Here is a 144,179-nt window from a genome sequence, read left to right on the forward strand (position 1 = left end):
TGCGCAGACTTTTCACCTGCACAGACAGCTGCAGAAGGCAAAATCCAGCAGCCATAGTCCAGGCAAAGTACTGGACATCCTTACATAAGGGCTTAAAATAAAAGTGTAACTGCCATAACATTTCCTTGTCACGGCAAATTAATTCTGTCTCTCTCTTGAAGACTCCCAACTTGAACCAGAGGAAGAAAAAAAAAAAAAAAAAAAAACCCACAAATGTCATTATAGCAGGAAGCAGGGTGTCAGATCCTGATCCAGCATCGCTGTCTGCACCAGCCTGAGTCACTCCACTGTACACAGTCAGACACAGATAATCATAGAACTGCTCCGGCTACCGATGTAGCGCGAGGTATTTCTGTGAGACCTTGACCGGTGAGGACACATCGATGCATGTGGATGAATGAAGCGGCTCGGCGCCTCTAGTCGCATCACACAGCGAGATACTCGATTCGATTGATGGAAAAGCTCAACAGAGCAGCTCCCCGCACTGCTCTCGGTCAGTTTTTAGGTTTTCAGTTACAAAATCTCGACTGTTACGTGACGTCCGGAGTGAAGAATGAGCAAACCTGACACCCCGCTCTGCGTTACGTAAATTTTTTGGCAGGATTTACTTGTGACCTTCTCAAACTTTATGCTTATACAAACAGATTGGGCTGATATTTCCTGTTGAGAAGCAGCTTAAAGGTCTTTAATATCTGGATACCGGAGTGTCATCTGCAAAGGGTCGTGTCATAGTAAGAAAATATGAATGTTTTATCAAAATGTTGAATACTTAATTATTGTAACCTCATTTTGTTAGCCTGTTTTTACACATGGACTCATATTCCACCTGATATCAGTTTCTACTTGTTCTTTTTTTTCCTGATTCTCCAACAATGATCTTGAGCTTTTATTTCAGGTGTAATAAAGCATCAGATCAGATTTTTTTCAGAAACAAATTCTCTCCGTTTCTGAGAGCGTATTGTCATTTTTTTGTTTTTTTTTTGTTTTCCAGATGTCATTCCACACATTTTCTGGGATTTCTTCACTCGGTTCTTGTTCCCACTTCATCCGAACACACACAGTCGGGTTATTTTTGGGTTCCATCAGACATCTGTACGAGAGTGACAGAGGTTTGGGAACGACGGGATGTTTTTGTTGTCTTCTTCTGTCTTTCCTCATTTGTAAGAGGTCCTGATTCACAAGCTTATGTTTCTTGTTTTGTTCTGTTCATTTCCCCTTTTGATAATTGTGCAGTAAAAATATTTGCTCATGGACATACTTAAAGAAAGTTAAAGTTAAAACTAGACCAACTCTTTTGCTCTTTCGGGATCAATTCATACTGAAAATAAGGCGAGACATAATCATTTGCTTGCAACCACATGAAAAGCAGCATTAGAGTAACATTAGCCGCCGTAAACTATGTGCTACAGTTTGTTAAATTGAAATAAATGACAACAGCGGCAGCGAGCGTTCGGCGGCGGGCTGTTTAAAGACCAAACACGGCGAACATTTCCATTTCCTGAAATTGTACTCTCATGTTTTACAAACGTTACGCATCCACGCGGGGATTTGAAGGAAGTGTGTGTGCTTGTGCGTGTGTGTGTGTGTGTTTTCTGCTTTGCATGTAGGCATGTGACAGAAAGGCGAAAGCGGAGCGCGGAATACGCGCAGAGGAAGAAGACGTGCAGAGATCAAAGGTTGACGCACTGACAGCTGTCTTTGATTCACCTGTAAACCTTCATGAGCGCGCACATATACTCAGGAATGCATGCGGGCCGACGCAACAGGGGTGACAGCGCGGAGCACCGAATTTACATTAATAAGACTTCTTGTTTTTCCCTCACTCAGACAAGAGATATTTGAAGCATTTATTAAATTATTAATCTCTTTTATTTATTCATTTAGTCAGTCAGTCATGTTTTTTTCATGGCTGAGAAGCTCAGTGTAATTTCATTGAGCTACCAGATGGTTGAGGGTTTAATTAACAACTTCAAAAGCAATAACTGGAGAGCTGGCCAAACACACACACACACACACACACACACACACACCCGTACACACAGATTCGCACACACACACACAGATCCGCACACTTTATTAGCTGCTTCTGCAAAAGTCCTGCGCAAGCACAAACGCGTATCTCCCCCTTATTATTTCATACGGCACAACATTGGAAACAGAAAAGTGGCCATTGTGGCGGCGGCGGCGGCGCTCACGTTCAGTTTTCTTTCTTGTCGTTATGGCGGCTGCTCCGCCGGCTCCCCAGACGCTCTGTGAAAGGCGATAGTTGGGGAGGCGCTGTGGATGAGCTGGAGGCTCCCAGACTGTAAGTCACACCCTGCTGATTGGATCTTAGTGGCCTCTCGGGAACAATGAAAACACCCCGTCTTATTTTCATCTCCTCCCCCGCACGCCGCCGCCGCCGCCGCCACCGCCACCGCCACCGCCACCGCCACCGCCACCGCCACCGCCACCGCCACCGCCTGCCTTTCTCTGGCTTTACTGGTAACTGCAGCCATTATTCCACCATAATGACGTTATTTTGATTGGCGAAGCAACGGTGAGGCTGCATCTGCTCGCATTAGGCATGGTAATCAGACAGCGCCGGGTTATGTTAATATGAGGAGCGCAGGGCAAGGAGCCTTTAACCCGGCCTGGGGGGGGGGGGGGGGGGGGGGGTCAGTCGACCTCTCTCGACTTGACACACTCAGAATTTGCAGATTGCTGCAGGTTGTTGGTCAGCAGAACTACTCAAGAGATTTTTCCTTCGACTTCTGGATGAAGTTCACCAAACCTTATGAGGAGAACGTGTCTCTGCATCTAATATCGTTATAGCTTATTCTCCAGATTTCTCAGGATAGGGCATGTTCATTTAGGGCAAGGGGGGACAAACATAAGGCCTGTGGACCAACACCAGTCCCCAAGAGGCCCAGCGATACAAAAAATATACAAAATTTGATTTGTTTTTCTTTTTTTTTTTTTTTTTAGAAAAAAAAAACTATGGGCGAATCCCAATTCTCTGCTTAATCCTCAATCTTACTCCTCATTCCTCAAAATGCGCGCTCCCGTGAAGTTAAGTGCTGTCCCATTCCTTAACAAGTTGAGGAAAGGAGCGAGACTAAGGAGCGTTATCTCCCTTAATTTTGAGATTCTACGAGACCTACCTTGGAGTTAAGGAGAATCCAGAATGCTTGTTAAATAGTTCGTTTTGCTGTTATTTTGTTAATAAAAAATCTTGTATATTACTTTGGGAGTAATTGTATTAAGTTTCTATCACAGATAATATTTACAAAGGCTGTTAGAAAGAAATCAAGAAAATTCATTTGAATGCATTTATTAACAAGGTCACACATGCAAAATGTTAAACATTTCTAATGCAGGGCGCAGTACTTACAGTTAAAAAGGACGTTGTTATGGATCATTGACCTAATTATTACAAAATTATTGCGGAGAGAGAAAAAAAAAAAAACAACGCTCCACGCGTGTGCGCTCTCTCTCTCTCTCCTTCGGACGGTCCAAAGAAGCGTCGCGCGAGCCCCTAGCACCCTCCCGACGGTCCGAAACCCCCCCAAAGCTTTTTTCCTGCAGGAAACACTGCACTTCCAGCTTTCTTCTACCCTCTTGCGCAGTGCTGCCCCCTGTGGTCCAAGGACGTAACTGTCTTTAAGGGTTGTCCCATTTCCAAGTGACTTTACATTCCTTAACACTTGTTTTGAGGAGGCACTTAATTTGAGATTGAGGATCAAGGTTGAGGAGTGAGGATTAAGCAGAGAATTGGGATTGGGCCTATTTCTCAGTTGTGTTGAAATCATGAATATAGTTCTAAATGTATACCTTTGGACCCCATAAGTTATGCTATGCTCAAATAGTGTGTAATTTCACATTTATATACACCACAGAGCGATCAAGCCATATAGTCTCAAAAAAGGTATTATTGTCATCACATAAAAATTTAAATATAATCCAAAATCAGTATAATATATAACATTTTTACGCAACCTGCTCTACCCACTGAGCCACAGCTAACAAAAATAGCTACAATCACACAATGTAGTACTGAATTAGAAGTGTGTCATGACAAAAGTCTTTAAAGTAGCTAGATTTGTGTGTAAAAAAAAAATAATAAAATGCCCTAACTTGTGCAATGAGTATTTAATAGGCTTATAAAAAGCTAAATTTGCTATTTAGTCTGCAACTACAAGTTAAAAATCTAAAATCACACAATGTAGCACTAAAAATGCAGACTATAGTTCACAATAAGCTTCACCTGTAGCACTCAAAAAACAAGCGTGACTCATCATAACCCCCTAAAATAGCTGGATTCATGTAAAAGACACTAAATCTGGCAATACAGCACATAAGGGTAAGGTTTTCACAATGCAAGGTTGCTAAATTAACTGAAACGATAGGGCGTTGCACTTAATAGATTTAAAAAAAGATACACTTGCCATTTAGTCTCTAATATCCTGTTAAAATAAATAAAATTGCAGCGCGTCGGAAATGATAAGAGTGATCACTGCTGGAAAATAAATGAAACTTTGAGCGTTTTCTGACGTCCTGATGAGAGAGGCTGAATCAATTCAACTGTGTAACTGGCCAAAATGAAAGGCTTCGGACATCTAAGACCAAAATGTTTGTTTGCCCCAAATTTGGAAACAGCCTCCAGTCAGCACTTGTTTGAGATACTAGATCAAGTCAACGGGGAACCGAACCAGTTGGCTCATTTGAATCATTAAAAAAAAACAAGCTATCGACTCCAAACTGACTCCAGGTCGGGAAAAACCAAATGGCTTCAAGAAATAGTTTGAGCCTCCATTGATTTTACACCAATAACTTTCATCTGCAGGCAGCAATCAATGTTTTAAATAAAACAAAAAGCTAGAAAGAAGTGTCTTTTCAGATGTGAGGAAGGAACGACTGATTAACAAATATGAGCCGCTTATGAAATCCTGAGATTGCCCTTTGGATTACTGTGTGTTTCTGTGTGTGTGTGCGCGTGTGTGTGTCCACGCAGCCATTGTGCTGCACGGTGTGCGGACGGCATACATATTTCCTCACTGTCATCCATTGTTTGCAGGGTATACAGGACAATGAGGATCTTCAGAAGGCCTCCAGATCAATGTCCTTCCTGTTGGAAATGTCACTCCCGTCTGTTCATTAATCTTTTGCCACCAAACAAAACAAGCAGCTTTGTTAGATATTGCACCGTCCGACGCCACTGTGATGAATAATCCCTTCACTCTCAACAAAGGCAAAGAGCTTACTGTACGGTTTCGCCACCTAAATCAGATTCCCTTGTGTCTAACATTAAGAGGTATAGGAGGAAAAAGGCCGTGCAAGAGTTTCCGGAGGTCTGTTTGTGCAGTGGTCATAACGAAGGTCTGCGAGTCTCCACAGCCACTTCTGCAATTTATCTAACTAAATTTCAACATAAATCACTTTTACATCTGGCACCTGGTCCCCTCGGCAGTATTGTGCAGATCCTTTTTGTTGCATTTTTTTTTTAAGCAGAAAGGACTGTAAATAGTTGGAAACATGGGTCTTTATAGCTACAGAAACAAAAAGAGATACACTTAAAGTAAATATTTCTGTTCATCTTCTGGAAGATTACAGGTCAAGCCTAATTTATGCACTTCCCTCGTGATAAATGTTGCAGTGCCGTCAGTAGCCATAGGGGGCTCAATTCACACCATTTTAAACACATGTATCAGTTTTTTGTGTGTGAGGATGAAGAGCCGTCGAATGCAAGGCAGGACACACAACACTGACTGTCAACTAAGTGGTAGTCTGTTCGGCCTCAACTGCTGTCACCTGATCGTGTATTTACTGGAAGATAACGTCGCAGCTTGAACCGCAGAGCTGACCGGACCAAGACACCAGCAGGTATTGAAAAGTGTTGTGAATATTCTATAAGAGGCCCAAGGACGGCTTATTCATTCCAGCTCTCACAGATCGGCTGTTTTGACCGTCGTATTAATGGTTCTATTTTGGCTGGACAGCAAAACACTGGAGGAACACAAAAATTACAACAACGCATCAGTCGGATGGAACTTTCCGTTTCCTGCAAATATTTTTAACCTTGAAAAGAAACAAAACAGCTCATAAGCTTTTCAATTCGACTGTATGTTAGGTTCATATTTCATAAATACAACGTAGAACTATAGACATACATGTGTACATTTAGATGCTTCAGCTTTCACCCTCATTTTTCAAAGACTTCAATATTTCAGCTGTTTTGAATCTTTTTTTTTTTTAGCTCAACAGTAAATACACAAACGGAGCTAATTAACAGTAATACCCTTGATGACCTGTAGGGGCAGTGTGGTGCTGTAGAACTCATGGATGACTAGGAAAAGGATACAGAAGGCAACATATCTTGAAAGCAATGTGTCTGAATGTGTGGATGGAAACCATCACATCTACAGCATTACTTTGTTTGAATATCGTGAAAAAGAACTTGGAAAAACAAAAACGTTTTGGAGACTTGAATACAGCGAAGGCAACATGACTACATTTAAAATTAAACAAATTTTTGTTCTAATGGAAGCATATTTGATTATTTTAGCTTTGTTGGCTGTTTTGACTCCTAGTCTTTATGATTTTTATCTTGATTTAAATATTTTGGTTGTTTGCATCATTTTAGCGTTTCTTTTTTCCCTTCGAAGTCATTTTTAGCAATTTTCAAAATTCAGCTTTTCTTTTTATCTTGCCCATTGACGTCCTTATGTTAATCATTTTAGAATTTTTACCTTCTTTCAGATCCTTTTACAAATATTTTCCTGAATTCCGAACTGAAGTTTTCTTACTTTCAGCTTCTTCATGATTGTTGTCCCCTTTACTTACGAATAGCTCAAAGTTTTCTTTTTATTTTGAGATCCAACTTTGTTCATCTCCCTCCCTCGCTATGATGAACCCTAAAAACCCCCCAGATGAATCAGATTACTGGTGAACTTTCCATTTCCTCCTCTTTACCTTGACCAGGAGTTTGATAGCGCCAGTCCTCCACCTGCAGGCCCTCTCAGCGTCTGCAGCCTCGCCGCGGCCGTGAGGATAAGCCCATCCTGCACTTCAGTAAAGACTCTGCTGAATGTCACACGTGCCAATGTTAAAGAAAGCAATTAGCCACTGTTGGCATGTTCTGGTGTGTGGATGAGTAATGGCTGGCGGGGCAGGAGTGTCTAGCCCTGATAAATTCTACTGTCCCCGTGCCTTATTAGTACAATGAGTACCTGGAAGGAAGGGGAGGAGGCAGCTGGGAACCCGGGTGATAGACCATAGGGGGTGTCAAAGATAAACCCAGATTGACAGCGGAGTGCGGTGGCTAAATGCTAATGCACCGAGTGACATTTCCGACGCGGGCCGGGTTAGCTTAGATGCTGCCGTCGTGCTGACAGACGGAGGGAGGGAAGCGGCGGTGGTGAGGGCGGCAGGTGTGTGTGTGTGTGTGTGTGTGTGTGTGTGTGTGTGTGTGTGTGTGTGTGTGCCATGCCCAAAATTATCTTCTCCCTCGTCCCGTCGTCATTCTTCAAACTGAAAAAAAAAAAAACCAAGGTGAGAGGGCTGAGATGTTGTCACCAGCCTTTTATCACAAGTTAGCAGGCTAAGCTAATAGCAGGCGCTTCAGTTGTTGATAAAGAACGCGACAGGCGGCGGCGGCGGCACCATAATGAGACCAAAGGGAGACAAAACGGGGAGACAACGCTGATATTTAGCCCGAGAAAAGCCCCCGCTTTGCTTTCCCATCAGCCATCTGGGGAGTTTAGCCTGAGTTCAATACTTTGTCCGCGAAATCCCCAAGTGTTGCTTTTGTTGATAAACCCTCTGCTTCTTCTCCTTCGCCTCCTGTGAGGATGATTTCTATCTCTACCCTCAATTTCCAGGAGTTGCTAGACCATTACAGAAGGGAGAAAAACTTCTGTGACTTCTTTTCTCTTTTTCTCCCCCCCTGGTTGGCGCTGGTGGTTGGGAGTCAAACGCCTGTCGAAGCAGAGCAAAGTCTCATCTTTCTGGGTGGCCGGACGTGATGGTGTGTTGAAGCTGTGTCTAATTGGTGGTATTTTTAACGTTGAGTGGTGTGTCAGCCAAAGAAACCTCCAGAGTTATGAACGCCACTTTTAATGGAATCTAATTAGCGGATGGGTGTACTAACAGAAAGCCAGTGAGCAGAACAAGCGCCTCTGTGTGTGTGTGTGTGTGAGAGAGAGAGTGTGTACGTGCCTCTTATCTGACTGCTCGCTGAGCAACTCGGATACCTAATGCATTGTGACAGAGTGTGTGTGTGGGCATGCATGCATGTCTGCAAGAACAAGCATCACAGAGCCGAGTCTTCTCAAAGGTTGCTCAGCCATGTCCTTACTCACAGGATCTATTCGAACACACATTTCATTAAAATAGCTTTTATATATATATATATTTTTACAAACAAGCCAAACACATATTTTCTGTTCAGAAGAACACAAAAGTCGAAAAGATTCATTTGATTGATGAAATGAAATTATCTAAAATGTCCGTATCATTGACAACTTTGCTCTGTCTAAAACAAAAAAACACAGTAACACATGTTTAATGGGATCTGTGCGCAGTACCGATGATCCCGCAGCCTGTGATTATTGCTATCAAAAAAGTATTTCTCTAACTCCCACCTGTTCAGAATGAGTCACTTGGAAAGATACTAACAATGTGGCTTTTTACAAAAGAACTTTGGAGAGTTTCAGTTCTCTACTTTACTCCGTCAGCATCAAAACACGGGGTGACTGGTGTTGATGTTCGCACTAAGAAAGCTCCATTTTTCATATTCGCTTCGTGGCTTCGCAGCTGTGAGCGAAAACACCATCAGCTTGTGGGGAAACTGGAAATGTTTTTCCACGAACTCAGTCTTTTAATTCTTCCACAACTAGACAGAGAATCTTTTTAATCTAATATAATAGATGGAAAGCTCAGCATCTTGCTAAAACAGGTTCATTCAGAGGTCACTGAGGAATCACAGAAAGCTTTAGGAAACTTGAATTTCTGAAATCTTTTGGTTTTGGTAGTTTGAGAGTGAGAACTTAGTGCATCAGTGCATGGATGCACGGGATTTTGTGAGTGTGTGTGAGTGTAAATGCCAGCACAACACAACTATGAGGACAAAATTCTGACTGTAAACAGAGCTGCAGGAACGTATTCTTCATTTTTCTGAGGTCTTTGGAATTGTAATTTAATCGATTATGTGCTTCTCTGATCGCAACAAGCAAGACATATGCTGTGATATTTGTTTGACCCTTCATGCAACTTAGATTTCTCACTCACTGAGAAGAGAATAAGGAGATCTTCATTCTCAGTTGCCATGACTATCACCATTAGGCTTTGGCTTGGGTGTGCTGTTAGCGTTCTGGCCTCACATCAAGAAGCCCGAGGTCCGATTCAGAGCCAAGATCCTTCAGTCTGACTTTTCTCCAGGTGCTCCCATCTCCTCCTCACGCTTGTGAGGTCAATTAGTGATCCTAAATTGCTCATTACTGTAAATATTTCAGTGTTTGTTGTTGTTAGCACTGGAAATTTGTCTCAGCTGCACCTTTTCTAAATCATTTCAGCTGCAGCTGAACAAGTAGAAGGGATCAGGCCTGTCGGGTTAGAATTTTATGTTATCCAGGTTCCAACACAATCACTTCCACGAACACAACCAGTCGTCGACTCGAAGCAATTCAAAAAACCAAATATTTCTCCAGTATTTACATGATTGTAGATCTGCATGGCAAATCCAGTGCCAGTCAATCCGAGTGTTTGACCCCAGATAGCAGCAAATATGGCCAGAAAATTCACATGCCAACAGCACACGCACGCACGCACGCGCGCAGACACACACAGATTACAGTATTGTTTTTGGAATTAGACGAGGACAGATTCAAGAGAGATTAGCCTTCTCAGGCGACATAATCAGATTTAGTTTTTGGCCCCGAGCATCCTCTGGAGCAACGCTGATCTGATCCCGTCGTTGAGCAAACAGCAACAGCAAAAACTCAGACTTAACCCCCCCACCCCCCCACCACCACCCCCACCGTCTCCCTCCATCCTACCCTTCCACCGCTTCCTCGTTCCTTTCTTCTTCTTATTTTCCCTTCATCAAACAACCTTTATTTACATGCACTGAAGCCTTTTCTTTTTATTCCTCATTTTTCTTTTCCTCGATATGTTTTTTTTTTTTTCTTCGAAATAACTTTTTTTTTCTTCTTCTTTTGCTCATTACTGCCCGCTGGAAGCCTGAAAGCGTCTAAAACAAACATTAAAGAATGTGGTGTTTATTTGCGTAGTCGCTGTGTTAAAAGTGCCAACTAGTTGGCCGGTAATGTGTGTTTTTCTGATGAGCCTTCCCATGGAGTTTACTGCAGCCGCTGATTTCATTACAACAGATCAGTGGAGAAAAGAGGAGGAGGAGGAGGAAAGAAATGACAAAAACACAAATGCTCACGCACAGGGCTACATATAATGGAGCTTTTCTTTTATGATGAGCGGCGGTAATTAAAAATGCCACTCTTTGTGACGGGGTGGGTGGGTGGGTGGGGGTGTCGAGGTGAGGTGGGAGATGGACGAAGACGTCGGGAGGGAGGCAGGGAAGGGACTCTGGTCTGGTCCTCTCTTTAATGAGGATCCTAATCAACCCAGCGGAGACCGCCCTGAGACCCCCCAGGTTCATTAGACCAGAAAAACCAGACTGCCAGTAAGAGGAGGAGGAGATGGAAGGAGGGGTGGGACCCGATCCGAGGAAAGAAAAGTTTTTCACCGATTGATGAAGCACGGAAGTGTTAGAGGCTGAGGCAGGGAAAGGCAAAAAGAAAAAAAAAAAAAAAAAAAATTGGGGGGGAGGTAAAGAGCACGGAGAAAAAGAAGGGAGGGGAGGGTTGGCCTGCGGAGATAACAGCGCGGGTCATTGGGCGAGTCACGGCTGCCATCGATCCCCTGATTGGCTGTCTGACGGTTTCAACACGGCTGCCAAACCCTTTAATGCGGGGTGTCTCCTACTGTGAGTGTGTGTGTGTGTGTGTGTGTGTGTGTGTCAAAATGAGTGCTATCTGCGCCATATGCAGTCTATCTCTTTGCCACCACAGCTGATATCTGTCCAACTTCCTCAGGAGGCTGATAAGACCATCTTACAGCTGCACTGATAAACACACAAACACGAACCGACACAATCCTTTTCCCAGCCAGTCAGACAAAACCTGCCCGCGTGTGTGTGTTTGTGTGTGTGTGTGTGCGTTGACGGTAACGTCTAGTGACGTGTGCACACTGTGAGGTGAGAGTGCTACAAAGTGTTATACTGGCCCTCAGCCTTTCCTTTCCTGTCCTCTCACATCGATTGGACAGCAGGACGAGGAACACACATCGCTTCCCGTGGCAGACACAACTAGTCTCTCCTCCAAATGCCACGACGCAGCATGTGTACAAATGTGTGTCACTATTGATTATACCCGGAAAAACAATATTCCTAAAGACGGTGATCACGCCAAAACATGCTGAAATGATGCATTTGCCTCAGCCTATTGATCAAAAAATGAAAACCTTCAGGAAAGGCTGGTTTCATGAGACCAAAATGTGTGACTGGGAGCTGAATGATGGACTGGGTGGAGTATTGGTTGGTTGAAGAGTTAGTATCTCTTTCTGGATACACTCTGGTGACTGATTTGTAGGTTGGGTTGGTTGATTGGACACAGATGAATGGATGGTTGAACTGTTTGCATTTCGGTCATTGGTGTCTGGGTTGGTCGGTGTGTTGGTGTTACAGACTCTTGGCACAAAAGGGTTTTTCTCTCAGTTCCAACAACTGATTTGGTTGGTTGGTTGTTTGGTTGATGGGTTGTTGAATCGACTAAAGATTCTTACAATCCACAGTTGCTGCTGCTCTCCAGTTGTCAATGCTTCAGTAGATATTTTCCAGGAAAGTTTCAGGTTTCACCACAAGTTGCATTGGCATTTATGATAACTATTTCAAGAAAAAAATGTGTCCGAAAGGTGGACAATTTTTTTTAAAATAAGGATAGGATAATAAAAACAGGATGTTTATTTATTTGAAAAACTGTTTTTTTTTACATTACAAGTCAAAAATGTATGATTCACATCGAGAATGTGCAAAACAGAAAGCAAACTGAAGTTTCCGAACCTTTCACTTCACACACGTTACATATTTTGCTCATTATAACTGTATTCGTACGACGATGCTCTTTGGGTGCTCGCTTTCAGCACCCTGGAGAGCGACTTGGCTTCACGTTCTCCTGCTGCCATGCAAAGCAACTAACAGCACCCGGAGACCTACAGAAAATCCAGCCATTACACAACAGATCCCCCGCCATGTTTAACAGCCTGCCGCTGGTTAAAAGAACATTTTTGATCATCTAATGTTTTCTGAACCGAGTTAACCAATTATTTCGCCTTTCGCTCAGACCTCCAGCTTTAATGCTTCTCGTACTGTTTGTACTAGTTTGTATGGAGACCTTGGATGCAAGTGGCCTCTGAATGAAAATGAGAGCTTTCTATGACATTCGCAACATACAATCTTTTTTTTTTTTTCCTTAATTGAAACTGCATCTCAGCAGATGTCATTCCATATGCAGTATTTCTTTTTAAAGGCTGTAATTCCCGGATCTTCCGGATCTAGATTAGCGACTCTAAAATTGTACCTAGATGTGAACATTTGGTCACATTTATTATATTTTCACACACTGGTGTATGTAGGAATATTACTTTAACCCACTTCGGTGCAATATTTATACATTACAGCCAATTATAGCCATTTTTGCAAGACGTTTTTCTTCAGTGAAGTGATTTATCTCCCTACTTGTTGTCTGAGCTCAGTGGCTTTCAGGAGTGTTTATTATTGTTCCTGTTATCTATGGAGCACCGTGCATCTTTAAACCATTTTCAGTCCGAGATCGTTTTATATTGAGAATGAAGAAGAATAGAAATATTTAAGTTTAGCCGAGCTGGCCCGGCTTTAAATGGGAGGAGGAGGATGATGCATCTCCTCAACTTAAAGAAGACATAGATATCTTCATAGTGTTTCTTTTTAATGCAATATCTCATGGAATTCAAAAGCAGAGCAATTAATTGCACTTCCTATAAAAGCGGTGGACTTACTTAACTTTCTTTGGAAGAACAAAACTTAGAGGAGGAAGTGTCTCTGAGGCGTGTGAATTATTTTTTTCGGAACTGCCTTAGATAAGGTTAAGACTGGCCTATTTGTCAGCAGTGAGAAAGACAGCAGCTCTGGAGCTCTTCTCCTGACTTTGCTTTACTCGTGTACGCTGAAACACAAAACGTGATGAATCCTGATTACAGTCGCTGAACGCAAACCGTCCACCAGTTCCTCTCCACGTCAGCCACACTGTGACGACTCCAGCAAGATTCCCACGCCAGACAACAAACAGCCATTATGCTGGAGACAAACAATTCAAATTGTCCTCTTCTAAATAGGCATCGCAGCTTAGAGGAGTAAACAGGATTCACTGAAGAGCTTAAGTCTTTGCGATGCCGGGTTGCTTTCCTTGGCTTTGAGGATATCGAGGCGCCTCTCCTGCGCTGGAAATCGCTCCCTGGGTCACATGCATCCCGCCGCATTAGAATAATCACCTGTTTTGTTTAACTAAATTATGGAAAGCGGGACTGAATTATGAGTGAGCAAACAGCTATTTTTAATCCCGAATGCGTAACTCGATTAAATGTAATTTAATGGCACTCTGGCAAACGGTGTGGGCGCAGCTAAATCGATACGTACTTTACACAAAAGTTTGCCCGCTTAATAAAATTTGTGCATTTAATAAGCAAATTATTCTAATCATAAACCTCTTGCCAAAGCAATTAGTGATAAATTATAATCTTATGATAAATTATCTTGTGTTGACAGCCTGGGGGAACACTGCAATCAAACATTAATTATTCATTGGGTAATTAAGTTCATAGGTGTTTCTCCCTCCTTTTCTCTCCTGTTTGCTGCCTTCCTTCCCTCTGAGAGACGTGTAGGTTGAGTGTCCGGAGTTTCGTCTCGTGAACTTTGCTCTGGATGCTGCAAAAACTCAAAACGCATCGGAGTCGACGTCCACGCAGTTCCTGCCGCCCGGTGGATCTGACCTGTGGGAAAGCAGTTCAGAGGATCTCAGAGGTGCAACTTGTTTCACAGCCATCAGAAAGACATCAATAGAACTGAATTGAAAAGCGATATTTTGAATTTTTTGGTTAATTTGGAAAACAGGCAACTCATAAAATATTTTAATAAAGTCAGTCAGTGCAGTGGTTAAAGTGCTGACTGAACGTCATTCCATCAATTCATTTCAAAAACAATAAATCACAAGAAAACGTCATACTGGAAAGAAAGCCACGATCCACCTCCTCCATGTTTTTCAGAGACATACATTTTGCGAAAAGACTTCTCATACAATTAGCCGTTTTCAGAGTCTGTCCACTGCACGTGACATGAAAACGCTTCGACTCAGACAGAAAGGCAGGTGCACAGTAGCCGACCGGCCCAGATATGTCAGCTGGGGCTGAAAGGACAAATCATCTTCACAGGGTGGGAAAAGAAAAAAGACCAAAACAACGCTGTCGTTCATCAAGTTAAATTACATAGAAGAGACATCAAACTTCCACAATGAGACGAGCAAAGCAGAGCTGGTGTGAGTTCTCTCTTTTTCCTTTTTTTTTTTTTTTTCTTTTACCCCCCACCACATCTCTGGAAAAAGCAGTCCATTACCAATAACAAAGATTTGGATGAAGAGTGGAAGATTAAAGGGGAGAGGGGAAAAAAAAGAAATAATTAGCTCTAACTGTCTCTCTTTGTTTTCTTTTTTCCTTTTTTTTTTTTTTTCTTTTTTTAAGAGTCTTTGCTTTGCTGGTTTCAGATCTGGTCTCTTCTGATCGTCCCTGTGTGTTGGTGCGGCATGCTGCTGCCATCTAAAGGCCTGAGGGGGCCTGTTCACTGCTCCCTGTGTGTGTGTGTGTGTGTGTGTGTGTGTGTGTGTGTGTGTGTGTGTGTGTGTGTGTGTGTGTGTGTATGAAACACTCCATTACGGGTTTATCCAATGCATCTCTCCTTCAAAGTGTCACTGAGGGCTTCGGGTGGGCTGGATGGAGACGTGTGAGATGTTCAATCAGATAAATTAATGCTTCGGTGTTCAGTTGTACACGAGGAAACACGATGTTCTCGATTGTGCAGGAATCCTCTCTCCTTGCGGGAACTGTTGACCATATGACCGATAATGTCCAAATGATAATGGAGCTATAGAATCTCTCAATGCCGTAAAACAAAAGGGAACTCACCAGTTGTTCCGTCTCGCAGTGAAAACCTCCACATCTGGTTCAGTGTCTTCTCTTCTGTCTCTAAGCCAAACAAAGCTGGAAGTGCCAAACTTTAGAACTGAAGGACCTTCGACCTGGTCCGCCGTCTCGCCACTCTGCCTTCCATCAGGTTACTATTTTGTCGTGAAAATGCATTAAAATAAGTGAAATGTCTTGCTCTGTCCTGGCCAGCAATTGAGATTACACAAATTATCGTAAAGTTTGAAGGAACTGTATACTTTCCTCATTTTTGAAGATGAAACTACAGTTTTTTCATCTTTAAATGAAACTGTGGGAGCGCTAATCGCCACCACGCACAAGGAGAGTTGCGATAAGTTCTTTTTGTTTAGAGGTTAATAAATCCCTGGTGGAAGTTCTGGCCTCATCATTCACGCTATTATCAGCCGGCTTTAGATCCGTTTCATTTCCCACCTTCTGATGTCCGCCCACCGCATCCATACCACCGGCAACAACGCGTCTATCTGATCGGGGGAGTCGGCTTCCGCTCGACAGCCGTGCCTTGGTGGAGGATACTTCTGATTGGCTGGAGCCATCGTTTATTTTTAGATAGCCGCACTGCGTTGACGTGCCGGCCTCGGCTGCCTCCGTAACTCGTTACTAGGAAACAACTTTTGCCACGAACTGAAGTTGTGAACCACGGTTCAAGCCGAGCCCCACCAGTCTATGGTTTTATCGTGTGTGTTTGTGTTGGATGTTGTCTAATCGCTTGTCGCCTTTTCGACGTTTTAACGATTGATGGACTAAAAGCAGGTGCGGAATTCAGACTTGAGCCGTTTTGATCCTTCAGTAAGTGATCATACGTGACTTCGCCGGTGGAAGACGCCTGTTATTTGCGTTATTCTGAGAAGTCTAATCACACGCCGTCACTTTTAGGCGAACTCACACCAGTCAGACTCTCTCTCTCTCTCTCTCTCTCTCTCTCTCTCTCTCTCGCCGCTAATTAAAAGTCTTCAAGCTCTCCGCTGCTTTTCTGAGAACGTCCGCATGTATCCATGCGATAAATTCCAGCGAACACCTACACACACGTGCACGCGCGCAGACACACTCATCATGGTTTAATCAGTGCGGCTGTACTGTGGGGGCCTTTTCCCCCCTCGGTGCCAGGCGCTATTGTGGTGATGACTGCACTGGCATATTGATGTCAAGTCTTTATTGTGTGGGTTTACGGTGGAGAGGGAGTGTTGATTATCTTGTAACCTCTCCGCCCCTTCTCTCCACACCTCGCTCCCTGTTAGCGAACAACGTCAGCCTATGTGTGTGTGTGTGTGTGTGTGTGTGTGTGGAAGTTTTGTGTGTTTAGTCTAATGAAAGCTGCACCGCCGGTTGGCGCTGGCGCCGGAGCCCCGATCAGACGGCCTCGTGGCTGCGTCTGTGAGCCGGGGTCCCTCTCATCCCCCCCTCGCTCACATGAAAAAGGCCTTTGAAGGGTGTTTGTGTTGCTCCCACATGTCTGACTGTCACTGAGCCGCCGCCTCTGTCCTTGTTCTAAACCCAGATATTAAAGTTACACAGCGGCAAAGATGCTGCAAGAGAAAAGCAGAGAGATGATAGAAGATCTACACACAACAGGAAAAAAAAAATATATATAAAGAAAGAAATAAAATGGATGAAATAAAGCGGGGTGCGGGAGAGTAAAAGGAATAGTTTCTGAAAGTCAGACATCCAAACAGGCAGACAGATCACAAAGACGGCGTCGCGGTTAGATCTGCAGACAGCTCCGGCAACCAGAAAGAGGCGGCATTAGAGGAAAGAGGGAATGAATGAGCAGAAAGTAAAGGACGACACACATTACGGTTACATCAAAGCTGACGACGGCTGTGTGAGAGACGCGTCGAGCAAATTAACGGGAAAAAAGTCATTTCGACATTTCGAGTGAAAGCGGAAAACTTTCATCGTGTTTTCGGGGTCCGTTTACATGACAACAGCTAAAAACGACTCCTTCAGAAAAAACCGAGAGGAAAAACACACATAATTTCCGTCCAGTAGTTCTCAGACTGCACAATTATGAATATCTTCATTAGAAGACATTTTCTATGGCTGGGAGTGTTGTGTGTGTGTGTAATGGAGATGTAAAACACGCTTCAGAAGGCATTAGTGTAGCAGCAGCGGAAGCAGGCTGCGAATAAAAACTTAGCAGATCTTTCAAAGTGAAAGGCTGTAACGAGCACAAGAGGCTTTTTATAGACGATGGATCTGAGCAGCTTGTAATATTATTATCTTATAATGAGAAAAATATACAGAAATCTGGCATTCAGAGGAGGGTAAAATATCGTGTAATTGGTGGTTCTCGTCATTTTCAGCAAGTCTTCGTAATGTGTGTGTACAGGCCTGATCAAAACGTAGGTAAATCATTCTTGTGGGAATGATTTACCTACATTTTGATACGCAATTTTTCTCCCTAATTCGCTTAAGTACTGTTAAAAAAACACAACCGTTGGTGGAAGTCCTTCACCGCGGCGCCAAGCTATACCTCCTTGTCCATCTGCACCTGCAGCAGCGTGCCGAAACACGCCGCTAATGCAGCAGATAACAATTTACTTTGGCTTATTAGAATTGCATAAGCCCGGAGCTCGGAGCGGTCGCGCCGGTGTAATGAAATGCATCATTAATAAACAGCAGCACGGCTGAATGTGAGCATAATACAAAGCAGCAACTAATCTGACTAATAAAACCTACTTTCTCATACTGTACTATAACCAAAGATAGAACAATATTGAAGAATGCTATTTTAACTTTTTCTACTGCCTGCCATCAATCCGTCCATCCATCTCGAATTGTACAACCTCCATCATCCAAAAAATAAACATTAATTTACTTTCTGTTATATGAAGGAAAACTTCCATTTCTAAATTAGTTTCAGTAAAAATTAAACCTCTTCGCTTCTCTAATCTATATACCCATCTTCTATACAGTGTAATCAGGGTTGTAGATTACAGGAGCCGATCCCCTGGAGAACCTGCACACAGGGAAAACATGCAAACCGCACAGGAGAAAGCCCAGTGTGGACTAAACAAACCTGGAGTTCAGTTATTTGAAAGTTGCATAAAAATGCATGGGAAAAAAAACATCTGCAGTTTATGCAAAAACTATTGAATCTTTCAAAAAGATGGAATCAAATTCCAGCCTCTGTTAAGTATAACTGAGAAAACAAAACAAAAAAAACAAAAAAAAAAACAACCATTGCTCCTCTTTTCTGTCCGTTATTTGCAGTGATTCCTGAGCCGGACTGTGAGCCGGGCTCTGAGGCGATTTGTGGCTGCAGCGGTAATAGCGGCTCTCTTTATTTGTCTCACTTGCACTTCCTTGGGTTTGCAGCTCTCCATCTCGGTTTCGGGGCGCTGTATAGCCGCGGTAATTGCCACCAGAGCAATTGCTCCTCATTAGATGCTATGGAAGCTGTAATTGGCCATCCCAGGCACAGCGATCAATGCCATCGTTATTACCGGGATTTCAGGCACCGGGGCCCCAGACGGCGGGCCCGGGCCCAGGCCAAAGGGGAGCTGTGAGTGTGTGTGTGTGTGTGTGTGTGTGTGTTGCTGCTCCTTCAGGCCCCACAGCTTGTTATGGTTGCACCGAGGCTGGACGGCCGCTCGTCCGGTCGTCTATTGACAGCTCGCTGTCCGACATGCGTCCGCTCCCTCCGTCCGGCTCATTGACACTTTTCCTCCGCAGGATCTGTCCGTCGGCCTCATCCCATCTCTCACCCTGCCTCATTAATGGAGCTCTTCGGGCTCCATTTCTCTCGCTGCCACAGGCATGTCAGAGGGTCATATTGTGTCCAATCTGCAGTGGGAGCCCCGGGGTTACAGCAGCTGCTCTGGGGGACACTTTGTTCCCGTTTATTGGGGAATGCATTAAGCTGCTGCATGTTCAACTTGTTAGAGGCGGGTTTACAGCAGCAGTGTTAAAAACAAGCATGTACTGAAAGCACAAGGTGGGAAAATTGCTCCCATGGATGACAAGTTCTAAGTCACATTGAGACACATTAAAGGGCAACTCCGGTTTTTTGACACCTGGACCTTATTTCTAGGTGTGTTCATGCTCATATACTCACTCAGACAAACATCGTGCAGCTCGAAGTCCTCCAGAAGTTATTTAGATCCAACCGATTTAGCCGTACTTAGCGGGGGCCACGGCAATGGAGCTTTAGCGTGGGACATAATCTCTGCAAAATCGCTCATTTCGGCAATATTTTTTCATCCATTGCCAGTGTTATCATAACGTCAGCTCGTCTACCGTCTTCAGGTGGGTCAGCTGACAGTTTTCGCTAACTTAGCCACAATTAGCTCGGATGGGAACGTTGGAGCTCCTCTCCCCAGCAGAGAGGCACTCTGAGTCAGCCTCGGCTGTCACAGCGCCTGGGTGCCTGACTTCCAGGGGCCGAGTTGGGGCCGACTGGGTAAACGGCCCGGAGCTGCTCCATGGAGGCGACGGGAGAGCTCCAGCAGCCGCGGCCTGCTCCACGCGCCTCCGTGGTTATGCGGCGGGTCCCCGCGCGCTCCGCGGCCGTCACGGAGCACGTCTCCGCCCGGGAGTGGAGATCCGGAGCTGCCGCGCCGCGGCTTGCTCCACGGAGGCGCGTGAAGCAGGCCGCGGCTTCCAGGGGCCGAGTTGGGGCCGATTGGGTAAACGGCCCGGAGCTGCTCCATTGAGGCTGACGGGAGAGCTCCGGATCGCTGCTCCCGGACGGAGACGCGCTCCGCGGCCGGCACGTAGCGGGGACCCGCCGCATAACCACAGAGGCGGAGAGGAGCACCGCGATGTTCCCATCCGAGCTTATTGTGGCTAAGTTAGCACGGTGTCAGAGAAGACCGAAGGGCAGCAAATCCCATCAGAGCAGAGCAGAGCTTTGAGCATCCAACCCCAGGGCGCTCCTGGAAGTCTCTCCTCATCGAGAGTCTCTAGAGGTCTCCAAGCCGGGCGAGGAGCACTGTGGGGCCGTGGGGCGGCTGATGGGAGAGGCTCCAGCCTACGAGCTAATTGTGGCTAAGTTAGCACGGTGTCAGAGAAGAGCAAAGCGCAGCAGATCCCAGCAGAGCAGAGCAGAGCTTTGAGCATCCAACCCTGGACTGAAAGGCAACCCGGGGCCGCCACGGGGCTCCCCGCCCGGCACGGCGGCCAGCGCCGCCGCCGTTTCGGATGGTTCCCCCGACCCAGCAGCCTAGCCTCCAGGCCCGGCTCCGCAGGCAGGCGACCAGACACGCACCGGTCGCCCCTGGCCGTCTGACCGTCTTCAGGTGGGTCACGGTAGACGAGCTGACTTTATGCAGCCTCCCAGCATGCACACACCTATAAATAAGATCCAGGTGTCAAAAAACCGGAGTTGCCCTTTAAAGGTGAGTAGAATCTGTAGAATGAGAGAAAAAGAAAAGTCATTTGTGAAGTTTGTTGTTCGACACATTTAGTGGCTGTATGATGATCTCTGACAGGAAGAATAAACCTCGGGAGGAGAGTTTTTACTCTCTCTGAGTCACATTATCGCTCCTTTTCTACCTATTACCAGAATTACATAAAAGCCCGAGACGTCCTCCGGCAGGACTGCTGCTGCCTGGGCGAGCTCTTTTTACTTCTTTTATTCATCTGCTTTTGAGGTTTTTCTTCTTTTTTTTTTATCACACTGAGAGCTAATAATCTTCCCTCCTCCATGTAGGATGCTTATTAAATGCTGCAAATTCAGACTTTTTTTTTTTTGCTGTCTAATGAGGAGGATTTTCCTCAAGTGGGTATTATTCACACTTGAGCCACATGGTGGAGGTGTTGAGTCACAGAAAGCCTTCAACATGTTGCTTTCTTCAGATTTATTTGGGTTTTTTTCCAATGGAAACAAGTTTAAAACGCTTAAAAAAAAAAAACAGGATCATTTTCTTGTGACTCATATGTCAAAGATTGTAGCTTGAATTGTTTTAGGCTCACAAAAAAAACTTCAAAATAAAATAATCCAGATTATAGAGATTATAGGCTCTCGTTATATGCACGGAAGTGGTTCTATATTGCATTTTGCAGGCGACATTTCCCTTTACCATCACCGTGGTTTAAAATATATGAAATCCCAGCAACATTTCCACTTATTAATATCATGAGTGTGTATAAGGACAGACAGTTTGTGATCGCTGTGCACCATCACAGCAGCCAGCTCAGTGGATCCTGTATTGATCATCGATGCAGCGTGTGAACGGTGATCTGAATCATTAAACGTGGTTCACAGGCTGAGTGTGGCAAACTGGAGATTAGTGTATAATAATGGATATGAGATTGTGTATTGTACATGCTCATGGGGAGAGTGAGAGGTGGGAAGAGGATTTGCTGTGTCACACTGCCCTCTGCAGGGTGGATGGATAGAATGAAACCAATAACCATCAAGCATTTACAGAAAGTACAATAAAGGTAAATCAGCCAAGTATTTTTTTTTTTAAATAAATCCAATTATTTCAACTAAAAGCTTTAAGAAAATACAATAAAACAGGAAGATGCTCTGTCTATAATCTTCATATTGACTGAGGTTGCATCAAGTGGTTGCATGAAAAAAAATAAATAAATAAAAGGCTGAATATAAGTTTGCTTTAATATAAATGATAACAACTGCAGGTTTTTTTAAATGTTGGCATACTGTTAACTTTTGAACCATAAAATCATTTCAGACTGCAAAATATTTTCATGACATGAAAAGTTCCTGACTGAGAGGCTTTCCACTGAGCAACCAGCAACAATGATAACAGAACCTGTAGCCTAATGTTGAAGCTTCTTTCCATCCACAGCACAAAACAGCAGCAGATAAAACTCTAATGTTCTGTCCTGTAAAAGATATTTTTTCAGGATTTATCACTCAAACTTGTTAATTGCATCATCATCAGTTATTTCAGCAGGAAAATGTTTTGGATTCTGGAGACCAAACAGATTTAGGACGTAATGATGATTTATTGATATGAACTGTACGGGCCAGGTGTGCTGGTGTAATTAGCGAGCTTATTTTGAGATGAGAGTTAAATGGGGTCATTTTTATTAATGAGGCCTTCAGGCTGCAGCGGTTCAGGCGGAGTGGAGATATTTCACATTTATCCATTCATCTATCAGCTGTCTTTTCTTTTTTTTTTCAACCTTCTTACGACCATGTTTCAAAGTGAGAGATGTAACGTGATGTTCATGTAAAATAGTGAAGAAGGATGGAAGTATGCTCTACATTTTAAAACATCTTAGGAAGATACTCCAATCTGGATGCTGGTAGAAAAAGATGCTCTATAATCTGGATGTTAGTGGAATAAGTTGCTCTGTGATCTGGATGCTGGAAGAGGAAGATGCTCTATAATCTGGATGTCAGTGTAGGAAGATGCTTCACATCCCTGCAGGAGCTGAGAGCGGCTTCACCCTGCTGCAGGATCTCCACCCACCACATGGTGTCAGCGCTGCACTGCAGATCACTCTGCTTCTCCTCAGCCTCTCACACCGCACACGCTCTCCTCCATGTTCACCACAAGCCCTCATGCACAACTATAAGAGAAGAGTTCACGCACAGATGAACTATCACCATCATCATCATCATCATCAATTTTGAGACTGAAATAGCCTGACTTGTGTCCTCTGTGCAGCTCGCTGTTTCAGGCCCGTCACTCCATCTTCCCCTGATGCATTATTGGTCCACTCTGTAGGACCCAGGAAGCTTGGGGAGATAAGGGAGGGAAAAAAGAGTGCAGGGCCAGGCTCTTCGATCCCTCAGATAGCACCTAATCACATTCATTACATCAATTAAGGCAGGCCAACACAACACCGGGCTCGGAGTCAGACCTCCATCTCCTGCTGATCGATGCTAAACACCGTGCACATCCTCCCATCCCCAACCTCCAGGAGACCACCGTACTGTATCTGCGAGCATCATCAGCCAGGCGGGCTCTGCGCCGGGAGCCCAGCGGTGCTCAAATAACAATTACAAGAGTTTGGGGACTATTAATGCATTATACTGAGGTCACACGAGGAAAACACTTGGCATATTTGGACATTTTTGATCAAAAAATGGTTGTGAAGGTTTAAAAAAGCTTTTTGGTCATTTAGCAGCTTTTTAATAAATGTATTTCACTCCAAAAATGTTCTTAAGCTCATGTATGGAAACTAGAACTTATTTCATTGATAAAACTGATTGGACATCAATATTCATGTTGAAGAAATGGTAAAAATGGCAGAAAACATGGCCTAAACGATTAAAAATGATTTCAAAAGTACAAGCTGAAATTCTCCCTGTGTAATTCAATCCATATGATTACCAAGGTAAAATCTTTAAGAAGGGGGAAAGAAAGTGTGCCTTATTTTCAAGGCAGAATCTAAGCTTCACACAAAGGATGCTGGATAATATAAAAGGACACAAATCGTAATCTGATCTGTGCGGTCATTAGATGGAGTCTTACTCGTGCGACAAGCCACACTTATTTTGCTCCGGTGTGGCGTTCATCGTCAGCTTCCAGGTGGGAAATTAAAAAAAGGATGAGAAAAAAGATGGGGAGTATTATTGGCTCGGTAATCTCCAAAAGGGAAATCCTCTTTCGGACAACTCAACCTGAAGCCGAATATCTCCACGTATTTTATTTTTAACTTTCAAATATAGTTCGTTTTCAAGAGTCTGGGAGATAAACTATTGTAACTAGCATTGTGATGTTAATAATAGTGTTCCCACAAATTATTATCCAGGAATAAAATGGACAGATTACCCACAGTAGTATCAAACATAAGGCTTGAGGGCCAAAACCGGCCCAGAAAAGAATCATTTTGCACTTACACTTGAATCATTTAATGCAGCTGTGGAGGAGGAAGCATAGCGGCTGTTTTTAAAAAGTGGTTCTGAGCACCGCTATCATGTAAACAGACCCATAAAATACAAGAAAAGTTTTCCTTTTTCAGTTGAAATAGTTTAAATTTGGCCTCAGTGTAAACTTTTTCATCCTGTACTTGCGTCTAACCCCGGGTGGATTTTAGATCTTTCTGTTCCGTCGTGTTCCTCCTCGCGCCGTTTGCCTCATTTACCCTGTTAGAGAACAATCTTTTAGACGAAGCGTCCTAAAACAAACAGAGAGTTCACACACAGTCCACACCGATGACGCGCAGGTAAGGAGGTCAAAGGTCACGTCACGTACTGTACGGTACTTCCCGCAGGTGCAGCGCGCCGCTGACGGGCATGTGACGGCCCGAACTATGGCAGGAATCCGTGGAACGTGGGACGTGTGCGTTCGTCGCATTGATCAGTCTGAGCGGAATCACCTGTGTGACGGACAGGTATGCCCCGTGTTCCACTCCTCGCGAGCTAAATGGCTTGTGACCATCAGGCGCACCGTGCGGGACGTGTGTCAGCGCCAGTGTTGAGAAAGTCACCGAAAGTTTGTTTTAGTTTAACAACAACTAGTTTGAAGGAAAAAAAAAAAAAAAAAGACAAAAAGTACCTGGAGCTGAGCTGTTTGCTTTGTCTGGATCAGTCTGAACGCTGAGGCCCTGTAAGCACCACAGCATTTCAGGAGGAAATGAACTGTTTTTGCATTTTGCATTTACCGAAAATGATCTAACTAGTAAACATGCCAGGCCACAAATTGGTCTAATACCAAGTCAATGAGAATATGGACTGACAGCCATGACACTCATTGTTATTGTCCGTTTTTCTCACATGTGCAGAAGAACTTTTTACTACAGCCGTGAAAAGTATGTGCAATTTCACAAAAGTTGTGTCCAGCAGTGGATTCACCGTGAGATGGTGGAAGATGCTCCATGATCTGGACGTTAGCAGCTAATGGAGGAAAAACATTCATTATCTAACAGCCCACCGCTTCTAACATAAGCAGACCTCTCTCAAATAAGGTAACTTCAACAACGAAGTTGATTAATGCATCACAGTTATTGTGGATACCGGCTAATGCTAATGTTCCTGACTGATAACAGCCGTTTCTGTCTGGAGGACTTGGTTCTGGAGGCTCATGCAGTTAACATTAGTGGCGTTCCAGTGATAACATTGGATACTGAATAACGTGTTTTCCCCAGCATTGGTCATTGGTTATTCCCTAACTGAAGCCGACTTCTTTCTGAAACCTCCCTTCTTCTTCTTCTTCTTCTTCTTCTTCCTTTTTTCCACCCCCCTTGCCTTCTTTCCTCCCGGCGACAGAAAACCTGGTGACACCGGGATGAGCGACAGGCGAAGAAGAGAAGAAATGGCGCCGAAAACTGGAGGGAGATAAAATGGATAGATAAGGTTGGGATGGGGAAGGGGGGGGGCGGCGTTGGAGAAAAAAATGGGAAAGTGGATAGATTGAGGGAGGTGGAGGAGGAGGAGGAGGAGGGGGAGGAGGAAGAAGAGAGGGGAGGCAGTAAGAAGAGTGATGCTATTGATACAGTGAAGATGCAGAGAGAGGAGAGGAAGGTGCACTCCGTTTTTTTCTTCTTTTTTTTTCTGCCCTCCTCAAAGTGCTATCGGAAGACATACATTACAATGACAGCACTGTGACCACGCCAAGCACATAAAAAACACACTGGCTTTATTTCATCTCCCACAGATAGTTATTAATAAAAACCAGGACAAGGACACACACACAGCGTCTCTCTCTCTCTCACACACACACACACACACACACAGAAAGGAGAAAAACGACGAGAACAGAGTGATGGAGAGTCCAAAACGAGACGAAAGAAGGCGATCATGTTGTGAGGAGGCTTGTCCTCATGACGACGTGAAGTCGGGAGCAATGGGACTCACACCTCGATTTGTCCGTGTGATGAAATAAGCCACCGGCCACAATCCCATACTCCACACTGTCTACTGACGTGACATCTAAAGCATCTCTTTTTGCCCTCCTCTCCTCTTCCCAAGTATTCATTTATGCCCTTATTTCTCGCCGTACTTCCCTGGCAGACTCCCTCTCTCGCCGCCTTTCTCTCTGCGAGTCTCAGTGTTATCAGTATCTGACACACAGTGAATCAGGGAGTATCTAGCGGCCTGCTATCAGACCTCTCTTCATCTCCCACTGCCCCTCTGTGCTCGGGCCTATCAATCAGAGAGCCGCTGCCAGGGCAGATGCCACTGACGCAACCCGCGAGCGTGCAACCACAACGCTCGGATTTTACATCGAAGCAACACAATTAACGCAGGACCGTCACAAAGCAAGACACAAGGATGCTCAGTCGCATCAGCTGACGATGTGGCATGAAAAGATTCTAACGTACGCAAACTAAGGACTGAATTTATTTTATTATACACAAAAAGAAAAAAAAATAAAGAAAAGAAAATGAAAATCTCTGTGGTTCGGACGCTCACGCCTCAGTGAGAAGGACCCTGACATTAAAATAAGTTGGATATGGGGATTTTTTTTCTGTATAGTGTTTGCAAGTTCTCACAGATTTCCTCCCTAAATCCAAAACACAGATTCTATGCATTGCATTACATCAGTGCAGCCATTGGAAAAGTACTGTTTGTGCACTGTTCCCCCACAGTGCCGAAAAGCAATAAATGAACAACTATAAAAATTACAACATGTCTGCTCCCAGCATGATTGTTCATCATAAGACATTGAGTGGTCTTCCACTGTCTGAAACATCATGATTTCTGCACAATCAGTCAAATCTGAGTATTGATGTGCTGTGATTCTGACACAACAACAGAAAGAACATTTTTGTGTGACTTGAGTAATCCACAATGTTATGTCTCTAGTTTATATTTATGTATGTCAGAACTTTGAGAATTTATGAGTTTGGGTTTATTTTGATGAAGGACATCTTTTGGTATATGTCTGATGTGGTTTATTACAGGGTGTGCAGAGTTATTAGGCAATTTAGTATATTGACCACATCATCCTCTTCATGCATGTTGTCCTACTCCAAGCAGTACATGCTTGAAAACTGTCAATTAAGCATATCAGGTGATGTGCATCTCTGTAATGAGACGGGGTGTGGTCTAATGACATCAACACCCTATATCAGGTGTGCATAATTATTAGGCAAAATGGGAGAAGAGAGATTTGACAGACTTTGAAAAGTCAAGGAAAAAAATCGCCAAGCTTTGAGGCGTGATCATCAAGCAATCAAGCCTTTCATTCTAAATAGTCAACAGGGTCGCAAGAAGTGCGTTGAAAAAAACAAGGCGCAAAATGACTGCCCATGAACTGAGGAAAATCAAGTGTGAAGTTGCCAAGATGCCACTTGCCACCAGTTGTGCCATATTTCAGAGCTGCAACATCACTAACGTGCCAAAAAGCACAAGGTGTGCAATGCTCAGGGACATGGCCAAGGTAAGGAATTCTGGAAAACGACCACCACTGAACAAGACACACAGGATAAAACGTCAAGACTGGGCCAAGAAATATCACAACACTGATTTTTCTAAGGTTTTATGGATTGATGAAATGAGAGTGAGTCTTGATGGGCCAGATGGATGGGCCTGTGGCTGAGAGCTCCATTCCGACTCAGACGCCATGGTGAAGAGATCAAGACACAGAATCTATGGACGGCAGGCTTTTGAGTGTCCTCGCAAAGAAAGGTGGCTGTATTGGTCACTGATTTGTTTTTATTTTGTTTGAATGCCAGAAATGTATATTTGTAAATTTTGATTTCTTATATTGGTTTCTGTGGTGAAAATAAATAAGTGAAATGGGTATATATTTGTTTTTTGTTAAGTTGCCTAATATAGTAATGCACATTAATAATCACCTGCACACTGATATCTTCCCAAGATACTGAAACTGAAAAAGCCCCACTCCAACTTCTAAAAATATTCAGCTTTGATATTTATGAGTCTTTTTTTGTTCATTGAGAACATAGTGGTTCAATAATGAAATGAATCCTCAAAAATACAACTTGCCTAATAATTCTGCACACCCTGAATATTCATTCTGCACTACAGATCCAATGCATACAAATCTGTTTCCAGTTGTATGAAAGGAAAATAACACATTCATGACATAAGGTTCACAGACATTTATTTCTGGCGTCTCGTTTAGCCATTTGTTGAATGATTTCGGTAAAAATAGTGAATTACCGATGATCTTTGAACCTTGTGATGTCCAAGCGGCCTTGAACGCCGCTTGACTCAACATGGCGGCAGAGGCAAGGAGCCGGTAGGATTCTGTTTGGACAAATATTGAACTCAAAATAGAAACTTTTGCTTGAAAACCAACTCTGCTGGTCGTCCCTGTCTTAAATGGCCGCTCTGTAGGAGTAACTAACCGTAACTTAGTCTCAGGGAGCGGCGCCCCTTTTCATTCTTTAAATGTTTTTAATTTCAAATTTTATTCCTTGCGTCTTTAGATTTTGCCTTGTCATCTTTTATCCCGTGAAATTTCGTGCCTCGAAATTCCGTTACACCCCTGTTATCTACCTTTATGCTGTGTTTCTGAGTCGGTTTCAAGAACTGAAGATTTACTTAAACACAATTAAATATTCATAAACACACTAATACTAATACTATGGTAAAGGTTGCAATTAGGTGCAGCATGACTGGACACTTCTCAGATGGTTGTCAGTCCAGGGCAACATAGAGCAGTGGTTTGAGGTCTCACCTCTGTTAAGGTCGTGAGTTCAAGTACCCATAAGGCCATTCTGGAACTTTGGGATTGGCTCCAGCTCCTGTCCTCCATGTTTTGGATGTCTCCCAGAATTTGATTAATCTAAACCTCCTAAGAAACTCATCAAGATGTCATAATTTCTCTCGGACTAGACCACTGGCCAGAAAGAGCAATAGCTATTTTCTTCGTTCTGTGTGGAAAACATCCATTTGATTTAATTTACTCTTTAAATGTCATCTTCATTCCAGTAGGAGGAAGTACCGGTAATGCATTTTTTTCCCTGTTGGTAGTGAACTGCCAATCAAGAAGAAGAAGAAGAAGAAGAAGAAGAAGAAGAAGATCACCTGGAACTCTTCTGCCAGACATGGCTGCTGTCATGCCACTTCTGCATGGAGACAGTGTTTCAGCCAACTGAGGTAGGATTATAACCAACAAACCAACCGATAGCTACTCAGCCGACCTGCAGCAGCCTCATGTTGTTGTTTCAGGAAGTCTGGAGACTGCTCTTCACATCCTGACTGTCTGCATCAAGTCTGCCTTCACGTCTGTAAGGTCGGAGCTGCTTTTCGTTGCATTGCTGCTGAGATCCTCTTAGTTTGTTTGGTGATGTCTGTGCTTGAACCTCTTGGTTGCTTCATATCTTGAGCGGGTTGCTTTGTTTGGTTTACATGTTGCCAACCTCTTGTGGCAACTTTGCCTTCAATATGAATGCTTATTTGACCCAACTGTTTCAATGCTTTGGGATCATAACTGAACAACCGCTCAACAGCAGAATGTCATCTCAAGAAGCTTCATCACGTCCTGACTGAGATCTGAGCGTCTGCCTTCACGTCTGCAAGGTAGGAGCTGCTGTTTGAAATGTTTGTGATGTGCGTTGGTGATGTTTGTGTTGCTCCATTTGGCTTGTTCCTGCCTTTGTGAGGTTGCTGGGTTTTGCCTGCATGGTGCCATCCTCCTATTTGTGTGCTTTGCTTGGACTGCATCATGCTTTCCAGCTCTCAGCTTGCAAGGCGGCAAGAAGTCTGCAGCATTTTCTGGCAAATTTGACTTAAAGTTGTTGGAATTCTCCTGAGATTTACAGTTTTTGGTAAACCCAGCAGGATTTTTTTTTTTTTTTTTTTTCGTCACACGCCTCCATTCCAGTCTACTCCTCATCCTCCGGAGCTCACATTTCCACTGCACTGAGTTTCTCTCATTGGCAAACATAAGCTGAGATGCACGTGCTGATGGTCATCTGCTGCTTATCAATGCTACATAAGATGCTGGCCTGAAACGCGCACTTCAGACTCGGGGCCCCGTGCGCCGCTGAGATACCGGGGCTTCGCCGCTTCGCATTAGCAGGAGGGAAGAGCTTCCTTCTCCGTCATGTGTGTCAATTCCTCGGTTCTGCTCGGTTTGTGTGCTTGGCAGAAGCTGTGAAGCTTCTCATGCTGCTGTCTATTTTTGGGATCTGCCAGCTGCTAATTTCATCTTGTATTGAACTGCTGCTAATAGCGATAAGAGTACGGCGCTGAGCATCTCATCTTTTTTCTGTTGGGTGTTGTCTGCCATGCATTATATATAATCTTTTGACGTTGGTGATTTTTGTGTTTTTGTATACTTTCACGTGCGCGTGTTGTTTACAGAGGCCTTCGTGTGTGTGTTGGAGGTGAACCCGTTACTTTGTTGGCTGGAATTTTCAGTCAACAGCAAAGGACGTTTTAGAGCTTTTCAAAGTGTATCACAACCTTAACCCACCTCATGTCATTTTGCTTTTTGCACCATAGATTCTACAGTAAATGAAACATCATGGCTGTCTGAAGTGTGCTGCAAGAGGCATGGAGCTACAGATATTTATCATATTGAAGGATGTCATTGTGACTGATATTTCTGCAGTGTTTAAATTCATAAAACATGAATCCACTGTGGTCGTAGGTTCACTAACATTAGTTGCAAATAGATTTACGAAATCAATTGTGATTGAGTTATAATCATACTTTTCTTTCAGATATGAAATTCTTGGAGAACATGAATGCACAGTGCTCGGAGACACACTGTCTCGGATTCCAGTCAGTGTTTTGATTGCAAATAACGACAAATTTGATGGAATGTATTTTGCAAGGTGTTATATTATTATGAAACTACTTCTAGTTCAGGGGTCTCATTTGCATCTCGAGCAGGCTAGACTGGTGAAATAGTGCGACAATTACCTGTAATTCAATAATTTAAAGTTTAAAGATGTTCTTTCTTGTGGTGCAGAGTATGCATGATGCAGCTGTCAACTTTTTCACAAAATGACAGGAATTTCAACATGAATCCAATTTTAATGAGACCTAATAATAGCAAAATAGCATTAATCTCATCATCACTCTGAACTGTAGCTCTTATTTATTTTTTGTTTTACATCTTTTCAGAAAGTTAACAGTGAGCTACTTCATTAAAGGAAGGAAGCCGAAGCAGAAAACCACACAGAGATATCAACCACAGGTACCTTTTTTTTTATTATTATTGTTATTTATCTTACCTGTCTGCAGCTTCGTGCCTCTTGCAGCACACTTTATTCTGTGACGAGGAGGACAAACGTACTTCATGATATTTCAAGTGATTGCCATTCTGCATTATCAATTCTGTGGTTTTTCAACAGACTGATGCTGTTTTGTTTGTTTCACGGTTTGTGCTGCTGTTTGTGTAAATGTTGCGCACCTCAGGCGGCGAGGCCTGTGTTGTGTAGAATAACGGTGCGAGTTGCAGTGACTTGGGTTTCTTCATTTCGGATTCAAGCTTGCTCATTCAGTTGAGAGGACTGTACATTATGTGAGCTTATTAGCTCCAATAGGTGACTTTTCATCAGTCTCACAGGTAGAAATAGTGTCTTTAACAGATTGATGTCAATGATCCAGAATGCGTGTGCAGGAATGTGAACATTTTAAAGTGCTCTAACGTGTTTTCATTCATTAACTGTGGAGCTGCATGTGTTTGCTGAGAAGAACCGACTTCAGCCAGGTAAGTGCTGCTTCCTTCATGCTCCGTGTTTTGCTGCGCGCCCGGTTTGTGCTGAACTACTTGACATTCTTGGCGCGTTTCATGTGCATATCACACACTTGCTTGATGATTTGGCATCTGCTGGCCGTCATTATGTACATTTGCAGTAACTGCTGCTTGCTTTCTCACATTGGCTGTGCTCTCATTTGTTTGCATTGTCACAAGTGCTGCATGATGTTTTTTTTTTTTCTTTTTTCTTTTCTGATTTACATTGTGATCCGAGTGAGATAATAATAATACTTCTCTGACTGTCACAGATGCATCCCTGTGCTCTGGTGCTGCAGTCATTTGCTGCTGCCGCTGTTGGTTTTGCATTATTGTGCTGTATAAGGCACCAGTGGGACGCTGGATGTGTATTCTTGTGCAGTATCTTATATATACACGATCGGTAATGGAATGTAAAATCCCTGTTTGTCTTCTCAATACACTCATCCATACAGTCAACACTTTTAAACTCGTGGGTGGGAACACACGAGCAATGCAAAACTGGGGAAACACACAAGCAAGAAGGGTGTTTGGAAGAAGATAATTGAGCAGATTAAATCGATAAAAATAACAGTGATCTTTAGGAATGATGAGTTGTGCTTGGTAGGGTGTGGACAAGATGCTGCTGAGGGTAAAAGGAGCATGATGATGAGTTTATGTTGGTCTTGAATGTAAAGTGTTAAAAACCGCGTCCTGAATTGTATATTAACTATTATAAGACAAATGCAAGATTTTATGTTCTGCAATGTCTGTCCAGAGCTGTCCAGCTTGCATCAAACTGACACCCGGTTTCACTTTGAACGTCTCATAAGCCCGTAAGTCGGTGAAGTGAATCGAGTTTGCATTGCTATAGCAGACTGTATCAGTGAACTAATAGCTGGCTTCCTGTTGTCGTTATTATTGGAGGTGTGCAAAGCGTTGTGGACAACACAAGCAGAATATTTTGACCTGATGAATATAAAACAACTGTCAAAATTCAGCATAATTTATTGTCGGTTATTTTCTATTTGAAGATTTCAGTCAACCTTCGTCGGCTGGGTAGTGAAAGGATGTTTATTCAACCACATCCAGTTCTGACTCCTCTGTCCACTCTGTCCTTGTAGCATTAGGTTAAGTGTGTTTAAGTGATGTTAAAGTAAATCTGCAGGAAATTAATCACAGAAATGTCTCCTTAAAGTAAAGAAGCGGGTCTCCAGAAACCTTCTGCAGGAGCCTCCATCAGTCCGGGGCTGTTTGAAGGTTAGGGTGCAGGCTGAGGCAGAGATTGAGGTTAGGATCAAACGTCCAGGTGTGATGGGGAAGCTGCTCGTAGCTCTCTGTGTGCATGTTTTCCATCTTCTCTCCTGAACAGCTTCATCCTTCATCCTCATCCTTCTTATTCAAAGTCGGTTGATTGACAGGAAGATGAGGCGACTATAAAAGCAGAAAGTGAATTATCTGCGTCGACGTCGGCCTCGGGAAGCAGACATTTTAACGTTGAATCAGGTTAGGATATAAAAACACAAACATGTGACGAAAGGACGGATAAAAGTATGCTTGAGACGCTCATCAATTATTGAAGAGGCCACTAGATCCAGATCGCATCAGGCCTGGGACAGTAGATAATGTTTCATGGTGGCTTTTGTCTTTAAATATTCTCCTAGATTGAAAGCTTCAAAGTAAACTTCAATTACTGCAGTGATTAGATCTGGCCTGCTCCATTAGAGGACATTCTAGCTCCAGGGTGGGGGGGGCTGGCAGACGGAGAGGGAAGGGCGAGGACTCTTAGACCCCCAGCCAAGGAATTACTAACTATTGATCTTGCTGCCACAAGCCATCTGACAATGACATTCTAGTTGTGTCGCCTCAGAAGAGGCAGTACAGTCGGTGCCGCCGTAGACCTCGCTCAGCACTCAGACGTCCGCAGGAAAATCCGGTTTGGTTTAAGATGGCGCGGCGAGCTAAGGGCTTTCTGCTGGCGGTGGGGCAAAGTTCAAAGTCAAATCTCTTTTTCTCATCATTTCCTTTTTGAACTCGCCACGGCTCAGTTTGAGAATAGTGGCTTCCACTGTTGTTGGCTGGGTTTGATATCGGCTGCAAGTGAACTGCTCATGAACAGATGACAAAACGACACATTCTCACACCCACGCTGCTCAATTATAGAGCCTGATTGGGTGTGAAATAGGGGTGTGACGACGCCAATATCAGGAATAGCTGTTATACTACACTGTATGTTTCGATATACTTTCTCCAAAACTTTGAAACTACGCCGTTACTTCAATATTTCTTATAAATTTTAGCATTTGTTCATGCAGGCAATGAAGTATTTCTTTCTCTTGTCCTAATCTTTGGAACGATATGCTAAAAATGGCAATCTGGGTGACATTTCATCCAGGACTTACCTCCTTTGGGCCCGAAAGGCCTCCGAACCCAGAGACTCTAAACATGACGGGAAAATGCACGGCCCTCATAATTGTGATAATGATCCTGATGGTTTTCCTCGTCACAATGCCAATACTGTTGATAATGACGGCGATGATGACGGATCCGATGATGATGATGACGATAATGGCCCTTGCTCCCAGTGACGGCGCTGGCACCGTCGATGCGGCTGACGATTGTGGAAATGAGCACGTTGATAAGGCCCCCAAACATTTTCCTTGAGCGCGCATGGCTCCCGATAACGCCGCCGCAAGTCAACACCGACCGGGCTTATCTGTTACATCTGGCTGTCGGACGTCTTCTTCCCTTTCCTCCCTCTGTTTGCAGGCCTCTGAAAACCATTAAACCGACCCTGATCGGCTTTTGTGCTGGAGCCTGTAATCACGGAGCGAACGTGAGGGGGTAAATAACGGAGCCGCGGGAGGGCGGACTCCGTTCCAAATAAGAAAAAAAAAAAAAAAAAAAAAAAAAAAAAACGGGGTGCGCTAAAGAGCGAGAGGAGAAGGCTCTTCGGGGGGAAGTGAAGAAGAACACAGGAACTCAAGTAGCGGGAGAAGATGGAGACAGAAGGGTAGAGCGGGAATGGAGGGGGGGGGGGGGGGGGGGGAGAGCGAAAAGGCAGGGGGAAGATAGATCACGGTCCTGAGCGATTGTGACAAGCATAGACCCTATCAGCCGCTGTTTGTTTGCACACTCCCCTCTCTGCATTAAAGGAGCCGTCCAGGCCGCCGGCAGGCCGCGAGCGCTCCATCTCATCACCTGACACGCCAACAGATGTTATGGGCCGATAAGAGCCCCGCGGCCCCCTTCTTCCCTTTGCATCTACGATTACCTCCGCACAAAGAAGAAAGGGGCGGTGTGTAGGGGGGGGGGGGGCAAGGAGGTAGAGGAAGGAGGAGAGGAAATCAAATACTTCATGATGGCTAGGTGTAAGGGGAAAAAAAAAAAAAAAGGTGGAAGTGGAGCTTCGGTGTGGAGGAGGGTGGGAGAAGGAAAGATGGTGGGGACGCAGTCATTTGTCCTGTATGAAGTGGTAAATGGGCTCGCAGTGCTTCCTGGCCCCCACGCTGTTTGTCTCTGTCCTAATCGGCTTACTCCATAAGCACGGCAGCGCCATCGTCATTAGGCAATGATAATGATATTATTTAACAGGGGATGAGAGAATTAAGGAGGCGCGCTATCTGATGGCGAGTTTTGTTCGCCGCCTCATTTCCTCATCCTCGGAAAATGTAGCATTTCCCAGTTGATAAGAATTGTTTTTGCAGTTGTAAAGACGCTTTAATGACCACCACATCCACCGGCTTTATTGCCTAAAAACATCATTACTCCAACTTTTGTGTGTTTGTGTGTATTCCATGGCTGGTTTGTTCTCCAAATAAACTAAATTGGGATGTCAGGGGAAAGGGAGGAAAAAAAAAAAAGTGGAACATTGCTCTTGTTATGGCAAATGTAACCCAATCAGTGCAGTAAATACATACATATCTCCTCCTCCCCTCCCTCCGCGGCTTCCTCCTGATCACTAATTTATGATATAATTTAACAACGCTTCTATATTTGTTCCGCTAAACACTTTGCGTGGCATCAAATTACGGCTCACAAAAGATCATAGAAACCCAATATCACGCGTCCTATTCTCAGCCAATCTGAATGGAGAGATTGTGTTTCTTTTCTTTTTCTTTCTCTCTCTCTTTTTTTCTTCTTCTTCTTCTTCTTCTTTCCGTTGCTTGGCTCCACGTCCAGAGGGGGATAGATGACATTACTAAACACAAATCAGCCAATAGAATAAACAAACTCGGGGGGGAATAAACAACAATGCAATCTCCATCTACGCGTAAACAATATGAAGGGTTGTGCGTGTGTGTGTGTGTGTGTGTGTGGCTTTTCTCTTGATGAGGCTGAATATGTGTAGATGATAAGGCAACCAAGGTAATCAATGCAGTAATGATGGGGGGGGGGGAGTGTGTGAGAGGGTCCTATCAGACTCACTCATCAATGGAATTTCTAAAAGCGCATTGCCTGCCCTGTATGTGTGTGTGTGTGTGTGTGCGTTTCTGTGTGCGTGTGTGTGTTTGTGCGCGCAGCCAAAGCGTGACAAACGCGTCATCTCGTGTGCGAGGGAGATAAGCTCTAAATAATTGCGGTCTGACAGGCCTGAATAATGGCCAAATTAGACAGAAGGTGCACATTATTACCAGCAGCAAACATTCAAGGCTGGTTTGAGATGTAACCGGGTTTGATTACGACGACGACGACGATGACGATGGCGGCGGCGATTGTGTTGCGAGCGCCCACCACCGTCCTCGCCGCCGCCGCCGCCGCCGCCGCCGCCGCCGCCGCCGCCGCCCCACACGCCCAACCTAATCCCATTTCCCCTCCAATGCTTTCTCCTTCTGCCGCCTGGATTAGCATTTTTTTGGGGGGAGGCGCTCGCTTCAGTGTGTTACCTGTGGACGACCTCCTGTTGAGCGGCGGCCCACACACCGGGAGGAAGAGAGGGACGGGCAGGGAGAAAGAAGATGAAGGGGAGGGCGGTGAAACAGCCCCGGCCGTTGATAATCGGCGGATAAAAAAAAAAAAAGAGAGAGAGAGATACAAGGTCAGGGAAAGGACGGCGAGATGGTCGGGTGAATCCGGGTGTGAAAGGAGCGATGATGGCGGAGAACAGAGAGAAGACAGACGGACGAGCGCTCGCCTTTGATGTCCGTCAGCTTTTTGGATTTTTTTTTTTTGGTGTTTTGTCTCTGCCGTGGTTTTTTTTTTTTTGCCACGCTCTGGTAGAAAGATGAGACGGGCCCTTTTTCGGGCGACGCTCACCTGAACGCCCAACCAAAACAAGGAGCCTGTATCCACAGTACGGATCAGAGGTGCAGCGTGAGAAAGAGGGGGAAAGAAGAAGAAAAAAAAGACCGAATCAAGCATGTAGTGGAGCAAAACTACACTTAAAATCAATTTCTCCACCTGCCGTAAACCTTTATGGCAGAAATCACAGCGTAGACCAAACTAAATGACATCAAGCTGATGTAATTTTGCACCAGCCTTTTAAAGTAGAATCCAAAATTCATGCTCGTTTCAATGAAACAACATGCATTCTTCATCAATTTAGTGGTTTAATGTCACTTTCTTTTTTTTTCCCCTGAACTTTGATCGACTGCTTTGACGGCCTTCTTTGACATGTAAAGTGGACGAGATGTAGCCTGAACTGCAGGAGCGCGCGCTGGGTGGGATCTTGGCCCAGTTGGTTATTTTCACTCCTTTAGGTGCCGTGGTTTTCTGATCCCAGCCCAGACGTCATGCAGCTTTGGTGGGAAATAAAAAAAAAAAAAGAAGAAGAATCCATGTGTTTATATAATCCCAACTTTGTGGGTCTGCGGCCAACGTTTGTTTGAAATCTGTTCCGTGACTTCACCTGTTATCGGTACGTGCAGCGTTCACAGGTTCATGGAAGAGTTTGCGTTTGATAAATGACTCTTTCACGAATGCAACTGGAGACAGAAGCCAGATTAGAGCTCACAAGTGTGCTCTCTGGTTGTCTAGAACTGTGGTGTTGCAGTAAAGTGCTACTTGATGCCATAACATCTTACTAGCTTCTTACTATTCTGAATCCTGTGACATATTACAGTTACTACAGTTCATGTAAAGTACAAATTAGCTTATCTTCCTCATTGTAGAGCATCTTCCTCCCACTAGCTGCATTAAAAAAAAATTTAAATAAAACATTTATGAGGTTGAGTGAATCACTAAAATGTTCAGTTTCCACAGTTCAGTATTCACCAACTTTTCCTTTCTTTCTTTTTTTGTTCCACAGCCTCATGAATTCAGTTTTGGAGCAGAACTCCCCAAATCTATTTCAAAACCCATCTGATATTGTATCACCAGGAGTGATCAGATCCAGATCACATCCATAATCTCCATGCTGATCACTGCCCGAGCAGACGGTTATCTGCCAGCGATCACGATTTGCAGATTAGTGTTTTTAAATGCTTATCCGTGTAGACCTCCCCGAGGTAGTCGGGCTCCCGAGTCTCCGCTGAATCACAGCATCAGATCAGAGACTCGCACAGATCCAACATGTTGGCTTTTTGTGTGTGTGTGTGTGTGTGTGTGTGTGTGCTGGGAGGGTGGCTGCAGTGGATCATGTACATAATCACTCGGTTTATCGCCAGAGCATCTTTCCAAATCAGTAAAACACTGCTCTAATCACAATAACCAGAGCAGCTCCTGTTCTGTGCTTCTTTAAAGAGTTCGGGGTCAGCTTCGGGTTACACAAATAGAGGCAGACAGCCGATGACAACCGTCCAAAAAGGTGTATTCAACTGTAAATACACTTGATCTTGTCTTTGGATTGAGAACACCAAGAAACTAAACTGTAACTGAGCTTTACCCTTGATCTCTTTGTGGGGTGATGCAGGAGTGACGTCTTGATCTTTAGCCAATGGTGAAGAAGACGTCATCCCGCTTTTGTTTGGAGTTAAAAAAGGGGGGATTTTCTATGGATTATGTTCCACTTAAATGGTCAATTTTTATCATGTGCTGCTACGTGGTGGCTCACATCTTTGTGACTTGCTAGTACATAGTGAAAACGAGTTGCTGCCCTGATGAAATATCTCAAGAATCTCGCCAATACAGCATCCGCCCAAATGGACGGATGCTTTATTGGCGAGATTCTAAGTATATTTAACATATTAAGTCAAAAGGTTTCAACACTAAATCAATCACATGATTAAATTACTGCCACTGAGGCAAAAAAACCCAAAAAACAACTAACTTTTCTTGGGCCACACCTCAAACTTATTACACTTTAATTCAATGCTTTATTTTAATGCCTGTTTGTAACAACCGCTGTTGCTCTCGTACAGGGATCTGGTTTGTTCTAAACTCAGTGCGTTTTCACTCATCGGGTTCCTCATGATGGCACGACAGGTGAAATCTGCTCCTTCCTGTGGGGCATCTGGATCAATAACCCATAATATTTACAATGCAGGTGATGCCAATTTGATGTATTTACCAAAGGAAAATTGGGTTGATTAATTTACTTATTTTGAAGCCATCAAAGTACGAGAGATAAGTTAATGATATGCATTTTTTGTTTTACTTTCACATTGAGATATTTCATCAGGGCAGCAACTCGTTTTCACTATGTACAGGCAAGTCACAAAGAAGTGAGGCACCACGTAGCAGCACATGATAAAAATTGACCATTTAAGTGGAACATAATCCATAGAAAATCCCCCTTTTTCAATATGTTAAATATACTTAGATATACTTAGAATCTCGCCAATACAGCATCCGTCCGTCCATCATGTACTCCACTCCATCCCCCGTCAGCTGGTAGTTCTCTACCTGAAATGAAACGAGACATATTTTAAAATCAGAGTAAAGTTTATTGTGCAACGCTCCATGTTTGCAGTCCGTGACTCCAGTCGGGGGACGTAGCATCCTGTGTCACTGCTGCGAAGCAAAACCATGCGAGCGTTCTTGTTTAAAAGCCAATTAAAAATGTCACAAGCATTAGTTCAGCCTCCAAAAGACATCTCCTCTCATAATGATGAGCTCTTTAATACATGTGAACTCAAACGGCTGCAGAATTTCACCTTGGCTGCCCTGTGGGCTAAAAGTAGTGTACGTCTAAATGTACGTGTGTGTGTGTGTGTGTGTGTGTGTGCGCGCGCTTGTGTGTGTGTGTGTTTGGGATCAGGATGAGATCAAATCCTCCATACACAATAAGCTTCCTGCCATGTATCTGCTGTCCTCATCTACCTTGGCCTGGTAGGAGATGTTCTACTGCCAGTAGGACTGAGGGGAAACTCCAAACACTAAATAAGCCTTATCTGCTCTCGGTGCTCTGCTGAGATTAGGAGCGGAGTGAAGGAAGCCAGGAAGAGAGAGAGAGGGGGGGATGAGAAAGGAAAGGAAGATGGTTAGACTGAAGAGTTTAGTGGAAAGTACAGTTTCGTTTTTGGAACAGAGCTTCCTATCAGCAAATCTTGTTCTTATAGAAAGCTTTATCCACTTGTGTCACAGCAACAGTCACATGTTGTTTGCGTTTTGTATTTTGGGGCTTGAAATCCGACTGAACTGATGTTTGCATGGCAACGTTTCAGGAAAGAAATGCATGATGGTTTTAAGAAGAGTTTTAAGCACAATGTGGCCACGAGGTGTCGCTGTAGTTTGTTACATAATGAAACCGCACACAAACACACTGATAACATTCAACAATAGCAATGAGAATACACAGACAATCATATTGACAGATGATGAAGTCGAATTATTACAGAGACGCTACAAAACTTTTGCGTTTTTGCTTAAAAACATTGTGGCCTAATTGCATTTTTCCCGTACATTTTTTTTCACTGTCATCAGGACGAATGGAGAACAGAATCCCGTCCTGACATTACTGATTCCTTGACTTAAAGGGATACTTCAACATTTTGGTAAATTAGCCCATTTAGCACAATTCCTTAGTCATTTCGAACAGCATACTTACTTTTTGTGAGGGCGAGCTGTTGTTTATTCAGAGGTGAGTCGGGGAAGGTTTTCGGGACGGACACAATGGAAGTGGATGGTATTTTTGGTTCCCCTCGTCAAACTCATCAAATACACAATCCAACAACGCCAAAGCACTTTGGTGGACACGTTATAATCCGCCCATTCACTACGCTGTGGAACACCAACAAATAATATTGTAGCGTTACGACACTGAAGCAAATACTGGGAACTACTTTTCTTTTGAAATCACTACGCCCAGACGCCATGTTTAGTAAGTAGTTCCGTCGTAGCAATCTTCGCATAAGCAATTCAATCTCATAATTTTGCATTAATATTTCACAGCGTAGTGAATGTGCACCAAAGTTAGAGCCATATGAAATCCGTGTTAATGGAATCGCGGACGGAATCGCGGAAATGACCAATAAAAACGGAATTGGAATAAAACGCGGAATATTGCGGAATTCGTCCTAATCTGGTCTGAAATTCAGTTTTCGGGAGAAAATGGAACCTTATAGTGCAAAGCAAACATGCCGGGGGGACCGCCCGAGCTGCTGCAACGTGTACGTCACTTCCACAGCGCTGCTAACATGCTAAAGCTGCGTTCACAACGCCAAATGTTTTCCGCGATTTTGCGTCAAAATACAATTGAAAACATATGTGAACGTGCGTTCCAGCCACGACGAGACGTGACGCAACAACACGATGTCCAAGCGAGCTGCTCCCTCCCCTCTCACACATTCAAAAAAGTTATGAAACTCCACGCTAAGCACTAAATACAGAGCAGAACAGTACACGGACTTTTATGCCTCAGGGGAAAAGCTTTTTTGTAAATACTGTTAACGTACTGTGGACTGGACTCGCAAAGACGCATGCGACTAATTAAAAAGTATTTCTTTGTTGCAGGACTTTAAACATTAAATCGACTGTTATATCCTATTAAATTGTGGACATTTATTAATTTCCACTTACCAGACACCTTTTTTATGGTAAAAATGAGCATAAAAAACAAAATACCAAATTCAGAAATATTAAAACGGAAAAAACGGAATTTGGGAAAAAATAAAACGGAATTGGGGGAAAAATAAAACGGATTTCATATACCTATAACCAAAGTGTTTTGGGGTTGTTGGATTGTGTATTTGATGAGTTTGACAAGGGGGAACAAAAATACCATCCACTTCCATTGTGTCCGTCCCGAAAACCTTCCCCGACTCACCTCTGAATAAACAACAGCTCGCCCTCACAAAAAAGTAAGTATGCTGTTCGAAATGACTAAGGAATTGCGCTAAATGAGCCAATTTGCCAAAATGTTGAAGTATCCCTTTAAGTGTGAGTTATATTCTGTCACCGTTTCTGTCTTCATGTCTGACGTTTTATTCAGTTTTTGTTAAGTTTTTCATCCTTGAAAAAGGTTCCTTCCTTATTTTTCTTCATCTTCATCATTGAAATGTAGCTGTGAATGTTAGCTGATCATCACACTTCCATCCTCTAAACATGAATCAAAAGATTGATCTGTAACTCTCACAGTTGAGCTCTTCACCTCCAAACGCATTCTTTAAACAACAAAAAAAAAAAAGGCGCAATATCCAAAGACGTGATGTTTTGCCGCAAAATAATCAGCCAAACACAAATTTTCTTACAGTTTGTGACACGTTTATATCTCAATAAAGGTCAGACTCACTTTGAGCAGATTTTGGGAGACAGCACATCAAAATATTGATCTAAATATGATTTTACTGGACTGATTATGCCTTAAATGCATTGTTCCTTTTCAGAAATGTCTAATTTTCTTTCAGAAACCTCATTACAAGTTGGAAATAATCTGCTGAATCCAAGTTTCCTTATTTTCAGTTTGATGTTCAGTCAGGAAAACCACCAGGAGAGGAAGGACTGAGCAGCGAAGGTGTTAAAAGAAGGGGAGAAGTGAGGAGAAGACGAGATGTGGGTGTTGGACGAGGGCTGCACTGGCTTTCGCAAGCAAGTCTGAACTCCTCCACGCCGAATAACTTCCCGCTAAAGGAGCGACCGAGTCAGCCCTTTTACAAAACGAGCGCCTCTATCTTTGCAAGAGAGGCGCTTGTTTTTTGATGCCATTACCCAGGCGAGGTGTGGGGTGAGAGGGTGGCAAATGGGGGAATTTGGGAGAGCTTGACGAGCGGGCGCATGGGGAGAAAAGCCAGTTTGGGAAGCAGCGGTGGAACCGCAATCTCCAGAGTCCATTCTGTCCCTGCCGCCCCGCGATCCCCACAGCAATTAAAAGCACGGAGAGCGAGGCCACGGGGAAGTCCAACAAATCACGCCTACGCCGAGATGCGCCCGGGCTTAACCAACAAACGCATTACATTGTGTACCAACGCAAAGGTACCAAGGAGAAGACAGAGAAGCCGCGGAAAGCCAGCTCGATTTACAGAATCCTTCAAACAGAGGATCAGAGGGGATTCAGAAGGTTCTCAAAGTGAGGACTAATTTGTTATTCATTACCCTCCTTTAAAGATGTCTCCGGTGAGAATCGTCTCTTGGCATGAGAAATGGAAGAACGTTTGTGTTTCTGTGGAAGGGCTTCTTTAAGAGTGCACGATAGAACTTAGAAATCTCAATTGGTGAAGATTTAGCAAAAAAGTAAGTGAAATTTGAAGTATTTTTGGTATATTTTAGCTGAAGGTGGTAATTCAAATCCCACTGTATCTGGAATAAAACAACAAGAACAGCAGAAAGTCTCTGGTTCTGCAGAAAGTCTCCTCCTCTGAGTCTGGTTTTGGAGGTTTCTTGTTAAAAGGCAGCATTTTTACTCATTTTCCACAGTATTTGTTTGGTTTTGTGAAACAAATCGACATTTTCATCACGTCTGCTCTGCACCACAACATAGAAAAACTTAAAAGTTTAAATTTAAAGGTTATGATGGCACTGTTTTACCGTTCACATTCATTGATTTCTCACTCTTTTCCCAGGGCGTCCATCACATTTACATCTTTATCAAAACAAGTTCATCTCGCTTACTTTGCTTTTCTTAAATGCTACTTCTGTTAGTTTTTCCACCTTGATGCCAGCCATGTTTCTGTACTCCTACAAGATCCGAAAAGGGAAGAGAAACAAAGAGGAAGAAGGATAACACCCTCATCTGACCAATTGCAGTGAAGGATAGCGAGATTGTTTCGATCCCTCATCGTAGGATGATCCTAAATCCACATCACATCTCTGCTCACACCCCCAGTTTTCACATTAAGTCCAATATCGCCACTCGCTCTTTAAAGCAGTGCCAGTAGCCGCCCACTCCAGCTCTTATCCCCTTCTTCTTCCCCTCTCCTCCAATGTCCATCAGTCATTGTTTCTGGAGCATCCTCCTCCTCCTCTACCTCCCCCAACCTCTCCCGGCTTTGATCTTGATTTCTGACCAGGAAATATCTACCGAGGGGCCGTCCAGCTACAATAACATTCAATAAAAGAACACAGGGGTGGCTGAGACCGGACCACTGATAGTGCCGACGATTTATGGGCCCCGCTGGCTTGTTTGCCACAAACACACGGGCGCCACAGCAGATGCACACACACACACGCAGGTTCACATCAGCGGCTTGCACTCACGCTACATGTGCTGCTTATGTGTATCTGTGATTTGGTTTCTAATAAATATTGTATATTAATGATAATAATTGATTACAGTGGAGCTGTTGAAGAGCTAAAACAACACATCACCAAATCCAAATGTAAAAGTTGAGGAAATAAATTGCTTTTCATAAAACTGGACTTGACGGACATTATGCTTAAGATATGTTTACGATTGCTCTTTGTACCAACCGACAGACCTCACAAAGTCTTTGTAATATCATGATTTCATCAATTTTCACATTGGATTATCCCACTCTGCCACATTTCATCCAGTTTTTTTATTTTACACAAAAATAGAAAAGCAAAAAAAAAAAAGATGAATATTTCAAAAAAGAAAACCATTATTCTGTCATAGGTAATGTCAGCATGTGGATTGCTTCAAAAAGAGGAAAAAGACAAATTTTTGAGATTTTAGATGAAAAAGCTTAATTTTTTGGGCTCACATGATTAGATAACATTATGTGGGATCGACTGTAGTTTTCTTTGTTCCTTTTGTAGTTTACAGCACCCCACAGACCTTGAAGTCGTACCGTTGTCAGGTTTTATATCTGTCGTCTCTCCGAGGCCTCGCTCTCAGCGTAATTATTCCAAAGATGAGAAATTCTGAAATATCTGACCACAAAAAAAAAAAAAAAAAAAAAAAAAAAGGCAGAAATTGCCTTTGAGTTAATCTTTGCTTCAAGTAAAAAGAATTTCTGGGGAAATTTTATTTGAACCCACCACAAAGATGAATGGGCAGTGATAATGCAACATCCAGGGAGGTTTAGGGCTTGATGTAGTGGGATTCAAACCTGTGAACGTTCGGACATGAACTCACTTCAATTAGCTTGAGCCCACCGAGCCCACGAGTGGACCTTCTGCTTATTACAGTGAATTTCAACCACTTTCCTTGAGGGTCGAAATTTTTACCATTGTAAACGTCTGCAAACCCGAAGTCCTGCTCTGCTGGGTTAATTTATTTTTTCTAAAGCTGATTCTGATGGAATCAGCGCCTCACCAGCGAGGAACTGGAACTTTCTGGGTGAAACTGGTAGGTTCTTCTCAGAGAAACTTTGCATCTGACATCTTCTTCAGGTTTTGTCCCGCGATGCCAAAATCGAAGCACTGGCATTGGCCTGCAGCAAACGACATCGAATCAAACACAGGCTGGGCTGTAGTTGTTGTTGACACTTGTCTCAATCCCCTTTGTTCCAATGTCCATATCACAGCAGCCCACCGCACTCTGACGCCCGTCCAAACAGGACTACAAATGGCTGCCGTCCCGCAACTCCTTAACGCGGTGTGGGGACCGTGCACGGCTCCTCAGCCCGCTCGGCAAATCCTCTGTGACCAATGCCGAACGACCGGACAAGAAGAGTCGGTGTCCACCCCCCCGACATGCCTCCACCGCCGAAGGCTGGAAACGGAGTGTGACGCCGTCACCCACGGACCGGAGCGGGTATCGGCCCCGTCCTCGCCACTGTCACGGGACGCACCTCGGGGATTCGTTCCCCGAGTCCCGCTCGCGGTCCCGCCTTGGTTATCTGCTCAGGGCCAGGGAGCTGGGGGGACGAGCGTGGGCAAAAGGGTTGGACCGGGGTGGGGGGAGGGCGGGGTGGGGCGTGGGGGGGGCAGCACCGATCCGTTTTAGGACGGTAAAGGATCATCATTGTCTCCCGTTTCACCCCGTCGCTTCCCATTACCGGAGCGCTCGCTGACATCCCGTGTGTTTCTATGTGCGCGACTCTGAGGGGGGGGAAAAAACGCGCTGGCTGTGTGGTCTTGGCATCGAACTAGCACACGCGCACTTTTACAAGCGAGCACACACTCTTTCCCGCCGCGCGCACAGACACACCGACACCACTACAGGCGCTTCTCGGCAAACCTACACATGGGATTGAGAGTGGCGCAGCTCTTCCTCGCAGACTGTGTGTGGGAGGGACAGAGCCACAGGCGCCGAGTGTCTCTATAGCCCATGTGAAATCACATGTAGGCTGCGATGAGCCTCCAACCATACCAGGCACAATCACACCAAGAAACACAGAGAGGGAGCTTTAGAAGACCACCAAGGATAGCAGCATGGCACAGGATGCCTGGGCTGTCTCCGTGTTAAGGCCTTTTTCTTCACTGTTCCAAAGTATTCACCACTTAAAACAGATTAAGGGCTTGGGGAATAAACAGGCCCCGATGCTAACCAAGTGGGGGGGAAAACACAGGAGGAGGGTTTCGGGAATTAGAGAGCAGGACGAAAAAGGGAAAGAAGCCTTTTCAGGAGATAATGCCTGGAGAAGCAATCTGGATTGTTTGAATATTAAAGCACTTGTGATGAAACAGATGAACAAAAAAATTGGGGTAGAATAGACGTTTGGATCGCTCCGTGGGGAAAAAGAGTGACTTTTTGTTCTCTCTTTTTTTTTTTTTTGTCATTTGAGACGTTAAACAGCTGCATTTTTGGATTGACGTGAATAGATAAACATTGTTGCGGCTTCTGTTTGTTGTCCTGTAACATCTCCTGACTCTATTTGAAATGAAAACCATCACCCGGAGCGGTCCCCGAGGCGAGGCGGTCCGCTTGGCCTCGCTCTGCTGCTGTTGGCTCAGGCTGGAGACGGTTGCCGAGGATCGTCCCATGAAGCATCGCCACGTAGTTTCTGTCCGTCCTTAAGTCTCCTTGGTCATTCATCACATTTAAAGACTTCTAGCGTTGTGTTGTATGATTTAAATGAGTTCAGCCTGATAAAACTTATTCAAACTTTATTTAGTAAAAAGTTTCCTTCACTAATCCTGCTACATGATATATCCCTCCCAAAGTACAGTTTGTTGCAAAACAATCCAAATTACATTCCGTTTGACGTGTACCAGTAGGTTTAAAGGATCATAACACATGTATTATCTGCTTTTTTGCAAGTCCTAATACGAATAAATTCTTGGAATATACTAAAGAAAACCACTGAAACATGATGATGATGTTGCAAAAATCTACCTGCCTGAAAAGAGCAGGAACTGGTTTGTTATAGATTGAACTTTTTCCACATTGGTCACGATGTCAGGTTCGACAAATCCAGTAACGTCTGGTTGAATTGTTGATCCTGAGAGTTAAACTTTTTTCCACAGTGTTGCAGCCTGAGATGTTTTTTGAATTAGCATGTAATAAACCATAAACCAATAAACCATGACCATAACGTCAGTTTGGTTAAAATGAGAACAAATGATTATTTTTATTACCATCAAATACACAAAATACACTTTATTTCAGCAAATACAATATACTTGCTTTCTGTCTTGCATATTTTATGTGACCCTCAGCCTGTCAGCAGCATCCTCCGTCTGAATTTCGTTAATGAAAACGTTAGCTGTTGTTTCTTGGAGTTTGCAGCGGCACAGACTGCAGCCTTCACAGACTCGCTTCCTAAACTTTTGACTCCGGCTGTGAATTTATGTTGTGGTCAGCGCTGCGTCTCGGTCAGACAGCACCGTCACAGGATTTGATAGAAAAGGTCGTAATCCGGGTCGGGTCGGATCGGATCTCCGCCAAGAAGGAGAAGAAGGAGGAGGATAAGAAAACAGAACACCTTGTGATGGAGGCTGGGAGGGTTTTTATGACGCGGCGGTGCACTCCGATCAACAAAAGGGAAAAAGACAGTCGGAAAGTGAGGTGGGAGGAAGTGAACAAACTGAATGCTGATGTTAATCCCTCATCGATTCAGTCATGCTTTTTTTTTTCCTTTCAATCTGGGCATTGGTGGAATTACAGAACAAAAAAAAACACTAACGTTTAACTAAGTTGCCACCAGCGAAGAGCGCGGTGGGTGTTATTGTTGTCCCCTTATTACCCCTCTCCTCCCCTCCCCTCCCGCCATCCCTGCTGGTTTGATTCGCACAAAAGATGTGAGCGGGTGGAAGGATGATTACCATAACAAACCCGCTCGCAGACGACGTCCGCCTTCCCCAGGGAAGTGTCAATCTAAGTGGAAAAGTATGTTGACATTTATAACCATCTGGAGGGGACACGGCCGCTATTTCTCAGCTGCTTAACTTCAATTAGGGGACGGAGAGGAGGGGGGGGGAGAGGAGGAACTTGTTAGCGGACGGCTAAGTGGCGGCAGAATGGGCGCTAACGGGTGGAAACACATTTATGGGTGTCTCTTAAAGAGTTCGCATTGTGCCGCGGCCTTTGTGGCTTCACATTGATGGAGGACTGCTGATGGCTATAGGAGATTATGTATTGACGGAGGATGTTAATGCCAACGGAAGGCCTCATTTTTTTTTTTTTAAAGAGTGATTACACTGTGTGTGCTTTTTTCACTCCGCCTGGAAGTTACATCCATTCTCCTGAAAGCCAAACAAATATCTGGCACCTTTTCAGTTTTTTTTTTTTCTTCTTCTTTTTTTTTTTAAGGTCAGTGTCGCGCAAAAAAAAACGGAGATGGTAGATCCCGACGGGCTGGACGAGAATGAAAGACAGGCTGAAACGGGGGGGAAAAAAAAGAGAGAGGAGAAAACGCCAATAATAAAATGATGAAGAGGGAGGAAAAAAGGTCCTATTGGACAGGAAATAAAGTGCGCTGTCAGTCAGTGCCACAGTCACATCTCCCAGGTTATTGCTTATTGTTTACTCCCCTCCGCAAAGGTCAAAGGTCTCGGCGACCACGTCTATCCCCCCCCCCCCCCACTCCATTCTTCTCCGGGTGCGAGGAGGAGGAACAAAGAGCGCACGGCAAAGGGCGGCGGAGGGAAGAGGAAGGTGGGGTGGCGGCGGTTGGAGTGCGAGTCGGTGAGGGGTGGGGGTGGGGGGGGGGGGGGGGGGGGGGTGGAATTAGAAAAAAAAATATAGAAAGGGAGAGCAGCGATCAGACAGCGCTGATAAGGAGAGGAGGCCGGGGCGGGGTGTTGCTGTGAGCTTTTGGAGGAGGAGGAGGTGGGAGGATGGAGGGGGGGAGAGAGAGGGTGTGTGTGTGTGTGTGTGTGTGTGTGTGTGTGTGTGTGTGGGTGGGGGGGGGGTGATGTGTGTATTCAACTCCGGGCTGACTCCTCTTATGCTAATACAGCCAATTTCCTCTTTTATTTCATTTCTGGAGCCGAAATCTGCGATCTGCGATAAGGTTGCCGTGGCGACCGCCTGTTCCCCGGGCGGATGCGGGCAGCCGTGTGATGGAGATGTGTAAGTCGGCGGCGGGAGCAGCAGGGAATGAATAATTTAAAACTCCACCAAGCTGGAGAGATAAGAGAGAGCAGGGCTGAGGCCTCTCTCCACCCCCCCCACCACCCTCCTCCACCCTCCTCCACCCTCCCTCGCTCTGTCTCTCACACACACACACACACACACACACACACACACACACACACACACACACACACACACACACACACACACACACACACACACGCACCATCTCTCCCACAATCCATCTCTCCACCCTCCCACCCTTTCACTTTCTATTCCTCTCCCTGGACATCTAAAGCTTCCTCCTCCAAAGCAAGCTGACCTCCAAGGTCAAGGGCATGATGGGTAATTGAACCGGTGGTTTGGGGGGCTGGATCGTGATCGAGGCCCGCGGGATGATGCGACGCACCGCCACGGCCCCCGCGTTCGATTCCTGCACACAGATGAATCGGAACTCTCGGCTCGCCTCGCACCCGGTCCCCGGCCCTCCAGCGTGAAACATCTCGGAACGTTCCGGCTCGCCGCCGCCGCCGCCGCCGCTCCCGCGTAAACACGGCAGAGACGCTCCTGTCAGTGGAGCGCAGGGTGTGGCTGGTGAACAGGTGAACTCCGGCGAACGCTGCAACATTTTTAGCATTTCTGTTGAAGCCTCGCCGTCACTCAAAACTCACGGGTCTCTCTAAACAGTCTCCTCGAGACATCAACAGGCAGAACAAACATGTCTCTGCGTGAGGTTTGCATGTTCTCCCTGTGCGTGTATCCGTTTAATCCCACAGTCCAAAAGCATCCATGTGAGGTTAAATGTGTGGTGGACGTCATCTTCTCCCATTATCTGAAATTTCATGCGATAATATTAGGAGTGCTTTGTAGATTTTATCATTTTGAAGGAGGAGGATGTAAAAAGATTCAGAACACTGCGGATCGCGCAGATTTCTAATCCTGATTTATTTCCTGTGACAGGCTGACTGAATGTCTAACAATGAATATGTCTTTATTAATTCTTAAATGTATTAAAATCCAGCCGATTATTAAATTTTTTTTAATTGAATTTCAGTAATTTGTTTTTGTTTCCATGTAATTTCCACATCTTCGTAGCAGCAGACTTAGGAATTCTACTTAATTAAGACAATTTAACACACATTATCATATTAAAACATACAATATCTTTTCACACTTGGGGTCCCAGTGCATTGTGGGAAAAATCTGTAAGATTTCCATTGTGCAGCACAATTAAGAAATCCAGGCAAAAATCATCTGTGAAATTCAGACTGATCAGAGGATAGATGCCCGAATAAATAAAACTTGTAAATGTCTATCAATTTCCTAAATGTTTTTCAAGTTACTGATGTTTTATCAAGATATTAAAGACAAAATTCTGCAATTAGAAGAGAATGCTATTAATATTAGAACACACATCTTGTAGAGAAAGGGTGTTTACTGTGCTCCACTTGCTTTTTTAGAGTAACTAAAAATATAGGAAGTGATGACAAAATGTCCATAAAATAGGATTATTCAACAGAATGTTTAAGGAACAACTTCATTTAAATGTTTTTGTTCATGATTTTAATGATGTTTGATGTTTCAGAGCAACTGGAAATGCAGCTTTTAGGAAACGCTCAGGCTCCGTTTCCGTGTAAACGGGCAAAAATGACACTTCCTGGACAGTCTGCTGCTGCGCCTGGCGCCATGGTGAATGGTTCTTCTGGACATGCTCAGTAGATGGACAGTAGCAAGCATGGCGGCGTCCGGAGTGGCACAACTCCTCGTCCATTCACCACTTTCATAGCATCCAATTTGTCCGTGCCACTGATTGTTGGTGTTTACAACATATTGTCCTTTGCATGTGTGGCTTCATTAAAAGAACAAACAGCACCCGCTAGAGGCGTAACGTGCCAACTACATCATTTTCAGTCTTTCTAAAACTTTTCTGAAATGGAAATGCTAAAAAAAAAAAACAGACAAAAAAACCTTTTCACTTGAAATGTTGTGTAAGTTAGGATCGGTGTTCTGTTAATGGATTATTTAACAAAAAGACACGATATTGCTGAAACAGTTTGACCCCGGTTGGAGGTGAAATCGGCTTTTAACTGAGAAACACTCAACACGTGAGGATGTGCAGCTCTCTGAAGACCCTGGAGGGGATTTTTCTTCTTCTTAATTCCAAGTTTACTGAGGCGACTGTGCGGGTCACCGACGTGGGCCACTCGGCAGGTTGAGGCGGTGTACGTGTGTGTGTGTGTGTGTCTGTGTGTGCGTGCGTGCGTGTGTGTGTGAGAGAGAGAGACGTTACATCCTCGACTCCTGTCTGTCTGGCCCGCCGACCTGTTTTCATTCCACAGTGGTAGCACGAGGCTTTATCACCATGGAGATAAAGCGGGGGCTATAAACAGCCTGCAGGTCAGGCCCAGGTGAGGGGTTCACGGCGAGGTGTGGCTCAGGCCGCCCTCCCCTCCCCTCCTCTCCTTTAACCCCCCCTCCCTCGCTCTTTTCTTCCCCTGTCCTAAAAAGACACAAGCGGAGGGGAAAATTGGAACAAAAAAGCTGATTCATAAACAAGCCACACAGGGCGCCCGCACAGGTAATCTCAGCCCAAGCGTGAAGCCTTCATCCGCATGGCGCCAGCGGGCGGCTCGCCCCGCCTTCACCTACTCACTCCTGTTTTTTTTTTTTTTTTTTCAAAAATAAGTATTGATATTTCCTTAAAACAGTGAAATCATGAGTTAATCGTTAGGAAGATCTCGGCTCCCATCTTCAGTCCGGAAGCCGCACACATCTGCACATGCCTGCGTGGAAAAACACGCTAAACGACAGGTAGGGCCCTGCAACAAGAACACAACCCACAGCGGGGAGAGCCCGGCCGCCTGCAGTCCCCTCCTCCGACACATGGTGGCACTACGTACTTATTGGAACCCTGCGGCTTTTGGGCTCCCTCCATCCGGCCCTGCTTTGAACACAGAGTCCCACCAAGCAGAACAGGGGTGAACACACACTCCTAAACACACACACACACACACACACACCTAGCAGATACTCCAGATTGCATTGATAATACCGAAAATATTGGCCCATAGAAATAATACAACACGGCGATAAGAGAATGCTATCTGGTCTGATCATGATACCACAACTAAACGCGAGCGGAATATCAACTCCCGCAAACAAGAAATAAGAAACTGGGCCTCACATCACTGAAATGACAAAATAAAACAGGCCTGACATCGTCTATCTGACACGGGTCTGAAACCCAGTAGCTCAAGAAGCCGCCGCCTTTGACGCAACCCCGTGGAAATTACACTGGATCTCTATGTGGAGCCATGTAAATAGAGCAGTTTTAAGAGGCTTTCAGGGCGCTGCGTGTGAACAAATATGATTTCATTAAACAGAGGATATGAGCTCTCTCTCTCTCTCGCTCTTGCTCTTTTTTTTTTTTTTTCTTCCCCTGATGGCTCTTAATCTAGATTAAGGTTTGTGTGCATGTTCACAAATAGATTGCGCAAATTAAACGCACCCCCAGTCATCAAATCCATTCAAACAGGGTCAAAATATAGAGGAATTCCTACCACTATTATCTCTTTAATTAAATTATTCCCAAATTATTTCTCTGTTAAAATTGTAATCTATATAAAGGAATAATAATAACTTCAATATATTTGTTTTAAATGAGGAGATTTGCACATCAGTCTTGGTGTTTTTTTTAATATTTTTTTGTGGTGAAAGGAGCTGGTAGATTTACATTTGTTTAATTATGGGAGCTTGCGATCGTCTATCTGAATGTGGAAGGGAGGAGAAAAAAAAAAAAGAATTGTGGGGCCTCAATTAAATCTGATGTTAATTAAATCTGATCTTGTTTTGTGTATTAATCAAGCGGCAATTTTAATCTAGTGAATACACAGACTGTAATAAGAAATGTGGATATCGAAGGAGAGCAAGAATTATTTTAATTTCATGCTTGTGATGAGTGTTATTTCTTTATATATTTTATTTAGCTGAGTTGCATTAGTTCCTAATCTCCCCCCCACCCTCCTCCCTCCCTCCTTCCTCTCGCAGCCTTCATACTCTGCCTGTCTTTCTGCAATCTGAGCATCAAATTCATCCCAGACACACACACGTATAAAGAGGACTGCATGATCAATGAGGTGAACTTCTGGTGAGTTATTATGTGGAGAAGTCTTCTGTGCACAGGCGCTTTGGAATTAGAATTGATGCACCAGAGGTAATATTTTATTTATTTCCTCCCTCGGAGAGGAAAGTGTAAGTGCGCAGCCTCTTTTACTTGTATTTCCTGGTAAAATCGTGTGTGCGGCTGTGTGTGTGTGTGTGTGTGCGCTAATTATGTTTACATCAGCATTAAAAGCTTATCAGATGTACTATTCCCTTCTTCAGAGGCGGCTTCTCGGTGGAGTGACACCACAGATAAGTGGGGAAAATTTACTCTGTGGTCAGCAACTCTCCGAGCAGATATTTCCTGCGGGTTATTTTCAGCGAACCTTCCTCCTGAACGCAGAGATAGAGGAAGAGGGGAGGAAAACACACACACACACGCACAAACACACACACACACGCGCGCACGCTCACACACACAACCTCTATCCAAACCACATTAGGCTAATTAACAAACTCATTTAAAGCCGGAGAAATATTGATTGCCATACATTTGGAGAAGGGCGCTGGTGGAGGAGGAAGAGGAGGAGGAGGAAGAGGAGGAAATAAATAAATAAATAAATAAATAGGACTCCGGCAGGTGTATGTAAATTGTTTGTTGGCAATGGAGAAATTTAAATTACAGTTCAATCAGAGAGGAGGAGAGCAGAGGAGGGAGGGATGGAGGAGGAGGAGGAGGAGGAGGAGGAGGAGGAAGAGAGCGGTGAGCACCCTGTGATTTCCCGTCTCCACGCTTAGTTGATATTTCACTGGGTGAGGATTGAGCGCTACGGGTGCATTTCACACCCTGAATGAGAAAAGGCAATCTCGCTCAGCCGACTAGAACAATAATTAGAATGGAGATTAAATAAAAATAATTAGAAAAAGTTCATCTAGTTTTGATGTATTAATTATTCCGCCCCTGCTTTATTCCAAGTCTAATTATCTGCTTCAGTGAAAATGCCAAGATTTTCTGTGAGTCATAAAAAATTACATTCATGTAATTATGTCAGCAATTTGGGGGGAAGTCAGCTAAGCAGAGCGTCGGCTCCGCGCCTCTCCACCCCCCCGCTCCACCTCCCCAGTTTAAAGTAAGTAACTTCTAACTACTTATAACTTATAAGTTAATACAGTCCCTTTCAAGCCAGGGGTATAAATAATAGAATGCAATGGGAGATTATTTACTCTTTAAATGAGGAGCTGCTCTCCCAGCTCCCGACACTTCCCGCCTTCACACTCGCACGCTCCGCGCACCACAATGAAAACAAGACCAGTTTTTATCCATTCTTGGTCAGTAGATAATAATTTGCATATAAATGGAAATATTTATTGTGACCAAAAAAAAAAAAAAAAAGAGATGTAGGAAGTAATATGCTCATTTTTCAAAAACTCACAGGGCCCAACTGTGATATCTGTATTTTAGGAGTCAAGCAGTTTAAAAAATAAATCTGAAAGAGAGAGAAAGGGGTAAATAAATAAATATCGGGGAGAAGAAAGAGAGAGGGGGGAGCCAAGGGAACCTTTTAAGATGTTTACTACACAAATGGAGTCTCCAGAGAAGACGGCGCTGATGAAATTTGAGAGATAGCTGTCGACATTCTGTACTTTTCTCTCCTGGCTTGTGTGGATGGAGGCGGGCGGGCTGCAGCGCTGAGCTGTAATGACTTCCCTTCCCTCCACCTGGGAGAAAACACCCAATAAAGTTACAAAAATAAACTTTACAGATGTGGAAAATGTATTACCGAGATAGGAAATAGGTGACTGCACTTGAAAAGAAATCGAATATTGAAGGTAGGACCCCGAAAGAGGGGGAAGTGATGGTAAGAACCTAAAAAGAAAAAAGCCTTAATGGTAACGTAAACAGAGTTTATTTACTTCATTCAGGCTGTAAAGTGATATATTAAAAGTCACACAGAGAGTGGCATGCAAATTTAAATATTGGTCAAAAATGTTGATTTGACCCCCAGATTCTTGATGCTCATGCTCTATTTTTTTTATCAAGTCCGCAAAAGACAGCATGAATGTGGAATCTCTTGAATATTAGTCAATATTGACAAAAGTTATAAAAACGGAAAAAACGTAAACAGACTGTATTTACGTCATTAAACCTGTAAAGTGATGTTAAAAAATGTAAAGATTGGTCGAAAATGTTTGTGAGCACTGTCAAAATCCCTAATACTAACGTTATAAAACGTTTTACAACTTCTTTTATTCTGAAATGCAGTGAATTTCCGGTGGAATGTTTTATCAGTAATGCCAATTTTGCAGGAACTTTTTTTTAAACTGTAAGGTGACATGAATCTGTTTGATTAGTAACACAAGCTGGATTAAAAACTGAATTTATTCCAAATGTGATGCTCTTAAGAGCTACACGCAACATGAAAACTCAAATAACGCTCATGTGAACATTTAGTTCATTTAAATTCTAAAGAATCGACACATGAAGGTGTGAATATCTTGTTTTTTGATAAGTTGCACAGGGGGTGGTTTTGAAATGCAAACATGGAGTCCCACCTCAGTGAAAGAGGACACTTTGAAATGCAGAGAAATCTGTTTTTATATATATATATAAAAAAAATATACATGATGGAAACATGCTAACCGCCCGGCGGTTTAACAAAGAGAAAGCGTCGGCTCCATTCTGGATTCATCAAATTATCCCCCCGGTGCGCCGCGGCCGCCGTGCACACTGATGGCGCCTGTGTGGAACCAATATGCATTCAAATGTATGTAACCGTGTGTACACAGCGCCGATGTGACGGCGGCGGCGCGGGATGCCTGTTAGCCCAAACTGATAGGCATCGATAGGAAACAGGAAGACGGCGTGGGACGTTCCGGGCCGCCCGTTCTGCTACAGCAGAGATGTCTTCGTGCGCGCTCCCCCATGTAATGGCCTCACATGAGCATACATACGTATGAAGCCCCGCGGCGGAGCGCCGCCGGCAGATAAGACGCTGAACCTCCCCGACTTTTGATTTCCTTCTGCGAAACCCAGCCGGCGGACTTCTCATCCGGCTCTGGACACATTTCTTTCAGATTTGGAAGATCTTCAACTCCAGTTGTTACATTCCACAAAATAAAAAAAAAAAACTGCACCAAGGTGTTTTATTTAGCGTCTTAAATTTGACAGTTTTCAGTCAAAATCCGATTAGTTTTACCTGGAATAGCCGAAACAAAGCCACTGATTTGTTAGTAATATAAGTGACTTTTTTAAACAGACATCACTTATTTTGTCAAAATTTTAAGGATCATCTGCTGGCAAGTTGGAAAAAGTTCCCTTTTTTTAAATTATAATCCCATCATTTAATGCAGGCTGGCAGGACATACAAAAAAATAAATAAATAACATGTAAGAACTTTTTGATGACAGAAATGTGCTATTCTAAAGACATTTTCATGAAATATGTTCAATCAATATGCATTAAACACTGAAGAAAGTAATGTATGAAATGGTAAATGGCTTTTCATTGTTACGCCGCTCTGAAATATACTGAAATATGGTCAATTAAATGTTTTGTGATAAATAAAATCAATGTTCATGTTTCTTTCTATAGTAAAATCTAAAAGTCAATCAACCTTGTAGCTAATTTCAACTTTCCACACAAACATAATCTGCATTTTCACAAGACAACCTGAGCAAATGTGCATTTTCTTCAATACATAATTTTTCAAAGTTGCTATTATTGTCTGGGGAACTTAAAAATACTTATTTTGACCCCCTTTTTTTTTTTTTTTTATTGGAAACACACAATCATCAAACGCAAATGTTCCCAAGTGCCTATAAAACAGACTGCAAAAATAACCGGATGAACTAAAACACCATTCAAAATAACGTGCAATGAAAGCTTTTATGTTGCAGTGATCAGGAAGTGCGAGCGGATAACACAGAATCGTATCTGATACATAACAGGAGGCCAGCGCCGCACTGAAACTGCGCGGGCCGATACCCATCTCCGGCTCAGCCTCAGGTTTGGATCTGTGACACGCACAATTCATCGATTACCGCATTTCTGTTAGCGCACACGTGAGAAGTGTTTGAAAGAGATTTTCTCAGCCTGGGTAGAATCGCGTTTTCTCATTTGGTTTCTTTGTTTTTTTGACACCGCCCCCCCGATCTGTCCTTCGCACCGCGTAGGAGTAGTTATCAGGGCCTGATCAATGCAGGCAGGAAACATACTGATTAAAATGTGAGCAAAACCGCAGGGGGGAGGAAAATATGGCCACACACACACACACACACACACACACACAGAAGCAGTCTGGGGCCAAGTTTTGCAAGTTGTTTGCTTTTTGCTCTGCAAAATTTAATCCACAAAATGAGTGTCACAGCCTGACCACGTGCGCCAAAACTGCCTTTGCCGGAGTGTTGCTGCTTCGTATTTTAGAGTTGAATCAATAGGAACTTGCACACGCGTTTTACATGCAGTCCATCTATGAAAGCTCGCATTTGCAACATTATCTGTCGGCTATGTTAGGTTAGCTTTTGTAGAAGTTACCGAAACACAACTGAATGGGCTGCTTCTAATCGGAGAACATGTGCTCGATGACTTGTTGCTCAAAGCTGTTGTGTTTTGGAGCCGTTCACTCGGTGTGTAATAATGTAATAAGTCTTATTTCTTCCATGTGTGCAGCTGTTTCACACATGCGTATCGGAGACTTTTTTTTCCCATGAAACTCTGTCCTGGTTCCTATTCATGCTGCTTCTGTTGGACTGTAGAATAGTGTCTTTACCATTTAAAATGTGTTTAATTTTCATAAGCTTGTAAGCATGCTACTACTCTGCAGTTCAATGTTATTATAACCAGGGTCGGTTAAAAGAAATGAAATTTTCTTTGTATTTCAGATTAGTAAATAAATGAAACCTTGACTGTCGGTTAAGTTTGGTAGCCATGAGAGATACTTATCAAATTGGCTCGAACCAGACCAAAACCAGTCAAATATGTAGAGTGATGTAAAAATACCCTAGAAACAGAGTTCTAGAGCTCTTCAGCTGAACATTTGGATGCAACGATCCAATCCTGGGTCAGTTTGTCAAGTGACTGAAGGACAAATTGATGCAATCGACACAGAGTAAACCAACCAGCTAAGCATTCAACCAACCAACCAACCCGCTATAGTCAGCCAGCCAACTCAGTCCAGCCAACCAATCGGTAAACCAGTCAGCCAACCACTCACCCCATTTATCTCAGGCCGATCTGTTATTTGTATATTTTGCATGATAATATCGATCCTCAGCATTTAAATTGTATTTGTTGTATATTTTGTCTGGGACGCCATAAAAATGTCAGTGAATGGTCGAGTTGACCACACTCAGAGGTTGCGACAAAGAAAATGATGTATATTCTGATTCAGTCTCTCTTTTTGAGATGTGAAAGAATCCTGTCACTTCTCGCTTTTATTCAAAGTACCTGAGATGGTATTATTGAAGATAACAAATTCTCACAGGAGCACGACCTAAATGACAGAGTACTCGCTCTGAGACCTCTGAGGCTGCCTCGGCCTCCTCGGGGGAAATGTAGGAATGTGTACACGGGTGTTTGTGCGTGTGTGTTAGCGATTAACCACATAAAGATGCAAGTTAAAGGAGAAAGCAGTGCAAGTCGTGTTTACTTACCTGCGGCCTCCAGCTCTCATGTGGACAGAACTTATATTGAATTTAACACTTGTGAAAGAACTCTGTGTGTGTGTGTGACGGCCACTGAATTTCCTATGTGCCTCAGTTATTTGTATAAAGTATGTTTGAGTGACCGTTAAGGGATTTATTGAATATTAAGGTATCATCAGTATATACTGTGTGTTTGGGGAGACTTCAAAAGGCTTACAATTCAGTCCATCTTTATAGATAAAGCAATAACATAGAGTTAGAGTGCTGTACACAAAGCAAATAACACATTCAAAACCCTTAAAGACAAATACATTAAAAAGCTGTGAAAGCTAGTTAACTAGCATTAGCCTCAAAGCCATTTTATCGGAGCGAGTTTGTAATAATAAGCAAAACAAAATAATAAATATGAAAGGAAGTAGCACTAAATTTGGAAATCTAGTTTTAGTTGAGACTTGAAAAATATTAATATAAAACATTTTCTCTGCATCTTCATTCTTTGTCTTTATTGTTTTCTCAGAAATAACCATTACCAACACCCGGTGACCCCATAAATTCCCAGAGAAACGGCCAACACAAACACAATGCAGTCAATCTCATTACTGCCATCCATTACTATTATTAGTCTTCACATTACTGACTGTTCCAAACCAGAATCCCAGATCCCAATCTGAAAGTCAACTTCCTGTTGTCGGATCGGCCGTGCTGTTTTCCGTTTGTGTTGTTTCCAGGCACCAATCTACAGCACATAAAAAAAAAAAACCCAAAATTGCCGCCACTCGAAGGTTTTACGGCAGATTTGAGGGAGTGGAGACGGCGTGGAGTGTTTGCTTTAGATTTCTAATTCGGGCCGGTTGTCTTTGGCGAACAGAAGGCGCCGAGTGTATGTGTGTGTGTGTGTGTGTGGGGGGGGCGGGGAACGAAAAACAACGCGGCTATCAATTACTGACCTCAATAGTCGACCTCCTGACTCTCTTAGACTCCCATTTTCTGTCCACACACACACACATGCAGGGCCGCAGGTTAAGTCTGGGGTTTTGGAAAGATCCCAGGGTGAACATTAATTTCTTAATGCACTCGAGGGGGTCTCGCGGGGGCCGTCCTGAAGAGGGGGCCACGCGGGACCACTCTGCCAACTCGCCGCCGTGGACCACATGATGCAATCCTCTCTCTGTGGGAACGTCCATATTCATTTTTTTCTCCTCCTTCCTTCCTCTTCAGTTGCCATTTCTCATCATTACGTTTGCGTGGCTGTGTGCGGGAGCGTGTTGGTGGTCGTTAGCGTCCAGAAGGAAAATAAAGCCGTCATTAATTAGCGGGCTGGAGGAGTTCCTCCTCCAGGCCGGTTTGTTATTGCTATGTCTGAAGAGAGCGAGGAGGAGGCCGACGCCTAATTGATAGACAGGCTCTCTGGGACTCAGTAATGATAATCAATATTGACACATGTTTTCTGCCCTCACCATAACTCATAAACATCTGAAGGCGGGCGCCGTCGGCAGCAGCAACACTCAGACTGGAGAAAATGAGAATGTCAATCTGCCGATAAGCAGTCCTAATTCTCAAAAATTGATTTTATTAATTTTTTTTCTGATTATATTTGCACGCTATCAAGTAAAAAAAAATACATTGATCTTGAAATTATAGCTTCAAAAGCCAGGAGAAAGTTCAGAATTGGAAATACACTTAAACATTGGAAACATTAAATTGAATTTAAGTTAAACTATTAATATTTATTCATGTAAATAACACCGAATAAACCATCAGTCTCGTCAATAAATCAATTTTCATATGCTGTCTAATCCATGATGGATTACTTTGACATTTCTTGAAATTTTCTACCCAAACCTTGAAGAATCATACGTCTCATATGGAGTGTGGCAGAGCCGTTGAGCATGGGTTTGCAGCTGCCTCATGACAGGGTCTCGGCTCTTCTAAAGCCCCCGTACGTGCAGGCGAACAACAGCACAATGTGGCAGCAGTTTAAAAAGCCGGCCGGGGTCTCGGTGGCATAAAGGGAGCGACGATGAAAAAGAACATTTGGGTCACTGGGCAATTACCAACACTCTCCATCAATATAAATGGACCCACACATACTTCCCCCTCAATTAATGCATTAGAGGGGTCAGAGGTTATGTAAGCACCGACCCCTCGGCCAGAAGTGGGCGGAGCGTCATAATCCAGGAAGTTGTGCGCTCGGACCCGGTTGGCTCTGAGTGAATGTTGAGCTTGAATAGCGAAAGGGGAGGTGGAAGAGGTGAGGAAAGTGCTGCGCTGGGGGAGTTTTGTTGCTCTTATTGTGCTGCCGCTAAGCCAGAACGCATAGTTTTCAACACTTGAGTGGATTTTTACTTTAATACCAGCCGGTCTGTAAAAGCTTTGTGGAAAATGATACACACTTTCAGCCATCAATCACTGAAATCTTCTCTAACAGGGAAACTCAGGACGATATATGGAGTGTCTGACCTGTACATTCAGTAATAATCCCACTAGCTTAACAGAAAATTGTAGATAACTTAAGTTTTGTTTGGACAGGGGCCCCTAACAAGGAGGATGGCAACGCAGACTCACGTCGGCGTTCCACATCCAGAAGCTCCCAACTGTTTGTTTATTCAGATCGCGTCAGACGGTGTCTCATCATCGGCTTTTCGTCTGTCAGGTAAAAAGGTGTAACACTTTCCCCTCTCTCCCGCTCCGTCTTTCTGTTAGTTGAAAGCGAGAGTCCACCGCGGCGCCTCGGGCCAAATTCCACATTCGCGCTGAACACACACAGCGGCTTACGCGCACCGCGCTGGTTAAAGCTTTCTAGGAAACGCGGGTTGACCTTGTTGCTTTACTATAAGAGACAAAAAGAACTCAGGCCTCTGTTAGGGAGTTAGGCTGCCCTGCTCTTTTTTTTTTTTCTTTCTTTTCAGAATAGGAACAATTTTGCCACATAGAAATACTTCTATTTAAGGGTTGTATGTCATTTAAAATAGCAATTTCTTATGTGTATTACAGTTGGAACTGGCAAATAATGGTGAGTACTGAGGGGATAACTGGTGTACCATGATGTGGACTATAGTCATTTCTGATAATAGGTTTTGATACTGCAGTGTTTTCAGGTATGCAACAGTGTAATTGTCATGTTGTGCACTATTGTGCAATGTGAATATCAGAGTAGTACCTGGGATAAACTGAGACCAAGTCAAGACCAGAGCATGCCAAGATTGGGAGTATCTTGTCCACAATGGTAATGCTAAAGTATTTTCTGAGCTTCCACAGTGTACACAACTAAGCTAATTAGTTTAAGAAGTTTTTACTAAATTACAGATTTAAAAAAATGTCCAAAAGTCCAAAATAGCATCAAATAGCAACCCCAGCAGGTTGAACACGTGGACCAGAGCAAATAGTCTGGAAATATTGGAAAGTCCAGTGTGCTGAGATGGCATATTAAGAGAGGTGTAGAAACTGACCCTGAACTGATTTTGTGTGATAAGAAAGTCAACCTGTTGGTGACCCTCGAACAAATCAGCTGCGGTCCTTCAAAACCAGCCAGATCTCGCTCTCAAAACAGAGTGTATTTGATCAGAAAGCAGAGTTTACAGTGTGTATCGCTGTAAAAAGGAAGCAGGGTTACACTTCCATCACTGCCAGTCAATCATTCACCAATAATGCCAGTTAAAAGCCCCCTAAAGCAGTCTTTAAAGTTCCTTGTCGGAGTGTGTGTGTGTGTGTGTGTGTGTGTGTGTGTGTGTGTGTGTGTATTTACAAGGGGAGTCGAGGTCATGTTGTGTTAGTGTGTGTGTGTGTGTGTGTGTGTGTGTGTGGAAGGGGGTTGCGCACGCAGGGACAGCCTCTCTCGCTGAGTGGTGAGACTTTGAAGTTGGGGCAGTTCTCTCTTTGAGGTGGTCTATCCCCCCCGTTCTCTACAGCGCTAATCATGCGTGAAGAGAACATGCTCGCTCTGTGGTCGACCAGGCATCGCCGCTGATGGTTTCTCCCAGTCTCCTTGTGGAACGAAGGGTGTGGGATCAAGAGGGTAGGGGTGGGTGGGGGGGGGGGACTGCTATGATTAGCATAGCCACGGGCTAACACACTAAAAAGAAAAGGGCAACAAGTAAAGGCGAGGTCAGCTCAGTCAAGCGGAGCTACAAAGACTTGAAGGCAATTAGATTTCACAACAACAAACTTGTTTTTTTATTTGTTATGCTTGAAGAAACACTTCGCTGCAGATCACTTCCCAGGATAGTAAAATTATTAAAAACATTTTTTTAAACCTCCCCTCTTTGGGAACTTTCCTTTGGTCTGAGAAGTTTTTTCATGGTCTGGCCACAGCCTTGCACTTCCAATCAAACGAGGCACAAGGTGCACTATGGTCCCAGGTCAGCCTCTCCCCGAGTCATTTCATACATCTTGGTGAAACAGGTTAGCTATCGGAGATCAAAAAGTTTCAGCGTGGCTGCATTTGAAAGGTCTTTCGGCCCGTGAACGTCAAATCTGGCTGTGCTCGCTCACACACACACCCACACACACACACACACATGCACATGCACACACATAAAAAAAAAAAAAGTTAGTTTCTGCACTTTTTCTTCAATGCGTTTGCTTTTTGTGATAGCTGATAGTCAACTAATGTCCCTAAAACACACAAACTGTCGATGTGCAAATGGAAGCTGTGTTGTTTCAGACAACAGTCTGCTTCCAGGCTTCTGGCAACAATTTAGGGAAGGGCATTCCTTGTTTTCACACCAGTACACAAAGTAAAACATGACATTTTTTTCCCCAAAGTGGGTGAAGAGCTTGGCTGGCCTGTGAAGGGCCTTGACCCAAAACCCATCCGATACCTTTGGGAGTGAATCTGACCCCACCGGGTCTAAAAGAGCTGAAGCGGGATTTCTTTAAACACTCTCTGACCACACAATCGTGATGTATGTTCAAATAAGACTCGAGAGTAGTGAAACTTGTTAGGTAGGGTTTATAAAACACGGTTTTGAGGTTTACTCTCATTTCAGAAAGTCGGAATACCTCTGAGTTTCTCTGACTTCAGCGCTACAACTTTAGACAACTTTTGTCATTCTGAGAACCCATTCATACAACAAATGTCCGTTTTGAAGTTGGACCACGAGTGTGTGGTCACACACACACACACACACACACCACAGAGAACAATATGCTATTAATGTTAACGATGGGAGTACATGGACGTTCACATGGACAGACAGTGCAGTTGAACCGGTATTACTCTCAACTCCTGAAACAACATCCCAGAAGAACTATTTACTGATGCCGTGGCGTTCATGGCCGGTTTTCATCTACACCAAGACGGAGCCTGAAAGCGTTCCAACAGTTTCGTTGTTCCCCTGTTTCCATGGAGACAATCGGAACGTTTTCAATAAGTTCCAGCTTCGAGGCCATTACCAAAAAGTTGCATTTCAGTGGTTCTAAGCTCCGTTGCCATGTAAACAGACAAAAAGACACAACAGAAGTTTTTGAAAACATGGCGTAAATGGAGCCTGAATTGGTTGGTTTCAATAGAAGATCTTAGTTTGACTTGAAATTGCGTTGTTTCCGCAGATTTTTACTGCCGAAACCGTTTGTTTGGAGTGACGAAAGGCCTCCAGTTTCCCGGAGTTATTAATAAATGTAGTGGGAGAATGACTGCTGTCACTGGAAGAGACTGCAAGGCTGAAGGAAAGAACGGCAAAGGGAGAATAAGCAAGCGAGAGGAAATGGGGGGGGCTGAAGGGGAGTACTTTGAGCACGGGGAGGCACAGACAGTTGAGTCATATTTCAGGCCTGATTGGAACTGACAAAGTGTTATTGGAGGACTCGGTCCCCACAGCATTGTTTGCTTTAGAAAGTCAGGGCCAGATTCATTATGACTGAAAAACATTAGAGAGATCGGAAGTGGGGACAGCGCTGGGAGCACGGCATGTCCGTCTGCACACTGAGAAGAGGAACTTTAGAGGGCTCGTATGGAGACGTATTAGGCCCTGATCCGACGTTTTATGCCATTCATAAAGTTGTTTTAAAAGCGTGGTGTTGAAACGCTAATGCGGCCGAACGAGTGACGGAATATTACCGGTATAAACCTGTCAGTGGCCGCGGTCTGCGGCTCTCCGCCCGCTCCCCTCATGGAGACGAATGGCCGCCGTTTGCCACGTGTTACGGCCGTTTGGGTTCGGGGACTGCGCACACAGATAAGCGCATACATCTCATGAGTATATATTCTCTCTATCTGCCCACTCAACGCCCATTTAATCTCAAGGAGTCAGATCCAGACTCGGCGTTCAGACCAATTCAACCCAACATTTGGAATTTGGTTCCAGACCAAACGGATCAGTTGAGGAGAAATTATGTCGTTTTTAAATATTTTTAACACTAAGAAGGAAAATATCTGTTGGAAAACATCACAATCTGGAGTCAAATCATCTGATTTTTGTATCAAAAGTGCTGTTTTGAGCTTGTGTAGTTTCAGAAGTGTCTAAATACCAAAATCGGAAAATGTCAAGCAATCATTAGAATTAGAAGACAAGACCATCATTTGGGCTCATCCTTTTCAAATGAAAAATCCACAGAGAGTCATTCCAGAAACGCTCTTGATATGCTTTGCGAGCTTGTGCTCTGCTACTTTACGCTGCACACACACAGATTCTACAGCAGGGATGTCAAACATAAGGCCTGTGGGCTAAAACCAACCCGCAAGAGAGTCCAATGGCATCAAACTGCTCAGCAACTTAGGAAAATTTTAACTAAAACATTTATGTTTTTTTTCAACAAATTTAGAGAACAAAAGAGTAGCAGAAACAACACTGAGACCGAGATTGCAAAAAGTTTTTTTAACATTTCACCAGAAGGTTTCATTAAAATTGGCTTTATGTTGAGATTTTAATCGCCTTCTGGAGTGATTGTTTGGTCTTTTGCAAAAATATTGACATTTTCATCATGTATATATGCTGCGCCCCAACAAAGACAAACTGTAAAGTTTAGATTTAAAGGTTATCGTGGCGCTTTTTCACCGGTCCGCCGCACTATAAGTTCATCTTTAGTGGGCTGTTTGCGGCCGCTGAAGTTAAAATGTCCCCAGGGAACAGGATCAGGGATACCTCAGAACTTAAAAGGAGGCTCTGATAAACCATCCGCAGTAAGTGCGCCACATGAAAGCATTTGGTTGAGGGTTAAACTGCTTATCCCCGCGTGATGATCAATAGTGGACTCCTTCAGCGGTAAACGCTGAACTGCTCCAGCCGAGCTGCCCGGTGACGGTATTAATGTACTGTATACTGACCTGTCATAACACGGCCAATCCGAGGCTGGAAAAGTATGTGTTGCTAGCTCAACTCTTCCCCTGTACAAATAAAGCTTAAAATAAAAAGTTAACACAGGCAGAAAAACAATGGCAGCCAGAGCAGGGCGCTCTCATCCTGGCCGGCGCTCACACATGTTTTGATAGTTAATGGACAGTATGGAGAGGCTAAGCTCGTCGTATTTGAGTAACCTCCGCCTGACCCCCACCCCCTCCTTCCCCTCTCCTCTTCGCACACTGGGACAGAAAAGTGGGAAAGAGAGACGGGCGAGCGGCGGAGGAAGAGGCGGCGGGGGCCCGCGGCGCTGCTCTAAATGAAAGGAGGCTCTCGCTCGCCGGCCGCGGCCCGTGTTGTGTTTGGCTTGGCAGGATGTGTCCACACACAGCGTGGCACAGGCCGCCAAAATCAGCTGACTGCGACTCTGTGTCCATCTAATGCCTCAGCTGTAAATTAGGTTAGTGTTCGGATCTGGAAAACAGAACCTGATAATAAAAAGTCAATATTTACCCATGTGTAGTTAAATATCGCATTTTAATTTCGTAATGAATGAAAACAAACTGAAGCTGAATAAAATGACTCTGCAAAAGAAAAACTTATTGCTTGGTTACTCCTAATAATTGATTTATCTTTGTTACTCAAGTTGTAGAATGTATAGGTTTATTGATTTGTGGACTGTCTGCGTTCTGAAGAGGAGAAAAGAAAGATCTTTGTGTATATTTTTTCTTATTAAAAAAAAAAAAAGTTTCCATTAGTTTCTTAAAAACGGCATCACTTTTGGTTAAAATTCCTTTTGTAAATTCAGAATAACTGACCTTCTAAAGTCAAAATGATTTGAATTGTAAAATATTAGAAGTTTTGCTAAAAATGGCATTTATTTAATTCAGAAAAACACACCTAAAACAATGTTATTACCAAAATAGATCCACATGAACTAAAACTGTTTTGCTTCCAGTTGATAGTAAAAAAAAAAATCCTTCTTTATGAAAACAAATGCCTTATTGGAAAATTAATTTTGATGCAGAAAGTTAAAGCTCAGAACATCCTTTCATAAAGATTTATACATATCAGATCTTATGAAGTTGGATCGTAATTGTAATTTGTGGTGGTTTTTTTGTGTAGACATTGATTCAAGTAATGATTTTAGTGTTTTTGATAAAAGAAGTATGTATCCGTAAGTGCAGAACGTTATGAAAACGGTAGAAAATGCATCGTCTCTGAAACGCTGCTGCTGTGCATGCACACTGCAACTGTGGTAAAGAATTCTTCTGCACATGCTCCGTAGACAGACAATAACAACAGTCACCGTAGTAACAATCCAACTTGGTCGTAAATAATCGCTGAACAATCTTTTCTTGGATGTTATTGAAACAGTGCTTAATCCTTTTCAACAGGGCATGAGTTCATCAGACCAGACTGGACCTCTAAAAGGCCCACTTTCAGTCCTCGAGGCATATATTTAACACAGCTGCTGAAAAACATCTTCAATTTAAGCCGAAGACTCCAAAAGACGACAAAGTGGGAGGCTTGATGTTTAGACACAAAATGGACAAAGATGCCGAGATGAGAGGATGAAGCCAGTGTGGGAGGAAAAGAAGAGGAAATCGGGCTGGCAGACGTGAGCTCGTGGCACGGTGCAAAGCTCTTTTACCAGGAGAGACATCCAGTGGCTCCCGAGCCAAGAACTGAGCTGCCTGACGGATGACACAAAGAGAGAATGAGGGGTGAGGTGAGGAGAAAGAAGACGGCTCCGATTTCCGATGAGATTTTAGTGTCGCTGTGCGATGTACCATTTAAAATAGTTCATTTCTATGTCCTGGTGGGATTGTTATCCTTATTATGGATACTTTCATTGATTCATTATGTGACCCTGTTAGCCAGACTTCCTCATTTTTTTGCAGTGGAGAAAAAAAAAGAAAAAAGGTGGGGGGGTCAACCAAAGTGCCACCAGTTCATAACATAACAGTCATTTGCGGTCACCCCAAAGGAATCCGGTCATATCCGTGCACCCTCCAATCCTCGCTCCCTCCTGTATCCCACTAAAGCGACAGTAAAGGGTGGAGTCAGGCTTTTTGGGGGAGATAAGTTCACGGTCTGATCCTGTGTGAGGGTTCCCTGGCCGGGTCACGGGGGGTCATGTCGGGGTCAGCGTGGATGTGCTGATCTGGGAGCGATTAGCTTAATACGATTAGTCATGATATGACACGCTAGCAGAGCCAGGTGTGAGCTGAGGACGGGGGTCGGGGTCTGATCCGCCACTCTGCAGGACACAAATAAAAATTGGAGATTTTTTTTTTTTTTTTTGTAGAGAATTTCCTTTCAGAGACAGGATTTACACCACATTGAGGTTTGTTAGATTTGTCAAGTTTTATGGTGGATAGATGGATATCAAATACTTCATTAATGCTTCTCTTTTGAACCTAATACCGCTGCGGCCAGACACGATTCCTGAGCAAAGTCAAAGACATCCTCAAACCAAGACACTTTTGAGAGCAGACCAAACTCAGACGATGTCATGCAGTTTCAGCAGCTGCTCTTTCGGGGGCGCTGTTGACCGAAATGAACACTGACCAGACGGGTCATTTGATCGGTGGGGACCGGAACCGGAAGTCCCGCCCCAGCAGCCGGCTAGCGGCTGGCGGCTAACGGCTAGCGGCTAACCACAAACAACAGTGATTTAAAATCCTGATTTTACATAGCTGATGTGAAAGGCAGCCCTGTTAAGGTTTTGGGCTCAATTCGATTTTCTAAAAAGCGTGAAGGTATTTTCAGCTCCTTTTATCTCTTCATTGGGAAAACAGGTTTCAGAAGGGTTTCGGGGAAGTTCAAGCATACAGTTACCGTAACCGATGCTCGGCTGAACCTGCCGCATGACATCAGTCCACATGCTAAATGGCAGAAAACTCACAACAAAACTTTCTGTTGTTGTTTGTTTGATTTAAAATGGCAATCTTTGTTGTGCGAGAGCCGGGTGTGAAACCCACAAAGCGCTCGTCTTGTCACCCACAGAGTGAATCAGACAGAGTGTGATCGGAGCTGTGACCACTGTGGTTTGTCAGTTCATTTCCTCCTGTTTTCAATGTCAGCAGAATGTGTAATGACAGTAATGTCACTGTGGGTGACATTTGTCACAGCGGTGACGATAGACCCCCAAAAGGTGGTTCACCTGCTTGGACCAGGTGAACCACCTGGTCCTGTGTGGGACCTTCCGATTTTACTTTTCAAACACAGTCAAGCAGAGTAAAGCGGCATCATTTTACTGCAACATCTTGTTGGTGTCCCTCTAACAATTTTGACACTGATTCCAGTGATTTAAACACCTCGCTCATTTTTCTTGACAGATTCTTCTTTTGAAATGGGGGCCAAAGCAAACAATGGGAAACCGACCGCAAAACAAATTCAGGAAATGTTTATGGGAGAGATGTGGAGACAAGGGACAGACGAGGACTGATGGTTGGACCTCTGACCCTGGGCGTGGGTCCAAGCTGGTCCAGACGGGCAGACAGGCGCTGTTGGTTCTGGCCGACACTGGCTGTGATGTATGTTTTCCTGGAACCAGAGAGAAGGAAGTTAGGGCTTTCAAAATATAGCAGATATCATTTATTTTTAATATATGGGAGTTCGGACTGCACGGAACGCGCTCAAAGTCCTCTGAACTAAAATGCAATGGACACTGCACCTCTAAGGCTCTAAGTTATGTCAATAACAGCTGCAGACTGCTGTTTCAAATCCTATTTTTCCTTCAAACCCCTGATTTTACATTCTATAGGAACACTTTGGGTGTGTGCTGGTGCGTGTGTGGGGCAGGGAAAAGTAGAGCGACAGACATTACTAGAGGTCATGTCGGCTGTGCAGGTGTTTTATCTGTGTGTCCGTCCTCTCCAACCTTCCTCACTTGAAGAATTGAGCTTTGTGTGATACACACTCATGTTACCCAAACATTGTTAGTGGTGTAAGACTGTGGGAATGACCTGGAAAAGTTGTGATCTTGTTCTTGAAACAGGGCCTCCTTTTGGATGAAGAAAAAACAGATCTGTCAAGAACTGTCATTGTGTTCTTGGCTTTAATGGAAAGTCTGCCCTTTTTCGACGTTTAACTGTAGGACAAGTACAAATAGATAAACTTTGATGGAGGGAAGATTATTGAATACTTCTTGGTAATGCAAAGTATTTTGTTTAAAAGTTCAGTCGTTGAAAACTGTTGAACTGCCGATCGCAGATTTTTAATTGGAAAGCTTAAAACTAACTGATGCTTCTCCTCTTTCTGATCCGTCCCGACACTTGCGGTATCGACTCCACAAAAGTCTCTCCTGTTCGAACACCTGGCTGTTTTAAAAGGGGCTCCTCAAGGACCTGGAGGTTGACGGGCCAAACCCGGAGCTTCCTTAGCCCGAGCCCCGAGGCCACCTCTCCTTTTGTCCCTGCGACGCAACGCTGCTCGGATTCCTTGCTCCTATTCCCAGCTCAGTAAGAGAATACCCCAACGACATGGGGTCCAAAGAGTGGTCATGACCACATGTGCATGTGAATGCTTGCATTTGTGTGTGTGTGTGGGTGTGTGTGTTTGTTGATCTCTCTTCTTAATTGAGTAACAAGGTGGACGTCCCTGTGCTGCAGCTGACTGGAGCTCAATAGCACACCTGCATGATTGTGAGAAGAGCCCCGGCCTGACCCGGTCACCCCTGACTTCTGGCCTGTAACTGTAAACCTGCAAGTAGCAGAGTACAGCAAGGATGTCGCAGACCTCCCAGCGCAAGCACGCCGTGTCCACACGCATGCATTTGCATTGTATCCGTGTCGGGCTGAGCATGAGAGCATGTGTTGTAGGTGTGCGCCCGGGTCATCCGCGGCTTCCGCTTACCTTGAGACTTCAAGGTACGAGCTCGCTGATTGAAAATGCAAAACTTCCTACGTGACCAAACAATGGCTTCAGACTCTCGAGTATGAGGTTCAAACAAAGGGCCCAGGAAGTGAACAGAAGCCTGTTTGGCAGCTTCCAACATGTGAAGCCAGCTGTGAAGGACATTAGGCCGCGTCGCCAAAAGCGCTGAGAAATGTACTGTACAGTATGTTTGAGATGAGAACTCGGAGACAAGCTCCCTGCCCGGTCCCAGCTGTCTCTTTAAGATCTGGGTTATTACTGGCTTTATTGTTATTACTGCCTGTTTTTTAAAGGGGCAGCCGAGCCGGGGGAGTAATCCGCCCGTCAGCGCTCACATTAATGGCCTAATTGGTCTCTTCTCTCACAGTCAAAACGTAGGCCTCAGCCTCACGGAAATGCTAAGCCCTCGGAGCCCCCTCGCGCTTAGCTGCCCAAGAAATGCGTGATGCCTCCGCAAAGTGGAGCCGTCATTACCCTTCCTTCTCTCATTTACATTGTTGTCATTCCTTCCTCTTATTTTTTTCCTCCCCTTTTCTGCTTCTTTCCATCATGCTATGCGTCACTTGTGGCACCAACTCGGAGCGAACTTCAGTGGCTTTAAACTCCAGGCTTAAAGTGGGTAATGTGCGTGTCAAGCTGAGGGCTGAGTAGCAGTGAATATATGAAGAATGAATCCATGGGGAGGGACGTAGTAATCGGGGAAGTCTTCTTGATCGCTTTTCACTCAGTTGGCCATCAAAGGATGTTGTTGTGGACTTAGTGACTTACTGATCAGCAGACACAGTAGCCTACATGGAGGATTTGGTTGATGGATCAATGAATAAAACACACTATTACACACAAGGTTCACGGTCACTTACACTAAACAAAATATGAAAAATTAACTCCAGGCATCATCATCATGTGAAAGAATCCCCAAAATGTTTCCCATTTTCACTTGAAAACATTGTCTAAATGGGGTCTAAAACGTACCGAGACCTGAGGCTTCATCATAACGTAGAAGCTGTGGAAGGACAAGAAAAACTGCACGATGAATGCAAAATCCTGAAACAGATACGGGAGTTAGCCGGATGTTTCTGAGGATCCGGTTGCAGAGGGGTCGTATTCACTGACGGACTGACAGGAAAGGGTTAACAAGTGCTACCAGTGGCTGAAGCAGCTTTTATATTTAGATTTGAGGAATGGACTTTCTATTTCTCTTACACCTTTGACATACAGAAATTTCATTGAGGGCTGCAGTTTTTGTTTACATGGAATTTTCTGTGTAAAATCTGCTCTTATTTCTGATCTCCTCATGGGAGATTGCCTTTAATATTGCATTGTTTTCTGATTCCATCTAATTAGCCATGTTTCAGAGCTAGTAAAGTACTAATTAGCAGCGGATTTGTTCGATTTTCTAAAACTGCCTTTTTGTTTCGGCTAACGAAAACCCCCCTCAGGTAAAGACAGAACTCGTGTGCGAATTCACAAAACTGCATTTTGTGATTCATGGTGGGTCCAAAACTGGGCTCTCTCCCCTCGCCTCATTGGTATCCACTGGTATAATCACATCACACGCCAGCCCGGTTGGTGAATATGCGCCTGTCATGTGCGGCTCACTGATGCCACTTCACATGATTCCCCCAGTATTGAAGTTCGGATCTTTCATTTGGCTATCACGGACATTTCGAGCCAAGAGTGCTGCGGCTTTAAACGGCGGAATGGAGCTTCACTCCCGCGCCGCTGGCAGCGAGGGGACTTGAAGTGGAGCAGGTTGAGGGGTGAATGCCTTGCTTGAGGGTACAATAGCAGCGGGAGGCTTTTCATTGGTGGGGCACATGAGAACCCGCCACTTCAACTCTGCAATTTGGTGTCTCCTGTCAAATTTCCTCTATAATTCCCAAACTTGCCTGGAGCTTCCTTGTGTGTCCTTGCTGGAGACTCTCCCTCTTGATGGATGATGTAACAGAATTTAGAGCTGATGCCGGTCGCTTGCAGAGCAGATCTGTCCGCTCCCACCGCCCCGCTGTCGGCCCCGCTAATGAGATTTCATTCAAATGACGAGCAAATTCTGAGGGAACACATTTCGATTTGGAGATGCGTTCAAACTTTATCCCACGTAATCTAATTGTTTAGCCGACGTGAGCGTCGCCGCGTTCCAAGCGTCGGTCCGGCGAGCTTCCCTCACGGGTGGTGCGCGGGAGAGGTCAGCCACAGTGTGAACGCGGCTATCTGCAGACTGGGGGTTAGGCAGCTCAGCGAGGAGATTAGGACGACGTGAAGCGCCACAGGTGGACGCAGTTATTCTATCATTTCCTTCAACTTAATCGAATCAGCAACAGGGGGAGAGAGAGAGAGAGAGAGAGAGAGAGAGAGAGAGAGCGAGTGAGCGAAAGCAAAGGAGCGACGAGGCAGCGGCGGCCGGCACCTATCGACGTGACCATCGCCGTAAATGCCTACTCTCTGGCTTAATTTTCAATTTGGCTCCTTGGAAAAGTGACGCGCACACACACACACACACACACACACACACACACACACACACACATTTTGGTGCACTCAGCCAAAATGGGAGGTTAGGGGTTCAAGGTTGGAGGCTGTTGGGTAGTTTTTTTTGTGAGGGCTTTGGACAGAGGGGGGGGGGGATCTCATGTGTTAGTGTAACTGAAGCTGTCATCCAGCCCCGGGGTCACCTCCCCAAAGCACGCCGGCTGTCTCTTTTAATAGACTAAACACATATGTCTCTCCATAGGAACATATGATGGGGAGAGAGAGGAGGGGGGGAGGAGGGAGCGACACTGTTGACTTCATAATTGGCCCGTCGTTGTTTTCTAATGGTTAATGGGAATTGGCAATAACGCGAGCGCGTCGGGCCGCTTGTCTCGCTGCTGCCACTTTCATGTCATGTGTCGGCGTAATGACTGAAACTAGGAAAACCATCTTATTCTTCATAGTTAACCTGCAAAACGATTTGTCTTCATTAAAACTACGTCCACAGGGTTTCCCTCAGTGCTTTATAGGCCTGGCGGGCCGCCAGGCTTTTCTTGCCCCCCCCCGCCAGGCTAAGCGTCGCTGGTTTATTTATTGTAAATGTGTTTTTTTATGCACCAAAACAGCGATACCAAAGACGGTCTCTAGAGCTTTTAATGGCATCTGGTGATACGGTTGCAATGGCGACACCTTATGGTCGATACGTGAACACACAGGGGTCAAAGGTGACGTGTATTTTCATCAGAAAGCCGCGGCTCGTTGATGACGCAGAGCCGGTGTTAGTTAGCATGGATGTTAGCACGTCGTCAGCGCAGCCTTCTGCGAGTCGCGACGGTAAACATCAAACTAGCGGATTTAATCCAAAATGGTTCGTGTTCTATCCTCAGAATGATTCACTGTCCAAACGGAGGAACTGCGGTGCTTCTGTTTAATGAAGCAGCCATGAACAACATGCTTCCTTCCATTCATACACATTCTTCTTCTACGTGCTTCACACTGCACGATACATCTAACTGTAACAATGCGCCCTCTGCTGGACTGAAGGAGGTACTGCTGGACTTATGCACTGCTGTGAACTCCATATAAACAACAAATACTTAAAGAACATAAGAATATTGATAACTGTAAGCAGTCTAATAATTTTTCAGTAATTTTTCTTTAGTTTTTCATTCAAAAAGTAGACGAGGTCACACAGCCCAGCAGATGCCTCTTCAGCCTCTGAGTGCCCTGTTTTTACACCTTGATCATGTTTGCACTTTTTTATTTTTGTTAATTTATTTTACCTTTAAATGTGAACAGCAAAGGCTTGTTTTAAGATTCAATAGGATTCAACTTAGGTGAAAACATTTGATATTTATTTTAATTTTATTTTTTGTGTTTGTTAAAACTTCATTTTAAGATCGTGGCTTTCTGTAAGACTCTGCATTTAAGTAATGTTAATAAATGCTGACAAAAACACAAAGTAGTCATAATTTCAAAATTTCGGTCAACTTTTAACTTTTTTTTTTCCTTCATAAACACGGTGGGCTTCTCTAGCAGTCCAACCACCAGGCTGAGCAAGTTTTCTGGGGGAAACCCTGGTCCAAGACCGAGTTTGCACCACACAAAGTTTGACATTCACATGGCAGCAATTTCCAATCAGTTGTTGATTTGTCATCCCAGTCATGTAGAAATCAGAACTTTGACTTTTTGCTGGTGTTGTGATGACAGACTTCCATTATTGTGGTTGACGAGCGATTTGGTTTTTTTTTCAAAGCGTCATTGAGACCACAGCCATTTCAATATAAAATGCTGAGTGAAAGAAAAAAGAGTGAACTGAAACCTGTTTGTAAAATGCTTAAGAAAGATAAAATCTGAATCATGGTTGAGTTTGTTAACGTCATGCTAAAGATTAATCGATAGTGGAAAATTACCCGGATTTCCACTTTTAACCTTTCTGATATCAAAGAAATGTGGGTGTGTATTTTCTTTTTCTTTTTCATACCCACAGTAGATCATAGTTAATAAGTCAAATAATAGTAAACATCATTTTAAACATATTTCAAGTCTGTAATTGTTAGTTTGATGCAAATGCTAATAATACAAAAAAACCATAGTTTGATTTGTGTAAAATAAGAAAGCTTATAAGCCTTTACATTATTTTTAATGTGCTAATAAAACTGCACACACCAGTTGAATTGATAGTGATTGTATTTTGACACAGTTTTTGACTTATTCCACTTGAGTTACAGTTCACAGTAGTGTCTAATGAGCCACCGCTGCTGAATAATGTTTATTAGCGTTGATATTAATCAGGATTTGGGCGCTCAGGTCTTTGACTTGCCGAGCCGAGTTGAGTAAAACGATCATCCTGTGATTCACTGATCATATTTCCAGAGTAACTTTGAAAGTAATTCTCAATTTGAAAGAGGAGGAAGGAAGCGGGAGGTGGGGGTGGGGGGGGGCAGTATACCAGAAGGGGTCCAGAAGTGAGTCAGAGGATCCTCCGCCCCCCCCCCACACACAGGCACACAGTCTCTTCAGAGAGCTGCTGGCGAGCTGCGCTGTTGAACTTGGCCTTGCCGTCACTCCGGAGTAACCCAACACCCGGCACAGAGGGGCCTGACAGACGAGGGGGGTGGAGGAGGAGGAGAGGCGGGGTGGGGGGGGACCGGGGCCCGCTGGGATGCAGAGTGCATTTCAAACCCATCAGTGTCAGTTAGTTCACTAAGTGGTGACATAATCACCACCGCCATGGCCGCTCCTCTGGGAGAGGCGGGCGAGGAGGGGGGAGGACGGGGCGGTGGACCTCCGCCGCTGCCGCCGACCCACACCGAGGGTGGGGGGGCGGCGGGGAGGGGGGGCTCACCAGAACTCCCTAATCATAGTATTTATAATATCCAGATTAACTCAGTGGGAATTTTAAGTCAGAAGGTCCGTTACAAAGTTTCTGCTGACGTTTTCTTGAACTCACCTGATTTTAAATGAGTGAAAAATCTCAAGTCCAATAAAGAAATGACTTTATTCATATTTACAATTTCTTCTATTGAACTATTTATGATTTATTTACATAGTGTTATTAAATAGACAGAGCTGGAAGCAGGAAGTCTTCTATAGAAGTAGTGCTGAAATCGTGCATGTTGTGCTAAATACACATTTTTATACTCTGATGGTTTGTTTCACTCAAATGACATTTCTGTGTGCACTTGTGTGCATGTGCACATCAGTCATTTAAAGGCTTGCGGTTGTAGTTGGATCCCTTCATTTTGAAATATCAAGCAAGTTTTGCCACTTATTTGATGAAAGTCTAAATGATAACATTTTTCTATGAATTATGACTTTTAGGGCTGTGATCTTATGACATGTAGACGAAATGTTGATTTCACACAAACCTGATTTTTTTTTTTTTCACATCAACACATGAACATTGATGGCAAAACTCCTCATTCCATCCGATCCAATACATTTGCTTTTGAAAGAGTGGAATTACATAAAATAATGGCTTTCTTTTTTTTTAAACTTGGAATTTACGTCCCAAAACCTGAATTAAGAATATCCTGCGAGAAGAGGGAATCGTCCCAACCTAATATTTTTCTTGGAAATGCCTTCACCACACATTAAAAACTGATATTTAACCAATAATTCCCATGAATCACACACTTACACTGTATTACTTCAGATTTTTTTCTCCCTGTTTTTATCAGATTTAGGTCTCGACAGTCTGTTTGAAATGAGTTGTCCTGCTTTAGCAACCTGAAATTTGCTTTCCAGAAACATGCAAAATACAGAGAAGACATTTGATTTCACTTGATCAAACATCAAGAAGAGGTGTGGAAGTTATCTTTCGACACATTAAACGCCCCTAACCTTCAGACAGTGGGAGTCATGTCGGGGTAACAGTGTATTTGTGCTAATGACACGGCTTTGCGAAGACTTTGCCACCTTCTGACTTCCTGCTCCGACCACATGAAGAGCGCCACGGGGCCGTCACAGGAAAACAACATGTCGGATTGCAACGACGGGCACTGCTTTTTACCAGACGACTTGAAAGTGAGCCGTTTTTTCACATCTCACCTACGCGTTTCCATTCGAGGCAGAGAGAGAGGAGATGAGAGTCACCTCGACCGTCCTTGAAACTCAAACGTGGCGGCATGTTGCACCTTTCTGAGACTGAGGTTGAGATGATCATGTTTGGATTTCATGTACGTTTAAAATTCACTGATCTGTGGGAAATTGTCGCTCGTCTAGCGGAGCGTACCACATCTGCAGGTTCTGCACCCGGCACGGTGGAGCAATGGTTTGAACTTCCTGCTTTATAATCCCGTGTTGATTTTGCGTGTTCCGTGAAACTGCTTCTCTGCAGAGATTCACACAGAGAGCCGAACGTCTGCAACAATTGAATTAAATCGGTCCTGAAGGCAAAAAGGTGTTCCTCATAATGAGAGTTGTAGATTCTTCATTTAAAGGCCAAATTTTGAAACCGTCTGTGCTTCACACTCTGTGATCTACATGGATTAGGAGGCAGAAATCCCCTCAGTGCGCCGGGCGGCGGGCACTAGATGGCACTAATGAATGGTGATTATAATAAAAATAATCATTAGTGGCAGAGAGGCTCCACATGCAGACGTTTCTACAAGAAATCCATGAACAGACCCGTTAAAAAGCTCTTCTCATTTCAAACTTTTTCCCTCTGCAAGCTGCACTTCGGTTTGTGTGGCGGTTCAGTTCAGGATTTCTCCTTAAATTCAGATTTTTGAGCTTTGATCACATGATTTCGGTCAGAAACCAAAACCTTTGATTCCTTTTAATTCAGCCATAAATTCACTTCCAGAAATTTAGATTTAGATTTAGACGTCACGTACATAATTTAAAGCTATTCTAAAAAAAAATTAAAACGGACAGTGTATCAATGAAATCTATTTATTTATAGTTTATCTTCATGTTTTTGATTAGAAAAGTTAAAATTTCATGCATTTTTAATTACATTTGCATACCGTCGAACTTTAAAACTCAGTTTTGACTCATTTAAAGAGAAGAAAAATCTGAAATACATTTTTGTTTTATTCCTAAAGATTAAATAATATTTATATTAAGTCGAAGTTTAGTCTTTGAATCTTTTTTGGAAAAAAACTTACTTTACAATTTATTTTATTTTCAAATGGAAAAATTCCACGATTGTGTAGATTTTGTGTGTTTATGTACGTGCGTGGATCGTTTCGTGTCGTATTCGTGCGGATCTTGTGTGTTTGTCCCGATTCGGAAGCATTTTAAATCTCAGATCAACAGGTGCGGCGAGGCGAGCCGAGCCTCCGTCTCCGTGTCAGACCGCGGCTGCTCATGAGCGCAGCGATAATGGCGGGGTTGGTTATCGTGCAGGCGGGGGTCGTCGGCCCCCGACCTCCCCCTCCCCCCACCCCCCCCTGTAGCCCACTGTAATCGCGCATCTGGGGCCGCTCGCTCGCACGCCGCCGTCCTCCGGTTTGTCGTTGCGCCTTATCGTGGGGGCCGCGGCTTAATCTGCGCAGGTGATAAGATATATGCTGCAACACACACACACACACACACAAAACTACACACGCTTCTCACACAGTGATGCTGTGATATTATGCACCTCTTACTGTAACAGATTATTCATAAGTTCAGAAGCATTGAGCAGATTGCGCGTAATTTTTGCAGGTTGTGTTTTGTGCATTTGTGTAAATTGTGTGTTTAAAGCAGATTGTGTTTTGCATGTGCGCAGATTGTGTGTTTTGTGGGTAAAAAGTCATTCAAGCTGATTCCTCCTGAGTTTTAGAAATGGTTGGAACTCCCTGATTTCTCGCTCGGCGATCATCTGAAGCCACGTCGGTGATTCGGGCTCAGGGACGCGTGGCGAGCGGCGAGGAGCCGAACGTCGCAGTAACTCGGAGAGAGGAGACGCTCATCCTGTCAGCCAGGACTATTTCTCGATGCTATCTCCCCCCTTTTTTTCTGCGCACTTGGTCTCATTAACAGCAGAACAGAAAATAAAGAGCAAAAACATCTGATTTCAGATTAGATAGCTGGAGAACAGGGGGGAAGAGAGCGATTTATCTCTGAGTGGGCGCGTCCTTGAGTTTCTCTGAAGGCCGCTACATAAGGTCGGCTGGCTTTGGGCTCTTGGTGTGTTAAGGAAGTTTTGAAAAGAAGTGACATTTTCAGGTGAAAATGGAAAACTTTGTTGCTTTTTGTGGATCCGTTTACGCGACAGCGGTGTTCGGAGCCACGGGAAACACAAGTTTTTGGAAAATATTCCAACTCCGCCTGCATAAAAACTGACTTTAACTAAGTAACTTCAGTCTTCCTGACTTAGTTATTTACAGTAAGTAGACAGAAACTGAGAAGCTTCATCACAATGTTTACGGTGCGGCGTGGAGCCAGAAGAACATGATGGACGGGGTGGAGACGGACGGCAGGTGGAGGACTGGAGTCAGTCACAAAAACTGAGGACGAGGAGGATGCAAGTTGGTGGGTGAGGAGGGGATGGATGAAGAAGAGGAGGATGCGATAGGTGATGATGAGGAGTAGTAGTTCTGGGCCGGCAGCAGGAGAGCTGGTTGAGGAGGAGGAGGAGGAGGAGGCGGCGGGGACGGCCCGGTAACCTGAGAGAGCCACAACACAAGAAAAAAAAAAAAAAGAACCCAGTTGTGTTTCCATCCCTCTGATAAGATCCAGTCCTCTGCAGCCGTGCACACGCAGTACTGATAAGTCCTGTAACGTGCACACACAGTATTGACACCTCAATGTGACACAAAAATAGTACAAACCCACGCTGTGTGTGTGTATGCTGTAAACATTCTGTATAGTTAAAGATATTTTAATACATAATTCAACACTATAGGGTCACTGTTGGCATGTTGCAGTTTGTTTGTAACCGTGTGTGAATGTTTGTATACATTTGTGTGTGTTATGTAGTTACAGATATCTAACAAACATATATACACACACGGGAGATGTATTTTTCTATATGAGTGTGTGTGTTTCTACATATATGTGTATGTTTCTACATATGTGTGTATATTTACTCTATGCATGTACATGTATAGAAATATATTTAGTGAAGTTATAGACAGAAATAGTCATATCAGGCTGAATTGAAGTTATTCTTTCACTTCTTCATTTGACCTCATTATGTAAATATAAATATTCCTCCTGAAGGCTGTGTGCCAAACATTCAATCCTGTCTCTCTCTCTCTCTCTCTCTCTCTCTCTCGCTCTCGTTTTTTTCTCTGTACATGTTTGCTTATCAGATGTGGTGTGAATATCGATTTCCTGGATACGAGGTGATAAGGTCTTTACGAGGCCGGCTCCTCTATGAGCGCATATTTTATCCAGCGTGGATTATAATGAGAGATTAAAGCTCGGCTCAGTCCGAGCCGTATCTGCCACAGCCGTGCTTTTTTTTTTTTTTTTTTTTAATAATTCACGAGGTAAAAAAAGGAAAAAAAAAAAAAAGGTATCGATAAACATGCTTAATGCGATGAACAGTTATAAGCTGCAGAAACAGAGTGGAAAAAACTAAACAATGCTAAGCTCTCTGAAAGTTTTGTGTGTGTGTGTGTGTGTGTGTGTGTGTGTGTGTGTGTGTGTGTGTGTGTGTGTGTGTGTGTGTGTGTGCGCTGAAAGAACAGACTTTAAGGAGCCTGAGACGGAGCCGTATAATGGCGCCCGATGACAAGAGAGGGAAGCAGGGAGCTCGGTCGTGCTGTAACCTAAAACACACACTCTCTCTCTCTCTCTCTCTCTCTCTCCACACACTCACACTCACACACGCTCTGAGAAACAGTACCTGCCTCTCACTTTCTGCCGTATTCATTTCTCTCTGCTGTGACTAAGCATGCGAGTGAGGAGGCGGCCGTGAAACGCTTTGTTTTCTATGAATTTGGAAAAAAAACACAATTTGCATCAGTTTCATTCACAGAATTTAATTTTTCAAGTAATCTGCCCGCTTTTACACGATTTTCCCATCTGTGTTTTTGTTAATACTCAACATCCTGTGGAAAGTTAGCAAAGTTTGCGGTTGAAAAACAGAAAAAGCAACTTTTTTTCCCCCCCATTTATCAACTGTACTTCTCAGATTTCTCACACTGCATGTAGATTATTAACCATTGGGCAGATAATGTATTTTAACTCACATGCAAAGAGCTATATAAAACAAACACATAATCACTAACTATAGTCACTATAATGTGACTAGTGCATTAAACATTAGCTACATCAGAGACGAGATATTAATGTGCGCTAATTGATAAGTACATCAAGTAAATACTAGTTGGAGAATACTTAACTGATCAGATAATACTTGTTAACCAGCAGATCCATGCAACTCTAGCCAATGAATGCTAGTCCGAGACGACGCGCTACGTAGCGACTCGGCGCAAAAACAGGAACCTGACCGCATTACGGAGATTATAAACACGTATATGTGGCATTAGTATCGATTCAAGCACCCTGTTGTGGTGTGATTTACATCAAGTATCAATATCCTGTGTAAAATCTGTCATTAGTGATAAAAACTCCTCGAAATGTGTCTCCACAGGCGCTCTTTACACGTTCCCGGCGGTACATTTTGTTTGGACGCTCTGTTCTCGTGCAGATATTTCACACACGCACACACACACACGCTGGTACGTAACGGCCTAAATCAAGCCGACTCCCCTTGTACCCTCGCTCTAAATCACAGCCGTATAACCCCGCAGCCTGTCATATTTACAGCTGCTGTGAAAAATGGCTGCAGACGTTCGATGGAGGGCAGCACAATGCCGCCACAAGGTCTTCTCTGACAAGTGTGATTACTGTTGATCTTTTGCCCTTTTTTTTTTTTTCCTTTCTTTTTTAACGACACACTTTCAGCGGCAACTGTAAAACCGAGGGCAAAATAATGGAGAGATCAAGACCTTATCACATAAGTTTGGAAGGGAAACTCCCCTCCCTCTCTCCTTTCTCTCTCTCTGTATCTATATTTTCCCCCTCTCGCCTGGACCTTTTTGTTATTCAGGACAGGAAAGTGTACAGTGCACGCTCGTGAAAACGGAGGGGAAATAATCTCATGCAGAAGATTAAGTGGATTAATTAGGGTTTTATTCATCAGGGTGAATTGGTACCTAAAGAGCTTCCCCCTGCAATGACAAGGATTTTTCACCCTTAATTATCTCGGGCTGTGGAATGCGGTCCTGCATGTGCGGCGCCGCGTGGAATCGAGAGGAGGCGGATCGCCCCGCAGTCCCTCCGTGCGCGCACACGTCTCCCTCTCCCAGTGAATTTAGGCTCGTCTGTTTGTTTCGGGTGCAGAAAAATCCCCCATACGAGCACCCGAGATAGGCTTAAGCCAGGGAGAAGACGACGGTGTCGCAGTTTTAAAAAGCTGTTTAATTCACAAAATTAGATGTTATTTTTTTCTAATTTTGTTGCTTTGCATTTGTTTTTTATCAAAATTGCAAAAAAGAAAAAAAAAAATTCCACAATATTTTTTTTTGTGTGTTTAAAACCTCATCTAACAGACATTAAATTAGACAAAAAATTAAATAATACTTGCTTTCTTGCAATATACAATGTATTTATATTTACTTTTTAATGCTTTGCTATGTAAGAATAAACTTTTTTCGTCATTTTTAAAGTTTTAAAGTGTTTTGAATTATTTGAAAAAAAAATATTTGGTAAAAAATTGAATAAATTGATTGATTTGCTTTACTTACTACTCCCAATATATATTCATATAATTTACATTTATTGAGGTCTGTGTTACATTTATGTGAATAAAATCTGAATTCCTACACTATTCATCTAAAAATAAACATGTAAAGTTTAAGTGTTTACCTGCTGTATGTACAAAGTTTGCGTTTGGATTTTAGTCATGAATGAACTAAACTTCTGAGTTGCTTTTAATTTGAATGTATGAAGCATTTTGATGCAAAGTGTGTTTTCTGACCGAAATAAAAATCAAAGATGTATCTTAAATGCAAATGTGCACGCACGCACACACACACACACACACACACACACACACACACACACACACACACACACACACACACACACACAGAGTAAGGCAGCAGCTGAACTTTACAGTACATTTCTGAGAGATGAAGCTGATAGCTGATCTGCTGTGTGCCACCATGTGAAGAGGTTATTAAATTTAAATGTTCCACGTCTGCACTATTAATGAGAAACTACACACACACATACACACACACACACACACTCGCACACACACTCAGAGATACATATGGGTACACACAAACCGCATTAGCGCTTCTTTGGTACTTGATAGTGACTAAGGTGATTGGTTTTTTGAAGGGGCTCTCTGCAGACCCTGATACAGACAGCAGCCACCCAAACAGGCCCCCCAGCAAGACTACCACCAGGCCCCTGGACAGGTCCCCCAGCAGATCCCTCAACGGGCCCTCCAATAGCATCATAACTAACAGCCCATGGGAGCTACCAACAGTTTCCCAGCAGGCCCTACAACAGTGGTCCAAACAGGTCCTCCACATGTCCCCAACAGGTCCCTCAACAAGCTCGCCAACAAACCCTGAACAGTCCCCAGACAGGCCCCCAAACAGACCCTCAGCAACCACCAAAAGACCTACAAGAATCCCCTGATGATTCACTACAAACACTCCGAAAGATCACACAAAAACTCTATTATAGACACCCCAGCAGGCCTACAGCAAATCCCCAAGAGACCCCCTAAAGACCCTCCACAAACACCCCAAAGGCCCTAAACAAAACCCCAGAAGACCTGCAAGAAACCCCGAAAAGAATCACCACCAACAGCCCAAAACACCACCCAACAAACCCGCGACAGGCGCCCCAACAGGCCCACAGCAAATCCTCCAAGACCCCCAAAAGACAGTCTCTCAGCTAGCACCCCCGAAGACCACCCAACACACCCAAAACCAGCTCCCAGGCCCAGGTGAGGTCCAGGCTGTAGGGGGGCGGGGGCGGGGGCAGGTGGAGGGGACAGAGGAGGGACAGATGGGTGGGTTCCAGAAGGGCAGGGGGGGTGAGGGGGACAGCAGGGGGGGTGCAGGGGGCTGGTGGGCATTCAGCGACCAGGTCAGACGCAACGGTTGACTGGAGAAACGTCAGATACACATCTACCGTCTATAGTGTCTCTCAGTTGACTGACAGCACGGTGTGTGTGTGTGTGTGTGTGTGTGTGTACACACACACTATAATATGGGTAACACTAACCGTCACTTTTTTTTAATGAAAAAAGTCACATTAATGAGCGGAACATTAAGGTTTTGAGTTTCTGTCAACTTCTGTTTGTAAAGGTGTTTAATCTGAAGGCGTGAAGCTGTTTGCTCCTCAAGAACAACCACATTGTGTAACAACAAGTAACTTTAAAGTACTGTTTTTCAGGTGGTGGTGTGTATTTAAAACTTCAAGAACAGTCTTAGAAATAATGCTTATTCATGAAAAATTGCACAAAAACAAAACTTTCTAGAAATGCTATCTTGAATAAAGATTATGAGTTTGTATGTTATATATTATATGATTATTATTTTTTAAATCGAGACTTGTTAATCATAATTGTTCTTATTTCTATGTGTAAAATTGTGTAATCTAAAGAGATTATACAGTTGGTGTGTTTTTAACTGGAGATAACTGAGTTATATAAAAGCCAGACTCAAATAAAGATGAAGCTGTTTTAACTCTACAGTGTATATAAAATAGCATTTGATGGGAGACGGCGACAGCGTGACAGATAAACTCATCTGTGCCTGAATTTCAGCCCCTGGTCCGTCTTTTAGCGGCCACCTTTTACTGAAGCTTCAACAGAAACGAGATCAAACGGCAGAGACTGCGCGACCCGGGACGACCGTACGGAGGCGGACTCTCACGGATCCTTCAAAGGCCTCGGTCAGAAAGTGACGGCTTAATCTCTCATATCAATCGCGCTCTGCGCGCCGTTCGCACTCCGCGTCGTCAGCACAGTTTGTTTTGCTGGTATTCCTCAGAGACGCTTCAGAGGACCACTGCCGCTTCAGAAATGACTATGCGCGTGTGTGTGTGTGTGTGTGTTTGGTGGCTGGTTTAAAAGGACATCTGCAAGTCAGAAACATGTAAAACAGAAGAGGAAGTGACCCTAAAAGAGGCCTGTTTTCAGCCTTTGTTGTGTTTTGCGTCTTATATTGACGTTCTACCGCTACTTTTTCCTTGCAGAATCAAATTATACTGTCATGTCATGAAAATGACTTAAATTTACAGTGTCTTCATGTAGGAATTGTTGGCAAAATGCGTGAATCCTAGTCTTAAACACATGTGCATTTAGTGCTGTAAAGTGGCTTAAAATATCAGCAATTAGAACTAATTTATTCAACCTTTAAACGGGAATGGAAACTTCTTCACAATGTTAAATCTTTGAAGTATCTCAATTACAGCATTCATGCTTCTACATATCATTATATTGTCATTAGTCAAATTATGCTTATAAAGCCAAAAAAATACCTAAATGTAAAGTATTTTCATGGAAGAATTCAGTCATATTCTTTGCACATCGTTTGCAAAATGCATCAACACATACACATCAAATGCTAGAATTTGGCTTCAAATACATTAATGCCTTTCAAATTAACATTAATTCAACAGCCTTTTGTCAGTTTACACTTTAATGCAATTTAGTCATTTTAATATTCCTAAAACTATAATGGTAAGGTGATGGGAATACTAAAAATGTTCAGTCATGCTGGTAAATAATCTGAAAGTTAGATTATTTTAGAATGAAAGTTAACTGAGCGATAATTAAACAAGTAATCGGGATAAAGCTGTTCAGGAGATGCTTTGAGAATTAAATCTGATTGATAGGTAGTTGTCAGTGTATCTTAAAAGTTGCATGGCGTCAAACTGCTCAGGCAACAGGGGAAGTCAGTTAAACGCAATTAAATAATTGAAGTATAAATAAACTTTAATGAAGGCTGTGTTGTAATTTATCCTGTCAGCTGCCTAACAACCGCTTTACTTCCAGGCTATGTGTTTAAAAAGCTTTAAATTAAAGTCTTGTTTTCCCGAGGGCCGTCGATGGATTCTCTCATCCCCAACAAACTTCATCAACATTCCAGTGAGTGCAGAAAAATCTCTTTTGATTGGTTTTCAGTCACGTTTAAATGCGACAGACGAGGGGTGTCAAACATCCAGCCTGTGGGCCAAAATGAGGCCGTCGGAGAGTCACCTCGGGTCCACAGGAAGTAAATGGAAAGATTAGGACACAGAAACAGAATTAGAAGGTGTGAGTACTTTGTTTTCTGTACATGAGCCTGAAACCTAAACATGTTTAAGATTTGTTTTGTATTTGCACTGATTTGGGGAAACTGACTTCTCCGGACCTAATAAAGCAATAATAATGTGTAAAAATAGCTTAAAAAGTGAAATGCTTTAGAGTCTATTGGGCTGAAATAGCATCAGCTCAAAAAAACTAAAATGGCTAAAACACTGAAAAAAAATTAAAGAAATTTAAAATGTGTAAAAGTGCTACAACAGTGAGTGAATGTTGAAGAGTCAAAATGACAAAAACAGCTAAAAACTGAGAACTTTAAGAAAATTCTAAAACAGGAAAAGCAAAACACATGCTAAACATAAAAACGCCAAATTATCTCACATAAAATTAGAATAAGCAGCAAACATCAGAAATGTAGTATTTTGTAGAGACAGTCAAACAACTTTATGAGCCATTATCAGAATTTTATTACGATTATTGTTTTTATTATATCGTATTTCGGCACTTTTGGTCGTAACGTTAAGAGAATTGAGTGCAGATCACACTTTAGATAAAATCAAAAATCATTTTTTAAAGAAGTTTAATTAAATTTTAACCATTTTATTGTGCAGATTTGCATTTTAGGAATATTTTCGGACTGAATTTGACTTGTTTTTGACAGTTTGAGGTTTTTAAGCACCACCTTGCTGGTTCAAGACGCCTCAGATTTTGAAGTTACTTCTGGACGTCTTGGTGTTTTACAGCGCGATCACTGGATTAATGGAGCTTAATTCGTGCACTGGGTGCAACAAGGCGACTCTCATTAAGGTGAACGACGGCAGCTTCCTCTCCGCTCTTCATCACTTTCTCCCTCCGGGCTAAAACTAGGTCACGAGGGATTTCCTGCTCTCAGACGTTCTCTCTCTCTCTCTCTCTCTCTCTCTCTGCGAGCCGACACCTGGCCTCTGAAACGTGCGCGCCCTAGTGTACACAACTCTTAAGTCAAAACAGCTTGTTGGGTTTTTTCTGTCTTACCGCCGTGGACCTCCGTCGAGCAGCCGGGCGGAGACAGACACTCGGCTTCAGGCTGGGATTAAAAAAAAAAAAACAAAAAAAAAAAAACGGTACAAAAACAACATATTTATTCCTCTAATTTTTCCAATTTAAAGTTTTCTGGAGAGATGCAATATGAAACAAAAGCCTCCTCTTTCTCTTTTCCCCTCTCTGTCTCTCCAAGTGAATTATTAACAACCCGAGGCTTACCTTTGCATTTCTAATTACACGACGCTGAGAATCGACTCTCCGGCTCTGCAGGCGTCCGCAGCCACCGTGTTACTCTGAAGGAGGAATCCACGGCGGGGACGCTCGCATCGGGGCTAATTCACAGAGTAGTCTGCAGGAATTTTCCTTGGCTTTAAACAACTAATTCCACACCTCTGGACTTAAAAATCTGATTTCTTCCACTCATTTAGATGCATTTTGGGTGGAAAAAACTAATGCAAAACACCACTGTTATGATGGATATTAAAGAGTGGGGGGGAGAAAATGCTCTGATTTGAGAAGATGAGTAAAATGAAGTGTGTGGTTCTAATAACACACTTATTTCTTTGCATTTTCCCACGATCAAAGAGGAGGAAACTGGCTTAAACCGAAAAAAAAATATTGTGGCAGCGAAGCTTCTTAGAATGATAAAAGTCAGGGAGAATAGTCATCTTCACCTCAACACTTTCCTCTTCCTCCAAAACACACACCCACACACACACACACACACACACACACACACACACACACACACACTCACACAATCATACTGAGAGAACAGGCAGTCAGATTCACAGAATCTGATTTTCTCTTTCAGTTTGATCTTTCTCAGTGATTAATTTCCCGCTGATCAACCGTACTGAATGTCAAGATGCTACGGCCTCTCAAAGAATCACAAATACGCAGAATAGTGTGTCAGTGAACACTCACAGGAACCCACAAACACACTCACTCACACTCTTTCGAAAGACAGTTACACCACTTTTCCAGCCTGTGTGGATCAGCCTCACCTGGTGTGGTTTGAACCTTCAGAGCTCCGTGGTCATCCCCTCCATCTGCCACCATGTGTAACTGCTGCCTCTCACACACAGTTTCCTTGTGTGTGTTTGTGTGTGTGTGTGTGTGTGTGTGGGGGGCATGGTTTGAGGGCACCTGAAAGCGTCGTAGACTGTCCCACCACACCGGTCTCCTCTTCAGTTTCACTTAATCCTGTGGAGATAAAACACTATTAATACCTCAGGCTTTAACGTCACAAATGAGACTCTCAGATAAAAGAGTTCAGTGTATCACTGAAATGTGTGTCACACATGATGGAAGATGGATTTCATGGCTAAAACTGCTGAAATGGTTCAAATAGACTGAAATAAACTAAACTGCTTTGATAAATAAAGTAGTGAAATGGGTGTTCAAATCGATTTGACACCTAAAACCACTAAAATATATCTGAAAGAAGCAAAACGACTTTGGCATTAAAATGGCTGAATTCAGCTTCAGTGGCTTCAGTGGTTAGATTATCTAAAATGGCTAACTGCAGCTAAATGAGCTCTAATGCCTCTGACTGCTGGTCAGAAGGGCTCAGGCAACTCGGACCCTGTTCATACTTGGCATTAACTCTGGTGAAGTGTGAACGGGACGATCAGCTAACTGACGTCGCCTCTGTGCGCTGTACCCTTTGACCTTTAATTGGACGCGATGTACTGGGTTCTGTTTTTCTATCTGGACTGGCTTGCCCTCATAAGAGGGCGCCTTGGCTCCAAACTGTGCTCGAATTACCCGAGGCTTTGAAAGCTAAAAGGAAAATAGTGGCTAAAACGGCTAAAAATGGCTCTGTATTCAAATGCAGAGTAGATCTTACATGATTGACTCTTCGTTCATGTGAGCGACTCTGAACTGGGCTGACGGTGAAGAAGGAAGCTCAGGCCTGCCTGGGTTACAGCAGCCGGCGCTCTGCTGTCCCCGCCATCGCTCCGCCTCTCAGTTTCAAACCGGGAGTTTAACCTCCGAGCCGATTCTGCTCACGCTGCAGCGGCGGACCTGGCCGCGCACCACGGGAGAATTACCTCCCATAATTATACCGCAATTATGACCCAGATAAAATCAGCATTATTCTAAAAAAAAAAAAAAAAAGAAGAAGAAAAAAAAAGTTGAAATGAGTAGAGGGAGGGAGGGATGGAAGGAGTTGGAGCTTTGGAGTCTCCGAGGGGATTGGTGACAGTCCTGTGAAACAAAAGGAGGCAAATGGACAGAAAACCTCTCTAATTAAGCATCGGTGAAAAGATGGTGTCTCTGGTAATTACAGAAAGTCGGGAGAGAGATTCTTAACTGAGGCTCATTTTGTTTCACTTTGGTAAATTTCAAAAAGTTGAGTCCAGATGGAGTAAAGCGAAGGGCCAAAACTTTCACGCTGGCTCAAGTGATCTCTTGGAAAAACTGAAAACCGCTGGAAGTTTGCTTGGTAGCCGGCCACTAGGGGCGCTGCCTCCACTCCCATGATGCTCCTGGCTGGCTGCAGGGAAACCGGGCCTGCAACAAATAAGCTCTCCCTTCAAACCCCGTTTAAACCGCCAAACCACCACCTCCCAAAAATAGACATGGCAAAGGGAAAAAAAAAAAAAAAAAAAAGTCTGCAGGAGCTTTTTGGGGCTCGTCTTTCCAGCCAGTCATCTTCAGTGACGTGTGCTCGGCTTCGAGTCTGGAGCTGGATGGCAGCGGACAGGACATCTGCTCTTCATATCCGCCCGGCGTGTTGCACAAAGTGGACTCTCTCAGCGGCGGCCGCGGGCCCAGCGGCGGCGCGGCTCGGCGCAGCGCGGCGGGCACCGCTCCCTCTCCAAACACAATTCGGAAAGGGGACTTGTTTATCCAAGCGTCCGGGGCCTGGATGGGAGGCAGATAATGTCTGGACGGGTTTGAGTCTGCTGCTCCGTGCAGCCGCCGCACACATCTGTATCTCAGTTCTACAGTTTAAAGAAAAAAAAAGAAGAAGAAAAAAAAAGCGTACGATATACAAACATACCGCCTAAATACACAGGTAGGTCAACGGCGCACGCCACTTAAGGAAGGCACTGGTGGTCCGCGCCAGCGCACGGACGCTCCGACCTCCGAGAGGACGTCCACAAAGTGCTGTAATCTTTTTTTTACTTCTTCTTCTTTCCTCAACACCTCCAATAAATCTCACCAAAAAAAAAAGTCTTCTAATCCATTTGTAATGCGTTTTCATCACTCCCGTGTCATTTCTTTTAATAAAACCGCAATCTGCGCGCCGCCATCGCCCATTTTTAAGGTCAACGCTTGGAGGAAAAAAAAAAAAAAGAAAGAAAAGAAATCAAACATTTTAAAGAAAATGATTTATAACCTGTATATTCCAGATATGTAATGGCGGCGATGCCATTACTTATTCCTGAAAGCCCCCACCTGATTGTAGTCGCCTTAAAAAAAGCGCCTAAAACGGCTCAATAAAGCACCTGATTGGGATCTCACTCATATTCGCTCGTCACCAAGATGAATGCGTCCGCCGGGGGAGGACGAGAGAGCGCGGCGACTTTTAATAAATTCCGCGTCATGCTTCTGCCACGGCGCTCACAAGCCGCTGACAAGTGCATTTATTTAAAGACAGTTTGATGAATTAATTTGTTTCTTTTTATTATTATTACACTTATTATCGGGGGGGAAGGTACATCCACTCGCTCACAGGCGAGAAATGATCTCCTCTGAATAATGGAATATGTTGATTTCACTCTCGGCGTTCTCTTTTTTTTTTTTTTTTTTTCTCCCCCTTGTCGTGTTTGATGGCTGCCAGTGAGGAGTGTCAAACGTAAGGTGCGTGGGCCAAAGCCGGTCCGCAAAAAAGGCTCCAATCTGGACGCAAACCCACCAAGCAATTAATGAGATATAATAATAATTTAGGTTGTTTCTTCTCTGAATTAAAATAATTCAAATGTATTTGACGCCTCTGGATTAGCCAGAAAGAGAAAGACATGCTGTGGTAACGTCCAGTAAACGCTCGCTTTTAGTTTTTTTGGTTTTTTTTTCTTTTTTTGAGGGGTTTTTCTACGTTTCTACTTGCAAAATGGAAAGAGAAAAAAAGCCCCACATCTCGATAAGATTAAAGTTGTGCAACACGGAGCGCGTATCAGATGATTAGCCGGACGTTACATGCGAGAACAGTCACGTACGACTTCAGCGGATCTCTCTCGGCTACTTTTCTTTTTTTTTTTTTCTTCTTCTTCTTCTTTTTTCTTCTTTTTCCTCCCCTCAAAGCCGGCGAGCCACATTCAAAAACAAGCAAAAACCATTCATAACGTCGGTATCGGCTGCATCTGCACACATTTCAGGCCGGCCAGCAATATCCTTCAGAGGACAAAGTGTACGAAATGAATCAATAAACTCAAAAGCCCTGAAATCTCAAATCCATTAGAGCCACGACGGCGCACATATTACTTCAAAATGGAGTTGCATGAAGTGTCAGATGTCCACGATAAGGCCGCCTTCATTTGGGTTTTTTTGCTGGGGTTTTTTTTTTTTTCGTGTGTGTGTGTGTGTGTGTGTGTTTTCCTCCCCTGATGGGATGCACGAGTGGTGTCTCCTTATCATTCATGCCATAAAGTGCTATCTGTGTCTCTTATCGCCCGTCTCTGCCCGAAAGAGGAAAAGAGAGCAGGACTATGACAGAGAGAGGCAGAGAATGAAGGACAGGAGGCGGCGGATTGATAAAAATCGCTGTTGTTGCTGCTGCTGCTGCTGCTGCGGCCACATGCGTGTACGTGTGGTCACGGACGCCGTCTCGCTGCCTTAACGCACACACGTATCAAACAAGGCCATGGCTCCTACACGCCCTTATCTCCTGCTGCCCCCCCCCCCCCCCTTCAACAAATGTGCAGCACTACACCTCAACAGTACAGAGGAAATCAAACTGTTGCTGAAGTTGCCCCCCTCCCCCCCACCGCCACTCCCCCCACCCCCTCCGCCACTCCCCCCCCACCATACCCGCTTTGTCTGATGGCCCGTTGCGTTATCTCCTCACACCACCTCAAACTCAGCCTCCAACTTTGATTAAACTGTCAGAATATGTAGATTTTCCGACCCGACTCTTGTCGAGATGCGAAAATTGAACCGTTTGCCTCTTTTTTTTTCTTCTTCTTCTTCTTCTTCTTCTTTTTCTTCTTCTTCTTTCCTCGCGCGTCATCACTTTGTGTGAATTCGAATCCGGATTGCGCCGCTCTGAAGTGTCACGGCTCGCAGATGGCACGCCCGATACTCGTGCACTGACCCCGCTTGATTTAGCAGACGTGATACTACCCCCCGAACCCCCCCCGCCTCATCCTGCCTGTTTTTAATACTATCTGAATCCCTTCACTATGCGAGGCGTAACCTTAATCTCGCCGCCTTTAACCTTGCCATTCTCAGGCTGTATCTCTCCCTCCTTTCCCCCCCCTTCCCCTGCATTTGTTTATCCAGCACTCTCTCGCCGCCCCTCTGATGAGTGTTTTATCTTGCGGCCCACCTTTTCACACCGCCGCGTTCACAATCACGAGTATCACCCGTAATTATCTCGCCGTATTCCCCCTCCTCGCCGTATCGCCGCCGCTCATCTCCGCGCCGGAATTATATGCGTTTCAGCCGGGTGCCGCCGCACCGCTCCTCACCCTCCAGAGGCGAGGTGGAGGAGGTGGAGGGAGTGGGGGGGGGGTTTGGGAGCAGGACCCGAACCGGGAAAAGCCTGGCGACTGGTGGCGTGGCGCCGCGTCGCCGTACGGCGGCTCTCAGCGTCACACCTCAGGTGTAATTACTTTGTTTCGCAGCTTCTTTTATCTCCCATCGACTTTGCATCCGTCCCCCTTTCATACTCCGCCACTCCCGCGCATAATATAGTTGTGGTCCCTGTCAAAGTCGCCGTGACCTTCCTCCATCTCCGCCGCCGCCATTGTACCAATAAGAAAACCAATTAATGACTTATCCGTCCATCTCAATGTCAAGTCTTTTTCTGAGGTGTACTATTATGTCTGCTTTTCCGACGTGCCGTTAATTAACTCGACGCTTTCGCCTCCTCCGGCCCGAGCCTCCCCGCCGCTCGCTCCGCCCGGCCACGCCGGCATTCAGGGCGCCGCATAATAGCGGCGGGGAAGAGTCGGCGGGAGCTCACACTGGCTCTCACACACTCACACACTCACAAAAAAAAAAAAAACCTTAAACTTCTGAGAGGGGGGACGGCGGAATCGGCAAAGGAGGATATGAAAGGATTTAATGAACAAGATGTCTGAAGGAGAATTGAATGGAGAGGCCAGATAAGGCTCTAAAGTGGTTAAGAGTGGGCAGAGTGTGGCGCATCGGCGTCTTTTAGGTGGAGACGACGGAGCGGCAAGAAAAACCCCGCGCATATCCTCACACCTTTCATGAGGGAAGCCCTAACACCGGCTCTGCGTTTGCTTTTTTTTTTTTTTTTTTTTGCCTTTATCGCATTCATATTCAAATTTCCTGAGTGAAATGTCAAAGATGATAGACATATCACTCTTAGCTCCTTTTTTCTCCCTTTTCCTGTTAGAGCAACCTGCTGTAAAAACCCTTTCACCACTTGGCTTTTAACTTTTATCAGACTACTGAAAATCAGCCGCCAGGTGGTTGTAGTTACAAGTTACTGAAGTTACTTTAGCATTTACTGCAAACGGAAGCTGCAAAATACACCAGATTTATCAGAATTGAAATAAATGATGCTGCTGTGGTCTTGTGCATTCACACTGTGCAAATTCAAGAGTGAAAATGTGATTAAATTCAAAACGTTCGATCGACATCCACAAAAATATTCAACCAGTCACGGCTGGTGTGAATATGGGGCAAGAGTATTGTTACTGAACAGATGAACATCATCTACGTATTTTTGAAAATTCTGTTATCTCAGCTGAAGTTACATAATTTAGAAGGAGGAAGATGCTCTACAATCTGGATATTAGAGAAAATTACGTGAGTAATACAGAAGATCTCTGATGTGGACCAGCAGATTTCCGCACCGAGAGGTGACGAGGAGACGCTTTCAGACGGGATTTCCACACCTCCCGTCTGAAAGCGTCTCCTCGGTTGGACCCGACATCCTCTTAATGATGTGACCTGTATTTATTGGTTTGAATGAAGACGCCTGCCTTCTGGTTTTCACTACAAACACGTCAATGAAGCGTGGCGACATCCACACTCCAACCCGATGTCCATCTGCGGCTCCGGTTCCCGTGTCTGTATTTATTTTAATTGGAATTTGGCAGAGGATTGTCCTAGGGTTAGAAAAAAAACCCCATTCCAATAGACTAATATATAAAATTAGAGCAGCACTGTATATATTGTGTTTTTTTTTCTTTTTTGAACTTTCTAGTAATAAATTATATACTCGCACAGCCGGCGTGAGCAGCAAGTCATATCTTTTTAATTTTCCAAACGCAATTCATTGCTTCCCAACTCGGATTCAAAACACTAATTAATTTGTATTTGATAATTTGCTCACTTTCACGGCATGACATGAGTGCGTTTTTTTTTTTTTTTTTTTTTTTCCCTTTTCAACTTTGCACTGCGTGTAAAAAGTTTAATTAAGTGAGAACTCTTCACATTATCAACATCATGGATTTTTGTTGGGGGGGGGGGCATCTGTGAGGGTTCTGCTGCTGCTGCTTCTTCTTCTTCTCCCACAATTCCCTGCATGAAAGACTTTTTTTTTTTTCCAAATTGAGAGCAGTGATTGCTGGAGGAGGTATACATTTCTACATAATTTTACTTTGACCTCGTAAAAAGGGATTGTGAAAGAGCGTGGATAAGTTAAACAGTAATGGGGGGGAAAAAGGGGGCTAATGTACCTTCATCTGGCTCGCTGGCGGACGATCCGCCCCTCCTTCTTCAGCTGGAGCGCCATCGAGCCACGCGGACGCCGTTAACGGGGAAAAAAAAAAAAAAAAAACCTACGCCGGAGCTAAATTGTACATTTAAACAAGATTAATGGGGAATTGGTTTCAGGGAACTGAACTCCGGCGAGCTTCTTGGAAGGATTGTCTTCACTTTAAGAGCTGTGACCATGAAGAATCGCGCCGCTCGGAGCTTCACTTCCCCTCACCTCCTTCGTTATCTCGAAAAACTTGACTCGCTCTTTCTTGTTTGAGCGACCGGGGCTCGTGTTCGGTCACGACGCCGCTATCGAGGGAGTCATCGCACCTTCAACCTGATTGAACAGTTCAGACCTGAACAGGTTGTATTTCACCGATACGCTGAATCGTTTCAGAAATACACAGTATAGTTGAAATAAAAATGAAACGTGCAGGCGTATTTGGAAATGCTAATGCTATCAGGGTTAGGACAGTTTCTTCTTTTGTTCTGTGAGTGATGTTTCAGCAAAAAAGTGAGCTTCTTGGCTGCTGTCACTGATAACTTTTGTCTCAGCCTGGAGCAGGTTTTCCCTCAGAGCTGACCGGAGCGCCTGGTCCCGGGCCGTGTGTGAATATTCATGGCGGACGGCGCCGTCGGATCACAGAACCACGACGGCCTCCTCCGCGTCCGTCTCCGCTTTCATTCGCTCTGCTATCAGGACAGCGACTCCTCTCCGCCCGTTTTGTTCGTCTGTCACGGGACGACAGGGGAAAGAAGTCGCGACTGGGCCGCGAGCCCAGAAGATCATCCGACGGGCCAATGAAGAGCGGGGGGCCGATCCCAGCGCAGCCATTACGGAAACCCGAGCGCCGGCCCCGACCCCCCGTCTCTCACAGCCTCTTTCACGTTTTAGACGCTGTACAAATTGACCATCATCCTCCAGCCCTCAGCAGCCATTTTGCCGGTGACAGCGGGGTCCGGGGAGGAAGAGAGAGTGGGAACAGACATGAAAATGACGTTCACTGGGTTTATGGAAGCGATGCGGAGAAAGAGATAGAAATTAAATATCCCGGCTGACTGGGAGGGGGGTTTCTAATTCTCCTCTGTGAACCTCAACCTTTAGTTCACTGACTCAAAACCGCGATAAAACCCGATTTCTCCGCTTTCATTCTTTCACTCGTCCCCTCTTCCTCTTCGATCCCGCCACGGGGGAACACTCAGGCCTTTGTTCGCTGAATTGGTTTTCAGATGTTATTTTTTCTTCACTCTTTCTTCCCCTAAGAGCATGTGATTAAAATCGCCTGGCTCGTTTAGCACTGATGCCTTTTGTCTCTGCGCTCCCATTCTGCTGGGAGTCAGAGGGCTTACCACTTTACATCTCACAGGTAGGATATAATAGGATTTCACTCCTGCTCTTCCCTGCACCGTCCGCCTGCATATTTAGAGCTTAAATACATGCATATGTATAAATTAAGGCTCAAGGCAATAATCGTGGCTTTTAATAAGAAGCGGCATATGAATTTCAACTATTAAGTCTGAAAACTGGCGGAAGTATGAATATTTTCCGTGTCCAAACACGACTCTGTTTGGCCAGGTTATAGCGGCTTCGCCGAGTTTGTCGCGCCGCGCGCGCTCCTGGAGAACAAACAGGAGTTATTCATGAGGAGGGTGGGGGGGGGAGTGGAATAAGCCTCAACTCTGGAGCAACCGAAGGTAAACTCCAGGAAGTAACAGGAAAAATTGAGCCAAACTGATGACCGGTAACTCGACGGGGCAAACACTGAAGTTCAGCAAGTTAATTCTGAGCATTAAAGCAAAACCTGCTGTTTCTAGAATGTTAACTGTAGACAAAACAATCTTACTTGAACTGAAAACTTTTTGCAAAGAAACACAATTAAAAGAGAAGGACACTGTGATTTCGAAGAATGAATCCCTTGTCAAAAATATACACCCATCATCTGCATAAGTGTTTGTAGTACAGATGCTTTAAAGATGTTTAGCATGTTGCAGGTGAAATCCTTCTGGATCCCCTGAGCAGGTAAACTCATGAGCGACATCCGGCTCACTCTGCTGGTCCAGATGTTTCTGGTGTATCGGCGTCTATGCATCCTTGTCCTTATTACATATTTAAAAATTATGACATTTACCTGAAGTCAAGCAGCCTTAATTACTGTCAAAGTTTGAGTTTTCGCTTGAAACAGTAGGAAAATCTATGAGAACATGATGCGAGGTGGTAAATTCAGTCAAAATGTGTTGAGAAAACATAGTGCTATTCAAATAGTAAGACATTGTTAGAACATGTGAAATTGAAAATATCGAAAATTGGGTTAAAACTGGAAAATTATCAATGTTTTCAAGTTTGCGTCGAAGTTATGCCAAAGAAAATATAACTTGGTAAAGAAAGATAAAATAAAATAGAACAAATAGGAGAAAAAAGAGGTTAATTAAAGGAAAAAAAACAATAAAGAAAAGTTGACTTTGCAGAAATTTGCTAGTAAACTAAAGCAGCTAAAACAGTCAAAATTGCCTAAATTGAAATGCTTAAAATGGTAAAAGCTATTAAAAAAATAAAAATAAAATAATTATTTGAATAAGGCAACAACAGCTACAATATAGAATATGGTATAAAGTTAAACCATCATCCTCTTCCTACACATGATTAGTTTTGTCTTCTGAGCCTCTGCAGAGGAGACCGGACTGAAGCTTGACTGAGAAAACCTTCCTTTCTTCTTCTTCTCTTTCTGACTCCCTCCTCCTCGCCGTCCCCACTCGGCTGCCAAAGGCCTTGATTAATGGCCTGCTTTAATTAATACTTCTACAGTACTTAGAGCAAAGACCTTGCAATTAGCATTGGCCTAAAGAGTGTAATCACCTGAGCTCATCCAGATCTTATCCACAGACTGACTGACTGACTGACTGGGTGACTGACTGCCAGGCACAGACACACAGCGAGCATGTGTAAGCTTGTACAGCTCAGATGTTCACTTATTTTCTGTGGGATCTCTCTTAGAAGTCAAATCCAACTCTTGTTGGAGACGGAGATGGATTTTGGCATGCTGTGCTCGCTCTGGGGTGGCCTCAGGTGATTTCTCACTCCTCGCACCTTAAACAAGGGGAGATTTTCCAAAGTGATTATCCATTCAGAGGTAATTTAATCCAGGAAGTGAGTATCTGAGGATTGGCTTGATTGAAACAGCTTGGATTCAGATTTTTATTTAGGAATTCTCATGAGTGGATGAACCTCCTCATACATCGGATGCGATGAATCAAAGCTTGACTGTGAGACGGGATGATTGCGGTTTAGCTTTCCTTCATCTCACCAGATCAGACTCATCAGACGAACTAATGTCCATGTAAACAAACAGACTAATCAATTAATATAAATGTTAACAATGCAGCCAATAAATAGATCAGTCACTTTATTAAGAAAATTAATATTCCTGCTTGTAATTTGGCACCAGTCTCCTTGCCTTGCCAGCAGTTTTGAGGCCTGTTAGAAAAAATTGAAGGCAGTTATTCTCGTAAATCCAGACACACCAGTTGTGTATTTTCTTGGTTGTAGATGCTAACGGCAGACCAGCCTGCAATCCTGGTTCAAACTGAGTGTTTCATTTTCTTTCTGAAAGAGTTTGGCAGACATACTGTGAACCTCTGTTTCTGCTGTCTTCGTACTTGTTACAGTTTTCTACCCTCAAGATGACCAAAGTCGTTTAGGTTCAGGTTAAAAAGCATCACTTTTACTCCAGATTGTTGCCTTTCTGCAGCAGAAATGATGAAATTCACTTTAGATTTGGAACATTTTAAGGCAGTAAACTGTAAGTTTCAGCCTTAATTTCCTTCTGGAACACGGATACTCTGGGTAAAGAGCATATAAAGGCAGTTCTTTTAATTCTGTGTTTTAATGGGAGGTGGAAACAGCAAGGCGGTGGGAGAAATTCCACGGCATTAATTACAAACTGATTAGACGCTCCTTTTCGCAGGAGGCTGTATCATTTAATTGAGGAGAAAATAATGATCACAATTCCAGCAAGTTCTAATTAGAAAAACAGCTCAAATCTTATCAGGGCTGCTTGATGCATGTGGAACACACATCGCTTTCTCTCCTCACACACGCGCATGCGTGCACGTGGAAATAAACAGTTTCTGCAGAGTGTTTTTTTTTTTCTTTTTTTTTTTTCTGGGATACACACTCTTGTATCCCACTCTGAGACAGAGGAGCCAGTTTAAGCACATCAAGTCGACTGCGGATTATGTTTGTAGATATTACCCGAAGAATCAGCGGTGCGCTTTCTCAAAAGAGACACAGACAATTGCAGATCTGATAACCCTCCGCGTTGTATCGCAGTGTGTTTACACTATCTGACATGGCTGAAACAACAGCACAAATAAGAACAGAGGGAAGATTCCCATCTCAACTTTCCTGACTCGCCCGCTTATCACAAACCGCAAAAATCACAGTGTCAGACAAGAGCTTGGAACAGGACCAACAACGGCAAGAGAGAGAGAGAGAGAGAGAGCGAGCAGCAGAAACACACTCTGGCAAAAAGAAAAAAAAACAAACCGTCAGATTTCTTACAGGCTGAGTTTCTGTATTTATTGGCAGCTTGTCGGGAGTGTTTTGTAATACTTAAGAGGATATTTCCACACAGATAAACAACAGCTCGGAGAAACCTTTCTGCAATGTTCCTGTTAAATTGGCAAAGAACCGTGTGTGTGTGTTTATATCTCAGTGTGTGTCTTTCTGTGTTTGTGTATGTTCATGCCATTTCTACATGCCAGTGTGCGTTACTGTCTGTGTGTCTCTAAACGTGTGCTTTCTGCACGCGTTTCTCCTTTTTTTTTTATGTGCTGCTCCGTGCGTGCGCGTGCGCGTGCACACGTCCTCAGGGAAGGGGATTGCACGCAGTGTGTGACTCACGTTACGGCAATGACACAGTCAGAATCTGCAGCTCTTCCAAGTGAAGGACGTCTCATCTCCCCCCGCAGGTCATCGCGACACTTTCATAACGCCCCGGACGGGATTCTCATTCAGCGGGAGTCTCCGCTGAGTGGCGAGGAGGAGAAAAATATTTGTTTATTCCCTCTGCCGTGCATGAAATTTCTACACCTCGGCTGTATGATTAATAGGCATCTTTGTCGCCGGCGTTATTAATGGGAAAAAGGCCTGATTTATGGGCCGTGTCTAGACACGGTAACTGCTTTCTCCTCGCTGGCAGCAGATCAACCGATCGGCTTAAAACGTGAGTTTTGCGCGCCTTTGAAACAGACAGGCGACAGTTTTGTTGCCATTAGTCGACTCGGCTGTTGTTGCTCGCTCGCTCGCTCGCTCGCAGGGGTTGAGAATGAACGCTGCGCATGTGGGTGGCTTCTCCCGGATTCTTTATAAACACAGTCATTACAGTATATTAGGCAAAACGGCGGTAAATCAGAGCTGTGACAGGCCTGGCAGAGGAGCACAATTGATGGCGCGGAGTTGAAAGCGAAAGACAGGCGGCGCAGACTAATATTTGATATTACCCCCTTGAATGATTGACTGTGTATTTGCAGCTGTCATACGGGGCTGGTTGCAGAATTTCACTCAAATTAAAGTTGAATAAATAAAATTAAAACAAACAAAAAAAAAATCCACTCCCCATCCTCCTACCTTTTTATTTTTGCTAAAGATCCCAAGCATAGCCGCCAGCAGGCATATTTCTGTCCAGAATAGTGTGGAAACGACTCATTACAATACATCAGACACACACACACACACACACACACACACACACACACACACACACACACCGTCGTCATAAAGGTATCCACTCGAGGAGAAATTGGAATCGGCCACTCCCTTGGATCAGGCAGAGTATTCCTTTACCATGTTTCCGGGGCTTGGATGAGGGAGCTGTAGGGTTGTGTGAGTGTGTGTGTGTAGACGTTTGCCAGTGTGTGTGTGTGTGTGTGTGTGTGTGTGAGGGGGGTGCGGCTGGGTCGGGTAAGGCTGGAGGACTGTCCAGGGAAAGTGTCTGCTTGGCTGTCCCTGGCTGAGAGGTAAGCCTCGCCGGTAGTGTGCTGAAAACCGAGCGTGTTGTCGCCGCCGGCGGCGGAGCCAAAACCACTGACGCGTTCTCCAAAACGGGCCCCCGGCGCCCGGGAGGACGGGGGTATTAAGCGAGCGCGCACGCACAATCGCACAGTCGTGGGCACGCACAATGCTGCGACGCGCACACACCTACTCCAACAATGCTCAAACAAAAGTGCAGGCATATACCGTAACACCGAGCCAAAGGTACACCCTCGAATGTGAACACACACACACACACACACACACACACACACACACACACGCTCTCAGAGCAGCGAGCCGAGTCGCCGTGCCAGGTGGCAGGGGGAGGCTCTCGGCTCAGAACGAGCAGAGAAGAGGAGGAGAGGCTCTTGGCCGGCCTTGAAAGCGAGAGGCACAAACGGCGGCGGCGGTGCCCAGGTTTGGCCGCGGCCAGGGGAGCCCTGGAGGGGTTTCCTGAGCATGCGAGCAGGGAGGACAGGAGGGCTGCCGAGACGGTTTTTCTGGGCCGCTTCCGGGCCGTGGTCAGCCCCCTCTGTAACGGAGAAGTGTGATCCCAGGCACAGCTGTCCTGTTCTGAGCCGGACCTCCTTGTCGGCCGGCCCGGGGACGCCGCCGCCGGGGCCGAGTCTGGGCTCACACACACCGCATTGTTCCCTCTGCCTGCACCAGATACTAAATAAGATGTACCTTTTTCCCCCCCCTCCCTGAGCTGTGTGTGTGTAGCATGGCGGGTTTAGGACAAACGGTATGCTAATTATCTCTGGAATAGAAATACAACACCGGCAGATAAGGCGCTGTGTGTTCGCACCCGGCCTGCCGAGGTGATCAGATAAGGCGGAGTTGACTGGATACAGTAGCCAGATGGATTCAGTGCCTTCACACGGCAAAAAACAAACTCAAAAAAAAAGAAGGTCAGACTACAAGAATCCCACATCGAAATGGCAAAAAGGAACCTTGAAATGCCTAAAACACAACCCCGGCTCTGAGATCGCCGTTATTTATCTGCTCAGAACCACCAGGGGAGCTTCCCATCTCAGGGTGTCCATTGTCTGTGTTTCCCCTGAACTCTCCAGCCACCACAAACAGGATCAGGTCCCGGCGGAGGGGGTCTCTAAGAAAGGACGACTGTGAAGAGAAGACAGGTGTGGTGGAGGGGGGGGGGGTGGCGAAGAAGAAGAAGAGACCAGGTGGAGGAGGAGGAGGAGAGGGAGAAACCGGCGGAGTGAAAGATGTGAATTAACAGAGTGCCGGTGAGGCATTCTGGTCGGGGCTGGCTCACGTAAAGTGAGCTGTGGGGCGTGTAAAGTGAGCAGGGGGCTATTTGGGTCGTTTTCACATGGAGCCTGGCCAGACTCCAGAATTGAGTGAGGAGAGAGAGTGTTAGCGGGAGAGAGGGAGTCCTAATGGCTAAGCCTTTCACTGGGCCACACTGCAGTGAGCCGTAATTGAAGGTAATTGTTGGGAAGAGCCGACACACACAGCTTCTCCACTGTTCCCCGGGCCGAGATGGACAAGCCTGGGATGACAGAGTGGACGAGAGGGGGAGGGGAGGGGAGGCGGGGGGGCGAGGACGGTGAGGAGGCCAGGTGAAGACCAAGACGGGGGTGGGGGCAGATTGCGTTACCCCACCTCCACCGTCCCCAACTGTCCTGCACGGCGTTTTGTCCGCCCGCACAATTGTCTAACTGTGTCCCGGCTAAACGGTCCGAAGGGCCGGCCGCAGGCGGGCGGCGCCCGGATCGACGGGCGGGAAACATGGCGGCCGCTGGACGACCACGTGCTCGTGTTGGGAGGGCAACTTTGAAAACAGACCAAAAATTATGCAGTTTTTGGGTGTGTGTGTGTTTTTTGGGGGGGTGAAACCTGCAGTGCAGTCCACCAAACTTGATCTTTTTTTTTTTTTTTTTTTTTTTTACCCCTCGGAATCCTTCAATGAATACATTTCTGCTCTTTGTCACACACACACACACACACACACACACACACACACACATTTTTCAAATAGATTTCATGAGGTTGTGCTGAGGCGATGATGTTCATGTGTGTGAGTCTGAGCGCTCGACTGTGTGTGTGTGTGTGTGTGTGCGTGCGAGCAGGAGATGGAGGAAATCACCTTCCCCACTTTGCCTAGCCTCCTCGGTTGGATGGGTTTAGCTCCATGAGCGCACTGGAGCAGGAAATCCAGATTCGCAGCCTATCAGCGAAATAGCACATATATGACTCCCCAGCCTAAGACGGTCTAATCAGGCCTGCCAACCCCGCTAACTCCACCACCATCATCACCGGGCGCCAGATTGACTCCTGAGCCCAAATCGCAGCTCCTGCTTTACGCCATAAAATGATTCTTGTATTGGTTTCCCCCCTTAAACCTGGTGAAGCTAATGCAATGTAATGTAAAAATTAGAAGCACAGTGCCACTGTGCTGCATGTCAGCAAGTGTAGATTTGAGTGGACGAGGCCTTGCGGAGCGGGGAGGGGTGTGTGTGTGTGTGTGTGTGTGTGTGTGTGTGTGTGTGAGGGGCCGAACTGGACTTACTGAAGGAGGGGAGTTAAAAAAAAAAAAAAAAATCAACCCAATTACCAAGGCGAGCTAGTGTTCTGCAGCCTCCTGCGAGTAAGTCTGATGAATGTAAAATTGTTGTAATTTGCGAGTGCTGATAATGACAGGAAAGTGCGTGGTAGATCCGCTGGAATTAGAATTAGAGGAATGAAAGACAGGATCCGATTTTTCCTATCAGGAGTGTGTTTTTTTTTTTTTTCTTTCTTTCTTTCTTTTTTCTTTTCTGGCTCTTCCTGCCAAATAGACTCGCCCGGCCTTTGATTTCCGAAGTAACCTTTTTGCCTTAATTACCGGGTATCTCTGATCCGGGGGTCCTGCGCCGGCGTGCGCGCCGGCCGGGGAGGGGTCTCGCCCGGGCACGCACGTCGGGACAAGCTTTGATAATTAGCCAAGCAAAATGAACTTTAATTCTTCCTTTTCAAACGCGGAGATCTGCCCATAATTACTGCCGTGTAATTAAAAGTCCCAATCAATCTTTTGGACTGCGAGAGTCTCAATGAAAGAACAGGAGAAATTAGACCTTAATCCTCAGAGCACTGTCCCCCGCCGTGCCCCCCCCCCACCAGCCCGCCTTCACATGTGTTGTTGGAGTTGACGGTTCACACACATGTGGACACACACACACTGTTACATCTCAGTCCCTCAAAAGACAAACCCCCGTTTTAACAAGGAAAGCTTCTTTTTTTTTTTTAACCCTCCTCCTGCAAAAAAAATCTATAATATAATATAGACCATTATATTCTTTAAAAACTCATTACAGCGTTTGAAATGGGAATCTTGGGAAGTCTGTTTAAATATTGCCTCCTCCACATTGTGAAGAGACGGAGGTGGGGGGGGGGGGGGGGGGGACACATCGAGGGACGTGGCATGCAATTAAGAGCAGAATGGATTAGTTTCCTTTTTAAAGTTATTGAGACACAATGAAGGGAGCGCCACCGCTCTCATCATCTGTATTGATGCCCCCCCCCCCCCCACCCCCCTCTCCTGCTCGCCCTCTCCCAAGTTAATGACAGTTTGCATTTCACACTTACAGGCAAGCAAGGAAAACCCTTTGGCCTTTTCCCTGTGAGGAGCGCGGAGATAGAGCGCCGCGGCAGAAAAGAGGTGTGACAGAGCCGTTTGGACTTTGTGGGTCGCGGCTGTCGACAGCGCCGCGGAGAGGAATTAGTCCCAAGACAAACACGTCAGGAAGACTAAAAGGCATTACTTCTTTCACATGTCGCCAACAGCCCCATTCTTCTCTTTTCCCCCTCAAAATCCGAAAAGTTTGCAGCGAGGCAGAAATTACTTGCCTGATGTGCAGAAGCTATCAAAAAAAAAAAAAAAAAAAAAAAAAAAAAGTCCTGTGTTACTGGAGAAGCTTGATCTCGTGTTTATGAAGCTCACTTCTACCCCCAAAAGGAAAAACCTAATGTGAGTCTTGGTTCACTTGCAAGCAGACTTTCCAGCTTGAGCCGCGAGCCGGATAAAGGGGCGGGACTCCGACTTTCGGTCCGGACAGCGCCGCCAAACGAGCAGCTGTGGTAGTTGCATGACGTCCAGACGGTTTGGTCCTCATGTTGAGATTGTCATTTTATAATTTCTTTGTGAAAAATGCAATCATGTACTCTGCACCACAAGAAGGAAATGCATAAAATTTTAATTTAAAGTTTTTAATAAGCAGACCTGCACATGATGAAACTGGGCTGTTTTTGGCCTCTGAACCACAATTAGTTCTGATCTACAAGGGCTTTGCAAAGATCCTTAATTTCCTCATCAATTCATTTCAGGTATTTGTTAAAAATAAGGAAAACATGTTTAAACTACTCATTTTATACACACGTCAGTTAGGTTTAAAGCTTCTCCCTTGCTGATTTTTTCCTACTTCATATCAAAGCAACTCATAAAAGAAAGTGCAAATGTAGAAGTCCATCAAGCTTCTTACCCGAAGGAGTAGGTTGAACTATTAATTTTTTTTTATGTTGTGAATCAACATGTACTATATACATATTGCAACAGACTGAGGAATTATGTACGTTTCTGTACACTATGCACTGTGTAGATTCAAAATGACACATTTAAATGTGAAAGAAAATGTTAAAAATGCTGCTGGTGGGGGAAAAAAAAGTTTCAGTAACATCTGATTTAAATTTGGATCGAGAGAAAGAGCACTGGTATTATGGAGAATCAACCTATTCCACATTGTCATCGAGATACTCAACAGTAAAGCATTTTGCACATTCACTGAACATTGTGTAGCCGTACTTTTTTCCCATTAACTTCCGCAAAACCGGGGCAGGAGTTCCGATGTTTTGCGAATCGTTAATAAACTGAAAGGACTGAACGCCTTTGCGGTGGCCCACATTGCTCCCTCACCCTTAATATCATTCTGCAGAGGCCCCAAACTGCATGGCTTATGATTAAACACCAAGCATATATTAAATTAAACCATTCCCTCCATTTAAAAGAAGAGGTTAAAAAACTGCGTTAATCGTTTCAGGTATGGGAAATGGTATGATAATCAGCCCGGTTTTGGGAGTCTATCCGGCTGCGGTTACGCGGACCGCTAATCCGAACGCGGCTCGTCTCCGGCACCTGAAAGCCCTCCTGATCCCGGCTGAATTCTAATGATTGAAATGAAAGGCATCAGCACGTCAAATCACATAATGGAAAAAATCCAGAACAAACGCCACATCTTATCGGACTCCTTATTCCATCAGCTGGGCCGCGGAACAATGCTAACGCGAGATGTTGGCGCTCCGTGTTTTCTATTGATTGCTGCTGGACTTAATTATGTTGATGCAGGCGAGGCCTCGGAATGACAGAGTGGTTTATTGTGACTAAATGAAATGATGGAACATGAGGTGGCATCAAAAGGCCAATTATTTTCATGTTGTGGACATTTTATTTCCAGGCGTGATTAGAATTGGCGCGTTCAGTTTAGTCAGTCGGAGGGTTTTTTGCGTGAATGTTTGGTTTCAACGTTTCACAAAAGTTGTGGGTTTTCCCCGTCTGCAGGAAGACGAACTCTGAGCGTTTTCAAAAAGTTGCGTTTTTAGTGACTCCGATCGTCGTCGTCATGTTAGACGAACCCATTAAACACTCCAGAAACCAAGTTCTAATACTTGTAATAGCAAATTTGATTGTGCAGAATTATAATGTAGGCAGACCCTCTAACACACACACACACACACACACACACACACACACAGACACACCGTGGTGCTCCATCACTGCTGCCGCCCCTTCATCACAGCGGAGCGGCCTAATCACTCACTCTGTATCCTAACCAAAACAAAATGGTGCCAACCAGTAGCTTTTAGCCGTGTTTACACTCCTAACTCCCCCCACCGTACCCTCAACCACCCCCCACCCCACCCCCAGCCCCCCCCTTCCTCTCCGTCTCTCCCTCCGCCGCCGGCTCGTGGCGGCATGGGTGATTAATTTGGGCCGTGCAGACAGGTAAACACAGGCCTATTTACACGGCTTACCCGCCACCATATTTATACTCAACAGGACTAAGCTTCAGATAGAATATCCTCAAAGCCCCATCTGTTTATTTTCTCGGAGCGCTCCTCCAGCTCCGTCCTGACACCCGTCCTCCACCGTCTTCTGCCCTCCCCTCGCTCTAAGCTCCGCTCGCCTTCATCTTCCCTCTCCTCCTCCCTCTGACCTGGCCCAGCCTCGGGTCACGCGCCGGGCAGTCGCTCCGAGTGTCACGTTTTCGCGCTAAAATAACATTGTTTTTATTAGATCTCTGCCGGGAAAATGCGCTTCGTTATCGGTAACTGCTTGTTGAACCCCTGAAAATGATGAAGTGGTGTCATTCACCTCTTTAAAAGAGAACAAGTTTAGATAAAGGAAAATGTAAATAAAAATTCAAGACACATGATGATGAATTCAGTCCCAGGTTCTGTTTTAACTTCTGTTTCGTCTTTTGTCAAGAAAGGGGGAGTGGTTAAATGGTTAAAAAGTCAACGTTTACTAGTTCTGAACTCATTCAGGCCCCGTTTGCTCGGCAGCGTTTCAAGTGAAAATGTGTTGTTTTTGAGACTTTGTTTCAGAAAAGTTTTGCATTTAAACAGCAAAGTTTTGAAAATGACGTCTGTTCACATGGAAACGGCAACAATGAAGACGCAGAACGTTAACTTGGCAACATTTTCTCAGCATTGTGATTTTATATATGAAGTTTCTTGTGCTACTTTTTTTTTTTGTTATTAAACGGCAGTTAATTTATCCAAAATCCATGCCAATGGAAGTTGATTTTCATTGCGACATAACAGGAGGATCATCGTGGAGGATACACACTGCGTTGCACACACCCAGCCTCTGCATCCTCGTCATACCTGGCATTCCTGCAGCCGCTGCAGGCACGTCGCCCGGCCCAACCCTTCCTACCTGAGGTCAACCAGGCCAGAGGTTTAAAAAAAAAACAAAAAAACATGCAAACCACGTGATCGTCTCGTCTCCAATCAGAAGTGACGGTGTGAGATGCATGTAGCCGGACGAGCACTGAGCTCTCGGGTTAAAGTGAGATTTCTGTGCTTCGTTAGCTTGTTTGATCAACAAGTGAAACAAGCTGGAGGTAATCTGGCGTCTCAGATTGTCACCGATGAAGACAGCGGTGGGAGGAGAGGAAGGCCCGGTGGAAAACCCCACAGATACAAGCCTCGCTAAGTGGTATTAGGCGTCCGCACAGCGTAAACTCAGGCGTGCGTGCAGGATCGCACTTATAAAAATGTGCAATCGCTAATTTAATTACTGATCCACTGATTCTTAGTCCGCAATCCGTTCTTTAAAGATTTACTGTAACCGCGGCACTGCAAACATATCATACAAATGTTTTCTCTCTCTGTGAATCCCATCATGCCTCTGGGCAGGGATAATTACTTATCAACACTGGAGTTCCTTAAAGGAGTGTCCAAGAGCACACAGGCTGTCTGTTTGTCTGGGGATTTTTATTCCACCACCTCGTGGAGATGATTTGTCTATTATCTCCGGTGGATTTGCTCCTCTCTTCATCTGCAGCGCATTACTGCAGTCATAAAGCTGCAAGGTCAGGGGAAAGGCAGGCAGGCGGAGGGAGGGAGGGAGGGCGGGAGGGAGGGGTGGGGGAGGAAACTCCTCTCTTCTCCAGACTTGCCGACAGTGGAGCTTTGCCCGGCAGAGATGTGTGATACAGTAAGCCGTCATACGATCGCCACGCGGCGATCAATCAGCCGGTGTGGTCAGAGGTAAATATCCATCATTACCTTTATCGTCGTCGCCGCTATCGCGACGGCCATTTTTCTGCATCCCGGCTTTATGGATGCGGTGACGGCGGCGAGGCGCAGGCGGGATGAGTGAGAGGACAGGGTGTGCGACAAAGGTCTTAAAGGGATCCATCAACGCGTAAAATATCAGGGGTTCATCGGCGTGTCGTCCTGTGAGGGCCCATCCTGCTACAAGCCTTGTGAAGCCTAAAAAAAAATATCGCTTTTTAGAAATTTCCTTCGTCAAAAACTTCACGCCCGCTGGAGTTTCTAATTCACGGCGATTTCAAAATCAGATGCAAGTTTGGCAACGTCCAAAAGCATTGGTCCTGAGACTCCGAGGCCCCATTTCCACGTCATCATTTAAGTTTTCGTTTTTGAAAAGTTTCGTGTTTACATGGCAACATTTTGAAACCGGTTGTGTTTTCAGTGGCTCAGAGCGCAGACGACGTGTTTTTCACGCGCTTCGGTTTCCATGTTCGATTGGTTAACTCGTGACTCAAAAAACCCATTTTATAACAGGACGACCTGCTGGAAACAGTGTCGTTTTTCACTAATGTGAAGAAAAATATCAGAAAAGTTAGTTATTATATGTTCATGCAGAGGCAAAGCAGCATTTTTAAAAAGCATCTCAGAGATTCAAAATGAAGCTGTTCTGTAAATAAACAGCCAAAAAACAATGAAATCTGACAGTTTTTTTCTGAAGCATCCTAACTTGGAAATGCAGTTTAAAACATGAGGAACAGAGGCCAAAACAAGCCCACCTGAGGAGCCCACTAACAAAGAAAACTTCAAGCATTAAACCTTAAATAATGAGAGAGGAAAGGTTTTGTTGCATTCTTATTTACAAATTTTAACATTACCAGGTTTTTGTAAATCAATGTTGAATTTAATTTACATGTAAATAGCTGATTTGGGCTGAAACAAACAGGAAAGACTTCGAATCGCAGTGGAATCAGCGTCCTTAACTCGGATGAAGCGGGGACTCCAGATGAATGTATGATGTGTCGCAGTGTGAAAACCTAAATGAAGACTCTCTGTAAGCCAGCACCATCGGCTTCTCGGTGTCGTCGCGGCGCGCCAGTCCCCGGGAGCGAGCCGGGGGAAGCTGAAGGGTCATGCGCTCCATTCTGCATGCAGACACAGTGCAGCTAATGCCATACTTCACAGGCCGGCCTTAATCAGCCGCCGCACTGACAATGTAATTATGGAAGTGTCCGGGCTCTGCAGACAGCCGGGGAATTCTAATTATTTACCAGGCTGCGGAGAGGAGCCAAACGGTTCATCTGAAGCCGGCGACCCGCTCCCCCCCCCCCCCCCCCCCCCCCCCTCCCTGCCCCCTCCCTCTCTGAGCATCCCGAACCATCCCGAGAAGGAGACCGCACTCGCTCCTGCTGCGTTGAGGAGGCGAAGCGACACCAAGAGCGGGAAGTAATTGGCTGATCGAGTCTCCGTGTTCTACCAAGTGCTGCTTCTGTCGATCCTTTCGTGGGAAATATGAAATACGCTCAAACCGTAGGCTGTACGCCGATGACATTTGCTGCTCTGTTAAGTCTGAAAGTGAGAAGATTGAGTCTGCACACTGAGTTATATTGTCTTGAAATACATTTGATAGCAACGTGGCATTTTCAAGTGAGAATGCAAAACTTTCGGAGCATCTTGGGTTAACAGTAAAACGACAGCGGTGCTCCTGAGGTGTAACTTAATGACGACACTCCCCCCTCCGTGGAAATGCAACTTTTCTGAAACAGTGCAACTATCTGTAGTAAATACCTCTGTTCCCATAGTTCCCTTCAGAAAGAATGGAGAAATAATTTACCAACTATGACATGAAGGTAAACTAGAATGTTTTTTGCTTTTACATCTATCAACAAAGAATTATTTTCCTCTTTTTACCCCAAAAATATTTTTAAAACATTATTAAATCTCGCTTTTTGCAGGAACATTGAACAAAATCTTCTTAGAGATCAAGGTTTGAAGCCAAATGAACCAAATCAACTCATACTCCCAGGTGCAGCTTATAAAATAATAAAACAGTTCAAGCATTTAAATTCAACAGTGATAATTATAGGCTTGAAAAAAAAAGCCCTGCAATGAACATGTGATTAGATAAAATGACAAAGAATTCAACAAAAAACACTTGAAATATTTCAGTAAATGTGTAATTATTCAAGATTGCATCAACGCTTCACTGTTTGAAATACATAATTGACAAAAATTGTCTTCTAATATATTGAATAACTGATTTGATTATGTTGGGACTCAATACAAAAAAAAAAAATCAAACAACTTAAAGGAAACATTTTCATTGGTCCTATTTCCATGATCTTCTTACTCGCTTTGATAAAGATGTTCAGATTTACATAATTTCCATATAATACACTAAACATCAAACCAGATAGAAGAAAACAGTGTAATGTTTCAGAATAATCATTAAAAAACCACAATGATGTCGGTCAGACTTTGCCTAAATCCCTGTTAGGAGATCCGTGGCCTCGAATATGACAGGTTATTAAAACCCAAACAGCCAGCTGAAAGACAAAAACACAGCGGAGCTCCGTGTTTTGGGGATGAAAATAAAATATTGTTGGTGTGACAGCGAACCAATAACCTTACAGCGTCGTTCCTCTGCAGAGAGCAGCTAACTCAAACACCCTGGGCTTGTAGTCTTTATCCTCTCCACTTCACACGGCAGGCTGGAAGAGAGGCAGAGCCGCATCTTTCTTATCTGTGTGTGTGTGTGTGTGTGTGTGTGTGTGTGTGTGCTTGCTTGTGTACAGTAAAAAGCCTAATCTAATCACCACACACTCTCTGCTTCCTCCAGGTGTATTACTGTACCAGGAGTGTAATGCAGAGAGCGGGAGGAAGAGGAGGGGAGAGATAAGTAATATTGATCTGATGTGGCGATTGTCACTCCGCTGCCTGCCTTGAATAGCTAATCTCTTTTCTCACGGGTCAGAGGGAAGAAAGGCGACAGGGGGATGCAGGTTTAACCGCGGCCAATCGACAAATTGTTCTCGGCGTGGGGGCGATCAGACGCCGCCACGACGTGAAATCGTGTCTGCCGGCCTGTTGGCGGCGACAAACTTTGGGAGTACTCTCGCAGTTCAGTGCGGCGAAATGCAATCAAAGTATCGGTGAATGCATTCTCATGACGTTGCGTTCTTGTTTTTCCGGCGCCGTCGTTTCAGTACCGCCGGTCTCCTTTCTGATCCGATGATCGGTCCAATCAGGGCCGGTTGTGCAAAAGCCTGAAAACGCTGAGGTTGTTTGCGAGGAGAATCGAGGCCCCCCGTTCACAAACGGAAGACTTGAGTGTCAGTTCTCACCACAATGCTGAACAAGTCGGCGTTGGAAGAGCGTCTTATCAAATCTGCTTTAAGAGAGGAGATCTACTGATCAGGTTTCACGGTGCCCACTCGAATCCTGACAGGAGTTTCTTCAGATTTGTGACTCAAACTTCTCATGCGTGAGGTTAAACGTTTGCGATTGCTTTAAGATATTACTCATCCCTAACCTGGCGCAGGTTTGGCCCCCCTGATCTTACCCATCCCGTCCTCCCACGCGCTTTTCGAAACACACTGTTTTCCTCTGCTGTTTGTCTTTCGGGGGGCTTCCCAAGCAGAAGGTCACGGTCCGAGGTTTGGTTCGTGGGCCCTTCTGCGATCGCGCAGATCAAAGTGGAGACGTGGCGGCAGGATACGGGGTGCAGCCGCTGGTTCGGGTGAGGGGGACAGCGGAGTGGCTCCAGGCTTTTTTCACACGGGTTACTTAATAAAACTACAGCGCAAGCTTCAACATTTAGACGTTTCTTCCCTCTTTCATGTGTCAGGGCGAGCTCCTCGCCTGCCGGCTCCTCTCTGACCCCCCTCGCCCCCCCCCCGGCTGTCACCCCTCCTTCCTCCGTGTCTCCACCTGGAATGAGAAAGGAAGGGATTGATGCAGCAAACACACCACAGTAGTTTCCATTTACCAAGACCAAACATCGGGAAGGCATATCTCTGACACCAAAGGGTCTGCCTGGATGCCCCCCTCTCTCTCTCTCTTTCCCTCCCTCGTTCTCCCCTCTCCTCCCCCTCCTCCTCCTCCTCCCCCCCTCACCCCCGCCATCTCCTTTTAATATAGAAGCTGGAGATGAAAAATGGTGTGCTTTTGTTTATTTGCCACCGATGCAAATGCGACCACAGCAGGATTAGTGAGTTCTCCATCTCTTTGCTGATAGCGGTGGGAAGAAAGAGGGGATTTTTATGCAAAAAAGATCTCTCCCACCCCTCGCTATGACAATTGCAATGCATCACTTCATAGACAGTTTTTAATCTGTTTCAAACCAACCACACTTTGAACTGCTGGGAATGCGAGATATACAACTGTGAGTATATGCCTGCCTGCCTGCCTGCCTGCCTGCGTGTGTGTGTGTGTGAGTGTGTGTGTGCGTGCATGTGTAGAGGGGAGTACTTGTGTGTATGTGCTGTATGTGTTTTCCTGTGATTAATCTTTGGAGTTGGTTTAAGCACAGTGCTGACACAGCACAGATCTCCTCTCTCTCTCTCTCTCTCTCTCTCTCTCTCCCTCTCTTCCTCTCTCCCTCTCTCTCTCTCTCTCTCTCTCTCTCTCTCTCTCTCTCACTTTGTCTCGCTGTCTGAACGTCCTTGGATTTAGCTTTGAATAACAAAAAGTTTGTACCCTAATTCACCCTCGGTCCATTGTGTCCAACTTTTCTCAGGTCCTACGGGTAAAACTTCAGCGGGAGCTGGTAAATTGATCTTAAATCAGAAATCTGCATAAGCTACTTAGATGTATTCAGCGCGAATTGCTGAGAGAAACTGAGAGAAATAAACATGAAAGAATAATGAAAATCAACAAAGGAAAAAAAAAAGGTTTTGTATGTATTCTAGAAAAGTGGAGAGTGATGCAAAAAATTGTAAGAGAAGTAAAATAAACCGGGCCTCATCGGACTCATAACATTAACTTCCTGTCATGATATTAAAATGTTTGGTACTAATAGTGAAAAGCTGGTTGAGGCTGATGTCAAATTACAAGCATACTGCGTGCTACTGAAACCTGTGTTCTCGTGGAGAAAAGTTTGGGCGACTCTGTGATGTGCAATTTTCAAGTACATTAAATCAACAAATGTGAATAATGCAACTTAAGTAACTTAGTAGAAGCGATGATAATGCGGATAAGGAAGAGAAAGTATAAAACTGCTAAATGGACTAAAAATAGGCCGTCGAAGTGGCTGGATTAGAAGTTGGAAAGGTCTTCAAGCAGGATTTCAACCTGCATCTTTGTTACAGAGGAGAAACACTGAAAGGAAAATGAAAAGGTCCCAGAGTTGAAACAATCCTGCATTTTCCTTCAGAGCTGCTCCGGATGCTTGATACAGGAAGACTTGAAGGAGATTTGGCATCTTTGTGACGCTGTTTCTTAATGGAGTTTGCGTGCTCTAATAAGGCCTGGTGTGTTTACAAAACAACTTTTCAGGTGAAAATGCATCGTTTTTCATTAAAGTTTGTTGTTTCAATGCAACTTTTTGAAAATGATTTCCTTTTACAAAAGAAACGGCAGAAATGCTGAAAATGCAGTGAGCAATGCCAGGCAGCGAGTTGGTTGTTTTTGTACTGAAGACACATCGACACGCGCGCAGAGAACAGTTTTCCATTTTCCCATTGAAAATATTGTCAAATCAACAGGGCCTACGCCTTCCTGCCCCCAAAAACAACATATTTTTTATCAAACCGTTGACTTTAGAATAGTCCCTCGGCTCTCTGTAGCTCAGACTGAAGCAAATACAGGAGCTCCACACAATGAAGATTTATTTATTGTTGTAAATCCTAAAACTATTTTGACGTCCTTTCACAACCCGAACCTTTCCCCTTCATCCATCAATCCTTCCGCTGGTTGTCTTGAATGGTAATCTTGTTGTTCGAGATGAAGACAACGCTCGTGTCTTGATTGACAGATCTGCATATCGAGCCGGAGCTGAATTACAGAGGTGTCCTAAACACACAAAACCTGGGAGCAAATGGATCCACTTTCACACATTCCTCTCGGAGCACTGAGGTGTTCAGCAGAATGAGAGAGATGGGTGTGTTCACCCCCCCCCGATTCCATTTTGCTCACAAATAAATCCTGTCTGCTTCACTTTCTTTCACATGTTCCTTTGATTCCACGTATTCAGACGCTAAGTGTCAGATCAAACCGTCAAACATCCGTCACCTCGCCTTCAGAAGAAAGGAGGAAATGCCAAAATCCCGAAGCGTCATCAGAACATGCCTCTGACTGACGACACCATTATCAAGGGCTACGAGCGTATATGACTGCCTATCGCGTGAAGAAGAGGGGAGAGAAACGGGGCTAAAAACCAGGAAAACAGGGCCTGTTTATCTTTGTTGCTGCTGTTGGCGTCCTGAGAGCGTCTGGCTGCGGGTAGATACCGAACGGGACGACACAAAGGCGAGATAAAGCGTTAAGACATTTTTTACTCATCAAATTTAATAAGCCTCATCTCAGACACGCAGGTATTCAAACAAGGTGCTTTCAGGGAAAAGGTAAACACATCCATTTTGTAAGCTCCCGCAAAGATCCGCGGGAAAATAAAAAATGAAAGCCTCAAACCAGCGGCTGACATGCATTCTAAGCATGTCAGGGTGACAATAAGATACACTATGAATAATAGAATAAACAGATACATATTATCCCGCGTGCCTCTCTCTCCCTCTCTGTAGTTGACACCTCGCCGGCGTGATAAACCTCCCCGTCAGAAATACTTTCCTCTCCAGGCTCCGCCCTCTCCCTGGCGAAGGGGCTTACCTGTGCCCTCCTCGACTGACACCTAGCATTCGGAAGGGGGGAAAAGAAAAAAAAACGGCGAGCCGGGATTTAATCAGTCGTCATTATGGCGCTGGAGAAAGAGGGGCTGCGGCACAATGCTGACACAAAGACCGTCTAAGGGGATCTTTGTGCTGTAAATGTGCTGCTCACAGTGGCGGCGTGACAGCTGACGTTGAGTCGCTGAAACACTGATCCACTGTTTCCTTGTAGAGACATCAGGGTGAATACAGAGGTGCGGCGGCGCGCGCTGAAAGCCGCCTCAAAGACCTGAATGCCGCACAACACCTGCATGGCTGCGGTGGCGGATTAGGGTGTCAAGGCGCACAATGGCGACGGGAACTCAATGCCTCCTTCACCTCCACCTCCGCCACCCCGGTGCGCTCTCTGACGTCCCCCATTGTCAAACCTCTCTATTTTATTTATCGCCTCAACGGCTCAATGGGGAATTAAGGGGGCAGAAAATTGCGACAGGTTATTGAAAAATATTTATACACGTTTGGAGACGGGGGGGGGATAGAAAGAAATAAACATTTTTCAGTTAATTTCTGATGAGGGGGGGGTTTGGGATTATGTCGCTTGTTGTTTCCGGTACTTTAGAGACTTTTCGGTGACACCTGCCTCCGGCGCGGGGGAAACAAGATGGCGGCGGAGAATAGGTCGGTTCCAGTGCAACAGATGGAGCCGGAAGGAGGAGGAGAGAGGGATAAGGGAAGAACCGGTGAGTCTTCGGCAGGAGGAGTTGGCAGGGCGGCGGAGAGCGTGGAAGGTTCTGGCAGCGCCTCACAGAGCCGGGGCCTCTCCATCCGGCAGACATGTCATCAAAGGCTGCGCTCGCTCGGGTACCGCGCCGAAAAACCCAACGGGCGCGAGGCGCCGCGGACGTGACGGCGCGGCCGTTCACGTCGCGTCCAGCTGGCGGGAGTTGCGACGTTTCCCTCCACTTTCGGAGGCTGAGCGGTCGCCGCCCGTCGTGTTCGGAGACTTCATTAAGTACCAAACGCAGGAGCGAGGCGGCCGCTGCGACAAAGCAGAGGTGGGCCTCGCTCACACTCGAAACCAGTAGAATCATCCTTTCACTCTTCATGCGTCTGAACTGGAATTCCTCTCGTTTTAATTCAAAGGTGTCTAAACTTTTCTCTCTCAGGGCTTTTTGCTGCTAATAAGAATCATCCATCGTCCACGCACTCTGGACTTCCGCTCCCCGTGCTGCTCGTTTCACCCTCCTCCCGCCGGATCGCTCACGGCGATGCAGTGCACGAGGCCCCGCGCTCGAGGTTGTGCGCCTGGGAACGCGCACGTGCGTCTTTCTGGCAGTTTGGAGAGCGTGTGCTGCAGAACGACCGGAGAGATTTCTCCAGATTTTGTGTTTGCATGTGGGAACCGAGTCAGCGCGCGTGCACGTGCGAGAACGCGCACGTATATTTCTTTAAAGTATGTTTGCATGAGCGCTCGTACTCTCCCTCTCAGTGTGTGTGTGTGTGTGTGCTGCTTGAATGAACTTGGGAGAGTTGAAGGCTCTTAGCGTGGAATGTGAGGGATGTTATATAAACACATTACCGACAGTACCACCGTACACACTGCTGGCGCCAGTCCACACTGCATTAGCTGACATTTTATACAAAAATGGTGAAAATGGAGCGTCTGAGGGAGTGACGGAAGGCTCTCTGGTTCTCACCAGACTCTGTTTGGGTTGAGGTTGTTCTCCTTTTAGCCTCCTTCCACTTTTGATTGCTGACTCTGCCTCCCGGGGGAGCCGCCGCCGCGAGCTGCTGCGGTCACTCCGTCTGCTTTACGTGACCCCCTCAATTTTAAACGGGAAGTCTGAAGGATTTGGTGATTTACATCAAATTCGGGAATAGGAAATACGTCGGGTTACGGTTACGTGACACACGAGGAAAAGAAAAAAAAAAAAGAAAGAATTGATGCACATATAAAAAGGAAAAAAAAAAAAGCAATGGAAAGGGTAAACAAATGCAGGGAAATGTGCACACTCACAATCAAACGCACACACGTGTTCTCCCGTGCACGGCGGAAACGAACACACCGACTTTGAAAAAGCAATTAATTCCAGATAGCGCGGACATGAAAGGCAGCGGGATGCTGTGAACATTAAAAGGCACAGAAGCCCGAGCGTTGCTTTTTCCTGCGTGTCTTTAAGGCGTTCTCAATCCGGGCCCCCTTTCTAAATAGGATTCAATAATGTCCAGGTTGCTTGTTTGTAACTTCAAAGATTTCCCAGCAAACGGCTTAAGTCCAACAGAGAGAGAGGGAGAAGAAGAGGAGGGTAAAACACTGACAACTCATTAAATGTCAACGTTCACTTTATTACTGCCGCTTCCGCTAATGATGGCGGAACCCGCTCTGCGTTGCTACCGGATACTCCCCCCGAATGAGCCGTTGACAAAAATGACCTGAGTTTGGAGGGGGTGGGCCAAGACCCTTTGTCGTGTGAAGCACCTCTCCAGCACATTTCAAACATCCGCGTTTCAGTCAGAAGGTGAACCGAAGGCTTTTGAGCATCGAGGATGTGTGAATGTCCATCGCCGTCCTCGCACCTCGGCGGGGGTTTTCTGCCCTTAATTTGGCTTTCTTTGAATATCCACAACAACTGAAAGGTGGTCCTCAAACCACAGGGCGGGAATCAATCTGTCTGTTCTCACCTGTTTCCAGTGACAACACATCGTTTTTCCTTCAGGAAAGTTTCACGTTTACACACGAACGTTTTGAAAAGGATGTCCGTTTCGACAGAAATCGGCAGAAACATGGAAAGCAATGAGTTACTGCTGATGGTTGATTTAGTAATGAAGCCACACACACCTGCATGCAGCAAACGATACACAACAAACACTAACGACAGGAGAACACAGACTTAGATGACATTTTCAAGTGAAAATGGAACATTTGCATTGCATTTTGGGTATCTGTTTGCGCCACGACAGTACTCCGAGTCACTGAAAAGCTCAACTTTTTAGAAACGGCTCCGAAGGTGGAACTTTTTGAAAGCTCTCCGGCTGCTCATGTTTACATGGGGAAAATCGCAACGTACAGCGCCACTTTGTGGCCTGGCGGACTAACTACAGCACGTCTGCCGTTTCCTGTTAAACAGCTTAGTGAAAGCAGAACTTCTCTGAAACGAAAACACAAAAACGATCCATTTTCACGTGAAACGTCGTATAAATAAGGTCTGACGTTATGGTAATGAAGCTTTTCATGCTTTAGCTTGGATGCGATTTAGTCTTTTTCAAATGAGCTCACTTATCGGAGGATTGGAAACTCCAGTGTTGATCTGCTGTGAATCCTCCGTCCTGACACCTTCCACATGCTGCGGTGGTAAATTCAGAAGGATTTGGAGTCGGATCTTGACCTGCTCGGTCCCTCAGCGTTCACGTTTCCCTCGTGGACGGACCTCGCAGTAGCGGTTCTGTAGCCCAGCAGCCTGAATGCGTACTGCAGTTACCTCATCTGGCAAAAGTTTAGTCTCTATTTCAGTTGATGCTGAACATGCGTGACATGGATGTAAACTGAGGACGCGGGGCTTGGCCCGCCGTGCACTTCGCTGTCCGTCAAAATCTTTTCAAGTGCAGCAGAAGCCGAATAGAACCGAGGCTGTCGGGAGGAAGGAGAAAAAAAAAAAAAGAAGAAGAAGAGGGAAATAAATGGATTTGTGTTACAGGTGATGAAGAGGGACAAAGAAGAGAAAGAAGGCAAACCTGCACGGCTCTCCAACAGCTCGCCTCTCACTCCTTCTTCTTCTTCCTCTTCTTCTTCTCCTCCTTCCGCCCTCCCCGCGCCGGCCGTGTCCGTTAACCCTCCTCGTAAAGAAACAAATGTTTCATCACCGGGGGACGAGCACACGGGGATGTTTAACCAGGCGGATGGAGTGCCTCCTCCTTCTCCCCGGCCGCCAACAAACCGCTGGCTGGGAGAGCGGCCAGGAGGAGAGGCAAGAAAAGCCGGTCTGAATGTCAGCTGGCTGCAGCCGCAGCGCCGTGTCACACACACACACACACACACACAGTCACCGTGTCACGCTGTTCATGCTCGGAATCAGAAAGACGTCGACTGCACGTGCACGCTCAAACGCACACGCACGCACACACACAGTCCCCTGGCAGCGCGTCTTTCCGCAGCGCCGGCCTGTGATACTGAGGCTGAAGGAATTTGCTGTGGATTACTTCTGGACTGAGGCGGGCAGCTTTGGCAAGGAGCGACCAGGCCACTTTGAGGATTTAACCAGCAGCCGCCGCCGCCGCCTCCTCCCCACAGCCCGGCTGGGAGCTGCCCAGACACCGACAACACACACACACACACTCACATGCACGCTCATGAAGTTGTATGTCAAGAATTCATCGATATTAGAACCCTGAAGGACGGGAGCGGGAGCCGGCGTTTCGGTCCGAGAAACACTCCCGACCCGGAGGTGATTCGTTCTTCCATCCATCGTCCCGCTTCAGCCGCCGTCGGGCTGTGAGAGGCTGGAGCGGATCCCGGTTTGAACCCGGTGAAAGGCGCGATCCGTCTGCATGGGGTCCGGGTTCAGACGGACAGCTTACGGTTCAGGGCCGCGTACGGACCAGCTGGACGTGGCGGCGTTACAACCGGCGGCCTGACGTGAAAACTGTTCAGTGTTTCTGTCTCATATGAAACATTCCTGTCTGACTGTGAACGTTTTCTCCAACAAATATAGAAATAAACGACTGTTACTCTGGTGTGAACACTCTGAATGAACATCAGTGGGAAACGCAGACACAGAAAAGTCCATTTAGTATTATACTCGGAATCAATACTGACTTCTTTAACTAAAGTGAGCAGGCCTGAACATTGATCTGTCATCAAGTCGCATAAAAAAAAGCTGTAATCAGCACTAATATGGCCAGAAGTGAATTTTATCTGCCTCTTTTTTTCAGTCAATCTGTAGAAACGGTCCAGACAAGGCTGGTTTCATCGTCTGCAGGCCTCAACATGCATCGCAATCTTTCATTCGGTGATCCTAGTGTGACTCTTTCCACGATTCCGGTTCAGTGGACAAAAGATTTGCACATAAAGAAATTATTCTACTTCCCAACAGAACTCTGTGCCCTTTGTTGTTTTGCCTGTGTAGTTTTTCCTTACTCAGTTCGTGTATTAATGCCCGGCAGGAAAAAAGAAATCCCAGTCAACTAGTGAGATCTGATATAAAAAAGTACAATAAACAAAGTTTAAAACTATAGTGAAAGTTAATGATAATCAGCAGGTGTGGCTCAGTTGGTACAGTGGGATGTCGTCCAGTCTCAGGTCTGCGGGTTTGATCTCAGTCAAGGGTTAGTGTTAAATCCATTTACCTGTCAGAACACATGTATTCTCTGAAGCAGCAACGTGGTTGTATTCATCCACACTTTTGTGTTTCTTTGCTAAATTAGTAAGGCACAACAAAAAATAGGTCTACTTTCAACTAATTTATCAAAAAATGTAAGTAAATTCATTTTTAGGATTGAATTCATTCATTTTTTTAATGTAAAATGTGACTAAAAGTCACATATAAAACCCCATTTTTTTTTAAATGTTTTTTGTTTGCTTTTGTCTTCTTGTCAGGCGCCCATCAAATGAGTGTGTGTGTGTGTGTGTGTGTGTTTATGTGTGTGTGTGGGTTCACCATTGTCATGCAGCAGTCTCCATTTCACCCTCAGCTCTGACCTGTCCTTTAGTGAAGTGGGGTAATTATCCAGGGAATGTCAACACTTCTTTCTTTCTTTTTTTTTAACCCCTCCTGAACACACTGTTCATTTATGTTGGGGGGGGAAAAAAAAGAAATTTGCACAAACATACATCTTCAACCAACTTTTCCCCGACAATATTCAAACCCCTTGATGTGTACGAATCAGAAAGGATGAAGATGAGGGCGAAGCTGACTAGAGAAGAGGAGGAAGAGGAGGAGGAGGAATAAAAAAAAACCAGCCGAGTGGTGAGTGGATGGAGGAGTCAGGTTTCAGTAGGGGGCAATGCTAGGCTACACACCGAGAGAGCTGAGAGCGGCGGCTCCCCGCAGCACTGATCTCCTGCATTCAACCACCTCTTCACACCGCCGCCGCCGCCGCCGCGCCCGTGCGTGCGGACGCCGCCGCCGCAGGTGGAACGCCGTGTCATCTTTCAGCAGATATCATCACTTTCCGTTCTCTTAGACTTTTGTTTATTAGCCTCCTGACAAAAAATAAATAAATGCAAAAGCGCTTTCAAGCACGACGCAGAGTGTGTGTGTGTGTGTCCCACCTTTCCCGCCCGCCGTCCCTCTCCTTCCACCCTCATCAGCAGCTTTTAATCTACCAGGGAATTAGCATATTCAAATGGTTTTCCTAATGACTTTCATCTGGGAAGAAGAAGAAGAAGAAGAAGGAGAGAGGGGAAAAAGAAAAAGGTAATTTCATACACCAGAGTAGCCTTCAACTTGGAGGAGACGAAGCTGAGAGGTGGGCGGAGACAGAGGGGGAGATATGGCGGCGTGATAGCCGCTCGCGTGGCGCCGGCCCGTAAACGCCGTTAATAGGGTTGTTTCTAATTCAACTTTGAACTGGAAGTGTGTGTGAGTGTGTGTGTGCAGGGGGGAGGCGGTGTAAGTGGCATATCATGGCCTAATACAGGGAAGACTCTAATGATCGGGTGGAGATGGCTGTAGAGCATGTTCACACACACACACACACACACACACACACACACACACACACACACACACACACACACACACACACGCATGCAAAACTCTTTTGAAATTTTATTCTTGAGTACAAAAACAATTAAGCGCGGCGCCGCTTTGAAGTTGCACGCTGGCCCGCAGGTCAGGAGGGAGAGTGTTTCTTTATCTTAATTGAAAAAATTAAATCATTAACCTGATGCCACTGTTTTCTGAATGACAAGTGCTCGGCTCGGCGCCCGATTCCCGGCGTCGCCCTCGACCGGCAGCCCAGGCGAGAACATGCTCCAGAAGGAAGCCGAGAGAGAGAGAGAGAGAGAGAGAGACGACCATTTCAATAGCGGCGGGAAAGAGAAAGTTTAGTGGGTGTAATTTGATTAATAATGCTAAAACGGAGAGCGGGAGGGGAGGTGTGTGTGGGGTGGGGGGGGGGGGGGGAAGATAGGACCGAGGGAACAAATTAGCCAACACAGCTGGGGAAGGACTCTGTTCGGCAGGGTATCAAAGGCTCGCAACACCGCCTTCCTCCTCCACGCCTCTGCAAACTCAAATTGAAATTCGGTATCTTGTCATAAGAGCTTCAGAAGTGTCGTCCTTTATTGGCTTCTTTCTTTTTTTTTTTTCTTCTTTTTAATTTCACTCATTCTGTTCTTAGCCAAACATGAAAATGACATTTAAACAAGTCGTTTATTTATTTATTTTTTTTAAAACCCTGATCACTGGTGTGTGTGTGCTTGCGCTGGAACGGGATGATAGTGATCATACTTTCTGCAGGTCGTGCTTCAGAAAAACCCTAAAAACCCAGCATGAAACGGCTCATAAGAAGCTTAAGCGACTCATTTGAAATCAACTTGTGTACATCTGTGATTCTGAGTGCAGCCGTGGAGGAATTAGAGAAAAGTGGAGATACACACCATTAAAAAAAAATAGAAGAAGAAAATCACCTTTTTTTTATATATATATATATATATATTCAAATGCCCACGATGTGCATGCACGCACTTCCTGATAACGCCTTGGCCTGCACCGAGATAGTGGATAAGTGTGTGTGATTGCGTCTGTGTGTGTGTTGGGTGGGAGTGGGAGTAAGCTTGTCATAACACATCTAGCGTTTAGCGGGCTAATCGTGGGAGACGGCCATGTTGTTTTGATCACCTGTAGTATTACAGCGAATGTAAATAAAGGCTTACACTGGAGGCCTGTCACTCCGTCTGTCTGCGAGAGAGATGGAGGGTGTGTGTGTGAGACTGTGTGTGTGTGTGTGTGTGTGTGTGTGTGTGTGTGTGTGAGGGGGGGTGACCAAGGTAAGAAAAATCACTTCTTCTTATCTCTTTTCCTTTGACCTGAAACAGTCAAACTGCGGCGCGTGAAGTCGCAGAGAAAAGAGCTGGCAGGGGGGAACACACACACACACACACACACACACACACACACACACACACACACACACACACACACACAGGGGCAAAATCTGGATGCTACACGTGCTTACACCTTTTGTTTCTTCACATTTCAGACCAAGTTTTATTTCACTGAGGTGAAAGTAACTAAAACTGAAAAGTAACTGAAAACTCTGATCTGATCACACAGTAAGAAACATCTTCCAGTCATTTTATGAGTTTAAATCTGGACTAAACCTAATTTGCTGGTTGGATTCAGGTAATTTTGAAGCTCGTAAAAGTGGATTTGAAGTTTACATGTTGAGCGTTGAATATAAAAGGTCTGAATTTGAAGGATCTCCTTTAAACTTCACTTCATCAATAATGAAAAAAAGTCTTGTTTTACCTATTAAATCTTCACTGAAACATGATTGAAAAGGAATTAAATTAAACTAGACTTTGTGGAGTTAGATGAGAAAAAAACTTGTATATTTTTATGGCTGCATCAGTCAGAACAGTTTAAAATACCATAAATATGAAACATTTTGTGTTATGAAGACATTTATTTATTGTAAAAGTGTTTTGATCTCTTCCTGATGTTCTTCTGCTGAACCTTCAGTCTGTATTCCTTTCAATTTTCTATTACATTCTTCAGTTTTTTGTCAAGTCTGCAAAACTCAATGAAACTAATCCTTAGATTAGATTGAAAGAATTTGAAAAATTGCTCTAAAAAGTTAAAATTTAATCAAATATAAATCAGAAGGGACAAACTATTATTTTGAATAAAGAGTAAACAAATTTGAACCACACACTTGCTATTAATTTGCAGAATAATTATCTCTATGCATTAAAACTGATTTATGTCACATCTTATCCTTTGAAAATATAAACTTTCAAACAATATTGTCTTTATTAGTCGGTTGCTTCAACGGTGATAATAAAGATGAATAAGTTTCATCTTACTCGGTGCAAAAAATAAGTTTACATTTATTAAAATTGATTCATATTTTATCATCATCAACTGTTTTTCTTTAATTTGTCATTCATGAAATGGGCATGTGCATGAATTTTTGAATGAATTAATGTTCAGAACAAAACATCTCTTCAGATGCAGTTCAGCGTCACGCAGTTCTCAGTGAAAACTTTTCATTTTTCCTCCTAAACTCTCGTCTCACGGCTCGGTCGTCTCAGGATCGCTGCAGCACAGACGACGTGTGTGTGACGGCAAAGTGGAAAACGAGGCTTTGTGAGTAAATTCAGCGAAGAGCGGCGCGAAGCTGATTTATTGAAGACGCAGCAGTTTGAGGAGGCAGTGAGGGGGCGCCGGGTTCGTTGACTTCTTGGCCCTGCACCTGTGTTTTCACACAGTTTCATCTGAGGTTTACACACACACACACACACACACACACACACACACGCTGTACTGTATGTTGCAACAGTCGCCTAAGAGGACCAGTCGAAAGCCTTTTCAAGTCGGCATCTTTTTCCCCTTCAAGCGCACGTGCAGAAACCCTCCAGTGGAACTTCCAGTCATGTCATTTTATTCCATCTGATAATGTCACACACAACAGCAAAAAAGGAAAAAAAAAAAAAAATCCAAAACATCTGAATTTCTTTATCGTAATTAGAAGGTTTCTCTTACAAACCGAATGGCAGCATTTCGACAAAGGCTTAAAAAAAGCGCATATTAGCAACAGAGGAGCCATTGTGGCGGCGAGCGAACATCCCCTCCGTTCATCGGGGAGGTGTAATGATGTCTTCTAATCCCACATCCGTATCTGTGCCGATTCCGGCGAGGCCACACCCACATCGGGAAACTCGTATAATGACTTTATATTTGGCTGAAACGGCGCACAATATAGTTAGATTATGCTTATTCGTCCCGATACATAAATATGTCATCTGTGGGCAAAAAAAAAAAAAAAAAAAAAAAAGCTCTCGATTGTGCCTTGAATGAGGCAACAGGATCCCGGCGCACAATCATCTCTGTCCGCCACTCTTTCAGAAGTTGAAGGATTTCATACAACACTTTTCACCGCCGTCTTATTTTCCTCTTTTGAAAGAGAAGGGAGTTGATTTTCCCCCCCTCTTCCTCCTCCTCCTCCTCTCTCTCTCGCTCTCCCTTTCTCTCTCTTCCTTATGTGGGTTTAACTTGGGCTATTTCAACCCCGCTGAAAAAAGTAAATGTGTTTCTCGGCTGCTTTCAGTCTGAGCCGCACAACTTATCTCCCCCTGACTCTTTGTTATTAAATGCAGCGAGCGAACGATCGGCGTTTCTCAGAGGGACCGAGAGTCAAAAAATCTAAATGGGGAGGCGCACTCCCCGCATTACCATAAAAAAGAGGGGGGAATAAGGGTGTGTGTGTGCGTGCATGTGTGTGTGTTTTCGCTTGTGGAGGGGTGGTCCTGAAACCCTTATCAGTTCACCAACAGGAGAACGGAACTGATTAACATCTAATTTAACCCAATCTCCCGCTCAATAGGCCGCCATTCAAAGGGCCGCATCTATATGTATTTAAGAAGTAATCACTGGTCCCACACACACTTCCCCTCGCTCCTCTCTTACACACACACACACACACACCTCGCTCCTTTGTGAGGCGGGATGACACACAAACATATTTCCATGTGAAAGACGGGCCTCGCTGGCTAGCTTTCTGAAGCAGAATTGTCATTGTGGAGTTGTTTGCGCGGTTTTACTTGACTGTACTCGACTTCAGGCGGGTGTGTGAGTTCCGGTGTGGGGTAATACTGTGAGATGGCGGGGTGGGGGGGGGGCGTCTGCTCTGTATAAGACCAGGGTGAGGCAGCGATCCGTCGAGTTTCAGGAGGAAGACGTTTAACCTGTCGGCGCTCATCACTGTTCATGCTGAAATACAGACGAGACTTTCAGAATGAAATGACTTCAAATCGGTTAAATGCAGAGTACGACTGAATGCTAATGTCGAGTTTACAAACACTTTTGCAGATGACGTTAATTTCAATAAGTCGATCACGGTAAATCGCACTTTTCCAAAACCAACCCTCCCCATGAAGATAAATTTCAGCAGTAAATATGAGGTCAAAAGAGACTATTGTTGTAAGAAATATGGTAAAATCTGAAACATTCAAACAAGAACTGCTGGGATGTTGAATTAAAACAGATTAGCCTTTAAACTGATGAATAAGCATTATTTAAGCATAGCTATTAAAACATTTAGCATATATTTAGTCTGATTTGGCATTGTTCAGTTAAAATATCAACAGTTTATAATAAGATTGTTCATTCACGTTTTGAATTGCACACAAAGCCGTATTTGACGCTTTAACTTGAAGTTTAAAGCTTTAATGTTTTCTTTGGGATCCGTGCATCTTGAATTGAAACTGGAAAAGCTGCAGCCAGCATTAGCATTGAGCAAATATTAGCATCTCTTCATGAGATCTTTGTGGAGACGTGTTCGACTTGGCCCAGCCCGGCTGCAGCAGTTTGCACGTGCACGGCCTTTCTGTCCTGCGCGTCGGCGACGTGCATCCTCCGGAGTGAAAATTCACGGCTCGTCCGAGCGCCGGACGGACTCCCCGGCCGACTCTTTCATCCTTATGTCTTTTAAATCTTACCAGAGGAAGACTTCCAGATTAAAAAGAAAGAAAAGAGCGAGAGAGAGAGGGGGGAAAAAAAAGAAGAAGCGTGTTTCAAAGATTGCCTGGACAAAACGAAAGGATAAGTGAGAATGGAGTGTGAAGAGGGAGAAGAATTCAGGCCAGTTTTGCATGGAGATGAGAGGCAGAGGCTCCTGTGCATCAGGTTCACTCCGGCAGTTCTTCATCAGGGAGGGGAGGGGGGGGGGGGGGGCGCGAGGGAGGGGAGATCTCTCCGGAGCTTTCTATCAACACAGATTACATGCATGTAGACGCGGTCTGATGGAGGGAGGGGGGGAGAAAGGGAGCGGGAGAAAAGGGAAAAAGGCAAGTGTAAAATAAAGAATCAAAAGGGTCATGTGCAATCTCAGCAATGTGGGGTGATGACAGGTTTGCCTCACACCTGAGCTGTATTATACATTCCATAATCGGCCAAACGTCTCTCACACGCACGCACACGCGCGCGCGCGCGCGCACGCACACACACACGGCTGCAGGGTTGTGTTGGGTTTCCCTGACAAGGTGAACTTCATGCATCGTGTACATGATATATAACGCCGGAGTGGCGAACAAAAGCCGGCCAGACAAGAGCAAGGATGAAGGAAGAGAAGAGGAGAGGAGCGCTTCTCCTCTCTTTCTTCCTCTCCTGTCGTCTGCTGCAAGGGTTCTTTCTTTCTTTTTCTCTTTTTTTTTTTGTCTCTTTCTGGATGAGTGACAAAGGCAGCACGAGGTGTCTGACCTTCGTCTCTGTCCTTTCTTTCATGACGGCACAAAAAAAAACCCCCACACAGGGTCAAGTTCATTCATCCGCCACTTCAGCCGCTCGCTCGCTACCTCGCTCTTTCTTTCTTTTTTTTTTTTTTTCTCCCCCTCCTCCGTTTTTGGCACAGAAAGGCAGCTCGCTGATGAATAAACTGAATCTCCGTCCAAAAATAAGTGTGGTCGAACCTTTTATTCCTCTTTCCCAGGAAGATTTGTGTGCGTCTGGAGAAAAAGAGAAAGAGAAGGGAGAAAACTGTCCATTAACCAAAAAGCAATTTCTGCTGGCGTGCGCCTGGCTGCTCCGAGGTTCCTGGCCGGGCTAATAGCCTTTCATTACAACTTTCCTCCCCAGCCAATTAGAGAGCGGTCCGCGGCCATGCGGCCCGCCGGCCCGCCGCCGGCCGACACACACACTTTGATCAGCTCGGAGCTCACTGACACATGTCTAATGACCGGGGGAGAGCGGAGAGGTGTTCACACACACACACACACACACACACACACACATCCAGCTGAGACACACCGTGGGAGTTCACACAGTCACCAAAAGGGAAGAGGCGGGGCGTCTTCGAGCTCCAGTGTGCCGACTGAGGTCCGGTCCGCGAACTTCAGAGTCTTGGCTCCGTTGCGTGACCCTGTTTAACCTCTCACGTGAAAAAAAAAAAAAAAAAAAACTCCTTCGTGTGTCAGGACAAGACGTCTGTTTACATGGAAACACCAACCAACAGTGTATTTGGCAGGCTGGGCCACTAGTGGGTGCTGTCGGTGTGTATTTTTTGGGCTATTTTTTGGGCTGTTTGCAACTTGAAAGTGAAAATCAAATATTTTCGCGCTTTTGTCAAGTGCAGTGCAGACGGTAATGATTTGAAAACAGTGTCGAGTTGGCGTCGTCGAAAAGTTTCCGATTCAATGTTCTCTGCGTCAGTTTTTCATGAGCGCCTCTGAAAAAGACTTTAACTTGTTAAAAAAAAAAAAACAAAAAAAACAATGCAGAAACATTGTGGAAAAATGGGAAACTGGCAGCTTTGTTAGCTTTAGCACTTTGTCGCTACGCACCAGGAAAACCTAGGAAATGTTACATAACCCGATAAATTGCTGAAGCCTTGTTTTCCTTCCACCTCAGGCCCAAACTGTAAACGTAGCTCTGCTAGCTTCCTGAATCATAGTGAGACGTGACGGTTGCATCAGAATCAGACTCAAAATACACTCCAAATATTAATAATAGTGAATTACAAAAGAATTAAAATATTTTTATAGCCTATGCTATAAACCTGGTTTATGTTGGCTTAGAAAAGTATAGAAATACTGTTACTGTTAATAACCAAGCTGAAAGAATGTCATTGTTTTGATACGAGGCGAGATGTTTTCCTCTGATGGACGAACAGAGACCCGTTTCCCCACTGAACACACTTTTGGTCGTCCAGATATTGAATTTCAGACTTCAGTGTGGATAAGTGCATTCAAAGCCAGTAAGCCCTAATAAGATGATGCCGAGTGTGTTGTGTGCATACATGTAATCACATGCCCACACACACACACACACACACAAAGACTCCAAAAATTAGAAAACAAGCCCTGTAATTAGCAAATTACACCAAACTGCAGCTTTAATGCTCCTTTCTTCTTCTCCTCTCAGAGGATTTAATCCTGGTCAGCACAGCGCCGACACACATTCCTGCCGCCATTGATCAAGTGTGTGTGTGTGTGTGTGTGTGTTTGTGTGTGTTTTGGGGCGGGCCTCAGGTGAGTTGCCAAGTGTTGCTCTTGTCTCTTTAATCTTTTACAGTATTTATTGCCCCTGACCTCTGACCCCGGGGCTCTGTTGACAGGATGCCAGCTCACGCCATGCGCGACCGCAGAAGGAATTTAAGGTGGAATTACCTCGAAATTCCACAAATACTGACTTGAATTCATTTTGCGCATCTGTTTTTTTTTAATGAATTAATGCAGCTTGCTGCCTCTTTGTAAAGCACACACACCTCTTTTTATTTGCTTTTTGCCGACCTGTCACGACAGGCAGCATCATAAATAACTTTCCTGACTGAAGCGATCCTCAAAACTCCCGCCGCACCGCCGCGTGTAATGACACACTTTCAACGGCTAATGACTCTAATTGCCACATAAAGTCCTGAACGCACTACAAATTTATTGTAGTTTAATAACAGTGCTTTTAGTTTTAACTGCTAAACATAATTCTCCCCGTCTGTGTGTTTCGGAGAGTTTTTTTTTTTTTTAGACATAGTTTTTGGTTTTCTCGCATGAAGAAAGATAAGAGGCTCAAAATGGAAAATGCACACACACACACACACACACACTCATGCAAACACCTCAACCAGGATGTGAAACATTAAAAATAAGAAATCAAAAATGGAAAGTACCAGCTATATCCTCCCCGAAAAACAAATGATCAGGCTCAGATTGAACCTTTAGGGGTGTTTTGAAGATTTCTATATATATAAAATCGAAAATCAAGAAAACAACTATTTGAACTTGTTATTGACGTTATCAAAACTCCGATATGTCGAAGGAATGTGTTATTTCCAAAAAATGTCCTGCAGATATGTGCATATTTAGGTAAAGCATGCACTAGACACGAGCGTGTCTTTATTTGTGTGAATTTCCATTATGTTCAATATATTCAACATTGTATATTTACAGGAATAAAGTCTTTTTGCATGTAAAACGCCACGTTTTGCGGAGTTTGCATGTTCTCTCAGTGTGTGCAGGGGTTTTAGCAAAGACCATTTGTCTTGATGTGTAAACTGTTCTGCACTGCGAGTGTTTTAAACTATCTTCAGACCAAATTTCTTGCTGAAGCTAAGCAGGAGGCTAACGGTGAAGCCGAATCCTTTTTCATAATCCTCGCTGATATTTATGCAACAACAGCAGGTGGAAGTAAAAGTTTGTCTGCACAACATTAAATTAGCTAACAGTCGACTCGGCTGGAGACAAATCCCGCGTCGCGTGTTATGGACACAAATACCGGGACGGAAAAGAGGGCTTGCATTACCTTCGCAGGGGGAATAATAGTCTTTTTTTTTCTAAAATGAGACAGAGGTACTTCAGCTCTATGGGTGATTTCATAAACTGTGTGTCCAACGAGACCCGAAACGGCGGAGAGTGGAACACAAGTCTGCAGCGAATTGGAACAGTATTAAATTACAATGCATTACAGGACATGGTGGGTGAACTAATTCTGATGGAGGAATTGCTTCTGTTATTACACTGACGATACTTTCTGAGCTCTCTGTCAGGCATTAGTGTGTGTGTGTGTGTGTGTATGAATGAGAAGGAAGAGGTCGGTTTAGGTTCTAAAAATGTTTCTCAAAAAAAAAAGGAAGAGGGCAAGAAATGTGTTGAAATCGCCGCGTGCTGAAACACACACGCTCGACTGAGATCATCCACCGAGGATGACTGTTTCCTCCGATGTTTGAAACCAGCTGTTGAGAAGTGCATGCTCCAAATGCAGGGAGGGCTTGTGATTGTTCACGCTTATAAATGTCTTATTGAGTGCACGACTCACAGAAATGTAAAACTCAGCCTCATGAAGAAAAAGCAGACCTTCACTTATGTTAATATGCTGACAGTAGCAAGTGGGTTACAGCGAATCCTTGTAATGGTTTGAATTGTTTCGGGGTGACGTTTGAAGACGAATGAGATTTCCTCTCGTAGCTGCAGGTTAAAAATACCAGGAAGGACTCGACTTCTCCAAACTCGTCTCGGACGTCGGCCACGTGTTTTCCACCCCGGTGACTGAAGTCAGTGTTAATATCTCAACTTCAGAGTGCTCACCGACTGTGCAATCATGTTTCGGCAGTAAAGTAAGTGAGATGGAAAAACAATCGGAGTGAGAGAGACGTAAAAATGTGTGTGTGTGTGTGTGTGTGTGTGTGATGAGGAATGTCAGGTAAAGCTGCTGTTTATGTTCGTACCCAGGTCAGCCCCACAGGTATGTTTCAACCACAACATTACCTCCCGCTGACCCCCCTAATGGACAAGGTGAGCGAGCAGTCAGCGGAAGGGTGTCTCACACACACACTCACACACACACACACACACACACACACACACACACGCACGTCACTCTCCAGCGTCCAAACTCCCAAGTCAAAATACAGACATTAATCTGAAGTCGGAACACAAACGTGAAATTACCGCCTCTCAAGCTCGATGGAGCGCGTCGGCAGGTTTTCTGGCCCACTTGCAGGGATGAAGGGATGATGCAGGCATGAAGGAGTGAACGCAAGGGTGGAGGGCGAGAGGAGGAGGAGGAGGAGAAGTGACCCGGTGAGAGGGTGAAAAGTTGACTCGGAGAAAACGAGATGTCAATCTCAAGTCGTCCTTTGATTGCTCACATGGTGTGTTTATTTGAATTGCCACTCATTGGTTTATAATAGAAGACGCGCGCGCACACACACACACACACACACGTACCCAGAAAGACATGCACTTTTCCTCTGTGCACACACACATTGCAGTGATTACCATACTCCATATTACTGGTGTACAGATAACTGCTTGGCTCCCACAGGCCTGCCAATCCACTGTAATCCCTCAAACACTCTGAATTTTCATTTCAAACAAAAGCTAAACCGCCAGAAGACACAAGGAAGCATTCTGTTTCCTCCTCTCTTTTTTTTTTTCTTCTGTCTCTCCCCTCTTCCTTTCCCGGCCTCGCCGTTTCTCCGGGTTTTTCCTTCCTTTGCGTTCCAACCACTTGTTCCCCCCCTTTTTTCTGTTTTCCGCATTTGTGAAATTCAATATTGGAATTAGAAACGAAGACGCTGCGACTGGACGGAGGGTTAATTCGGAGCCGCGTTGGACGCCGTTCAATATTTGCCCATCTAATAATCTCAATCTTAGTCCGACGGAGTTGGGGCGGTGGGGGGGGGGGGGATCCTGGGTAATGTACGTGATCAAAGAGGAACGGAGGAGGCATGCTTTACATTCCTGAGCCTCGCAGTGTGGAAAACATAACATCCAGCGGCGGCACCGGCTTTACCTCGTCTCACAACATGTGCCAATTTGACATTATAGCTCTGTGTAAAAGTGAAAGAAGCACAAAGCAGCAAACTGCGGAAGTCCTCACGTTTGGAATCCACATGGACAGAATTTAAAGATTGTTTTACGCCTAATCGTGGAATAAATAACTCTGCCGTCTGAACCAGCAGGTTGAGAAACTGAACCGTGTGTTCTTCAGATAAGACTGAATCGAATAAAAACAATCACTGTGTGGTCACAATCATATCCCACAAGTGTCTCAAAATGCCAAAAACTATCAATGAAAGTAAAGCCTGAACTTGTTTTACAAAGGAAAATTCAAACTTGGGGAAAACGTTGAGTCATGTTGGCTGATTATCGATGGTATGGTGTCTGATTGCACCGATCCTGGTGACCGTACACACTAACTCAGAGCAGATGGCGGGAACACATTCAGGTCTTAAACTGCCAGTGGTTCGTCGAGTCGCTCTGACCGCTGATCGGTCTTCAAACATCTGCCGTTGGTCCAGATATGAGGGTTTCTTGGGCTCCCCCTCAGACTTCAGTAGCCAGCTGTGAGGGTCCATCGCCGCATTGATGGGCAGGTGAGCCAATAAAAGTGATAACGAAAGACGAGAGCCATTACAGGGAGGGAGGCCAGATAAGCTAATTGAAACTGGATATTGCACTCATCAGATGAACAAAAACAGAAGGAAAGAAGGAAAATAGGGAAAGACAGAGAGAAAAATGGAGATGGCGATGTTCGATGGGGTAAATATTCAGTGTAATCTTTTTTTTTTTTTTTTTTTTCCTCAAGTAAAGTAAGACTTTAAGCGGAAACCCTTGAAATGAAATCTGGGCGGCGGTGGACTGAGGCATCGCAGTGGTGCTACAGCGACGAAGCCTCGCTGCGTTAAGCCTCTTAGATTACAAAACACTTTGACTGTGTGTGCACATTTCTGCCATTTAATTATTGGACCAGACTTTTTTTTTTTTTTTTTCCCCCAAAACACGGAAAAACATTTCCGCAGAGACGTAACACTGGGACTGTTGTAAGAAACCTCTGAGGACACGCGTCCTGCAGATACCTGCGCTCGTCTTGAAGGAAATAAAATACTTCAGTCCTGATTTGCGAAGATCCTCAATGAATCCTACAAGATTTCTCTGCTCATGCAATGAAATTACACATTGTTTTCATCGACGGCACTGTCTTTCAAGTGAGAACGCATCGTTGTTGCATAAAAATGTTGCATTTGCATGGCAATGTCTTTAAAAAATGGTGTAGTTAGCATGTTGAGCCACAATAGGCTTCTACTTCTTCTTCTTCTTCTTCTTCTTCACGTCTGGTGCCAGTTTCGATCGGCTCGCCTCCTAAGTACCTTCCAACAAAACCGTGTAGATGTTTGCATCCCGTCTGTCGTCGGCGGTCCTCCCAGACCTTCGCCCCCCCCCCCCCCTCCTCACCAAGCGCGACTGTCACTATGACCATTAGCGGCGTCCATTCAGCCTCTCCCCGCCCGTCCAAAGGCGTCCTTGTCTCGGCCTCCGTCCTCCGGCCCGCTGGCCGCTGACCCTCGGTGCGGCTCGCAGTCTGGCGCTTGGCGCCCTCCATTAGCCTAATTACAGCCATGAAAGCGGCGCAGTCCGAGGCCGGCATTAGGGCCAATTAGGGCCGCCCAGGATGGACCCTGACCAGGGTTGGGTTACCTCCACCCGCAGAAAAAAAAAATTAGTTTCAACTCCTATTTCTGAATTCAAACCCTTCCAGACACGGAGTGACCGAAACCCGAATCAAATCCCTCGACCTCCGACGCTGGTCGAGGCTTGGACTATAAACGTCGATGTGATACCGGAGTTCTTGATGAAAACAGGTAGGGATAGATCGAGTTAAAAAAAAAAAAAAAAGGAACAGTAAGAGAAGAGCCTTGTAAAGAGAGAGAGAGAGGCTTGTGTCTGTCCATTCATGCGTGTGGATGTGGATGCCGAGCCGGGGAGCCAGCGGTAATTTGTGGCTGTCACGGCCAGATAATAAGGCTTGTGTCTTCCCTTCAAATAAAAAGGTGGAGATCCTCCTTCTTAAAACAACTATCCTCTCTGTCTTTTGTTTCCTCCCGGGCCCCTGCAGGTACGGAGAGATGGATGTATGGACGGAGGAATGAGCGGAAAACGTCCATCACGTCGTTAACCCCCCCTGCAAATAACTATCATTACTCAAAAATGTTCCCCCGTTTGGATGAATATGTGTTTGACTGATACGGGCCGTTTAATTTCCCAGAAGGCTTGCGCCATCGGATTATGTCGGGGGAAGACGACTGTCACTGCGCGTGATGGATCTGTGGGAGGAAATCAGGTGCTTTCAGCGGAGAGCGGTGATTCTGACCGCGACCCGAAGAGGCGGGACGTGACCTCAAAGAAATCTGAGTTATTTCCATCAAAATCTGCTGCTTGTACCTTTAAAAATGCATGAATTTACAGTTTTCACATTTACAGTTTTACAGTGTTTTAGTCATTTTAACAGCATTCTGACATCCTGCAGTCAATATTTAAGATTCTTTTTCAAATTTGTTAACTTTTCCCATCTGAAAGGTTTTTTTATTCACAATTTGATACTTTCTTACAACATATGCAAGAAGCAATCCCAGAAGAAATCATGTTTTTGTTAATTTTTGTATAAATCTGGGAATAGTGGTCTATAGTGTGATTGAAATGTGTGACTCAAGCGCAACGAGAGGAACCTGCAAAAGGAGTTTAAAACTTAAAACTGAAATCACAAAAATGATGCAGTTTCACTTGAAGCCAGAAGGTCCTGCTGTCTTTTAAACCCGCTGTTTTCAAACCACAGAAAAACACACAATGCAAAATTCAAATAATGGAAAATTGATCAAACCATACTTGTTTTGCAGATTTTTGCAAAAAAAAAAAAAATTATGTCGATTACGTAAACTTGGCATTGTCTTGTTGCCATGTAGTACACACTGCTGCACAGAACTGTCTGATTAATAAAAACAGTGAGGTATTGTCAAAAAACAGAAGTACTTTATTAAATGTGATCGAAAAGTAGAAGAATCTGATGTGCGGCAAGTTAACAACAGCATGAGTGACATTCTTGAGAAATTTCAAATGTCTCAAGTTCCAGAAAGCAACACTTCTCACAGTTTATCACAACTTTTTAATTGAATGAAGGAAGAAATGCCCAAATGTTCCAATACATGGCTGGATTTTTAGAGATTGTGGTTCAAGGAAAACTTGGCCTTAATGTACAGAACGACCTGACGTTCGAAGCCGTCGTGCAGGTGATCAGTCATGCGGCGGCCGTGCCTCCCGTTGCCGCCGCAGCCGCCGCAGCATGCGTGGAATCTCCAGCCAGAAGGGTGATTAATTGTGAAATCTGTCTAGAACAACACAAAGCCGAGTCGCGGCGCTCGTCACGCGCTCACGGAGCAGCTTACCTAAGACTCGCTGCTGTCAACACTCTCTGATATGATCTATACAGAGGATGAACTTTCCCTGTTTGGGGCTTAACTGATAAACTGCACACACACACACACACACATACATACACACACACACGCATACAGATAACCACAGGCAGACACACTCCCCGGCGGGTGTCAGGAGCAGGTGAACTCCACCTGCCGTGTGCACTTTACACTCCAACCTGCCCGTCAATCCAGACTGTCTGCAGGATCGTTACACGCTCAGTTTAAAAAAAATAAAAGTTCTCAAGATCTGGATTTACTTTACATATCGGGAGTTTTATTTCATAATTCTTTGGACTTTTGTCGTTTTCCGGACGTTCTGACTTCTTCACCAGATGTTTGTGTCGGCTTAGTGTTTTTAATCTCACATTTGATTCTAATCATGCATTTATATTTCTTCAGCTTTTTTTTTGTTTTTTTTTAAATCACTGTCTTTCTACAATTTACTCTTTTTCTCAGTATATGTCACGATTTTTGATTTTTCTCAAGTAAAGTGAAGTTTTTTTTCTTGATAATTTTACATTGAGTCATGAAAATTAGCTTTTTCTCAATAATAATCTCAATCCTATGTTTAGCTCCGTCCATTCATTCATCCATCCATGTGGTCAGGCGGCTTCCCATCAGCGAGAGGGCCTTTCCTGCATGTTATCCCTGTGCGTGCAGGGATTTCACCGGCTTCCGCCTGCAGTGTAAAAACTCTACAAGGGTTGCAGGTGTGCGACCTTCCCTTTGCACTTTGTGAAACGAGATCAAATCCCTTGTTACTTAGATAAAAGTGAGTTTGGAGTGTGGATCACTGCGACATCCGAGAGTGGCCAAAACATAGAAAACAATGGATTTTGATGAAAACATGTTGCTTTTTTTTGGCTAATAGTTGGATATTAGCTTGTTTATGTGTACATAAACATCATATTCTGTTTAAAGTTTCTTAATCAACTGAAATATTTTACTTTTTCTCTAATAATTGACCCTTTAGTGTACCTTGAGCCAGATTTTTTCTCTATATAAGACTGTTTCTTGAATGTTTTTGAAGGATTTGACAGATTCGAGCTGACAAACACCACTCACAACATTCGAGGTCGTCTGCGGCTCATTCGATCCGCTTTCTTTACTAATCCCGCTTTAAAAAACGGAAGCTACAAGCGTCCTGCCTGGCGGCCCGGTCAGTTACCGCGGGATGTTTTCCCCCAGAGGTCAGCGCGGGCGCGCCGACCCGGAGTCCACGCACGGACGAGCACGCAAACACAACGTGTGATTGCAGCGGTCCTGCGGAGGCTGCGGGTGAATTCACGGGAGATTGGTGTCGGTCTCTCCGCTCCGAGATGCGCGCCGTTGTGTGGAGGGAGTGTGTACACGGGAAGGCGGTGTGGGATAGCGGCGTGCCGGAGAGGTGTGGGTCGTCCGCAGACGCCCCGGCCTCACCTTATCTGCGGCGAGGTGGGCTGTGTTCGCGGAGATTAGACGCATTTCCGAAGCGGCGCTAACTGCCGGGGCCTAAAGAAACGGCGGGCGGAGGGAAAAGCCAGTGTAGCTGCAGCCAGTGTTGTTGTTAGCTGAGGAGAAAATCCTTGTTCCCAACACTGATAAGGACATAAAGTGTTTCTGTCCCCAAGGGGGCGGGAGGCAGATTCAGCCTCTGTAGATCTACTGTAATGAATATCAATGGCGGGGAATGGGAGCACTGCTCCCGTCCCTTTGGGCCTCCGGTTTTGCTGCCGCTCCTCTCTTCTGCTGTCAGAACTGCGACGGGGACACTATGCATGAAAATGCAAGGCTTAATATATGGTAATGCTATGTAAACACGGGCTGATCTGAGGAGGAGGTTTGCGGGGAGAATAGATCGACGGTCGCCGGCGCTCAAAGCCGAGTCGGGGAGTGTATCTGCGAGCCCAACAGTAGCCTCTGAGCACATTTATCTGCAAATGAATATGATACAGTGAACAGGAAGACGTGAGGAGGAAGAGGAGGAGGAGGAGGAGGAGGAGGAGGAGGAGGCGGCGCGGGGATGTGGTTACTGCGAACTCAGCGCCGCCACCGCCCATCGCTGCTTCCTCCTTCCTCTTCCTCCTCCTCCTCCTCACCTGAGCGGGGTTGATTTGAACCGGCATCCCGCAGGTCAGCTGAACGCTGTGAAAAACATGGCGGCCACGGCGGCAGACATGTCTACCACACACGAGGCGTCCGGGAGTTCGGTTACCGGCTCTGAGCGGGCTTTCGGGGGGGGGCGGTCATTGTCTGCAGAGCAGTGTGGGTTTCCCAGCATGCCTGACAGCGAGCGACATTCCTGCCGCCTCGTCGCCCGCCGCCATTAATCACGTTAAAAATATCGTTTCATTCAGCGGATCATTATTTTACACATAGAACAAGAGGGGAGGAGTGCAGCGAGAGGACTGAGTGTGTGTGTGTGTGTGTGTGTGAGTGTGTGTGTGTGATGCCATAGCCCGAGGCAGTGAGGTGGGATTTGTAAGCCCTTTGTAAGTAACAGGCAGCACTCTTAGCAGGCTGAAGGTATGTTTTTGTGTGAGTAATCCGTGATGGATGTTTTAATTGAAAGCACAAGGCTTTTAGGGCTGTTTTCAGAGACCGCAGCCAACATCTGACACCTCCACTCAGACCAAACTCCACACGCCCCACACACACACACACACACACACACACACACACACAGTCATGCAGCAAGCCGAGGTCAAGACCGATGAGTTATTACTAACACAGTATCTGTCTATCCATCTGTCTGTCTGTCCATCTATCTTTCTAAAGAGACATTAAACCGTTAATTTTTATGAAAAATGTGATGAAATCTGTTCTGTTTGTGCTCTAAGAAATGTTGTCAAAAAAAAAAAAAAATGAAATTGCCGGTCTAATAATTATAGTAAAAACAATCGAACAAATAGAAAAAAAAAAAAAAAAAAGAACACACACACACACTTAGGTATTTCATTTGTTTCACAAATATCTTTTTAAACTACTCTGATTAATGTTAAACTTTTTTTAAAGGAGAAAACTAACCCAGTTAATCCAATTTTTGGTCAGTCTCCATTTATATAGCTTGAAATTGCAAAAGACATCAAAATAATTTAAAAATACCCTTCTGTTTTAACATTTTTAAGCATTTTGATAAATTGTCGCAACAGTTTGAGTAATTTTTTAAAGTAATATAACAGTTTACCTTTTCTTTTTCCAGGTAATAATGACAATTGAAAAATAGATAATCTGGATTAAATGCTGTAAAATGTCTTTATTTTTCTCAGGAGAATGGCAACCAAACAATATAACAGCACTTTATATTGTATTTCATCTTTTTGAATGACATCATTTTTTTAACTGTAAGTTAATATAGTTCAGAGTCTCTTCAGTATTAACAATTTACCTCTAAAATGCTAAATTTTAACACAACCACCATGTCATTAGTAACATTCTTGAGCTTGTATTTAAAGTTATCAATAAGAGGTGGAATGTGTCGGATGGTTTGATTCCTTATTGATTATTACAGGCATGAATGTCTCTGGTTGAACCCGTGAGTCCGACTTATCCTGAATGTTGAATAAAACTTGAATTGAGACACGACCTGTCAGAGTCGAGGTAAATGTTCAGCAGGGTCGAAGTTAAGGAGTTCCTTCATATTTCCATTGACGTGGACCAATTCCGGCCTTCTTTTGAGGAGCTTTCTGACCTTCCTGAACTTTGGCGCCGATTTGACAGTGAAGCGTTCGATCGCCACCGACCGGCCCCGCCTCCATCCTCCACCGCGTCCCAGAGAGAAACATCCGAAAAAGTCCGTCTCGCCGCTGAGGAGCAGCGAGCAAAGCTGTGGGAAGGGAGGGAGACCGAAGGGGGAGGAGGTTGGAGGGGGGGGGGGGGGGGGGGGGGGGGAGAGAGAGAGAGAGAGAAAAACTTCACAGGGATTTCTTCTTTTTCTCTCCTGTCACTCGCCGCCAATTTACCCCCCAACGCATTTGGAATCAAAACTTAATTAAAATTTTGAATAAATAAAAACAACTAGGGAAAAAAAAAAAAAAAAAAAACGAAGTTATTGAATTCTGAACCCTTTGATAGATTTATCCCCCCCAAACCCAGAATAATGCAAAATAAGATTTAATAACACCTTTCATATGGAGAGTACAAAGCCGGCTATTTGCATTAAAGTGTAAATCGTCGGGGAGAGGCGAGCGTGCCTCTAAGCTTATTGATGTTCAGTTCTGAGCAGCCGGGCGGCATTGTTTCATGCCCGAGCTTGACGGATGTCAAGGTGATTATAGTTTAGATCACCCGTAAAAAGAAGACAACGTTTTGAAATGGTAAAATACAGACAGGCACAACACAAAAGCCTTCAAATGTTTGTTTTACTGGGAGGGGGAAGAATGGAGAGAGAGAGAGAGAGAGAGAGAGAGTGGGGAAGAAGAAGAAAATGAAAAACTCCCACTGAGTTTCAGTGTTCGCCCGTAATTCACACAGGAGGATGGATAACTCCGCCGCAGTTCAAACAATCCGACTATTTGTTGGGGGAAAAAATGAGCGAGTGAGGGAGCGAGGATGGTTTGAAGGGTCCTTTAACACTTTTCCAAAAAGTTGCGCCCTCAGTGGCTCCAAGCACCACCGTGACGGTGGTGCTTGGAGCCACTGAGAGCGCAACTTTTTGGAAAATACTTTGCCTCCGTGGAAACGGTGAGAAACTTTTTTTTTTTAAAAAATGCTTCGACTCCATCTCTGTATTAATGTGATACATTTGTGCAACTTTTCGAAAGCGCTCATGCGAGGTTTCATCACAACCAACAGCCGACAGCCGCCAATTCTGTTTGCAAAGCATTGCCGTGCACACGTGACACTTTTTGATGAAACTTCTCCGATTCGTGGAACGACAGATTATTAAAAATCTGAATCTATTACTTCTGTTTGTGACTGACATCCAGATTGCGTAACTCGGCCGCCGCCTTCGTCCTCATCCTGTCAGACCTGACTTCCCCTGAGCGCCCCCCAGGCTGGGGGCGTCCCCGCCGCGGAGACATGTGGCTAATGGCGTCCCTCCCCCTGTCTCATTATCGATTATCTGACTGCTGATAGGGCGGCTCACCGGGGGGGGGGGACACACCCCGTCTCGACAGGTAAGTGTGTGTGTGGTGTGTGTCAGGTCGTATATCAAACACCAGGATGTGCTTCAGGATGTATTTGATGAAATATAAGTAAGAAAAAAACAATTCTAGGATTGTCTTACAAAGTGAAACATATAAGAGGTTTGTTAATCCAGTGGAAGGTGGAAAGATCAGATAAAAGGTGCCCAAGTTGCACAATTTGTGCACTTTTAAAGTTTATTATTTTGAAGTGGACTCTGTGAGACAGTAAAAGAAAGTGGATTATTCACATCAGATCAGAGTTCAATTTTATATCAGGAAGAAGTGGGGAAAAAAACAAGTAAACTGTGTTACTTCCCACCCCTGCTGGACAGGGTCGGACTCGCCTCACACAGGGAGAACATGCAGACTCTCCACAGGAAGCTCCGGGCTCGGAATCGAACTTGGTTTTTTTTTTCCTCGCGGGGAGGGACGATCGCAGACAGTATATCATTAAACCAATTAGCTGTGATCTGGAGGTGCTGTGAAGTCCATAAATCTCCCGCCGAACTCGCGGCTGGTACTGCGGATGACCCGGCAGATTTACTGTCTTGTCACTGAGGAACGTGAGACTCGGAGCTCCAGCTGTGCACGGCTACCTCGCCGCCCCGGGTCAGGTGTGTGCGCGCGCACACTCCTCGTCACAGGTGTATGAGATCCGGCATGTGTGAAGAGGTTTTTGGACAGCGACGGAATATTTATCTACATTTTCATTGTGACAAATCCAGTCATGTAAAAAGTTTTCGGGTGGAGTGAAAATGTTTGATTGAGTTGGGCTCGGCTCGGTTCGCAGTCCAGTTTTTACATTTCCAGTTTCAGCGGGCTGAAATAACGGCACGGTGAGAATTCCGGCTCTTTCCTTGCCTTGGTTTTAGTGCAAAGTGAACGAAGGCAGGCTGCATGTCTCTTGCTCGGCCGGTGAGAGAGAGAGAGAGAGAGAGAGCGAGAGCGCAGGCTCCCCGGGTTGTCATGGATTATCGTCTCTCTGCAGGACAGAGGAAGCACTTTCACTGCGGCCCCGAAGTAGAAAGGAATCCCCCCAACCATCAATTTTCACTACAAAGATTCTCATATTTTGCGCCCGCAAAAAAAGTGAAATATTTTAAGGGACGGGATGAAAAGCGTCGGGAGGGATGGATATATGCAGGCGGAGGTGAGAGCGAGGGAGGGGGAGGTCGGGTTAGGGGTCACGTGTGCGAAAGAGATAAGACCTCCTCATTCCGTTTTGACTGACAGGACGGGGTGGGGGGGGGGCTCCACTCACCCCCCCCGAGACACACCCCCACCTCTCCACCTCCCTCCATCACTCTGCCTGCTGCTATCACACTTTCTCTGGGCCATCACTCTCCGGCCTCTATCATCCCCTCCATCATCCCTCCATCACCTGCTTCCATTCAGCCTGGACTTTCCTCTTTTTCTTGTCAGGATTCTTTTTTTTTTTTTTTTCTTTCTCATGTTTGGATCGTTTGTTTACAATTTAAATCAAGTTGAATTTCCAATCATCTATAGTAAGATTTATTTGTTGGGAAGCAGAGTCGTCACGCTTTATCTCTTGTGATTATTCCTATTTAATGATTTTGAGCTTTAGAA

Source organism: Salarias fasciatus, chromosome 17, assembly GCF_902148845.1.
Source record: "Salarias fasciatus chromosome 17, fSalaFa1.1, whole genome shotgun sequence".
Taxonomy (NCBI): domain Eukaryota; kingdom Metazoa; phylum Chordata; class Actinopteri; order Blenniiformes; family Blenniidae; genus Salarias; species Salarias fasciatus.